Source organism: Pleurodeles waltl, chromosome 6 (genome assembly GCF_031143425.1).
Source record: "Pleurodeles waltl isolate 20211129_DDA chromosome 6, aPleWal1.hap1.20221129, whole genome shotgun sequence".
NCBI classification, from domain to species: domain Eukaryota; kingdom Metazoa; phylum Chordata; class Amphibia; order Caudata; family Salamandridae; genus Pleurodeles; species Pleurodeles waltl.
The window spans coordinates 910239136-910383314 of record NC_090445.1 but is presented as its reverse complement, the minus strand read 5'-3'; positions in this window follow the sequence as shown (position 1 = coordinate 910383314).

Genomic DNA, 144179 nt, shown 5'->3' with positions numbered 1-144179 from the left:
AGTTTTAGTATTTTTCCACAGTACAGTGTGGAGATGTTCTGCTGACTTCATGAATGCAAAAACCCAGCACTCTCAAAACAACGTAATTTATGCATTGTGCTGATATGTTGTGGTTTAACCTTTTGCATTGCAGAGTTCAATCCTGAAAACTTATTTTTAATATGCTTACAAATACTGTTCCTTTGCAATGTATTGCTGCAGGTTTTCAGAGTGTGTTAGGGTGTGGCCCCTTTCCAGGGCCTTCCAGAGACTTTCCCTGCAACATGCCTGGGCGTGGTTCTGGGCAGGGCCAAGACTCTATAAAAGAGAGCCAGCCCAACTCCCAGTGCTCACTATTCAGAGGTCCCGGTGCAGAGCAGCAGCTTCTTCCTGAGCTCCTGTCCCAGCGGCCTATTTGGATCTTCCAGTCTTCTGCCCTTCATCCTTCATTGGTGATCATTGTTCCAGGCGGTAAGACGGTGGTTGGACTGTTCCGACACCATTATTGAGAATTTTCATATTCTTGGTTTAATTCTTAAATGAGTAACAGATACTTGCGCGCTACCATTTCTTGACATTTATATGGTAGTTTACAAATAGGCAAGACACGCGATTTGTTTCATAAAGGTTTGACTTTGTTATTCATTGCGTGCTACCATTTCTTGACATTGGCATGGTGGCTTAAGAATCGGCAAGACGCGCAATTCGTTTTATGGTGTTTAAACATTGTTGTCCATTGCGCGCTACTATTTCTTGACATTTACATGATGTTTTACGAATTGGTAAGATGCGCAACTCGTTTCATGAGGATATAACTTTGTCGTTCATTGCGCGCTACCATTTCTTGACATTTACATGGTGGCTTAAGAATCGTCAAAAGAAGCGCGATTCGTTTCATTGTACTTTGATCTTGTTATTTATTGTGAGCTGTTATTTCTTGACATTTACATCGTGTTTTACGAATCTGCAAGATGCGCGATTGGATTAATGATGATTTCACTTTGATATTCATTGCGTGCTACCATTTCTTGGTATTTTACATGGTGACACTTGAATCGTCAAGACGCACGATTCTCTCCTCGAGTTTATTTCATGTTGTTTATTGTATGCCACTATTCTAAGATATTTATTATGTAATATTCGAGTTGACAAGTTATGTGATTTGTTTCCTTAATCCATATTGTGTTATTTAAACATTTTAAGAGCACACAGAAGGCCAGAGTTTCTATATGCAATATTGTATGGTCCTAGTATACATTCTCGAAACAGGATTTATATGACTGGTTTAAAATTTAGTCAGAATGTTTTTTTCTGATTCTCATGTAAAGGAAAGTACTTGAATAAGAAAGTTTTCATTTAATTCATCTTGATTCCCTTACAGGTATCCGGCCATCTTGAAACGTAGTCATTTTAAACTTAACTCTTAGATTGTTCATGTTTTCAGAGAGACTAGGCTTAGAATCATAGTCTAGTATTGATTTCAGGAGATATAATTTTCATATTGTGTGTTCTAACCTTTTTCTTACTACAGGTCTCCTTCCCAGCTGTTCCCTTCCTAATCCCCTCTTGAACTCTCTCAGTTTCTGTGATTTATCTATCAGAGTCTTAGAGCTGTTCAGTGGTGGACGTGTTGGGAACGTGCACAGACCCCAAGGATCTGGTGACTCTGACACTTCAGTGAAATTATTTTTCAAACATTGTCAATTAGCTATTTCATTGAAAATTCACAGTGGAAATCTGCTGTTTTCACTCTGCTCATTCTGTACTTCCTTGTGGTAATTATTGTAAGTTTTAACAATGGGCTTTAGTTTCTGGTAGGAAGAAATGTTAGTTAAAGTGTCATATTCTGTGCTGTTTTTACAATGGTATTCTTGCGGAAACTGCTGACCAGAGAGGACTATCAACATGGGCTTATCTCGAAGAAGCCATGAGGAAAGTTACAAATTGAAGAAGGGATGAAAGTCAATTGGGTGTTCACTGTCACACTTGTCCAATAGGAGTCTAGTTAGTGATTTTTGGGAATTCATTAGGCAAAGTTCTAGACAATGCAGTTCATAATCTTTCCAGTTAGGTTCAGTTATGTTGTGTTATGCTCAAGTCTATTTAGATAACATAATACTAACAGTTCGGGGACTTTAAGTCCAACTTTACTGAACTGTTGCCCTTTCCATGTTCCTGATGCTGATTGCTGAAGACCTGCTGTTCCTGTGCTCTGCTGATGAAGACTCTTCCCACTGCTGCACTCTTCAGAGAGGTATAATACGTGGATTTGTTTTTCTTTTGCAGGTTTTCCCATAGAAATCCAACCCCTTATTTTTGTTGGCGCCATAGTTTACATGTTTTCCAAATTAAGTGTTGTTTTATTTTTTGCTTGTGACAAATCCCAGCCTCACACACGGTTTTTGAATTACAATTTGGTAGCAAGGATGTCTCACCCAATAATTAAAATGTTTGTTTATCAATTGATTATGACTGATTCATCTGCACAACTAATGAAATCTGTTGCTATTTCACAAATCATTCTGTTGTTAATCTGTAAAATTATTTTGGAGTTTTTAATGGTAATTGCTCTTTTTAGACTCAGATTCTTCAGATGCTTTGGCCAGTCTGTGTTGTTTCTGTATTGCTACCATTTGGTTTTGCGTATTATTTACATAACTTTAGCATTGATACTATAAGGACAATAAATGTTGGAATTTTACTAAATTGGTGTGGTGATTCATGGTCACGTAGGTCATGGTGAGTGCAATTTACTGACATTGCATTTTTGTTGTTGTTTATGAATATTGGTTCTTTTGTTTGATTTGATGATCGTATTACTCCTGTCTGAGTCAAAAGATTTGAGTCGACCTTTATTACGTGTCACCTAGCATAGTTTAGGAGGTCACACAGCCACAAGATCAAAGCATCCTAAATATCTCAACTTCTGAAAATCACCATGAGCATAGGGACAGGCTAAACACATCACCACAATGTGTGATCATAAGGAAATACCCTCCCATAGAGATAGAGGTTGTAAACAACAGAAGGGCAGAGATAAATCTTGTTACCACCTACAAGACAAGGAAACATCTCTGGTCTATGAAAATCCATCCTCTGGAATGATAAATATGTGAATAAACAAGAAGTGTGACCAAGTTAATGTATACAAACTTGCGGACATTCTCATTATTAGTTCACCTGTATTCTAAACTAAACCTTGAAGATAGTAATACATGTCCTTCATCCACACCTCAATTTTGTGTCCTTCATTTATAATTCACTGCTTGCAACTGCCATTTGCTGGACTTATAGACAAGGGAAAGGGAAAAGTGACATGGCTAGATGGTGATTGGGATTAATACGGAGATAACTGATGCTGAAAGTATCACTTTAATCTAGTCTGTCAGATTAATGAAGCATTACTACCTGTTGACATACTATGATTTGGCATAATGTGTGAAGCATATTTAAAGAAGAACCATTACACAAAGTGAACATTGGGGAGTGAAACCACTGAGAGGCTTCTGTTTTGCAGAGAGGTGTTATTTCTCTGTGTTAGATAAGCTATGAGACAGTGTCTACTGTTCATTAGCATTCATTTGTGAAAAGGATCTATGGTAGAGAGCCACTTGCTTCGCAATCTATCTTATCCTTGTTTCGCATTTGTCTACAATGGAGGATTTTATCTCCTGTATTCCCAGCCCTCAGAGTTACAAAGGAAATCTGGAACCACTCATCAGCTGATCAGTGGTGTTCTGACTGTGGCAGTATCCTCTTTGAGTGAGGTCTTTCCCAAGTCTACTCTTCAATTTAATCATTACTATATTGTGACAAACAAATTTGTCTTGGTTAATATTTTGAAATTAATACTTTATTGGTAGTTAGCCATATCTTAGTAGAGATTCATGATAGTAACACATTGAGGGTCATTCTGACCCTGGCGGCCGGTGGCCGCCAGGGCCACCGACCACGGGAGCACCGCCAACAGGCTGGCGGTGCTCCAACGAGCATTCTGACCGTGGCGGTTCAGCCGCGGTCAGAAGCAGAAAGTCAGCGGCCTCCCGCCGACTTTCCGCTGCTCGTGTGAATCCTCCATGGCTGCGGAGCGCGCTCCGCAGCCATGAGGATTCCGACCCCCCCTACCGCCATCCTGTTCATGGCGGGAAAGCCGCCATGAACAGGATGGCGGTAGGGGGGGTCGCGGGGCCCCTGGGGGCCCCTGCCGTGCCCATGCCAATGGCATGGGCACGGCAGGGGCCCCCGTAAGAGGGCCCCGCAAAGTATTTCAGTGTCTGCCTTGCAGACATTGAAATACGCGACGGGTGCCACTGCACCCGTTGCACCTTCCCACTCCGCCGGCTCAATTACGAGCCGGCATCCTCGTGGGAAGGTCGTTTTCCCCTGGGCTGGCGGGCGGTTTTTCAGCAACCGCCCGCCAGCCCAGGGGAAAACTTGTAATACCCGCTGCGGTCTTTTGACCGCGGCGCGGTATTTCGGAGGGGGGAATTCTGGCGGGCGGCCTCCGCCGCCCGCCAACATTGGAATGACCCCCATTGTATGGGGCCTTATTTGGAGTTTGGTGGATGGCATACTCCATCACAAATGTGGTGAATGGCAGCTCGGCCATAATACAAGGGCATTATTGCTAGAGGTGGGTGGAATTTGTGCAGTTTGATTCGAGAATTGTATTAAAATTGTGAGAGATTCCTCAGAATTCACCAACTGGATGCAGGTGGCATGTGGCACTATTTTAATAATACAAAATGCACCCTTGATGCAAGGATGCATTTTGTGCTAAGAAAATATGGCAGCCAAATACCGCTTGGTGCCCTGCATGCCTACAGTGATTGAAACTTTTAATCAGAGCATAGCCGCTCAGTGGTATGCAGCAGTGTCCTTCTTACATATTCTGCAGTGAGTAGAGCTTTCAATCACTGCAGAAATGGGTGCCAATTGATATGCATTGATTTCTAAACTTCATAAACCACTGTTTCATTTTTTATTCCAGTGGCGGAATAGTGGGTGTGAGAAAACAGGGCTGATTGCAGAGGCCCCCTAACTTTTTGCCCCCATTTTCCACTTTTTGCTGGTGTTTTCCTGACTCTGATGTGCCTGGGTACTGCTAACCTGTCCCAGGGCCTGTGCTCTGTGTAAAATCAATATGCAAATGAGGCTAATTATAATTGGCTAAGTCACCCTACCTATAAGTCCCTAGTATATGGTAGGGCATGTAGGTTTAGGGACCACAGCATAGCTAGTGCATCCATAGGTGCACTGCTGAGGTGCCCAGTGTCATTTTAAAGGCACGCCTGCCTTGCTGGCTGCTTTTAAATTAAAGTTATATGCAAATTCGACTTTGGAATTAAAAGTAGTTCCAAAGTCTTAAACTACCTTATTTTTACATATGAGACACCCCTAAGGTGTGTCCTATGTGCCCCTAGGGCTGGGTGCCATGTAACTACAAGCAGGGACCTTATAAAAATAGTTTTATAAGCCCTGGTGAGGTAAAAACAGCCAAATTCGTTTTTCCCTCATTGTAGTGAATGGCCTCCATAGGCTAGAATGGGGAGACTTTATTTTAATTTTAAAAGTCCCTTTAAGTAATGGATACCAAGAGTTTGGTATTAAATTAATTGTTGTAATAAATCCCACAACTTCCAGTTGTGGGATTTAATATAACTTGTTTAGGTAAAGAGTTTTAAACTTTACCTGAAAAGTTGCCAATTTCAGCCCTGCATTGTTTTTTCTGCTGTGCTCTGATTGGCCAGGCTCTGGCAGCCTGGCCAGGCTGCCTTGATGAGGTGTGAAGTGGCCTGGCTTCACACAAAGAGATGTGCTTGGGGGAGGGAATTTCCCCTCAGCAGATGGTGAGGCAGGAAGGGGGAGGGCTGCCAAACTGGTCCTCAAAGGCAGAGAAGGACATTTGGAGCAACCCAGCAACACCCCCACTTCCTGCAACCCCAGACAACTAGGTGCCCCCCTTGATTAGATTAGGAGAGGGCAGGAGAGGGGGGTGTTTATGGTTTGTAGACACATCAGTGGGTGGGCTCAGCCAGATGTAACCTGCAAAAATCAGATTCAGCCATGATGGATTTTTGAAGAATGTTGCCTCCTGGGATTGATTTTTGCCACACTTCCCAGGAAGTGGTCATCACAGGGGGAAGGACCCTGCACCTGATTGGAGAATCAGGACCCCCCCCTATTTTTCACCCAGGAGCAAGGATAAAACTGGCAGACCTGCACCCACACCTCAGATCCCCATCAGATTCCAACAAGGAAGAACCAAAGGAGAAGAAGGACTGCCCTTCTGGACCCCTGGCCTGCACCTGGAACCTGCACTCAGAAGGACTGCACCAGCTGCACACTTGGGCTTCACCACGAGAAGGACTTTGCCTGGCTTCAACTGGTTCAAGGAGGGAGTCCCTGTTTGCTACAGGTGAAAAACTGCTAACCAGAGTCCCCTGCACCAAATCCTGAAGAAATCAACCAGCTGGCCACTGCCCAGTGGCCAAAAAGGAGTTTGCGCCAGGTGCACTCTGGGAGTTGTAGTCCGCACCCCAAGGATCATCTCAGAGCTTCTGGACCCTTGGGTTGATCTGTGGACCCCAAAAGAACCTTAAAAGAACATCTGGGAGAAGCCCCAGAAGTTTGGAGAAGTTTTGAGAACTTTTGAAAAAAAGCTCCATAGAAGGACCGACCCGCCGTGGCAACTCTAGCCGGCTTGCCTCAACCGCGACCCGGCCTGATTTGCAGGTTCGTCCCGGTAAAGAAAATCTCCAAAAAAGATACTAAGTCCGAAGGTAAAAAGTTGACCCGGACCTCCGAGCCAGCGTATCCGAGGAGGGCTCCAGGGACGTCGGATCAAGATCCAGGTTTACCCCGGTCGAAGGATTTTCACCTCAAAAAACGACTAAGTCCGAAGGTAAAAATCTCCACTGAGGATTCCTGCGACGCGTATCCGGAGAAGGGCTCCAGGAGGTTGGATTGGACTGGCAGGTTCGTCCCGCTGAAGAAAATCTTCAGAAATACGACTAAGTGTGAAGGTAAACTTTTGACCGAGGCCTCCCGCGGCCTGTAGCCGAGCTGGGCTCCATCGCGGTCGGCCTGAAACTTTGACTTTGCTCCGGTCGAGGTGCAACCAGATGACCCGATTGGCGCTTTTTGTTTCTAGGCGCTAAAAAAGGTGCTAAAAAAAACAATAAATCTTTAAAAATTCATATCTCCGGTTCGCCTCATCAGATTTTATTCGTTTTGTGTCATTTTAAAGATATAAATATAATCTATTTTTATAAATTGGTTTTGGATTTTTAAACTGTTTCCTGTGTTTTATTTAATTACTGTTTTGTGATATTTGAATGCTTTACACTCTGGGGGTCATTCTGACCCTGGCGGTCGATCAATGACCACAGAAGCACCGCCAACAGGCTGGCGGTGCTTCCTCTGTTATTCTGACCGCGGCTTTACAGCCACGGTCGCCCAGCCGGGTCCGGCGGTTTCCTGCCGGATTTCCCGCTGGATTTCCCGCCGGATTTCCCGCCGGATTTCGCTGGGCTGAATCTCCATGGCGGCCCTGCTTGCAGCGCCGCCATGGAGATTCTGACCCCCTTCCCGCCATCCTGTTCCTGGCGGTAAAACCCACCAGGAACAGGATGGCGGGAACAGTGTCGTGGGGCCCCTGGGGGCCCCTGCAATGCCCATGCCACTGGCATGGCCAGTGCAGGGGCCCCCTAACAGGGCCCCAGCAGGATTTTCACTGTCTGCTTTTTAGATAGTGAAAATCACGACGGGTGCAACTGCACCCGTCGCACCCCTGCAACTCCGCCGGCTCCATTCGGAGCCGGCTTCCTCGTTGCAGGGCCTTTCCCGCTGGGCTGGCGGGCGCTCCTTTGGCGGGCACCCGCCGGCCCGGCGGGAAAGCCAGAATGGCCTCCGCGGTCTTTTGACTGCGGAGCGGCCAAGTGGCGGTTCCCGCCCGGCGGGCGGCACCCGCCGGAATCGGAATGAGGCCCTCTGTCTCCTAAGTTAAGCCTTGTCGCTCGTTGCCAAGCTACCAAGGGTTGAGCTGGGTTTAATTTACTGAGACCTAACTGGACCTAAGTGGAGGTTAGGCGCCTATTGCTAAGTGTAGGTACCTACCTGCCCTTACCAATAACCCATTTTCATCAGTGGGATTTTAATTTACCAGTAATTCTACGTTTCAGGAGTATTGCAGAGTCACCAAAGTTACTCCTATTGCGCCCAGAACTAATCATAGTCTTTGACATATGTAATACACAGGAGAGGATATTCATTATCTGTTGACAGTGTATTGTTTATGCAAAACTCTAAATAAGGGCCTTTGTGAGGTCCTTGGATCTAATAATTCTCTAGTACTCTAGAACTTTGAACTGGGATAAACTACCAGATTGCATGAGTCTTATTTATCTATGACCTCATAGCTGTAAACTCTTCAATACAGCAGTAACCAATGATATCACAAATTTACATATGGGCCCAAAGTTGGTGATTGAGGTGATCTAAGTTTCTAAAATCGGCAAGGAGAAATCCCTGCTCACCTCACCAGACTGTAAAGGCATATCAGCAGAGTCTTAGCTGAGATTGGAATGTATTGGAATTTAGCAATTGAAACTATCATTGTCAGGTCAATGAAGCCAAACAAGGTTAACAGATGAGAAAGGGGACTCTAGAAGACCTGATGGCCGATCACTGCCTCTTTGTCCCATGCCATTTAGCACATTTAGAGAATACACTATTGTCTCCTGTACACACTGAAAATAAACAAAAATCCATTTCTTTCCGATCTCCAGTGCCATACTTCCTGAAACTGTGCAATTTATAGTACCTAAAGAGCACATCTTAGACCATTCCCCTGTGTGCTTTAAAAATGTAACTTTAACTCATCATTTCTGTGTTTCCACCAGGAGAATACCTTACGAAACGACTTGACATCAAAAAATGTTTTACTTCTCAAGTGAAGTAAATTCGATTCCACTTGAAATGGTGTCATAATGAGCTTGGGGAGAAGACATGCAGAATGGCTGTCCAACTGTAAAACTGTGAAGCAGCATTGATGATATCAGCAATCAGCAATGTGGGAAGAATAAGACATTGTGTGTACTCTTTAGACCATTAAACCTTTTGACTTCTGTGGACCACCACTTGATCGTTACTGGAACCCCATTGAAATATCATTGGAATCCGCGGACCCCCAATGGGTCATTACTGGAAGCCAGAGTCCACACCCTAAGCAATTTTGATGATTTGAACTGCAAAACAAAAAACACTAATATGGAAACAAGCATTCTTCAAACAAACACTAAAATGATGAACTATTTTATTGAATTCTCAGTCATAAACAAATACAAAATTTAACGAGAAGGTTGACCACTCATTGTCCATATCATATTCTGTTTGATGCACTTGCACTGCTCCACGACTTAATCCAAGGATACCAAGTAATTTTCAGACTCCAAGTTCAAATTCCTTCATATTTATGGAACATTTTAAAACTATACATTTTATATTATGCTTCTTTATGTGCACTTTATTAATCTATTCATATTAATTTTCTAACCACTTGAGGACTTTCTGAGGAGGCGATAAGAACCAGTTACTTAGAAAGTTTTGTGTTTTTAAAGAAATGTCCCAATGAAACCATCCTCAAAGGTCATAGGCTCACAGTGAATTATTGCACCAGCTCTCACTTACACATCTATTTGCTGAGGCAGATCAGCTGTGGAAGATAGCTTTACAGTTGAAAAGGTTGCATACATAGCTATGGTTGGGCCAATGGAGAAACTGCTGGGATAGGATAGATTCCCCATTGAATTTGACAAAGTAAGACATCTCCAGTTCGTACGCCATACTTCAATAAGTGAAAACTACTAGCACAGGTAGATGTGACCTTAACAGGACCACAATTTTGCTTATCTAAATCCTAAAGAACGTTCTGCAGTGTGTCTTGTCAGGAATGGGTTATTAATTTTGCAGAGGGTATCCCTACACCTCAAGAACCTTCTTTGGTTAGGTCAGAATACAGTTCTATGAGTATTTCTGCTGAACACCTGGTAGCTGTGGAACAACCAGATCCAAATCCCAAGAGAATTGTGTATTACATTCGAGTAGTACCCTCAATGTTAATGGGAATTACGCAACACAACAAATTTCCCAACCAATTTAGATAAATACATAAAATTATTTACGAGTAAAAACACACCAAGGCCCATATTTCTACTTTTTAAGCGCCGCATTTGCATCATTTTTTTATGCAAAAGTGGCGGAAACTTACAGAATATAATTGTATTTTGTAAGTTTGCACTGCGTTTGCGTAAAAACAATTGCTAATACGGCGCTTAAAAATGATAAATATGGGCCCAAGTTCCTTAAACAGAATGAAGGAGTGTGGGGCGATGGGGCTGATTGCAGCAGTCCAACATTTTGCCCCCATTTTCACTTATGATGTTGTTTTTCCAACTCTGATGGTGCCCTGGGCACTGCTAATCAGTCCCAAGGCCTGTGCTCAGATTAAAATGATTATGCAAATTAGTCTAATTATAATTGGCTGTGCCACCCTACCTATAGGTCCCTAGCATATGGTAGGGCTTGTAGGTTTAGGGACATCAGCATAAGTAGTGCATCCATAGGTGCACTGCTGTGGTACCCAGGGTATTTTTAAAGGAAGGCCTACCTTGCTGGTTGCTTTTAACTTAAAGTTAATCCCAAATTCGACTTTGGAATTAAAAGTATTTCCAAAGTCTTAAACTATCCTATGTTTGCATAGGTCACCCTTAAGGTGTGCCCTAGGTGCTCCCAAGGTTGGGTGCAATGTAACTATAAGCAATGCCTTTATAAAAGAGGTTTTAAAAGCCCTGGTGAGGGAAACATAGCTAAATACGTTTCCTTCAATTTTAGGGAATGGGCTCCATTGGCTAACATGGGAAGGCTTTATTTTTCATTAATAATGTCTCAAAAGGAGCTAAATATTGCACGTTTAGTATCAAACCTATTGTTATAATAAATGCAACAACTTGCCATTGTTGAATTTAATATAACTAACTCAGAGAAAGAGTTCTAGAACTCTTTATAAAAATTACCAGTTTCAGCTCTGTAGTGCCCTTCTCTGATTGGCCAGCCTCTGGCAGCCTCGCCAGGCTGCCTTGATGAGGTGTAAATTGGCCTGGCCTGAACACAAAGGAAGTGCCTGGGGGAGGAGAACTGCCTTAGCAGTTGGTGAGACAGGATGGGGGAACAGCAGCCAAATTGTACTTCAAAGGAGGAAAGGATATTTGGCCCAGCAAGTAGACCACCCCGTATTTCCTGCAAAACCAGACAGCCAGGTGCCCCCTGATTACATTAGGAGAGGGCGAGAAAGGGTTGTGTTAAGGGAACTTAGCAACACCAGTGGGAGGACTGAGCCAGACCTGACCTCTGAGATAGAATTTTTGCCATTGTGGATTTTTGGAGAATGTTGCTACCTGGGACTGATTTTTGCCACTCTTTCCAGGAAGTGGTCACTCAAGAGGGCAGCAGCCTGCATGTGATTGAACAGAGCCCCCCCTTGCTTTCCACACACAGAAGCAATGATACAACTGGGAGAGCTTCCCCCACCTGAGATTACCTACCAGGACAAAGGCAAAAAGAAGAAGGACTGCCCTGCTGGGCCCCTGACCTGCACCTGGACACTGTACTCCGAAGGACTGCACCAACTGCACACTTGGGAGTACCCCACAAAAAGAACTTTGTCTGTCTTCATCTACTGCAAAAAGAGACACTGTTTGCTACAGGTAGAAAATAGCTGATCAGAGTCCCCTGCATCAAGCCCTAAAGAAACTGACCAGCTGACCAGTGGCTAGTGGTCATTTTTGTCTTTGAACCAAGTGCATTCTGGGAGTTGGAGTCCTAACCCTCAAGGAGCTACTTGGAGCTTCTGAAACCTTAGGGTAAGTTGCGGACTCCTAAAGTACATTCAAAAAGCTTCTTGAAGAAGATCCAGAAGTTTGGAGAAGTTTAGAGCAACTTTTCAAAAAAGCTCCCTAAGTGGACTGACCCAATGTCGTGAGGCAAGCTGCCCTACGTCGACCACGACCTGGCCTGACTTTCAGGTTCATCCCGCTGAAAAGCTCTGGAGCCCCAGACTTCCAGGATTTCACCGGGGGCTTGTGGAAAGGTAATCTGAAGAAGGATTGGATTTTGGTAATTTTAGTGTTATTTTAAAAATAATATAATCTATTTTCAATAAATTGGTGTTGGATTTGTATTGTGTTTTGTGTTTTACTTATTTACTGTTTTGTGAATTTTAAATGCTTTACACATCTGTCTCCTAAGTTATGCCTAACTGGTCATTGCCAAACTACCAAGACTTAAGCTGAGATTAATTTATTGAGACTCTGACTGGACCTGTCACATAGGCTCTCATTATTCTAATGAGACTACTGGATTTTGAGCGGCAGAATCGCCTGCGGTGTGGGAGACTGAGTCTGACCCACTACAAGTGACACCTGTCACTGCAATCCGGGTTTTGCCCTGGCTAACTAGCAGTGCCTCATCTTCAACTGAGGGCAGGGATGATCGGGCAGCTGAGCGCATGATAGAATTGATTTCTCAGGGAACCGTGGTCACTCAGGTACCATCTGTTTCTCTGAGTTACATTAGTCTCACATACGCAGTGACAAACAGCGGCAGTATATGTTTCAATAAGGTTTTAATGAAGCGACTGCATCTTAGATAGCAAACCATGTGCTGCAATACCCAGGACCATACAGCATAACAAGATTAAAATTGTGACTAGAAGAGGAAAGCATAGAAATAACGCTACCATATTGTCACTATAGTCAAATGACTAATTCCTACCTAGGCTATAATAGAGCACAGCATGTTAAGCTCTAATTCTGCCCTTCAGGTTCCCCTGGGAAGACATCATCCCCCATACCTGAACGAAGGCCTGAATTCTGCATAAGCAGCTGTAGCAAAGCGTTCAGCAATCAGCATACAGTTGTGGTTCTCTGGCTGGAGTCTCCCTCTAACATGTAAGGGACAGGGAAGTGTTTTTATAATAAAACAGGTGATGTTCTGAGAAAATGTCCCTACGTAAGGATGTGTGTTTTTCTATGAATGTCAGAGACAAAACTTGTACCACGTTCACTGGCAACCTATCTTACTGCAGCCTTGAAAGAAGCACAAAGTGAGCAAGAATGTCTTGTTTGCGAACGTAGCGCTGGCATAGGCAAAAACAGCTAGATAGAGAGAAATAAAACAAGACCGCAAAATTGGCTATTGTAAGAATAATAAAATGAAACTGAATAAAATATATCTAGGTTAAAGTGCACAGTGGCAGCCTTGTATGCTAAAATAACGTGAGTGGTGCTATAACTAAAATGGCTACACAAAACCCTCCCTTTGTCGGTTGAAGGTGGTTCAAAGCCAAAATATACATAAAAGCTACTACAACAAGTTAAAAGAACACATGAGCACATATAAAAGGACAATTTAAAATGTTAACATGTGGCGTAAAAAGGACCGAATTTCAAGAGTCAGAGTCATTTTTAAAGTTGCCAATTGAATCCGGGACAATGGAGGACAGGAAATCTTCCACTTCGGCAGGTGTTAAAGTTGGGAAGGCTTCGCCGAGAAGGACCAAGGAGCAGTCGTGTTCCATAGCCTGAGCCTCAGCCAAGGCAGCAGTGTTCTGTGGTGTGCCAAATAATGAGTTAAGAGCTGCATCCTCCAGGAAGGGCAACTCATAAGCAGCTTCCCCTAGCAAACGCACCCTCAATGCGCATGTCCAGTAATAAACCCTCAGCGAGAACATCAACAGATCAGCGTCCACTGAAAGCAAGCGCTGCGTAGAAAGACAAACTTCCAGTGCATGTTCAAAAGAGCACCAAAGGCACAGAAACAAGGGCTGCACACAATGCAAAACAGGTCTGAATGACAGAGACCAATCATACTCCAGTTCCTGCAGGAGTGTTGCTCCAAAGTACTGCATTATGCATTCATGACACAGCTGCGCTGGTGGGAGCACTTTCATTCCTCCTTGTTACGGCAGGACATCCATTGCGCATGAAATGTAGCAACAGCAAAATGACAACTATTCTAGCCAAAGTTATTGGAAATCCCCCAAAAATATTGGGGACTATTGAGTGGATGGCAGATGGTATTAAACTGAATATGGAGGAGAAGGTGTGAACAAAACCAGAACCAACACCCTTAGTACTGGACGCATTAAACATTCGTCCCACGAGTTCACCAAAGTGTCTTGGAAAGTTGGTATTTAAAAGGGACTGTATCTTTGCAGATGGCCTTATAACCTGAAGTGCATAGGTCTCGTGTGCAGATGTGAGAGCCACGTGTTTTTGAAACAATAAAGCCTTGAGTCTGCTCAACTTGTCAAAATTCACATTAGAAGTAGCAATATGGGGCCAAATGTCAGCTACCTCTTTTATTCTAGTGGGAGGAAAAAGTACGTTCCCGCAGCATGTAACAATCTTAGAGACTGAAACAACATAAACTATTCTGGCTCGCATCCCACAACAGTCTTCACCATTGAGGAGAACATAGCTGCCTTTTGAAAGCACCTGGAATGTAGGTCTAATAAAGGGGACTGGAACTCCCTTCATATAACAAGCCACGTTTGCTGCAGACGCATTACACGCCCCATGCAAGGACAGCTGTTTACAAACCATTTCTGTTTACTGACAGAAGTCTCGCATTCACTACCGCTAAGAAATACTTTTTTCATGCCACTGAGACATTTGTACGAGAAGGGCAGCTCCCACACCTCATGGATGTAACTATCTCCCAGCCTTTCATATCTGCCTACTGGAATGTGCTTTAAACAGGATGTGAATTGTAGTGTAGAAATAGGCAGATTAATGACCCCGTGTATTAACCACTCAGCAGATGGTATTTCAACCACAATAAAAGGCAACTTTTCCAACTTTTCGATGTTTAGCGTCACATAAGTCGTTTCTTTCTTAGCCATTAGTTGTTGTTGTTGCCTTAAATTAAAAGTAGAAAATATTTTCCTGGCGCTGACATGTTGCCAGGGAACGCGACCTGCCTTCAGTGTTTGAAGTGTCCAGCACAACTGCATAATGGACCTTAGTTGACTCTGTCCATGGTGTAAGGAAGACATATCCGTTTGTATGATGTCTATAGCAGAAGAGACGATGTTATCTAAGCTGTATATCCAGTCGGACAGGGTATTAATCTCATCATCTACAACAGCGAATGCCTTCTGTACGTTTTCTTGATCTATTTGCCTTAACCGGGCAGTGGCTTCTTGTTGGGAAAGCTTCCAAATGTCATTATATACTTCATATAAGAAGTGCTTTCTGAGTTGTTTTCTGGGGCCTAGCAGGAAGTCCTGTAAATCAGTATTATTAGACAGGAGACTGAGTTGTTCTCTAACCGCATCTAGTGAGGAACTCTTTAACCATTGCTGGCATAGTTTCCCTAAACTGTATGTTGTTACTACACCTGCATGTTCGGATAATATGTAGCGAGGGTCCAGCCTACTAGTTCTAAAACCCGCTGTGTAGTTTATAATACGTTTATGACACCCATTGGTATCTATTGGCCGCAATAACCACCCACCAGGACATGACAGTGAAGCATTAAACGTGCCATTCGGGACCCATTTATTGAGCTGATCTTCAGTTGCATTTATATATTTTTGCCATTTATGAAATTTTGCAGGTGCAAAGGGCGTGTTAATTCCTTAATCTTTGCTAAGCCTAAACAACTTGTTTGTTGTACAGTTTCATTTAAAAATATCATTTGAACAGGTATCAGACATGCTCTAACTAAAGCTTCTTTCCCTGCATTTGCCAAAATCTAGTTCCCCATGCACTTTTCAGGTCAATTGACTTCAGCCAATATTCAAAGCCTTCTATAGTCAACCGGGAAACAAAGGAATCCGAATAAATACATTTTGTATTTGTAATAATATGTGTACATTTTCTTTAGGTGGCAATTTGAAATAATATGACTCAGCATTTTTAAACTCGTGCCCAGAAAAATATGTAAACTTTTCAGAATATGTTTTAGAACTCCATTGCGGTGGAGTTGGACAATGTTCCCATTGTGTGTAATTAAAGACAGTCTTTGGGGTACTTGCTCTGTGGATGAAATGGTGTCCATAATAATTATAGCAAAACATATCACCGTAATTCTCTTTAGATTGATAAACATCTTTGTTTTCAAATACAGTGTAATACTGCAATTCAATCATCATAGAATCAACTGTTTTCACATTCCAATCATCAGAAACAACTCTGGGTATTATTATATCGTTCATTGAAAGTTTAAACACATATGGTATTTGAATGACCTCTGTGGGGCTGTATATATCAAATATTACTTTATCCCAAACAATCCCATCAGGAATTGGTATGGCAGAAATGTTCACAAAAGACAAGTCTCTAGGGACCTTGTGAGAGGAAAAGTGTGGTTTCAGGACCTCATCCACCAGTTCAACAGTTGATTTTTCCGGAAGAAAATGACCATGTATTAACAAAAAGAATGTTATAACAACCCCAATCCAAAGCAGGAAAGCCAGTACAGTCAAGGAAAGCCACCAATAGTTCCATGGAAGAATAAAGTAAGTTATTTTAAGCCAGTTTATCAGCTTATGTGTTTTTGACAGTTCAGGTGTCGAAGAGGCGAATGAGTCTGAAACGTTGCCTTTGATGTCGGCAAAGTATCCATAAGCAGTTTGTGCAAAAACTGGAGTCGTGTTTGTAGGTGGACTGGGTATTTACCACGGTGGCTCAGAGTAAATGATGCCATCCGTCTGTGTAGAAGTTGTGTCAAATCGATCAGTTATTTCTGTATTGTTTGATGTAAGTGGAACCAGTGCAAAATCATTTTCCACCCTCCTCATGCTCGGAGAGGTGTCAGTGTTGCTGATAACAACTTGTAGAGGAACTTCTTGACTAGTAGTGAGAGGGATTCAGGAGCTACTAGCTGTTACTTTTGGTCGGATGTGCAGGATCTGCACATGCTGTAACTTGACATTGTCGATAGATACAAAGCGGTTTTCTTTGGCACCTGCCAGCGATGATAGAATGACAGTTCTGGTGCTGTGTATTCCAAGACTGGGACTGGTGCACGATAAGAAGGACCAAATTCCTTTTTCACAGCAACCTTTTCATGCACTAGATCCCCAACTTTAGGAATTCAGCCTGTAGGCGTTACAGGTACATCCTTAATTCCTGTGGAGGCAGCACTGGCAGAAGCATTGTTGTCACGAAACTGTTGCAATTCATGTAAGACAGTGACACATTCATTTATGTCAAAGAGTGTTTCTGCTGCCTCTACACCAGGATCATCAAGATCTGGAACATACATTTGAGTTTGGAACAGGCACTCATAGGAAGTACGACCCCCCCCCCCCGGGACCTTCTAGGCAGATTGTTAAGTGGTCTCTGGACTCCATACAGGTGATTAAGCCAACTATGACCCGTACCTAATACTCTGGCTGTTAAGGATTGCTTTAAATCACTGTTTAATCGCTCCACAACACTATTTCCCTTGGGTTCAAATGGAGGTGAGTACTGGAGTTGGACCCCCAAAGAAGCCATGGTGTCCCTGAATGCCCTTGAGACGAAAGCAGGGCCCTGGCCCGAGTGGAAAGCAGCAACTGCATATGTACCAATAAAGACTCGCAAATCTTTAATAACAGTCCGAGCGTCAGCCGAGCATTGTGGCCACACCCATAGAAATCTGGAGCAGGAGTCAACAGTGACTAAGATGTATTTGTATGCACTGTTCAGTGTTAGGAGTCCGCAATGTTCCAATTACACACATTGTAAGGGTTTGTTGGAAATTAGGAGGGGTATCTGGGTTGGGCGCTTAGCAGTGGAAACTTTAATTTATTGGCAAATGTCACAACAAAGGACATACTACTTGGCCTCTTTGTATAGGCCTGGCCACCAATAACGGGCTGGTAACAATGATATTGTAGCCGCCACACCAGCATGGGCAGATGCTACCCCCTCATGGGCTGCTTTAATCAACTCTGGTCTTATATCTTTGTTGGGAATATCTTAAACCCCTATGCCTAGTATCTTCACCTCAACATATAGGCAGCCTCCCATTCGTTAGGAATATTTAGCAGGAAATGCTTTTGGATAGGGCGTACCATCAGCAGTAGCTTTGACTGCAGCCCATATGTCTTTGTCCGGTTTCGCACCTAGGCGGATTACTGCAGCAATAGTGGCCGTAGCGACTGCTGACTTTGCGGCTTCATCAGCCAGTGTATTCTCAGCAACGTGTATTCTAACACGCTGGTGTCCAAGTGTATGTGCAACATGGACATTTGGTATCGTTTATTTCAGATCCAGCACTTTCCCCCACAGAAGCCTGTGTTTAATGGGGTTGCCTTTAGATTCTCTGAACCCATTCCGGCACCAATAATGCAGGTATTCATTGAGAAAACTGGACACAATAGTTTGAATCACAAACAATCAGTGTTAACTGTGCAGGATCCGTATGTTCCAGTGCCATCACCAGAGCCTTTAGCTCTGCTAATTGTGCTGTGCAATCCCCTAGGGTTTGCGTGTATGTATGTTGGGGACAAAATTTATTATCCTCTATGTAGCCACTTACGACTGTGCAAGCAGTGGAGTATTGATGATTTGTGCCAATTGTAGTTTGCGCTGAGCCATCGGTGTACATGACTCTTTGATACTGATCAATAGGTAATGTGTTTGCAGGAAGTGGGTATTCTAGTTCATATTGCAAAAATTCTTGAGTTTGTAATTTTGGGTAAAAAATGTAGTCTGCATCGGTGGCTGTTAAAGACGTGGCCCACTGGATCCAACGTCAATGTAATGCTTTAACGATCGAAATGCTGGCTTTGGTGACAGCCTCAAGGGCTGGGGGTCGGAGAAACGACAATGATGCGTTTGCCCTGAGCCAGAGTTCTTTCTTTAATCACAGCCATCTGAGCAGCAGTGAGAATTTTCTCAGTGGGAGCAAAGCATTGTTCTGCTGCTGAGTACAAATGTGATTTGTATGCAGTCGGGACTGTATCACCCTCATTAAACATTACATAGGTGAAACCAATGGCACCAGCAATTACTCTGATGACCAAATGTGTTTTGTTGTCCCTTGTGTGTAAATGTTGTGCTGTAAGCATGTCTGTTTGCAGGTCTCTGAGAATGCGTGTGTTCGACTGTACAAAATTGACTTGAAAAGTCAGGACGTATTAAGTCATAGAGAGGTTTTACGTGTGTTGCATAGTCTGGAATGTAATGTCTGCCAATATTTAGGAAACCCAATAGATATTGGAGTGTTTCAATGGTATTTGGAGGTCGTAATTGTGCGCATTTTTCCAAGAATTGTGGTGCTAGGCTCTTTCCTTCACTCGATAGCTCATATCCCAGAAACAGGACACTACGGAAGGCTATTTTTGTTTTTTTGTAATTTAATTTGAAGCCGAACTCGGCAAATCCTACAACAATGTGGGCTACCCGTCTTAAATATTGTAGCAATTCATCATCCGTGAGATAGATGTCATCTACATAGGATAATGCTTAAGGATCAATGTCGTGCAAGATTGAAGTCACACGAGCTGTGAACAGTCATGGATTGTTCTTGTACCCCTGGGGTAAAAGACAGAATTTTTTCTGGGAGCCTAGTGCGCTGAAACTTGTTAAGTCCCTACTCTCATGCGCTATATTTTGGCAGAAGAAACTATTGGAAATGTCCAGTGTTGTTTTGTATTTCTTACGCACTATGTTGTTTATAAGTGCTCTGCTATGTGAGTTTTGTATAGCATATGTACATGTATGACTGTTTAAGTGTCTCTAATTTAAGACTACTCTGTATGAATGGTCCGTTTTAGCTACTGGGAATAAAGGACTATTCATTGGGGAGACGCAGGGTTCAATTACACCCTGGTACTCCAGGTGTGTGAGAATTCCTCTCACTGGTGCTATAGCATCATGTTTTATTGGATACAGTGGTTGAGGTTGGGGTTGATTTTTAATAGGAATTACGTGGTAGGGGAAATCCTTGTCCCATCCTACGTGATTGTGATATAACGCGGGTGCCTGCGCCAATGCCCAATCGATGGCGTAGGATTCTGCAAGCTCTTCGGGAACAAGAGGAAGGTTTAATAACATCTTCCCCTTGTGGGCAAGTACGGACAAATTCAGGTGGTCAGTCTTGATCGGCCAACAAAATATCATATATGTTTACTATGCGATCCCAAAAGATTGCGTCTATTGTACGTTCAATGTCTCCTTCTAACTGCAGCGTTACTTTGTACGCCCTATCAGGCATGGAGACACGCATGTCTGCAATTTCTACTTATAGGAAGTCATCAGTTGCTTTCACCTCCAGATGCTCTAGAAGATTCTGGTGAACTATTTTGACCTCTGCCACGCTGTCCAATAGCGCTAGTGCCCACTTCTTGTTCTTCAAGAGAGCCCTCTTCTTGAGTGGCATGTCGGACTGCAACTGCTGCCACTTTTTTCTTTTAAAATTTGGGTTTTTGTTGGGCATTGTGGTTCCTGTCTCGGTTTCACGTACTCTGTTCTTCGCTCTGACCGCCCCCCTCTCTCACTGCGTTTTTCCGATGAGTCTTGAAAGGAACGTATACCGATAACACTATGAAATGTCCTGCAAAGCTGACCTGAATCTCATTAATTGGTCAAAATATAGTTCATACCCCATGAGTCAGTGCAATAGATGTAGAAAATATATAAAGATAACATTGATGCAATGCACTTTATCATCAACCGCTGAAAAACTACTGAGCTCTCCAGTAGTAGAAATTGGTATTTTTGTTGGTACAGCAGGGCGTTCATTCGACTGCATTTCTAGGTCCCTGCAAGGCTGTGCTTTACACAGTATGACCCAAAGCGTTTGAGTGCACTCTCTGACCAAACTTGCACATGACCAGCCGTTCATTGAGCAATGTAATCCTCAGCAAACTCTCCACAGCTTGATACACAGCATGTTTCGCTTCCCTGCTACATTACTGGACATCATCCACTAAGATCTGCTCATCCTGAAAATGAAAAGTTAAACACTTGCTCTCCAAAACTTTCTTACTCTTTCCTCGTCATTTTTAAGGGACAGTATGAAATGACCATATTAGTATACAAACATCCTCCTAAATGTCTTTTTTCCCATAGATGCTAGACAATTTACTTGAAGCAGACGTCACTTATTGTGTTTATTTATTTCTACTCTACATGGGAAGGCAATTGAAAGATAAAGAAAACGTACAACATACTGCTTGATTCTTTCGTTTAAAGTTTAGGCAATTTTGTTATAGAAAACACAAGCCAGATCATATGACAGAGGCATAAATTGACCGCCGCTCCTCTCAATAAATTCAAGGATCCCACTGTTCCCAAGAAATAATTACACAATAGTATGTGAACTTAAATGAAAGGAAACCACATAACCTCCAGATGCAAGTTACTCACTTGATTCAATCTACACTACAAATCAATTCTGTTTTTACGTAGTTCAACCAAGCATTAAGATTGTGTGTTCCTTAATAAATACCTTCTAAGGTTGTGTTGGCCTGAGACTGTTCACAAGAGCTTTTAACACTCCTCCTACAATGTGAAAGCACAGCGCTTAGCAGTATTAAGCTTTCACAACAGTGCTCTCTTTAAAGTCTCATTGAAATAAAGGGTCAACATCTTTCTTGTCTGATTATTTATTGTTTGAAATGGGAATCAGAAATAGTAGACATAAATCCATGCTCAACAACAGTAGAGGTCCTCTGTACTGTGAACCCAATATAGGCCGTGCAAGAAGTTGGGAAGACCAGACCTAAGACTCATTCAATGAAGGAATCTTCTCTTTCACCCATGCTTTTCCCCTCTACTACCAGCATTCCTCTCAGCAACGAGGTGCCAAGCCGCAATCGAATTCCAGGCACTTCAGGGAAGCAAGGCCTTACATCACTTAAGCACTCTTTCTTCTGTTGATGCAATGCATCTGTGCAAGAGCCACCTAAGAGCCATCAAAGGACACAAACACATGGATATTTTGAAATCGATGCTGCATCCATGCATGTCAAAAATTGCTTTCAGGTTTTGAGTCTTCTTAAACTAATTTGAAGAAGTAATAATGGTATTATTCAGAAAAAAGAATATGTATTGAGGCAGCACTACACCACCCCTTGCAGCATGTCAGAGGAGCAGGTATTAATGACCTGAATCCATGCACATTCTTGGTTGCAGACAACCTGCCCAGTTGCCTTCCTCGTGTATCAGTATATTGATATCTGTCAGGCATTTTTATATTATTTCTATTTCTGAGATTATATCTATTCTGAGGGGTCTCCATGCACGGAGATTCTCCCCTTTCTTTTTTAGGAATTTGTTGTTTTTTATCCCAGCGTTTCTTGTTACCTTCAGGAGCTTGCTTGGTAAAATCTTTATTAGATTTACCCTGAAGTTGTGGTTTTGTTGGTCTGGCCCCCAGACTATCTCGACCAATACTAGAGTAGGTCTCTGCGATAATCTTTGGCAGCTCACGTTCTTGATCTTGTTGAGGAACATCCCGGAGCTGCATGCACACTGCTAGTGTGACTGCTTCCCCTTTGTCGTTACTTAAAATGATTGAGGACACTGAAGCAAAATTGCCCATTAATTTCACCCCCAAATCTAGGGCCGGGGCAGCCCCGTATTCATCTTGAATCTGTTTTAACACTTCCGGTAATTAGCAAGTGTCAGTGTACCATGTGCAGTAGTATAGAGCGCGGCAAATACCATGCCCCATGTATTACAGTTATCTATTGTGGGAACTATCCCAAATGGCAAGCACATTGTTAGTATTCTATTTATATGACGTCAGGTATGGGGAAATACTGCTTCTAGTGCATTTATTTTTTGAGCTAACCAAAACAGAATGTCTTCTCGTTTGGCGGGTACCTTACCCATGATCGAATGTACAGTTGCAGGGTTAATGCCTGGTGTCACTGCATGTGGTTGCACTAGAGCAGCACGTGCTGGGTTTGTATTTAATGTTTGCATTACAAACTGGTCAAATCGTCTTTATATTGTCATCAGCTCAGTATATAAGTGACAGACTTCAGCTACCGCTAGGTTTACAACTGCAGCGTGAGGTGTATAAGTGTCCAATAAAAGCCAGGTAGGACCATCTTTACTTAGAGGACTTAACCTAACAGGTAAAATCTTGTGGGGTAGGGCGCCATCAAGCCAATTATTATGTTCTTGATAAGATAAAGGTATTTCTAAATATGCGTATGCACTGTAATGTCCAGGTACGTTTGCAAGTGTAGAGTGATGAAATGTGTTTGTATTCCCATCAACTGCTGGAAATGTGACCCAAGAATAGAAGAGTTCTGTGCTATAAGCTGCATGTACGTCCACCACAAATGTGACTGGACCTCCCTGGGCCGTTAGGCCATTTGCCAATAAGTGTGCAGTCAGGGGTTGTCTCATATTGACTGCAATTGCTATTTTTAGCGGATTCGCCATATTAGATGGTAAGTTTGTTCAGAGATAAGCACACCAAATGGGGATTTTCCTTTTAAGATTCAAGTTTGAACAACCTCCAGCATCAGATAGGGTGCCCTACTTAGCTGAGGAGGAAATCCTCAATACCACAAACGTCTCTGTATGTAGTAATGAGGTATCTTTGTATATAGTGAGACAGAGATACTCAGGACAACCCGAAAATTAGAGCCTGACTAAATGTTGGCGGTGCCATGTCACGTAGGCTCTCATTATTCTAATGAGATTACTGGATTTTGAGCGGCAGAATCGCCTGCGGCGTGGGTGACTGAGTCTGACCCACTAGAGGACGATACAGCATGACAACATTAAAATTGTGACTAGGAGAGTAATGCATAGAAATAACGCTACCATATTGTCACTAGAGTCAAGAGACTAATTCCTACCTAGGCTATAATAGAGCACAGCATGTTGAGCTCTAATTCCGCCCTTCAGGTTCCCCTCGGAAGACATCATCCCCCGTACCTGAGCGAAGGCCTGAATTCTGCATAAGCAGCTGTAGCAAAGCGTTCAGCAATCAGCATACAGTTGTGGTTCTCTGGCTGGAATCTCCCTCTAACGTGTAAGGGACACAGACGTGTTTTTGTAATAAAACAGCTGATGTTCTGAGAACATTTCCCTATGTAAGGATGTGTGTTTTTCTATGAATGTCAGAGACAAAACTTGTACCACGTTCACCGGCAACCAATCTTACTGCAGCCTTGAAAGAAGCACAGAGTGAGCAAGAATGTCTTGTTTGAGAAGGTAGTGCTGGCCTAGGCAAAAACAGCTAAATAGAGAGAAATAAAACAAGACCGCAAAAGTGGCTATTGATTGAATAATCAAATCAAATCAAATCAAATCATTAACATTTATAAAGTGTGCTACTCACCCGTGCAGGTCTCAAGGCGCTAGGGGGAGGGGGGTTTACTGCTGCTCGAAAAGCCAGGTCTTGAGGAGTCTCCGGAATGCGGAGTGGTCCTGGGTGGTCCTGAGGCTGGTGGGGAGGATGTTCCAGGTCTTGGCTGCCAGGTAGGAGAAGGACCTCCCACCCGCCGTGGAGCGGCGGATGCGAGGGACGGCAGCAAGCGCGAGGCCAGAGGAACGGAGGAGACGGGAGGGGGCGTAGAAGCTGAGGCGACGGTTGAGGTATTCCGGTCCCTTGTTGTGGAGGGCTTTGTGTGCGTGGGTGAGAAGACGGAAGGTGATCCTTTTGCTGATTGGGAGCCAATGCAGGTGTCTCAGGAGTGCGGAGATGTGGCTGTTGCGGGGTACGTCGAGGATGAGGCGGGCCGACGCGTTTTGAATACATTGCAGGCGTTTTTGGAGTTTAGCGGTGGTTCCAGCGTAGAGGGTGTTGCCGTAGTCCAGGCGGCTCGTGACGAGGGCATGGGTCATGGTTTTTCTGGTGTCGGCGGGGATCCAGCGGAAGATCTTGCGGAGCATGCGGAGGGTGAGGAAGCAGGCGGAGGACACGGCGTTGACTTGTTTGGTCATGGTGAGAAGAGGGTCCAAGATGAAGCCGAGGTTGCGGGCGTGGTCTGAGGGGGTCGGTGCGATGCCAAGGGCCGTGGGCCACCAGGAGTCGTCCCATGCGGTCGGGGTGTTGCCGAGGATGAGGACTTCCGTTTTGTCAGAGTTCAGCTTTAGGCGGCTGAGCCTCATCCAATCTGCGACGTCCTTCATGCCATCTTGTAGGTTGGTCTTAGCGCTGGCGGGGTCCTTGGTGAAGGAGAGTATAAGTTGGGTGTAGTCGGCGTAGGAGGTGATGATGATGTTGTGCTTGCGTACGATGTCGGCGAGGGGGCTCATGTAGACATTGAAGAGTGTCGGGCTGAGCGAGGAGCCTTGAGGTACGCCGCAGATGATCTCGGTGGGGTCTGAGCGAAAAGGTGGGAGGTAAACTCTTTGAGATCGGTTTGAGAGGAAGGAGGCGATCCAGTCCAGGGCCTGGCCTTGGATCCCGGTGGAGCGGAGGCGGGTTATTAGGGTGCGGTGACAGACGGTGTCGAAGGCAGCCGAGAGGTCGAGGAGGATGAGGGCAACTGTTTCACCGTTGTCCATCAGGGTTCTGATGTCGTCTGTGACTGAGATGAGGGCGGTTTCAGTGCTGTGGTTGGTTCGGAATCCAGTTTGTGATGGGTCGAGAAGGTTGTTGTCTTCCAGAAACTTGGTAAGCTGTTTGTTGACGGTCTTCTCTATTACCTTGGCAGGGAAGGGGAGGAGCGAGATGGGGCTGAAGTTTTTCAGGTCGCTTGGGTCAGCCGTAGGTTTCTTTAGTAGGGCTTTGACTTCGGCGTGTTTCCAGCTTTCGGGGAAGGTAGCAGAAGAAAATGAGGAGTTGATGATGACCTGGAGGTGCGGGCGATGATGTCGTCGGCTTTATTGAAGATGAAGTGAGGGCAGGGGTCCGATGGGGCGCCGGAGTGGATAGAGTTCATGGTGGTTTTGGTTTCTTCAGTGTTGATGTGGGTCCAGGCGTTGATGGTGATGGCCGGGGTTGTGGGTTTGGTGATGCTTGGTTGGGTCTGGTGTCCGAAGCTGTCGTGGAGGTCGGTGATCTTGCGATGGAAGAAGGTGGCAAGGTCTTGTGAGGGCGTGACGGCGTTGGTGTTGGCGTTGGGGGTGGAGAACTCTTTAACGATGCTGAAAAGTTCTCTGCTGTTGTGGCTGTTTTTGTCCAGTCTGTCGGTGAAAAAATTCATTTTGGCTGCGCGGATCAAGTGGTGGTGTTCGCAGGTTGCGTTTTTGAGGGCGGTCATGTTGTCGGCAGTGTGGTCCTTGCGCCAGGCCTTCTCGAGGGCGCGACAGGTTTTCTTCGATTCCTTAAGGGTGTCAGAGAACCAGAGAGGTTTTTTGGTGATAGCCTGTTGATGCGTGCGTCTGAGGGGAGCAAGGTTGTCTGCGCAGTTGGAGATCCAGTTCGAGAAGCTGAGGGCTGCATCGTTGGGGTCGGTGGTGAGGGTGGGTTGGTTGACGGTGAGTGCGGAGAAGAGTTGTTCCTCGGGGATTTTGTTCCACTGTCGACGAGGGATGGGTTGAGTGCGGAGGTGGAGGGTCTCGCGTCGGACTGTGAAGTGGACACAGCTGTGGTCGGTCCAGTGTAGAGCGGAGGCGTGGCTGAAGGAGACGTGTTTGCTGGCGGAGAAGATAGGGTCAAGCGTGTGTCCGGCGATGTGGGTGGCGGTGTTCACCAGTTGCTTGTGGCCGAGGTTGGCGAGGTTGTCGAGCAGAGTGGTGGTTTTGGGGTTGTTGTTTTGTTCCAGAAGGTAGTTGAGGTCGCCTAGGAGGATGTAGTCCGGCGAGGCGAGGGCGTGCGGGGAGACAAAGTCGGAGATGGAGTCGCTGAAAGGGGCGCGCGGCCCGGGAAGACGGTAGACGAGGGATCCTCTGAGGGTGGTCCTGGGGTCGGTGCGAATCTGGAAATGCAGGTGTTCGGCGGCGAGGGGGGTGTCTTCGGTGGAGGTGGTGATGCTGATGGAGTCTTTGAAGACGATGGCGATTCCTCCTCCTACTTGGTTGGTGCGGTCTTTCCTGGAAATCTTGTAGCCTTCGGGGATGGCAGTGGCGATGTCAGGGGCTGAGGAGGCGTTCATCCAGGTCTCCGAGATGAAGGCGACGTCCGGTGCTGTGGAGTCCAGGAGGTCCCAGAGTTCAACGGCGTGCTTGTGGATGGATCGAGCATTGACCAGGATGCACTTGAGGTGGTTGATGGCGCGTGGGTTGGTGGTCGTGGTAGTGGCGTGGTGGAAGATGCGTTTGCAGGAGTGGCAGATGAAGGGTCCATGGGTGCGTTTGGGGTGAGCTTGGAAGCAGGTGTTGGAGCGCCCTGGGTTGAGGGCGTGGAGGGTGGTGGGGTCGTAGCGGAGCAGCGGGGTGTATGAGAGCTGGGGACCAGGGGTCGCGGCGCTGGGCGCGGGCCAGGCGCGAATGGGCGCAGACGGGCTTGCCTCTGGCGCGCCAGCGGCGCGGTCGCGCAGCGGCCGCCATAAGAGGGAGGAGGGGTCAGCTGGGGCGAATGGGAGCTGGGGGGCGGGGGCGTGCAGGAGGTGGCGGCGGGAAAGCGGAAGGGAGGGGGGAACAGGTAGAGGGAGAAGAGCTGGGGGAGGGGGGTTCAAGGGTGGTGGGGGGTGAGTTTTAGGAAGTTTAGGGAGAGAGATAGGAGTAAGGTTGGGAAGATAGGGGAGGGGGTTGTAGAGGTGGGTGAGGGTGAGAGGTAGAGAGAAAGGATAGGAAGATAGGGGTGGTAACGGGGTAAGATAGGGGTGGCGAGTGGGGGGAGGGATAGAGAAATAGGTAGATAGGAGGAGGTGGTGAGTGAGGGAGATAGATAGTGAGATAGAGAGATAGGTAGATTGGTAGATAGGAGGAGTGAGGGAGGCAGATAGCGAACGGGGTAGATGGGGGTGATACTGAGGGGGAGGCGAGTGAGGGAGAGAGAAGAGACAGGAGCAGGAGGGCAGGCGTGGGAAGAGCAGAAGACGGAGGACGAAGAAGCAGAAGAACAGAAGACAGAAGATGAAGAGCAGAAGAAAGAAGCAGAAGAACAGAAGACAGAAGATGAAGAGCAGAAGACAGAAGACGAAGAAGAGAAGACAGAAGACAGAAGATGAAGAACAGAAGACAGAAGACACAGAAGAAGGTGCAGGAGACGAAGAGCAGAAGACAGAAGACTACAGAAGAAGAAGAAGAGGAGCGCAGAAGACAGAAGAATACAGATGAAGAAGAAGAAGAGGGGCGGCGAGCGGCAGAGGAAGGAGCCAAGAAGAGGGACAGAGAAGAAGAGGCACACGCGGGTCGCGGTGCAGAGGGGAGGCTGAGAAGCACACAGATGAAGAGAGAAGACGGGGAGAAAGAAGAGTACAGAAGAAGATTACAGAAGAGGAGCGAGGAGGAAGAACAAAGAAGGAGAAAAGAAGCAGGAGAGAGGGTGAGTAGCGCGGGGCAGGGCGAGGGGCTGGGAGGTGGGGGGTACTTACTGCGAGGTGGCTGGGCGGTCTCAGGAACCTGGAGGAGCTGGAGGAGCTGCAGCGGCAGGGGGAGCGACCTACCCTTGGGTCAAGGGTCGCTACCACTGTCGTGCAGCGGCCGCCATAAGAGGGAGGAGGGGTCAGCTGGGAGCGAATGGGAGCTGGGGGGGGGCGGGGGCGTGCAGGGGTTGGCAGCGGGAAAGCGGAAGGGAGGGGGGGACAGGTAGAGGGAGAAGAGCTGGGGGAGGGGGGTTTAAGGGTGGTGGGGGTGAGTTTTAGGAAGTTTAGGGAGAGAGATAGGAGTAAGGTTGGGAAGATAGAGGAGGGGGGGTTGTAGAGGTGGGTGAGGGTGAGAGGTAGAGAGAAAGGATAGGAAGATAGGGGTGGTAACGGGGTAAGATAGGGGTGGCGAGTGGGGGGAGAGATAGAGAAATAGGTAGATAGGAGGAGGTGGTGAGTGAGGGAGATAGATAGTGAGACAGAGAGATAGGTAGATTGGTAGATAGGAGGAGTGAGGGAGGCAGATAGCGAACGGGGTAGATAGGGGTGATACTGAGGGGGAGGCGAGTGAGGGAGAGAGAAGAGACAGGAGCAGGAGGGCAGGCGCGGTAAGAGCAGAAGACGGAGGACGAAGAAGCAGAAGAACAGAAGACAGAAGATGAAGAGCAAAAGAAAGAAGCAGAAGAACAGAAGACAGAAGATGAAGAGCAGAAGACAGAAGACAAAGAAGAGAAGACAGAAGACAGAAGATGAAGAACAGAAGACAGAAGACCACAGACGAAGGTGCAGGAGACGAAGAGCAGAAGACAGAAGACTACAGAAGAAGATGAAGAAGAAGAGGAGCGCAGAAGACAGAAGAATACAGATGAAGAAGAAGAAGAGGGGCGGCGAGCGGCAGAGGAAGGAGCCAAGAAGAGGGACAGAGAAGAAGAGGCACACGCAGGTCGCGGTGCAGAGGGGAGGCTGAGAAGCACACAGATGAAGAGAGAAGACAGGGAGAAAGAAGAGTACAGAGGAAGATTACAGAAGAGGAACGAGGAGGAAGAACAGAGAAGGAGAAAAGAAGCAGGAGAGAGGGTGAGTAGCGCGGGGCAGGGCGAGGGGCTGGGAGGTGGTGGGTACTTACTGCGAGGTGGCTGGGCGGTCTCAGGAACCTGGAGGAGATGGAGGAGCTGCAGTGGCATGGGGAGCGACCTACCCTTGGGTCAAGGGTCGCTACCACTGTCGTGCAGCGGCCGCCATAAGAGGGAGGAGGGGGGGAGGAGGGGTCAGCTGGGAGCGAATGGGAGCTGGGGGGCGGGGGCGTGCAGGAGGTGGCAGCGGGAAAGCGGAAGGGAGGGGGGGACAGGTAGAGGGAGAAGAGCTGGGGGAGGGGGGTTTAAGGGTGGTGGGGGGTGAGTTTTAGGAAGTTTAGGGAGAGAGATAGGAGTAAGGTTGGGAAGATAGAGGAGGGGGGGTTGTAGAGGTGGGTGAGGGTGAGAGGTAGAGAGAAAGGATAGGAAGATAGGGGTGGTAACGGGGTAAGATAGGGGTGGCGAGTGGGGGGAGAGATGGAGAAATAGGTAGATAGGAGGAGGTGGTGAGTGAGGGAGATAGATAGTGAGACAGAGAGATAGGTAGATTGGTAGATAGGAGGAGTGAGGGAGGCAGATAGCGAACGGGGTAGATAGGGGTGATACTGAGGGGGAGGCGAGTGAGGGAGAGAGAAGAGACAGGAGCAGGAGGGCAGGCGCGGGAAGAGCAGAAGACGGAGGACGAAGAAGCAGAAGAACAGAAGACAGAAGATGAAGAGCAGAAGAAAGAAGCAGAAGAACAGAAGACAGAAGATGAAGAGCAGAAGACAGAAGACGAAGAAGAGAAGACAGAAGACAGAAGATGAAGAACAGAAGACAGAAGACCACAGAAGAAGGTGCAGGAGACGAAGAGCAGAAGACAGAAGACTACAGAAGAAGAAGAAGAGGAGCGCAGAAGACAGAAGAATACAGATGAAGAAGAAGAAGAGGGGCGGCGAGCGGCAGAGGAAGGAGCCAAGAAGAGGGACAGAGAAGAAGAGGCACACGCGGGTCGCGGTGCAGAGGGGAGGCTGAGAAGCACACAGATGAAGAGAGAAGACGGGGAGAAAGAAGAGTACAGAAGAAGATTACAGAAGAGGAGCGAGGAGGAAGAACAGAGAAGGAGAAAAGAAGCAGGAGAGAGGGTGAGTAGCGCAGGGCGAGGGGCTGGGAGGTGGGGGGTACTTACTGCGAGGTGGCTGGGCGGTCTCAGGAACCTGGAGGGGCTGGAGGAGCTGCAGCGGCAGGGGGAGCGACCTACCCTTGGGTCAAGGGTCGCTACCACTGTCGTGCAGCGCCCGCAATAAGAGGGAGGAGGGGGGGAGGAGGGGTCAGCTGGAAGCGAATGGGAGCTGGGGGGCGGGGCGTGCAGGAGGTGGCGGCGGGAAAGCGGAAGGGAGGGGGGGACAGGTAGAGGGAGAAGAGCTGGGGGAGGGGGGTTTAAGGGTGGTGGGGGGTGAGTTTTAGGAAGTTTAGGGAGAGAGATAGGAGTAAGGTTGGGAAGATAGAGGAGGGGGTTGTAGAGGTGGGAGAGGGTGAGAGGTAGAGAGAAAGGATAGGAAGATAGGGGTGGTAACGGGGTAAGATAGGGGTGGCGAGTGGGGGGAGAGATAGAGAAATAGGTAGATAGGAGGAGGTGGTGAGTGAGGGAGATAGATAGTGAGACAGAGAGATAGGTAGATTGGTAGATAGGAAGAGTGAGGGAGGCAGATAGCGAACGGGGTAGATAGGGGTGATACTGAGGGGGAGGCGTGTGAGGGAGAGAGAAGAGACAGGAGCAGGAGGGCAGGCGCAGGAAGAGCAGAAGACGGAGGACGAAGAAGCAGAAGAACAGAAGACAGAAGATGAAGAGCAGAAGAAAGAAGCAGAAGAACAGAAGACAGAAGATGAAGAGCAGAAGACAGAAGACGAAGAAGAGAAGACAGAAGACAGAAGATGAAGAACAGAAGACAGAAGACCACAGAAGAAGGTGCAGGAGACGAAGAGCAGAAGACAGAAGACTACAGAAGAAGAAGAAGAGGAGCGCAGAAGACAGAAGAATACAGATGAAGAAGAAGAAGAGGGGCGGCGAGCGGCAGAGGAAGGAGCCAAGAAGAGGGACAGAGAAGAAGAGGCACACGCGGGTCGCGGTGCAGAGGGGAGGCTGAGAAGCACACAGATGAAGAGAGAAGACGGGGAGAAAGAAGAGTACAGAAGAAGATTACAGAAGAGGAGCGAGGAGGAAGAACAGAGAAGGAGAAAAGAAGCAGGAGAGAGGGTGAGTAGCGCAGGGCGAGGGGCTGGGAGGTGGGGGGTATTTACTGCGAGGTGGCTGGGCGGTCTCAGGAACCTGGAGGGGCTGGAGGAGCTGCAGCGGCAGGGGGAGCGACCTACCCTTGGGTCAAGGGTCTCTACCACTGTCGTGCAGCGCCCGCCATAAGAGGGAGGAGGGGTCAGCTGGAAGCGAATGGGAGCTGGGGGGCGGGGCGTGCAGGAGGTGGCGGTGGGAAAGCGGAAGGGAGGGGGGGACAGGTAGAGGGAGAAGAGCTGGAGAAGGGGGGTTTAAGGGTGGTGGGGGGTGAGTTTTAGGAAGTTTAGGGAGAGAGATAGGAGTAAGGTTGGGAAGATAGAGGAGGGGGGGTTGTAGAGGTGGGTGAGGGTGAGAGGTAGAGAGAAAGGATAGGAAGATAGGGGTGGTAACGGGGTAAGATAGGGGTGGCGAGTGGGGGAGAGATAGAGAAATAGGTAGATAGGAGGAGGTGGTGAGTGAGGGAGATAGATAGTGAGACAGAGAGATAGGTAGATTGGTAGATAGGAAGAGTGAGGGAGGCAGATAGCGAACGGGGTAGATAGGGGTGATACTGAGGGGGAGGCGAGTGAGGGAGAGAGAAGAGACAGGAGCAGGAGGGCAGGCGCGGTAAGAGCAGAAGACGGAGGACGAAGAAGCAGAAGAACAGAAGACAGAAGATGAAGAGCAAAAGAAAGAAGCAGAAGAACAGAAGACAGAAGATGAAGAGCAGAAGACAGAAGACAAAGAAGAGAAGACAGAAGACAGAAGATGAAGAACAGAAGACAGAAGACCACAGAAGAAGGTGCAGGAGACGAAGAGCAGAAGACAGAAGACTACAGAAGAAGAAGAAGAGGAGCGCAGAAGACAGAAGAATACAGATGAAGAAGAAGAAGAGGGGCGGCGAGCGGCAGAGGAAGGAGCCAAGAAGAGGGACAGAGAAGAAGAGGCACACGCGGGTCGCGGTGCAGAGGGGAGGCTGAGAAGCACACAGATGAAGAGAGAAGACGGGGAGAAAGAAGAGTACAGAAGAAGATTACAGAAGAGGAGCGAGGAGGAAGAACAGAGAAGGAGAAAAGAAGCAGGAGAGAGGGTGAGTAGCGCAGGGCGAGGGGCTGGGAGGTGGGGGGTACTTACTGCGAGGTGGCTGGGCGGTCTCAGGAACCTGGAGGGGCTGGAGGAGCTGCAGCGGCAGGGGGAGCGACCTACCCTTGGGTCAAGGGTCTCTACCACTGTCGTGCAGCGCCCGCCATAAGAGGGAGGAGGGGGGGAGGAGGGGTCAGCTGGAAGCGAATGGGAGCTGGGGGGCGGGGCGTGCAGGAGGTGGCGGTGGGAAAGCGGAAGGGAGGGGGGGACAGGTAGAGGGAGAAGAGCTGGAGAAGGGGGGTTTAAGGGTGGTGGGGGGTGAGTTTTAGGAAGTTTAGGGAGAGAGATAGGAGTAAGGTTGGGAAGATAGAGGAGGGGGGGTTGTAGAGGTGGGTGAGGGTGAGAGGTAGAGAGAAAGGATAGGAAGATAGGGGTGGTAACGGGGTAAGATAGGGGTGGCGAGTGGGGGAGAGATAGAGAAATAGGTAGATAGGAGGAGGTGGTGAGTGAGGGAGATAGATAGTGAGACAGAGAGATAGGTAGATTGGTAGATAGGAAGAGTGAGGGAGGCAGATAGCGAACGGGGTAGATAGGGGTGATACTGAGGGGGAGGCGAGTGAGGGAGAGAGAAGAGACAGGAGCAGGAGGGCAGGCGCAGGAAGAGCAGAAGACGGAGGACGAAGAAGCAGAAGAACAGAAGACAGAAGATGAAGAGCAGAAGAAAGAAGCAGAAGAACAGAAGACAGAAGATGAAGAGCAGAAGACAGAAGACGAAGAAGAGAAGACAGAAGACAGAAGATGAAGAACAGAAGACCACAGAAGAAGGTGCAGGAGACGAAGAGCAGAAGACAGAAGACTACAGAAGAAGAAGAAGAGGAGCGCAGAAGACAGAAGAATACAGATGAAGAAGAAGAAGAGGGGCGGCGAGCGGCAGAGGAAGGAGCCAAGAAGAGGGACAGAGAAGAAGAGGCACACGCGGGTCGCGGTGCAGAGGGGAGGCTGAGAAGCACACAGATGAAGAGAGAAGACGGGGAGAAAGAAGAGTACAGAAGAAGATTACAGAAGAGGAGCGAGGAGGAAGAACAGAGAAGGAGAAAAGAAGCAGGAGAGAGGGTGAGTAGGGCAGGGCGAGGGGCTGGGAGGTGGGGGGTACTTACTGCGAGGTGGCTGGGCGGTCTCAGGAACCTGGAGGGGCTGGAGGAGCTGCAGCGGCAGGGGGAGCGACCTACCCTTGGGTCAAGGGTCGCTACCACTGTCGTGCAGCGCCTGCCATAAGAGGGAGGAGGGGGGGAGGAGGGGTCAGTTGGAAGCGAATGGGAGCTGGGGGGCGGGGCATGCAGGAGGTGGCGGCGGGAAAGCGGAAGGGAGGGGGGGACAGGTAGAGGGAGAAGAGCTGGGGGAGGGGGGTTTAAGGGTGGTGGGGGGTGAGTTTTAGGAAGTTTAGGGAGAGAGATAGGAGTAAGGTTGGGAAGATAGAGGAGGGGGTTGTAGAGGTGGGAGAGGGTGAGAGGTAGAGAGAAAGGATAGGAAGATAGGGGTGGTAACGGGGTAAGATAGGGGTGGCGAGTGGGGGGAGAGATAGAGAAATAGGTAGATAGGAGGAGGTGGTGAGTGAGGGAGATAGATAGTGAGACAGAGAGATAGGTAGATTGGTAGATAGGAAGAGTGAGGGAGGCAGATAGCGAACGGGGTAGATAGGGGTGATACTGAGGGGGAGGCGAGTGAGGGAGAGGGAAGAGACAGGAGCAGGAGGGCAGGCGCAGGAAGAGCAGAAGACGGAGGACGAAGAAGCAGAAGAACAGAAGACAGAAGATGAAGAGCAGAAGAAAGAAGCAGAAGAACAGAAGACAGAAGATGAAGAGCAGAAGACAGAAGACGAAGAAGAGAAGACAGAAGACAGAAGATGAAGAACAGAAGACAGAAGACCACAGACGAAGGTGCAGGAGACGAAGAGCAGAAGACAGAAGACTACAGAAGAAGATGAAGAAGAAGAGGAGCGCAGAAGACAGAAGAATACAGATGAAGAAGAAGAAGAGGGGCGGCGAGCGGCAGAGGAAGGAGCCAAGAAGAGGGACAGAGAAGAAGAGGCACACGCGGGTCGCGGTGCAGAGGGGAGGCTGAGAAGCACACAGATGAAGAGAGAAGACGGGGAGAAAGAAGAGTACAGAAGAAGATTACAGAAGAGGAGCGAGGAGGAAGAACAGAGAAGGAGAAAAGAAGCAGGAGAGAGGGTGGGTAGCGCGGGGCAGGGCGAGGGGCTGGGAGGTGGGGGGTACTTACTGCAAGGTGGCTGGGCGGTCTCAGGAACCTGGAGGAGCTGGAGGAGCTGCAGCGGCAGGGGGAGCGACCTACCCTTGGGTCAAGGGTCGCTACCACTGTCACGCAGCGGCCGCCATAAGAGGGAGGAGGGGGGGAGGGGTCAGCTGGGGGCGAATGGGAGCTGGGGGGCGGGGGCGTGCAGGAGGTGTCGGCGGGAAAGCGGAAGGGAGGGGGGGACAGGTAGAGGGAGAAGAGCTGGGGAGGGGGGTTTAAGGGTGGTGGGGGGTGAGTTTTAGGAAGTTTAGGGCGAGAGATAGGAGGAAGGTTGGGAAGATAGGGGAGGGGGGTTGTAGAGGTGGGTGAGGGTGAGAGGTAGAGAGAAAGGATAGGAAGATAGGGGTGGTAACGGGGTAAGATAGGGGTGGCGAGTGGGGGGAGAGATGGAGAAATAGGTAGATAGGAGGAGGTGGTGAGTGAGGGAGATAGATAGTGAGACAGAGAGATAGGTAGATTGGTAGATAGGAGGAGTGAGGGAGGCAGATAGCGAACGGGGTAGATAGGGGTGATACTGAGGGGGAGGCGAGTGAGGGAGAGAGAAGAGACAGGAGCAGGAGGGCAGGCGCGGGAAGAGCAGAAGACGGAGGACGAAGAAGCAGAAGAACAGAAGACAGAAGATGAAGAGCAGAAGAAAGAAGCAGAAGAACAGAAGACAGAAGATGAAGAGCAGAAGACAGAAGACGAAGAAGAGAAGACAGAAGACAGAAGATGAAGAACAGAAGACAGAAGACCACAGAAGAAGGTGCAGGAGACGAAGAGCAGAAGACAGAAGACTACAGAAGAAGAAGAAGAGGAGCGCAGAAGACAGAAGAATACAGATGAAGAAGAAGAAGAGGGGCGGCGAGCGGCAGAGGAAGGAGCCAAGAAGAGGGACAGAGAAGAAGAGGCACACGCGGGTCGCGGTGCAGAGGGGAGGCTGAGAAGCACACAGATGAAGAGAGAAGACGGGGAGAAAGAAGAGTACAGAAGAAGATTACAGAAGAGGAGCGAGGAGGAAGAACAGAGAAGGAGAAAAGAAGCAGGAGAGAGGGTGAGTAGCGCAGGGCGAGGGGCTGGGAGGTGGGGGGTACTTACTGCGAGGTGGCTGGGCGGTCTCAGGAACCTGGAGGGGCTGGAGGAGCTGCAGCGGCAGGGGGAGCGACCTACCCTTGGGTCAAGGGTCGCTACCACTGTCGTGCAGCGCCCGCAATAAGAGGGAGGAGGGGGGGAGGAGGGGTCAGCTGGAAGCGAATGGGAGCTGGGGGGCGGGGCGTGCAGGAGGTGGCGGCGGGAAAGCGGAAGGGAGGGGGGGACAGGTAGAGGGAGAAGAGCTGGGGGAGGGGGGTTTAAGGGTGGTGGGGGGTGAGTTTTAGGAAGTTTAGGGAGAGAGATAGGAGTAAGGTTGGGAAGATAGAGGAGGGGGTTGTAGAGGTGGGAGAGGGTGAGAGGTAGAGAGAAAGGATAGGAAGATAGGGGTGGTAACGGGGTAAGATAGGGGTGGCGAGTGGGGGGAGAGATAGAGAAATAGGTAGATAGGAGGAGGTGGTGAGTGAGTGAGGGAGATAGATAGTGAGACAGAGAGATAGGTAGATTGGTAGATAGGAAGAGTGAGGGAGGCAGATAGCGAACGGGGTAGATAGGGGTGATACTGAGGGGGAGGCGTGTGAGGGAGAGAGAAGAGACAGGAGCAGGAGGGCAGGCGCAGGAAGAGCAGAAGACGGAGGACGAAGAAGCAGAAGAACAGAAGACAGAAGATGAAGAGCAGAAGAAAGAAGCAGAAGAACAGAAGACAGAAGATGAAGAGCAGAAGACAGAAGACGAAGAAGAGAAGACAGAAGACAGAAGATGAAGAACAGAAGACAGAAGACCACAGACGAAGGTGCAGGAGACGAAGAGCAGAAGACAGAAGACTACAGAAGAAGAAGAAGAGGAGCGCAGAAGACAGAAGAATACAGATGAAGAAGAAGAAGAGGGGCGGCGAGCGGCAGAGGAAGGAGCCAAGAAGAGGGACAGAGAAGAAGAGGCACACGCGGGTCGCGGTGCAGAGGGGAGGCTGAGAAGCACACAGATGAAGAGAGAAGACGGGGAGAAAGAAGAGTACAGAAGAAGATTACAGAAGAGGAGCGAGGAGGAAGAACAGAGAAGGAGAAAAGAAGCAGGAGAGAGGGTGAGTAGCGCAGGGCGAGGGGCTGGGAGGTGGGGGGTACTTACTGCGAGGTGGCTGGGCGGTCTCAGGAACCTGGAGGGGCTGGAGGAGCTGCAGCGGCAGGGGGAGAGACCTACCCTTGGGTCAAGGGTCTCTACCACTGTCGTGCAGCGCCCGCCATAAGAGGGAGGAGGGGGGGAGGAGGGGTCAGCTGGAAGCGAATGGGAGCTGGGGGGCGGGGCGTGCAGGAGGTGGCGGTGGGAAAGCGGAAGGGAGGGGGGGACAGGTAGAGGGAGAAGAGCTGGGGGAGGGGGGTTTAAGGGTGGTGGGGGGTGAGTTTTAGGAAGTTTAGGGAGAGAGATAGGAGTAAGGTTGGGAAGATAGAGGAGGGGGTTGTAGAGGTGGGAGAGGGGGAGAGGTAGAGAGAAAGGATAGGAAGATAGGGGTGGTAACGGGGTAAGATAGGGGTGGCGAGTGGGGGAGAGATAGAGAAATAGGTAGATAGGAGGAGGTGGTGAGTGAGGGAGATAGATAGTGAGACAGAGAGATAGGTAGATTGGTAGATAGGAAGAGTGAGGGAGGCAGATAGCGAACGGGGTAGATAGGGGTGATACTGAGGGGGAGGCGAGTGAGGGAGAGAGAAGAGACAGGAGCAGGAGGGCAGGCGCAGGAAGAGCAGAAGACGGAGGACGAAGAAGCAGAAGAACAGAAGACAGAAGATGAAGAGCAGAAGAAAGAAGCAGAAGAACAGAAGACAGAAGATGAAGAGCAGAAGACAGAAGACGAAGAAGAGAAGACAGAAGACAGAAGATGAAGAACAGAAGACAGAAGACCACAGAAGAAGGTGCAGGAGACGAAGAGCAGAAGACAGAAGACTACAGAAGAAGAAGAAGAGGAGCGCAGAAGACAGAAGAATACAGATGAAGAAGAAGAAGAGGGGCGGCGAGCGGCAGAGGAAGGAGCCAAGAAGAGGGACAGAGAAGAAGAGGCACACGCGGGTCGCGGTGCAGAGGGGAGGCTGAGAAGCACACAGATGAAGAGAGAAGACGGGGAGAAAGAAGAGTACAGAAGAAGATTACAGAAGAGGAGCGAGGAGGAAGAACAGAGAAGGAGAAAAGAAGCAGGAGAGAGGGTGAGTAGGGCAGGGCGAGGGGCTGGGAGGTGGGGGGTACTTACTGCGAGGTGGCTGGGCGGTCTCAGGAACCTGGAGGGGCTGGAGGAGCTGCAGCGGCAGGGGGAGCGACCTACCCTTGGGTCAAGGGTCGCTACCACTGTCGTGCAGCGCCCGCCATAAGAGGGAGGAGGGGGGGAGGAGGGGTCAGCTGGAAGCGAATGGGAGCTGGGGAGCGGGGCGTGCAGGAGGTGGCGGCGGGAAAGCGGAAGGGAGGGAAGGACAGGTAGAGGGAGAAGAGCTGGGGGAGGGGGGTTTAAGGGTGGTGGGGGGTGAGTTTTAGGAAGTTTAGGGAGAGAGATAGGAGTAAGGTTGGGAAGATAGAGGAGGGGGTTGTAGAGGTGGGAGAGGGTGAGAGGTAGAGAGAAAGGATAGGAAGATAGGGGTGGTAACGGGGTAAGATAGGGGTGGCGAGTGGGGGGAGAGATAGAGAAATAGGTAGATAGGAGGAGGTGGTGAGTGAGGGAGATAGATAGTGAGACAGAGAGATAGGTAGATTGGTAGATAGGAAGAGTGAGGGAGGCAGATAGCGAACGGGGTAGATAGGGGTGATACTGAGGGGGAGGCGAGTGAGGGAGAGAGAAGAGACAGGAGCAGGAGGGCAGGCGCAGGAAGAGCACAAGACGGAGGACGAAGAAGCAGAAGAACAGAAGACAGAAGATGAAGAGCAGAAGAAAGAAGCAGAAGAACAGAAGACAGAAGATGAAGAGCAGAAGACAGAAGACGAAGAAGAGAAGACAGAAGACAGAAGATGAAGAACAGAAGACAGAAGACCACAGACGAAGGTGCAGGGGACGAAGAGCAGAAGACAGAAGACTACAGAAGAAGATGAAGAAGAAGAGGAGCGCAGAAGACAGAAGAATACAGATGAAGAAGAAGAAGAGGGGCGGCGAGCGGCAGAGGAAGGAGCCAAGAAGAGGGACAGAGAAGAAGAGGCACACGCGGGTCGCGGTGCAGAGGGGAGGCTGAGAAGCACACAGATGAAGAGAGAAGACGGGGAGAAAGAAGAGTACAGAAGAAGATTACAGAAGAGGAGCGAGGAGGAAGAACAGAGAAGGAGAAAAGAAGCAGGAGAGAGGGTGGGTAGCGCGGGGCAGGGCGAGGGGCTGGGAGGTGGGGGTACTTACTGCAAGGTGGCTGGGCGGTCTCAGGAACCTGGAGGAGCTGGAGGAGCTGCAGCGGCAGGGGGAGCGACCTACCCTTGGGTCAAGGGTCGCTACCACTGTCACGCAGCGGCCGCCATAAGAGGGAGGAGGGGGGGAGGGGTCAGCTGGGGGCGAATGGGAGCTGGGGGGCGGGGGCGTGCAGGAGGTGTCGGCGGGAAAGCGGAAGGGAGGGGGGACAGGTAGAGGGAGAAGAGCTGGGGAGGGGGGTTTAAGGGTGGTGGGGGGTGAGTTTTAGGAAGTTTAGGGAGAGAGATAGGAGGAAGGTTGGGAAGATAGGGGAGGGGGGTTGTAGAGGTGGGTGAGGGTGAGAGGTAGAGAGAAAGGATAGGAAGATAGGGGTGGTAACGGGGTAAGATAGGGGTGGCGTGTGGGGGGAGAGATAGAGAAATAGGTAGATAGGAGGAGGTGGTGAGTGAGGAAGATAGATAGTGAGATAGAGAGATAGGTAGATTGGTAGATAGGAGGAGTGAGGGAGGCAGTTAGCGAACGGGGTAGATAGGGGTGATTCTGAGGGGGAGGCGAGTGAGGGAGAGAGAAGAGACAGGAGCAGGAGGGCAGGCGTGGGAAGAGCAGAAGACGGAGGACGAAGAAGCAGAAGAACAGAAGACAGAAGATGAAGAGCAGAAGAAAGAAGCAGAAGAACAGAAGACAGAAGATGAAGAGCAGAAGACAGAAGACGAAGAAGAGAAGACAGAAGACAGAAGATGAAGAACAGAAGACAGAAGACCACAGAAGAAGGTCCAGGAGACGAAGTGCAGAAGACAGAAGACTACAGAAGAAGATGAAGAAGAAGAGGAGCGCAGAAGACAGAAGAATACAGATGAAGAAGAAGAAGAGGGGCGGCGAGCGGAAGAGGAAGGAGCCAAGAAGAGGGACAGAGAAGAAGAGGCACACGCGGGTCGCGGTGCAGAGGGGAGGTTGAGAAGCACACAGATGAAGAGAGAAGACGGGGAGAAAGAAGAGTACAGAAGAAGATTACAGAAGAGGAGCGAGGAGGAAGAACAGAGAAGGAGAAAAGAAGCAGGAGAGAGGGTGAGTAGCGCGGGGCAGGGCGAGGGGCTGGGAGGTGGGGGGTACTTACTGCGAGGTGGCTGGGCGGTCTCAGGAACCTTGAGGAGCTGGAGGAGCTGCAGCGGCAGGGGGAGCGACCTACCCTTGGGTATAAAATTAAACTGAATAAAATATATCTAGGTGAAAGTGCATAGCGGCAGGCCTAGTATGCTAAAATAACGTGCATGGTGCTATAACTAATTATAGCACCATGCACGTTATATTCCTCCTTTTTTCGGATTTAATTGTTGAGACTTTTAGAATCTGATTCTTATCGGGGGGTCTCCTCAAGACTGGAATTTGATGTCTTATTTCTCTCTGTGTTGGTCCAGTGAATAACAGATCCATGAGAGTGTTCCAAAGAACTGGCTTTTAACTTTTGATTACTTCATATTATATTCTTCTTTTGTTGATAATGCATGATACATTCTTTCATACTCATTGTATGTCTCTTTTATCTTCTAATATAATGATTATTGAATATATAATGTGAAGATTATGTGCTGAGATTTTAATGCATTAAGATGAATTGAAAATATATCTTTAATAGCACGTATTTAATGCATTAATGGATCTTATATATTACTTCAAAATACATGCTACACAACACAATCATGTAAGTTTTTTGCTGCCCTACTTATGCCTCAGCAATATGAATAATTATGATATCTTAGTTTTTTTGAAGCAGAAGTAGAGTTGATACATATATTTGTTTGTAGCAATAAGTATTGGGATTGATACCAATGGAGGTGCGTTTTTGTGAGTACAATTATTATAGTATAACCTCTCTTGCTTTACAAGGACCACACCACGGTTTAACCTATTTTTTATGTTAGCACCCTACTCTGTGGGTTTATGAGGCTCATTTTATGATGACATACATATATCATAATAATAGGCTTTTCCTAAATGGCCAAGGCACTTTTTCACCATGAGCCACTGTGGTGCATTGTACCATGGCGTTCCTGACAGAAATGTATTTTGTCATATATATAGGTCTTGTAAATACTCACTACAGTCAATATATTACATGTCCCTTATTGTGCAAAAGTCACCATTTACAATGCACTTACCTAGAAGTTAAATAAGCCAAGCATGGAGTTCCATTGTACAACACATGATTTAAGTGGGAAGTATTTTAATATTGTTTAAAAGTCCTAGCATCTGAAAATAGGATACAGAAAAAGGCATCATTTTGGGGTGTCAATGCAGAAAAGTTTAATTTGCTTCATGTCTCTTCTCAATAAGAAACACAGATGTGCAGTTAATGGCCAGAATTCTAGCCAATGAACTGAAGAGGGACATCATAGTTCCCGTCTGAATGGAACAGGCTAGCTTTGTCTTGGCGGCTCATCCAGGAGCAAAACGTCCAATTTCTTCCATCATCTGTGGTATGTTGCAAATGTCTTGGGAACAAATGATAACTCTATCCTGTGATGTTGCAAAGACTTTGGACTGAGTTGAGTGGGGATACTCATTTAGAACACTGTACACACCTAGCATTGTCCAAACTTTAGAAATAAGGTCAGATATTTGTGCTATAACCTCTTGGCAGAAATGGACTGTGGAGGATTTCACTTCACCCCATTTTAATTGAAGAGGTGCACTCACCAGGGTTTTCTACTCTCACCTCTTCTTTTTCTCATGGCATTTGAACCGCTGGTGAGGTCCATCCAACTACATCCTAGGATGGAAGGCATCACATCCAAGATCTCAAAACACAAAATTATGTAGTATTCTGGTGTTAGACCTGGCATCCTTGGTGTTATTTCCCCTGACTTGTTGCCTCTGCCTCCTGTGTTTTTCACTGTGTGCTGGACTTCATGTTTGCTGGTTTTGGTACTTTGGGCACTTTACCACTGCTGACCAGTGCCAAAGTGCAAGTGCTCTCTGTTTAAACTGTATGCATAATTGGCTTTTCCATGACTGGTATATTTGATTTACTAGTAAGTCCCTATTAAAGAGCACTAGAGGTGCCAAGGGTCTGTAAATCAAATGCTACTAGTGGGCCTGCAGCACTGATTGTGCCACCCACATGAGTAGCTCTGTACCCATGGCTCAGACCTACCCCTGCATTGTCTGTATGTGCAATCTGGCACTGCCAATTGAACCTGACAAGTGTACCCACATGACAGGCTGACACCTTACCTTTTTGTACATATGTCACACCTAAAGCAGGCCCTAGGTAGTCCCATGGGCAGGGTGCAGTGTATGTTAAAGGTAGGACATGTACTGATGTGTTCTACATGTCCTGACAGTGAAATACTGCCAAATTTGATGTTCACTGTTGCAAGGCCTGTCTCTCTCATAGATTAACGTGGGGACTACTTTTAAATATCTTTGAAGTGGAGTTTCCCATTGGGAGCAGATAGAGATTTAAAGTTTGGGGTCTCTGAACTCACAATTTAAAAAGACATATTTTGGTAAAGTTGTTTTTTAGATTGTCAGTTTGAAAATGACACTTTTAGAAAGTGGGCATTTTCTCACTTAACTATTCTGTACCTCTTCTTGTTTGTGGAATCCACGTCTGAGTCAGACTGACAGTAGGGCTGTTTGAGAATTCCTTCTAGACAGTGACATAAATTGAGCTGGGGTGTAGCATGCAAATCCTGGTGAATCTCCTCGGCTAGAGTGGGGAGGGAGAAGCTGAAACCTACACCTGAAAGGGCTGTGCCTGTCCTGACATAATGCAGTCTCCAACCCCCTGGGGCGTGTCTGGGGTGAGGCCTGGGCAAGGCAGGATCTTGTGAACAACAGACTTTCCTCTGAAGTTTGCCTACTTCAAAGGCAGAAATGGGCATAAGTAGTGGACCCAAAACCACAGACTTTCTGCATACTTCTGGATCAAGAGGAACCTCTGCCAAGGAGAAGAGCTGAAGAGCTGGAGGAGTAGTACTGCCCCTTCAATTGTGAGTGTGCTTTGCTGGGTTGGCCTGAAGATGCTGCTTCTACCTGAGAGAGGACAAAGACTGCACCTTGCTGTGTTTTTCTGCTTGTGAAGTGTCTCCAAGGGCTTGGACTGAGCTTGTCCCATGTTCTGAAGTCTCAGGGTGATCAAAGACTTCCTCTGCCAGCACCTGGACTCTCATGCTGAGACTCCAACCCTGCCAAGTGATGCTCAATCCAGTCCCTGGGCCCTTGAAAAGAGAAGCTGGTGGAGCCAAGACTAAAATCCATGCACCGTAGCCATGAGGGAGAAAAATCGATGCAGCACTTGCTTCGGGGCTGAAAAATCGATGCACCACCTGCATCACGGCTGGAAAATTGAAGACACACCTGCCTGTGGCTGCCAGAATCAAAACATCACCCACGCAGCTAGGCTCTTCACCACCGTGTGCCGGGATTTTGCACACATAGTCGCTGGGCATCAAAACCACAGTGAACCTGCGTGGACCTGAGGCTACCCGTACATAAATCGATGCATCGCTCTTGTGCGGGAGAGAAAAAAAACACGTTGCCTACCAAACTGTAAAAGAAACAATGCATGGCCTCACTTGCGAGTCAGGAATTGACATATCGCTTACTTTTCTGATCCATGCTCTCCCCCTGCGGCTTCATTTTTGATGCAAACCAGGTACTGTATGTACAAATCAGTTGTATTATATGGATTAAGAGTCTTTTTACTTTCAAAATTCATAACTTTCCTTGTTTATATTGGATGTTTGTAATTTTGCTCTTTATTGATTTAGATACATATTGGCTATTTTTCTAAACTGATGTTGTGTCATTTTTTAGTGTTTTCACTGTATTAGTGTGTGTGTTGGTACAAATAATTTACACATTGCCTCTGAGACAAGCCTGACTGCTTGTGCCAAGAGACCAAGGGGTGTAGTGTGGTTAGTTTTACGTATTCATTGCGCTTTAGCTTCAGGCTTTAGGCCTTTGTGCACTTTGCCCTGAATATATTTTATTAATTTGCTGACAGCTTAGAGCCTCTGTGTACTTTGCTCTACATGCTTTTTATTAGGCTTCGTACTGTTATTTTTCAAATAGCCAGTTCTACAGTGTTGTTTTTTATTCATATCACACTGTTTTGCCTACTTCAGCACTGGAGTTCTCCATAACATATTTACTCTGTGCTTCAGTCAAGGATACAGTCTGGTACATTGCCGATAGACGTGGTAAGAGTTTAGACTTGGCATTCCTGCGTAGGGACATTTTGTGATCACGATGACATGTTAGTTATAAAATCACTTCCTTGTTCCAATACACGCAAGAGGGAGATTCCGACCAGGGAACCACAACTTGACGCTGACTGCCTCGTTGCAGATGCTGAACCAAGATCACAGGTCTTTGCTCAGGTATGAGGGCTGATGTCTCCACAGTGATTCTAATAGGCAAGCTAGAAGCTTAACATGCTGTGCTCTAGATAGAACAAGCAGAGGGAGAGTAGAAACTGTTTGACAATATGATAGCTTTGTTTTTATGTTTTACTCTCCTGGTAACTATTACAATCCTACTGTGTTGTATCGTTCTGGTTATTGCGGCTTACGCCTTACTATCTAAAATACAGTCGTTTTATTAAAACATTATATAAAACTTATACTGTCTTTGTCATTTGTATATGAGATCATATTGGAAATAAGAGAGTTGGTTTGGATCTGAGTAACCACGACTTCCCTGAGAAGTTCCAAAGATGTAATGCGCTCGGCTGCCAAATCATTCCTTCCACATGGGAGAAATGAGGCACTGCTAGTTAGCCGGAGCAAAAACCGGATTTAGGGTGACAGAGTTCTTTACACGTGGGTCAGACTCAGTCCCCCACACCGTTATAGATCCTGCTACCTAGAAATCCAGTAGTCTCATTTAGAATAATGAGAGCCCACACGACATGGCGCCGCCAACGTTTGGTCTGGCTCTAATGATTAGGTCCGACTGATTCTCTTGGTCTCATATATATTTTGACTCCTCGGTTCCGTATATGGAGACGTCCGTGGGGCTGAGGGTTTCCGCCGCCACGGCATAGGTGCTTCCTGTTGCTTAGTGGTTGGTTGTTCAAGCTTGAACTTTGAAAGGAAAAACCCCGATATTGGTGTGCCTTCTCTGACCTGAAGCCGTTTTTTATAAAATGGCGAATCCTAATGTAGTGAACATAGCAATTAATATGCGACATCCGCTCACGGGACATCTGTTGACACATGGACTGACAGTCCAGGGGGGTCCAGTCACTTTTGTGGTGGACGCCCATGCAGCCTATAGAACGGAACTTTTTTATTCTTGGGTCGGATTTCCAGCAGTGGATGGGGGAACAAATACTTTTCACGAATACACAGTTGCGAATGTCCCTGGACAATACAGGGCTTACACTTATTTAGAAATAACTCTATCTTATCAAGAACACCATAATTGGCTTGATGGCGCCCTCCCACACACAGTAGCACAAGTTAGGTTAGGTCCACTGAGTAATGATGGTCCTACCTGGCCTTTATTGGCTACATATACACCACATCCTGCGGTTGCTCAATTGGCAGTGGTTGAAGTTCGTCATTTATATACAGAATTAACGGCTACATATAGACGATTAGTTCAGTTTGTCATGCAGACACTAAATACGAATGCAGCGCGTGCTGCTCCAGCGCACCCACAGGCTGTGGTTCCGGGTATTAATTCGGCCACTGTGCACTCGGTAATGGGTAAAGTGCCGGCTAAACGAGAGGAGACTCCATTTTGGCTGGCGCAAAAAATTAATACGCTGGAAGCAGTATTTCCCCATACGGGACCTCAGGATAAACATAGAATTTTGACGTTGTGTTTGCCGTACGGAATGGTTCCTCCGATGGACCTTTGTAATACCTGGGGCACGGTATTTGCCGCGCTCTACACTACGGCACACGGTACACCGACATTAGCTAATTTACCGGACGTACTTAAACAGATTCAGGATGAATATGGGGCTGCCCCTGCCTTGGATTTGGGCATGCAGTTGCTGGGCAATTTTGCCACAGTTTCTTCTATTATTTTGAGTAATCTCAAAGGAGAGGCAGTAGCACTAGCGGTGCGAATGCGTCTTCGGGATGTTCCGCTGCTTAATCAGGAGCGGGAGCTTCCGAGAATAATAGTGGAAACATATTCTAGTATTGGTCGTGATAGTCTAGGGGCTAGACCACAAAAACCCCAGTTACAGGGTAAAAATAATAAAGATAATGCTAAACAGCAACAACCTGAAGGTTCGAAAAAGCGCTGGGAAAAGAAACAGCAAACACCTAAGAAAGATGGTGGACAGTCTCTGCAACCGGAGACACCACAGAATAAGTATAATCTCAGGAATAGGGATACTTTGAAGACGCCTGATAGATATCAATACACTGATACACGCCAATCTCGTTCCTTTCAGGACTCCTCGGAAAAGAGAAGTGAGAGAGGTGGGCGGTCAGAGCGGAGGACGGAGTACGTGAAACCGAGACAGGATTCACAACGCTCAGCGGAGGTTTCTATTAAACAAGAAGAGAAACCGCTGCAACAAAAACAGCAATTTAAGAAGAAGTAAGTGGCAGCTGTCTCAGTCAGACATGCCGCTCAAGAAGAGAGTTCTCTTGACGAACAAGACATGGGCATTAGCACTGTTAGACAGCGCGGCAGAGGTCACAATAGTTCGCCGGAGTCTTCTAGAGCATCTGGAGGTGAAAGCAACTGATGACTTCATACAAGTCGAGACGGCGGATATGCGAGTCTCTGATCCTGATAGAGCATATGAAGTGGCTCTGCGATTGGAAGGGGACGTTGACCGTATTATAAACGCCATTTTTTGGGACCCTGTGGTAAAATCATATGATGTTCTGTTGGCCGAACAAGATTGGCCACCTGACTTTGTTCACGACTGTCCAGTTGGGGAGGAGGTTATTAAACCTTCCTTCTCACCACTTATTCCGAGAGAACTCGCGGAGTCCTATAGTAAATCATGGGCTCTAGCACAGGCTCCCGCCATCTATAGAAATAACGTGGGGTGGGAATGACAATCACCTTATCATGTAATTCCAATAAAAGACGAACCTCAGCCACAACCGCAATATCCTATCAAATTTGAAGCTAGGGCATCGGTTAGAAAAATTCTTACACAATTGGAGTATCAGGGTGTAATTGAGCCCTGTGTCTCGCCGATGAATAATCCCTTGTTTCCGGTTGCTAAACCGGACCATTCATATAGGATAGTGGTGGATTACCGACATTTGAATAGTCATACACGCACATATGCAATACAGAATTCACACAGCGCAGCGCTTATGAATAATATAGTGCGTAAAAAATATAAGACAACATTAGATATCTCGAATGGATTTTTCTGCCAGAATATAGCGCCCGAGAGTCGGGACTATACCTGTTTCAGTGCGTTTGGCTCTCAGAATTTTTTTTGTCGTTTGCCTCAGGGGTATAAGAATAGCCCAGGACTGTTTTCGGCTCGTGTAACTGAAATGCTGCATGAGTTCGACCCTGAAGCATTATCATATGTTGATGACATATATCTGACAGATGATGAGATTCTGCAACGTATCGCGCATTGTTGTGGGGTTTGCTGATATTGGCTATAAGTTTAATTTTAAGAAATCAAAGATTGCCTTCCTCAGCGTAATTTTCCTGGGATATGAGTTGTCGAGTGAGGGCAAGAGCCTAGCGCCACATTTTTTGGAGAAATGTGCTTTATTGCAGCCTCCTAATACGGTTCGGAAGCTCCAGTCATTGTTGGGGTTTCTGAATTTTGGCAGAACTTACATTCCTGATTATGCAACGCGTATAAAACCCTTATACAAGTTGATTCGCCCGAATTTTTCGAGTAAATTTTGGACGATTGAACATACACACATACTGCGAGAATTACAGAGTGATCTCTTAGCAGTTAAACACTTAAACACACGGGACAATAAGACACATTTAGTGATCAGGGTGATACCTGGGGCTGTTGGGTTTACTTATGTCACCTTTAATGAAGGGGAGACTGTCCCGATTGCATACAAGTCTCACTTGTATTCTGCTGCAGAGCAACGTTTTGCACAAACTGAGAAAATTCTCACTGCAGTACAGATGGCTGTTATTAAAGAAAGACCGCTGGCCCAGGGTCAACGCATTGTTGTCGTTTCCCCGGTTCCGGCCTTAGAGGCTGTTACAAAAGCGAGTGTTCCTAATTCGAAAGCTTTACACCCGCAATGGATACAATGGGCTACGTCTTTGACAGCCACTGATGTAGATTATGTATTTGACCCTAAACTGCAGACTCAAGAATTTCTTCAATACGAAATAGAATACCCTGTTCCTGCTGGTACATTGCCTATTGACCAATATGAAGTGGTCATGTATACTGATGGCTCTGCGCAACCAGCGGTTGGGACTAAACAACAGTATTCTGCTGCATGTGCGGTGGTGAGCGGCACTATGGAGGGGGAAGTGTTCTGCCCCCGACATACTTATACTAAAACCTTGGGAGATTGCACGGCACAGCTGGCTGAGCTCAAAGCTCTATTGTTAGCGTTGGAGCACGCGGATCCGGCACTTTTAACCTTGCTGGTCTGTGACTCCTACTACTGTGTGCAGTCTTTCAACGAATATTTACACTATTGGAAGATGAATGGGTTCAGAGATTCTAAAGGCAACTCCATTAAACATAAAATGTTGTGGGGTAAGGTTGCGGATCTGAAGGAAACGCTTCCTAATGTCCATGTTGTACATACACTTGGACACCAGCGCGTTGGAATACACGTTGCTGGGAATACTTTGGCTGTTGAAGCCGCGAAATCGGCAGTGGCTGTCGCCACTGTGGCCGCAGTGACTCGTTCGAGTTCCAAACCAGACACATACATTTCGGCTGCCATAAAGGCTACGGCTGATGGCACGCCCTTTCCTAAAGGATTTCCTTCAAAATATAGTTACTGCTTGAATGGTGCGCTAAATGCTACTGTTACGATTCCAGGCATTGGTGTACGTGAAATTCCCAATAAGATTGAGAGACCTCGATTGATTTCTGCAGCACATGAGGGGGTGGCTTCTGCACATGCTGGGGTGGCTGCCACGATTTCACTTTTACAGGCTTGTTACTGGTGGCCTGGTCTCTATAAAGAGACGAAGCAATATGTCCTTTGTTGTGATGTTTGTCAACAAATAAAGCGTCGTCGGCTAGACGCCCGCAGCAGACGCCCCTTCTGATTTCAAATAAACCATTACAGTGTGTGTACTTGGATCATTGTGGTCCGCTGACGCCAGATAGTGCATACAAATATATATTGGTTGCTGTAGATTCGTGCTCCAGATTTGTATGGGTATGGCCACAACGCTCGGCTGACGCTCGCACTGTTATTAAAGATTTGCGCATCTTTGTCGATATATTTGCAGTTGCGGCTTTTCATTCGGACCAGGGCCCTGCTTTTGCCTCTAAGGCATTCAGGGACACCATGGCTTCGTTGGGGGTCCAACTCCAATTCTCGTCTCCATTTCATCCCGAGGGAAATTCTGTCATGGAGCGTTTAAATCGTGATTTAAAGCAGTCCTTAACGGCCAGAGTTATAGGTACGGGTCGTGGTTGGCTAGCCCACCTATATGGAGTACAGAGAGCACTTAATAACTTGCCTAGAAGGTCACTGGGGGGTCGTACTTCATATGAGTGCCTGTTTGGAACACAAATGTATGTTCCTGATCTAGATGGTCCTGGTGTGGAGGCGGCAGATACGCCCTTTGACATAAATGATCGTGTCACTGTTTTGCAGGATTTACAACAATTCCGTGAAGATAACTCTTCTGCCAGTGCTGCCTCCTCAGGAATTAAGGATGAGCCAGTAACACCTACTGGTTGGATACCCAGGATTGGGGATCTAGTGCGTGAAAAGGTCGCAGTTAAAAAATAATTTGGTCCTTCTTATCGAGAACCTGTCCCTGTGTTAGGGGTAAGCGGCACGAGAACTGTGATATTACCGCCGCTGCGAGGGGCCAAAGGAAATCGCTTTGTTTCCATTGATAATGTCAAGTTACAACATGTGGCCGATTCTGCACAGCAGACCAAGAGGGACACCCAGTAGTTCCGGAATCCCTCTCACTACTGGGGAAGAGGTCCCGCTGCAGGTGATTTTCACCGACACTGTTTCCTCTCCGAGCTTGGGGAGGGTGGATGATGATCTTGCGATTGTTCCACCGACGGCGATTAATATGGAATCTTGTGATCAAATTGCTGTACGTTCTACTGATGTTTCTGAACATGTGGTTTATAGCGTGCCACGGCGAGAGCCTCCATCTGCTTCTTCATTCACAGTTGCACCTTTTGCTAGAACCGCTTCTGGCTGCTTCAACGAAGCTGATAATGATGGGTCCGGCTCCTCGTCCTCGATGTCTTCTGTCCACGGTCCACGACGGCTGCTGGGATGGCTTAAACGAACATATTTTGTTTTTCCTTGGAACTATTTTTGGCTGTTTTTGGCCGTGATGACTATTTTATTATGGTTGGGATTTGTGGTTACTTTTTTTCTGATAATACATGGTCATTTTCTTCCTGATCGATCTGACATTGAGCACGTGGAGACTGTGTTAAAACCGCATTTTTCGTCTCATATGGTTCGAAGAGACTTGTCCACAGTGAACATTTCTGCTATACCATTTCCGGATGGAATTGTGTGGGATAAAGTAATGTTTGATATATATGGTCCCACTGAATTGATTCAAATACCGTATGTCCTCAAATTATCAATGAATGATATTGTTATACCTGGCATTGTTTCTGATGATTGGGATGTGAAGACAGTAGATTCTATGCTAACGGATTTGCAATATTATACTGTCTATGACGATGAAGATGCTTACCAGTTTAGAGATAATCATGGTGACATGTTTTGTTACAACTATTATGGACACCACTTTATTCATAAAGCTAGTAGCCCTAAGCCCATGTTTAATTATGTGCAATGGGAACATTGCTCGACTCCTCCACAAGGGAGTTAAAAAACGTATTATGAGAAATGTGCATATTTTGCTGGGCATGATCCACGTAATGCTAGGTCCTACTATTTTAAAGTTACACCGTATTCTAATAAGCAAATGTTATTGACCGATACTAAATTACTGTATTCCAATTTGTTTGTATCTAAACTGTCGGTCGAGGGATATGAATACTGGTTCAAAACTGTTGACTTGAAAAGTGTTTGGGGTACGAAAAATTGGCAAATGCAAGGCAGGGACATGTTATTTAGAGCATGTATTATCCCTGTGCAGATGATTTTCCTCAATGAAACCGTACAACAGACTAGCTGTTTGGGCTTAGCGACGATTAGGGAGTTGACTTTGCCTAGTATACCTGTCCCTTCTAAATTAAAAAATTGGCAGCACTATGTGAATGCTACTTTTAGTGACTTTACACATTGGGTCCAGAATGGTACGCTTAACACTTCATCGTTACATACAGGCGGGTGGTTATTATGGCCTGTAGACACTAATATGTGTCATCAACGTTTTGTCCCCACTTCAGGGGGGTTCAGGACTAGTAGGGCAGACCCTCGTTACGTTTCACCAGAACATGCTGATATTATAACTACATACAGTGTGGGGAAGCTTTGTCAGCAATGGTTGAAGTCATCCACGCTGGATGCAGTTAAGTCACATCTCATGTTACTGTCTAATAATACTGATTTACAAGATTTTTTGTCAGGTCCCAAAGTACCACGGAAGAAAAGGTTCTTATACGAGGTTTATAATGAGATTTGGAAGCTTTCACAACAAGAGGCTGCAGCCCGGTTGAGGCAGATTGATCAAGAAAATCTGATGCAGACTTTGTCTGTTGTTGATAATGGCATGCATACCCTTTCTGAACGTGTTTACACGATTGACAGCATTGTTTCCTCTGCCATTGACATTATTAAATCGGACATGTCTTCTTTATATCATGGGCACAGTCAGACGCAGTCCATCATGCAGCTGGGTTGGACTCTTCAGACCTTGAAGGCGGGTCGCGTTCCATGGCAGCACGTTCGTGCCAGAGAGATCTTTATCTCTTTTAATTTGACTCGTCAACAACAACTGATGGCTAAAAAGGAAGCGACATATGTTATGTTAAATATTGAGAAATTAGAGAAACTGCCTTTCACGGTAGCTGAGATTCCGTCAGCTGAATGGTTGATCCATGGGGTTATTAATTTGCCTATCTCTACTTTGCAATTTACTTCGTGTTTGAAGCACATTCCGGTGGGTAGATATGAACTATTGGGAGACAGTTACATACATGAGGTGTGGGACCTTCCCTTTCAGTACAGATGTGTTAATGGTTTGAAGGAGGTTTTTCTTAGCGGCAGCGAATGCGAAGCTTCTGTCAGCCATTCAATGGTTTGTAAACAGCTGTCCTTGCACGGGGCGTGTAACGCTTCGATTGCTAACTTAGCTTGTTATCTGAAGGGAGTTCCAGTCCCGGTTATTAAAAACACTTTCCAGGTGCTTTCTAACGGCAGTTACATTGTTCTTAACAGCGAACGCTGCTGTGGCATGCGTGCCGGAATAGTTTACATCGTCGTTGTCAACAAGGCCGTTACGTGCTGCGGGAATGTGTTGTTTCCCCCCACTCAATTTAGGGAGGTAGCGGACATCTGGCCTCATATTGCTACTTCCAAGGTTGATTTCGACAAGTTGAGTCGGCTAAAAGCTTTATTGTTTCAAAAGCATGTGGCCCTTACATCTGCTAGCGAGACCTACGCACTTCAGGTGGCAAGGTCATCGGCGGAGATACAGTCCCTTTTGAATACTAACTTTCCAAATCACTTCGGTGAACTTGTGGGACGTATATTTAATGCATCCAGCACTGCTGGTATTGCACATTTTTTCAAAGTCGTTGGTGTTGGTTTTGCTCATACCTTCTCTTCCATATTCGGTTTGATACCTTCGGCTATACATTCTATTTTCGGAAGCATTTTTGGGGGTTTCCCGATTACTTTGGCTTTATTGGCTGGAGTCTTGCTGTTGTTGCTATTTTTTCGCAATGGCTGTCCCGTCACGACGAGATCCTGTATTGCTGCTCCCATCAGCGCAGCTGTGTCGTGAACGCATGATGCAGCATTTTGGAGCGACACTCCTGGGACATTTGGAGTGCGACTGGTCTCTGTCATTCAGACCGGTTTTGGACTGTGTGCAACCCGTGTTTCGATGCCTTTGGTGCTCGTTTGAACATGCACTGGCTCTCTGTCTCTCATTGCAGCGCCCTCCAATGGTCGATACTGATCTGTTGATGTTCCCGATTAGGGCTCATTCCCAGACTTGTGCACTACGGATGCGTTTGCTTCGTGAGGCAGTTTATGAGATTTCCTTCCTGGAGGAAGATGGTATTGTCTCTTTCATAGGCCCTGCACGGGGTGCCGCCCTGAATGGTTTTGGGGCTTTGGATCACACCTGCTCCATGGTACTTTGTGGCGTGGATCTTCCGATATTGACATATATCGAAGTGGAGGAACTCCTGCGTTCTATTGCTTCTATCTGACGATTGGATTTTTTACGAAATTGACACTATATTGAATTTGGCTTTATGATCACATGTTACCTAAATTTATGACTTTGTTGTCTTCTCACCTTGTCGAAATAATTTTTTTAGGTATTGTTTATATTTAGGGCATCCTTTTATATTATTGGAACCACTTGCTACCGACAAGGGGAGGGTGTAGTGTGGTTAGTTTTACGTATTCATTGCGCTTTAGCTTCAGGCTTTAGGCCTTTGTGCACTTTGCCCTGAATATATTTTATTCATTTTCTGACAGCTTAGAGCCTCTGTGTACTTTGCTCTACATGCTTTTTATTAGGCTTCGTACTGTTATTTTTCAAATAGCCAGTTCTACGGTGTTGTTTTTTATTCATATCACACTGTTTTGCCTACTTCAGCACTGGAGTTCTCCATAACATATTTACTCTGTGCTTCAGTCAAGGATACAGTCTGGTACATTGCCGATAGACGTGGTAAGAGTTTAGACTTGGCATTCCTGCGTAGGGACATTTTGTGATCACGATGACATGTTAGTTATAAAATCACTTCCTTGTCCCAATACACTCAAGAGGGAGATTCCGACCAGGGAACCACAACTTGACGCTGACTGCCTCGTTGCAGATGCTGAACCAAGATCACAGGTCTTTGCTCAGGTGTGAGGGCTGATGTCTCCACAGTGATTCTAATAGGCAAGCTAGAAGCTTAACATGCTGTGCTCTAGATAGAACAAGCAGAGGGAGAGTAGAAACTGTTTGACAATATGATAGCTTTGTTTTTATGTTTTACTCTCCTGGTAACTATTACAATCCTACTGTGTTGTATCGTTCTGGTTATTGCGGCTCACGCCTTACTATCTAAAATACAGTCGTTTTATTAAAACATTATATAAAACTTATACTGTCTTTGTCATTTGTATATGAGATCATATTGGAAATAAGAGAGTTGGTTTGGATCTGAGTAACCACGACTTCCCTGAGAAGTTCCAAAGATGTAATGCGCTCGGCTGCCAAATCATTCCTTCCACATGGGAGAAATGAGGCACTGCTAGTTAGCCGGAGCAAAAAACGGATTTAGGGTGACAGAGTTCTTTACACGTGGGTCAGACTCAGTCCCCCACACCGTTATAGATCCTGCTACCTAGAAATCCAGTAGTCTCATTTAGAATAATGAGAGCCCACGCGACAGGGGGTGAACAGGGGTTATACTAGGTGTGTACCTTCCTTGGCCTGACTAGAGTAAGGGTCCCTGCTTGAACACAGTGCAAACTGACTGCCAACCAGAGACCCCATTCCTAACATTTGGCAAAATCCTGTTGCATCTGACAGACTCTATTTTATCCATACTAACACTAATCTTAGCAATTATCGATTTGTAACCATCTTGCACTGTAAAGTGGGATAACAGTGAGGTAACATATTCCAGGCTCGTCTTTCCCTTTATGTGGGTTCTCTTGTAGTGCTGAGCAAATTCTTGTTCCCTAAAACATGTGGTGACAGCATCCCTCAACATAAATCATTAGCCTATAACAGGCCAGGTTTCTGACTGATTGGGGACCTTTAAAAACTTCAAAGAATTCTCACAATTGCAGGGTTATGGTATGAATATGAATATTGGGTGGGCAATTTCATCAATGTAGGAGGTAGGTCAATTTACAGTGCAACTAAACTGATGTGGACACTGCTTCACCTGCAGGCATGAAGTGTACCTTCCACTTATCTAAATCCATTACTCAAAGTCTATAGAGAGACAAACAGTATCAGAGATACTAAAGGGTGTTGAACATCGATGAAGATTCCAGAGTTGAGAAACAGGGGATGATGTTTATACAAAGTTGATTTACATTTTTTTACTTGGTCAGGTTTTCATAAATGGAAAAACTGCATATAAGATATATGTTTAGATTGGAATGTGGAACATGCTGTCTTTATCCTTAGGCCCTCCTAATATAGGGTGGCTTTGACATGTTTATGGATGGTCAATACTAGGCTTACTGAGATAAATTTAGTGATTGCCTATTTCGCTGTGAAGAGTATAATAGATCTTTTACTTTTGAAGACAGATTCAAAGCAATCACAAACATTTTTAAACTGAAAATCATCCAAAAATCACTATTATTCCTGGTAGGAGTGAGGTTTCCAATTTTGGTAAGTCAGCAAGGTAATGACTCTGAGAGAGATCATCCTAGGAGCAGTGCAGAGAGTTCATTGATTGAGTAGAGCTCTTCTGTGACGGAGTTGTGAAGCCACCCAACCGAGGAAATTTCCAGATGGCACTTTAAACCCTTCTGGAGTTTACTGGCTTGATTTCTTATTTAAACTATGTTTATGACATAGCTGTGTTGAACTTAGGTGGACACACTTACTCTATGTGAAATTACACATCCCCCAACTTTCAGTGATTTCAAAAGCATCATGTTTCACTTTGGCCAACCCAATTACAGATATTCCTGTAAGACTCGCTCAACATTCTTTGAATCAAGATAATCTCAATTCGTCTGCACACTATTTGGCAAAAAGAGCTCCCTTTGTTGGTGTGCAAGAAACTCACTGCTCTAGGTTTCTCTATACTGGAGCTACCTGACTTTTGATTGGAACTTCAAAGGAATCCATGAGCGTAAGTGCAGGCAAACAATTTGGCCTACACCCGAGGGGATGTTCACGGCCCATGGCTTCCCTCAGAGTGGTGGCAGCAGTTCTGAAGGCACAGAGCACGCCACAGGGCCAGCAGAGATCTTTAAATATGGTGAGTGGTAGTCTATCTATGTGGTGGAGATAATTACTTCGACCAGTCAGATGGATGGACGGACGGCTGCCTGCCATACACTAAATGTTGCCTTTAATGCACACAGAGCATATTAGCAAGAATTACCTTCTTTTTGAACGTTGAGATTACATTTGCATAAACCAGCTGAGTACCACATCATAACCCTTATTGTATTAAAATGAGAAAGATAAACGAAGATCGAACCTTGAAATCCTCCAAAATACAGTTTTTGAATGAAACATTTACTCTACGTATGTTATATTTTTTTCTTCTTTATTTATAAGAAGGAGGAAGCAATAGCGAGCCAAACAAAAGCATGCTTTTGTTCCCAAATATTGTTTTTTGGATTCCATCCCCATTCTTGGTAACTTGGTAGAACTACAGAGGGATTTCAGCCAGAGAGCAGTGTGGCAAACATTGGAAGCGAATCTCAGCGCCTGGAACCCTGTAAAACATTCGATCCCCAACCATTTATTGTCAGGCACCATAGAATTTTCCCTGTTCCCAGTCCACCTAACTGGCAAGTGTGCCATATAAATATTGACCAAATCCTCACTTGCTACTACTCCATGGAGTAAACAGTAGCTATTTTGTCATCTGAACAGAAAACTGTTTGGATGAATTTGGGACATTTGCCCGCATCTTTAGTGTAATCGGGAGCATAGCTGCCAATAGTGCAGCGGGTGAAGTGGCACCTGGTCCATGAGTGTTAGCAGCTCCCCGTTTCCTTGAGTAGAACAACACTCTGGACCCATCCGAATCCGAATTCCGCAGCAACCACAGCACCAAAACTGCCTTGATTGCCACCACTGACGACATCAGAACCATACTGGACAATGGCAAAACCGTGGCCCTCATCCTCTTGGACCTCCTAGCCACGTTTGAAACCGTCTCCCACCACACCCTACGCACATGCCTCAGAGATGCAGGAATCCACGACAGAGCCCTGGACTGGATCACCTCCTTTCTCAACTGCAGAACTCAGAGAGTCCACCTCCCTCTATTCCACTCTGAAGCCACCAAAAACATCTGCGGCGTACCCCAGGGTTCGTCTCTTAGCCCGACACTCTTTAACACCTTCATGGCTCCGCTCACTAACATTGCCCGATCTCACAACTTCAGCATCATCTCATTCGTCAATGACACCCATCTGATCCTTTCCCTCACCAAGGGCACTGCCAAGACCAACCTCCATGAAGGAATGAAGGCCATCGCCGAATGGATGAAGAACAGCTGCCTGAAACTGAATTCCAACAAGAATGAGGTCCTCATCTTCGGCTCCACCTCCTCCGCATGGGATGACTCCTGGTGGCCTGTCACACTGGGAACTGCACTGAAACCCACCAACCACACACGCAACCTGGGATTTATCCTGGACTCTTCACTATCTATGACCCAGCAAGTCAACGCCATCTCCTAATCCTGCTTCAACACCCTCCACATGCTTTGGAATATCTACAAATGGATCCCCACTGAAACCAGAAGTACAGTCACTCAAGCGCTCGTAAGCAGCAAACTGGACTATGACAATGCCCTCTACGCAGGAACCACGGCCAAACTCCAGAAAAGTTTGCAACACATCCAGAACGCCTCTGCACGCCTCATCCTGGACATCCCCTGCCACTGCCACATCACAGCCCACCCGAGAGACCTACATTGGCTCCCCATCAACAAGAGACTCACCTTCAAACTCCTCACCCACGCTCACAAGGCCCTACACAACTCCGGACCAGAATACCTCAACAGATGGCTCTCCATCTACACCCCGACCCAACAGCTTCGCTCCGCCGACCTTGCCCTCGCCACCGTCCCACGCATCTGCAGAACAACCACCAGTGGCAGATCGTTCTTGCACCTCACCACCAAGACGTGGAACACTCTTCACACCCACCTGCGTCAGACCAAGGACCTCCTTACCTTTAGGAGACATTTCAAGACATGGCTGTTCAAGCAGTAGCAGCCTCCCCCACTCAGCGCCTTGAGACCCTCACGAGTGAGTAGTGCACTTTACAAATTACCTGATTGATTGAATGGGCCTAAATGATGGCAGTATTTTACGTTTCAGTCAGTGGAAGGGGTGGCAGATTACTTGATTGCATCAGATCATCAGCGCCGTTTCTACGCCACTGGATGTACTTACATTGCAAAAATGCTTTTCTATGTTACACGAATTGTTATGACATGGCAATGAGTCTCTATTTTACTTTCTTTTACCCGCGAATGCCGCACTGAGCGAATCCCAAGTCCTTATAACCTTGTACATTAGGTTTTTGCATCCCTCTGCATTAAAGTTCCAGAAAAAGTTCCAGAAAAATACCTTGTGCTGGGAGTTTCCTACAGTCTGCTCTATGATGCTTCGTGTCTAATGGAGATAAATGCCACGCAGCGTCGCTCACTTGTAGGCTCCGTACACATTCTGCATTCATATAAATTAAACACTCGCATGGCATTTGAAAAGCTGTCTTGAAAATACTGCACCTAAATTGACTCTCTTTATTCCGATAATCTATTTACCTGCCCTGAGGGCACGCGGAGCATGTTTCTTTGCTCCTAATGCATGTTACCACCAATATATTGTTAATCTATGCTGTTAATCATCCACTCAGCTGAAAGTGAAATAATGTCAATGCTCTCGCAGCTATTACCCTGTACAAGAAAGCGGCATTGGCAGTCTTTTGTTTTTTCCCAGCATTTGTCTTTTGCTTACATTCCAGTAGGGAGAGCTTTCATCGTGGGCTAGACTATCTGTCAGTTGTCTTGGCATTTTTCTTGTGACTGTTCAGAACTCTTGTAGCCAAATGTGTTCTCCATCGAACTTAGTTTAATTTGTTTTAATTTAATAAGGAAGGGGGTGAACTATGTGATTTCAAATCCATGAGAATGCTAGCATAATCCTCCACATTTATTTACATGAGGATCCCTGGAAGACTCCCAGGATGGAATCCTTCCAGCATGGGACACACAGAATAAAAATGCTTTCAGCTTTCTCGGCTTTTACATCCCTCTGAGTTTTTCCAGCTCTCAGCTTCTTAACCAGCAAGTGCACAAAAATTAAGAAAACTTCCTATAAAACAGATATAATTGGGCTATTGCAACTTTTGCTGCAAGTTGTTAGTGCTGCACCACCATGTTTTTTTCAGCGAACTTGGGCTGTAAGTACCTTTGTGTTCTGAAAGAAATACAATTAAATAATTAATTTGTTTGTTTTGTTATTTTTTTCCATAGCGCTAAATTTCCCCATGGGCCGCGCTAGCGCACCTCACCAACTGGAGGCCAAGGGCTTTAAGTTTGCCTTCAAAATGTGTATGCATGCAAAGCAGGCTTACGTTTGACTTCCAAGCGCACATATGTAGGGGCATATTTATTTAAAAAATCATGCAGTGCAGCAAGTCACCTTGCTGTGCTGCTCTGTGTTCTAGAGAAAGGCCGTGAATGTGCAGTACTTAACATTGTACAGCACTTTCTTGACTTTTTCCTGCACTGGTGTACAATGTGCTGCCTAGAACCAACTCAGGCACCCTTGCACCCTGGGGCAAGTGTGTCTGCGTTGTATGTGGGTTTGTTATTGTGCAGGAAGGAACACCTTTCTGCATAAAAACAATCCTGAGGGGCATTTTCTCAAGAGGGATTACTGAGGAGAAATAAAGATATTTCTCCTCATTAAATTTCCCCTAAAGAGGCGTAGGTTGTTGATGCATTCCTAGGATACCAATAATGGTAAATCTGGGAATACACCAAAATCCATGGGTGGATGTCTAGGACCACCCATGGTCCACCCACAGAACACATTTCCAGGGCAGAGTAATGCAAAACAGTGATTTAAGCTACAAATTCTAAAGTTATCAAGCCCGGTAAGGCCACCCAAGGTGACCTTGCCAGGCCTGATAAATCTAAGTAAATGGTTGTGTTACTCTTGCACCCCACTCCGTGGTGCAAAAGCAATGCAACTCTTTCATAAATATGACCCAAGGGACATTTGACGTTCGTGCTTGTTACAACAAAGGTGCAAATTCTACTTCAAGTGCAAATTCCCAAGTCGGACAGTATTTGAACATTCTCTAATTACAGTGCTGCTATTGCTCCTGATATTTCCCACACTGAGACGAGCACACCATGTGACATGCGATTTGCACATCCTGGAATGCCCATGCACATTATTACCGACGGTGTATTCAGGCCATTGTTATAATAGTTAAATACTAACAGCGGACATTATTAACATTCTACAAATTCCCACCACATTTTGTCAAACCTTGTTATCAGCATGTACATCAATCCCAATAATTGTAAACTGTTGGCAAACAGGCGCGTTTTTAGACATGTTTAAGCGTTCTTCTGGGAGGTGCGGAAAAATACCATTGTTTGCAAATAAAATGCAGATCCATGTTTTCGAATACACCTGTACATTTTCCTGTAAAGCTGGCAATTTCGTTTGAAAGCAGCAGCTCTCAACAAAAGAGAAAGTTCAGCGCTGATGGCTGGGTATTGGAACCTCCCTGTGCAAACATTAACTGGCTGAAAGGCACTCTGGAATGTAATGAGGGAAACAATACTGGGACGCGGGCCAAGCCCAGAACCACTGGCGCCGTGAACCTGGAATTTGCTTCCCAGTAATCAGAGCTGAATGAAGCCCGGCACTGCTGCTAGGATGGAAATGGCGGACTGTGATCCTTGACTTAACCAAAGGGATTTCGAATGGAGGAGAGCGATGGCAGGGCAAAAACTCGACACTTTTCACTGTGTTTTTTTAAACAAGCAAAGGAAATAAAAATGGGCGAAGGAAAGGAAGGCTATTACATTTGATCCAGTTAAGTCACGATTGAAAGCTTTTTTGAACCAGCGGTATTATATTTTGTCCTTTCTTTTCTCCTCATGTCACACCACCCAGAAAGTAGAGACGTAACACGGATACTCGATACCGCTTTCATTCGCCACGAAGGGCACCCCAACATCGCATTATTGACAGGCCGCCTGAAAGAACTGACAGCTGAAGAAATTGTGCAGTTGAAGCCCAATTCCCGGGAGCCCGAGCAATATACTGATGGTATTAATTCTGTTTGGAATTGTTAAAGTGAGAAAAGGTTATGGGCTCTGAAAGGGGCTTGCTTTTTCCCTCTATTACAATGGCGTTCTTGTGTCTTCCCCTGTGTCCTTGGACTGTCATCTCCAACCTTTTGAAACTGTATCTGATTATCCATGTTGCAATTAATCATAATTAAGCAGGCCTGAGATTTGGAGAGGTAGAACGGAGGTGTCTCTCACTCTGGCGTTTATCCTAAGCAACCTCGTTTTTTCAACATTTGGCTGTTCGCTCCCATGTTCAGAGCCATACTCACCGGCACGAGAGGAAACAAACACAGGCTTTCCCTGCTTGTTCCTTTCAATCCTTCCATTTTTTGGAAACCGGGCCTCTCGCAAGCTCCAGCCCACTTGGAGCCCCTTCCTCTTCCAAGAGGAAGGAAGCAAGTAACAAATTACCCCTCTCATGCCAAGTGATTTGGATCTATCCTTGCAAACCAGATTTTTTTTCAATTTATTATAGGAAAACATTCTATCATTACAGTAAACGCTGGCACCCCGTCTAGGGCACAATGAACAGCATTCTACCCACTCCGCCCACAGCGAGCTGTTTAAAGGCTCAGTCAGCCCAAAATGCGGTGGTATGAAAATGTTTTATATATTTTCTAATTAAAACACTGAGCTGGCATGAGACTCGCTCTAACAGATGTAACTTGAGACAGGCTTTTCTGTAGCCAGGGTCAGGCCAGAAAACAATGAGTTCTTTAATTTCTCTTTTTCTACTCGTATTTCTCTTTGCACATGGGTCCAATTTGTCCAGTTTATGATTGGGTTTAAGTAAGTTGATGTGTTATTTATTTAGGACCACTGCCATTTTCAAATATTCCCACATCCCATGAAATCCACATTCAACTGCAGTCACTGTGCCTTTTCCTACACATGCTTAGAAGTATCGTTTAACTTCTTTACAAAAGAAGAATTTCACAAGTACATACTGTGACTCTAAAGGAAATTGCAAAATTGTAAAAAAGGGAATGTTGTGAAAACGATGTCAAAATAAATGTTCTGTTCTTTGCTGTTTTGCTTGCACACATTTGTGTCCCTAACAACAAAGCCTCTAAAAAAACAAGAAAGAGCCAGAATGGAGTTAGGAAATCTGTATTTTACTGTGCACATTTTTACATGGTTGTCAGCTGGAGTTTAAGATGCCTTAATACATATTTGTCGCATAAGCATTGGCGACCAATAAACACAATAGGATGTCTCTTGTATGAATGATTATTGGGGTGCTCCACTTCCTCTTCTCATTCCATTATCTCTAATATCGTTTTCTTAAGAAACCTACTGCACATATTTGTGAAGTAAGCCATTGTTTGTGAAGAAAAGTTAGTTTGCTGAAAATACCAGTTTTAAAAAAAACTCCAATACCTGCTACAACCAGTTTATCTTCTTGTCTAGGGCTCTTACTTTTTCAACGCTTTGCCATCTTTATGGAATATATTTGATTGCTGATCATCTCTGGGTTCTCAATATGCTGTTATGGAAGTGGGTGGTCCTATCCCACGCACCAAACTATAGGGGCATCATTGGATCTGGAGAGAGGGAGGTCTGGGGGTCCATGGGTTCGGATACCCTACTGATTTCATTGTTCTAGTGTCTTGGAGTACTGAACAATTAAAGAGGGTCTCGCATCCCAACACTTTTTTTTTAGTTTCAAGTATGTTTTCAAATAGTAGTCATAAATAATAACAAAGTAACAGGATGTTGATCAAAGTATGAAAGATATAACTTCGATGTCAAAGGTTGCATCTGTATTAAAATGAAGAAATAAGTGAAAGGTAGTGTAATTGGTATAAAATAGCAATCAGAATTTGAATAAGTAAAAGAAAGAAAGGAAAGAGAGAAAAGAGAACAATCAAATATGAATATCAAACATTTAAATTAAACTTTATGAAACTAAACATTGTGAGCAGTATATATAAGCAATACAAATAGAAAAAACAATATAAGCTTAGAGGTATAAATGAAAGAAAAATCAGGGAAGTTTGGAAACCTCTTCAGCAGCAATATCAACTGGTAAAAACTTGAAGTATTAAGGAACAATGTTAAATATGACCATATAGGTTCTCATTTAAAGGCCAAGGAAATTAGATGTACATAAGCTCCATTCATTCAGTGATTACACCCAGCGTACCACCATGCATTATGTGAAATATGTATGTTATTTTTCCAGTTTGAAGGTATTTGTTGAAAAGCTATTGCTATTAAGGTATCTCACAGGCAAGGTGAATGTTGGGACCAAATTGGGGTTATACTTCCCAAAAATATATTATGTACAGTATATGGAATGCTAATTCTAGAAATCTTAGAGAGTTGACCCCAAACTTGCAACCTAAAAGCGTGAATACAAGTACAAAGGAATAACATGCATTAAATCACAAGAAGGAGCTCTGCAGGACTAACAGATGTCTTGTGTAGTGACTTTCATTTTATGTAGCAATGCAAGAGTAATATGTAATCTGTTGTATACAAAGAACATTGTTTGAGTAATATACGTTGCTCTGGAAGCTGTTTGTGATTTAGACCAGAGCGTATCTGTAGGAGGTTGGCTCTTTATATATTGTATGAAATTGACGTGCACTGTGAAGAGAGTCCAAGCAACCCCACCTTGGTATCTAGAGGAAAAAAAGAGATCACCTAATGCTCTATTTTTGTGGTAGTGTGGGGGAGTACTTAGGCTAAACCAGGAGTCAAGCTAAGCATTTGTTGCACTCACAGTATCAATCAATGAAGACATACACTAAGAAAAAAAGCTTGAGATCAATTAACAAAAATAGTGCAGATTTTTATGATTTTTTTAGGACCAAGATCTTTTTTATATAGTAAGTTTTTTTTTTATTTATTAATTTTTAAAGTTCATAAAATGTACTATTTTTGTGCATAATTATGCACCATAAGAATCAATGGGAAAAACTACAAAAATGCATATTAAATCAGGCAGTGTACATTGTGGAGCAGTCCAATGGTCCTGCCAGAGAAGTTGGGGGGGATCCCTGTTTGAGCGGAAGAAGCGGCTGAAGTTCCCGAAGCTTGTGCGCAAAAGATAAGAGGGCCACTTGGAAACACCCTAAACAGAGGGACATTAAGGTAAGTCCAAAGGGTCTCCTTGGAGTGAGGAGGTCGCAAGATCTTGGGGACCACAGGAGCACAGCTGGTTGGTCGGTGCAGGGCCCAGTGATGCTAGGTGAAGTGCAGATAGAGTGGATTAGAGGTCAGCTCGGCCACTCGGGGGTGGATCTCACGTGTCCTGAAGTCTTTCGACTGGTGCTTGCTTCTGTGCTTTTGGGAGTCTGGAATAGACTCTGCTTCTCTGTGTCCACCATTAAGGGAGGGATCCGGTACCCAGGGTACTGCTACGCCACAGCCCTGGAAGGTCCTACTGCCACCAAACGTGGCAGGGAGGCACGTCGCATCCTCTGGAGCTGTTGTCGGTTTTTGGCTGGGCTGCTATGTAAGAGTTGTTGGTCAGCAGCATTTCAGTAACCCAGACTTCACAGGTTCATTGCCTGCAAGGTGCAGGAGAGTGATACCTTCACTCTGAGGGAGGTTCTTGGAAATTCTTAGAAGGCTGGAGGTGTTCTGGGGTTTTGTGGAGTCCTTCAGGTTTCCAGGTGAAACCGCATCGACAATTGTCAAGTCCTTGGAGCAGTAGGGAGGGTTTGGCACCTTTTTCCTGTGCAATAGGGCTTCAGTTCTTGTGCCTTGGGTCCTCTTTGTCCTGGTCTTCTTGTGCCATTGAATTTAAGGTCTTGGTCAGGGAATGTTCTTATTTAGGGGGCACCAGGGGTAATACCTGGTAGCAGACAATGGGCTACTTACCTTATGGTAGGTACACCCACTTAGTGACCACTTCCTCTGGGAAGGGGACACAACACTGACCCTTATTGGCTCTTTTTCCTAGCATCCAAGATGGAGGAAAATGAAATGGAGTGGTCACCTCGCCTGCCACACCGGAGGGGAGGTGCAGACTAAAAGTGACCACTTACCCTATTCTTTCTAACTTTTCCACCAGTATTTCTACCTAAAGTGGGGGTAGAACTGGTGGGCTACCCTCTGCTGCGAGCAGCATTGGCAGGGGTCAGATTTCAAAGGCGGCAAGGCATTTGAAGCTGACCACTGGGGTAGGGTGCCTGCCTGGGGGAGGAGGTGTGACACCTCTGCCAAAGGAAGGGTTTGTCATCTGGCTCCTGAGAGCAAAGGCTATCACCCCCGGAGTCCAGAATCATATCTGTTGGTGGCAGGCTGGCTAAGATCAGTCAGCAATCATGCCATGGCTGTTGGACTTAACAGGGGGTACCTCTAAGGTGTCCTCTGGGTACATTTCATAATACATCTCACACTGACATCAGTGTAGATTTATTTTTCTGAGTTGTTTGATACAAAACAACCCAGGGTTCAGAGAAGCCATCATGTAGCTGGTGAACTCGCAGTGACAGGGTCCAGCACACACATTTCCTATGGCTTCCCTGTAAACTTACTATGTCTAAGAATTACCAAAGACACAGTTGGGGCTTACTTGCTCATGCAGATATGCCCTTACATGCATTATAGTGCACCCTGCCTTAAGGCTGTAAAGCCTGCTAGAGGGGTGACTTATCTATATTGCATGCAGCGTTAGTGACATGGCACCCAGGGTGAGGGCCATGTCAATTTTGTAATTTTAGGGGACACCTTGTTATGCAACTTGCAATGGCAGTTTGAATGAGACTGGTGTAGGGTCTCTCAGAGTGGCACAATTGGTGCTCCAGCTCTGGGGGCCCTCTTCAGTACCCATGCCCTAGGTACCAGGGGTGCTATTTACTAGGGATTTATATGGGTGGCTGAAGTCCCAATCACACTACAGTTTTGGGAAAAGAGATCTGACCCTGGGAACTTGTTTATCAGGGGCCAAGGGCACTTACAGTTTCAAATCTCATCATGTTCCATGCAAAAAGTGAGAGGCTAACCATGTCAAAAGAGGCATTTACTCACAGTATCGCAACATTGAGTATACAACTCCACTTGTAAATCATTCTCCCTTTGCAATTCTAAATTAGATTTTTCTCTATTTGATGAGAAAAAGACAATGGGCCACATGTACAAAGATCCGGTATTGCGACTCGCAAACTATGCAAAACCAGATGTACAACAGTGCACTTTACATTGTTTGCGATTTCCAATGGGGTCGCAAATGACCTACCTCATGAATATTCATGAGGTAGGTCACAATTTGCGACCCCATTGGGAATGGCCCCCCTCACAGGAATGGTGGCCTGCTGGAGACAGCAGACCTCCATGTCTGTGACTGCTTTTAAATAAAGCATTTTTTTTTTTTTTTTTTTTTTTTTAATGCAGCCCGTTTTCCTTAAAGGAAAACGAGGTGCATTTCAAAATCAAAAATGACAAGTTTTCTTTTCATTTTTTCAGAGCAGCCAGTGGGATCACAGCCTGCTCTGAAAAAATATTTTCCCTGCCATTCACAAAGGGCACGGGTCCCATTGAAACTGGTGCTCACTGCGATTGTTTTGTGTCCGCATTCATGGTCACAAAACAATCGTACATCGCATTGCAACTCACAATTAGGAAGGGAATGCCTCTTCCTAATTGTGACTCGCAAACCTATTTTGCGATTCAGTAACTAGATGACCGAATCGCAAAATAGGCTCTGTAAATACCAAAATGTATTTTTCCTGTCGTAAACGGTCCGTTTCTGCGAATTGGGCCATTTGCGACAGGAAAAATGGTACGCACATGTGCCCCAAGGTATTTATAAATAAAAGCAGGCTTAGAATTACATGACAACGAAGTAAGTAAAATATGTACATACCCAGACTTTCCCGCTGGGCCGGCGGGCGACCGCCAAAAGGCCGCCCGCCGGCCCAGCGGGAAAGGCCCAGCAACGATGAAGCCGGCTCCAAATGGAGCCGGCGGAGTTGCTGGTGTGCGACGGGTGCAGTAGCACCCGTCGCGATTTTCAGTGTCTGCTTGGCAGACACTGAAAATCATTATGGGGCCCTGTGAGGGGGCCCCTGCACTGCCCATGCCAGTGGCATGGGCAGTGCAGGGGCCCCCAGGGGCCCCACAACACCCGTTCCCGCCATCCTGTTCCTGGCGGTATTTACCGCCAGGACCAGGATGGCGGGAAGGGGGTCGGAATCCCCATGGCGGTGCTGCAAGCAGCGCCGCCATGGTGGATTCCTTGGGCCAGGGGTAAACCGGCGGGAAACCGCCGGTTCCCCTTTTCTGACCGCGGCTTTACCGCCGCGGTCAGAATGGCCCAGGAAGCACCGCCAGCCTGTTGGCGGTGCTTCCGCGGTCCCCGGGACCGCCAGGGTCGGAATGACCCCCATAGACTCTTGAATGTGTTTAGTTAATTGTGTGTATTTATAAAGAAATGATCGATGCAGGTGAAAAAGAGAATGGGCTAAAGGAAATAGAAGAAGTTTATCATTAGGAATTAGTTGATTTATTAGGTTAATGTCTTTTGAATTCTAAGTTTTCCAAAAGAAGGTTCTATTAGTTATTTTAAGATATTTATTATTCCCAAGGGAGGAATATATAAAAGTAGTGCGATAAAGAGACTTTAGAAAATGCACAGGTTTTAACAGCATGTACAAGTATGCAATCGAGGAATGAGGAAGAAAACTTGACTTAGATGAAAAAGATAAAAATATATTAAAATAGAAGGGATAAATTAATGAAGATTCATAGAAAAACCGCAGAGCCATTGGGGGATTGTTTAAGAGAAAAAACATCATGCAGCTCAGCATTTCACTCCACAGAATTCGGCAGAGATATGAAAAAATCTGCGAGATTCTTAGAGATCTTTGAACAGGTGGAAAATGCACATTGTGCTGTTTGTGCTGGGATTTAGCGCTGTTAGCACATTCCACACTGAAAAATCAGCACAAACAGCACCACACGGTGTGCAAGCACGTAGTTATTTTGTTTTGCCTGCTCCTGCCTACCATTCTTCCTGCTCCAAATTTCATCCCATTCCAATCCAACCCAATCCACCCCATCTGGTCACCCACTACCCAATCCCACCTTCTCTTTGTTAGTGTCTGACCTTGCCTGTATGTATTTATGTTTCTGTGGGTGTCATATGTGACTTGTTTTACTTTACTTTTTATTTTCCTTTCCTGGCCTGTCCTCTCTGTCTGTCCTCCTGCTTCTTTCCTTCCCGTTAGACATACATGCACATATATAGATAGCTAGATAGATAGATAGATAGATAGATAAATATCTTTGCAGCAATGATAATGGGCAGTGGCTACATGTGTCCTTTGGCGAAAAAGGACATTTCATTTATAAGCCTGGTACGATGTTACGGAAAGAAGTTTCATTGTGGGCACTCACATAAATAAATGCACTTTTTGCATCAGAGTACTTGCAATTGTGTCCACTCTCTTTGTTCCAAAATGAGTGGCATATGAATATGCCAAGATTTATCTATTCAGTTCGTTGCTGAGTGCATCAGGGCCGAGAGTGATAAAAATTCCACACAGGGCAGCAAGAGAAATTGCTGTGCTGCATTATGGGGAGAGGGCTGGAATGTGATATATTTACTTATCAAGATATGTTGCATTCCTGCTCTCTCCCTACACTGGCACACCAAGTGTTACCTAGTGTCAATTCAGGCTTCTTTGTACCATGCCACAGCATGGCACCCTGGATATTTTTCGGTAGGAAGAGATATCCCCCAGCACTAAACAATCCTTAGAGACAAGGGCAACACAATCCCTTGCTAGAGTAGTGGTTCATGGTGCCAGCCTGACAGGTAGGGTGTAGGATGTAGAAAGTAAGAGTGGAATGGACATTAAGTGAATGATACTGCCAGGATTCTGTTCCATTGTGAGCTTGCCAAGTGCTCGCTGGGCTGATGTGAGGGATGTCAACTCATGTCACTCTTACAATAGTAGTATATCAGAAGTGTTAGTATAATCTGTGCTTTTATGTAGCTCATAATCCCAATTTTCAATTGTTGCAGTACGCAGAAGGAGACCAACTTGATCCATCAAAAGGGAGCGAAGAAATAAAGATAATTTGCTGGAATGCATGAACAGTTCAAAATGTAATTTTAGGTTAGGATTAGGAATTTAGGAATAGGCTATCAAATTTAAAGTACAATGCTATGCCTGTAAGAATATTTTTTCTAGAGAGTACCACCAATCATTGTTTTTTATCTTCTTTCTTTCATAAGCATCCAAAGGCCAGAGGACACCTCAGCCTGTAATCACCATGAGCGTTAAGGCTGGTGGTACGACTGAAGATGTGGCAGATGTTTCTGTTCTGCCTAGTAATTCATATTCATTATTTCTTACTTTCTATTCCTACTAGTAAAATTATGGCCTTTTTCATATTTACTATTTACTTTTTTAACTCCCTTCTAATGTTTTTGATCTTTATATTATCCTGTGTTTTCTATATTTCCTGTTGCCACAACTGACTTTCTCGTGACTGTAGCATTCTTCTGCTCCCTTTTTAAGGGCAAGCGCAAAGCGCTCCGTCCCCTGCAGTAATCTCTCTATGGGCTTTTAACAATTCCCATGTCACGTCAGTCACTTTCATTGGTTTGTGGGCTTGCCTTTTAAAATCCACTTACTTTCATTCATGAAAGGCATGCCTACGTCATACCTTTTCCAGTGTTTAGCCCACCTACACAGCACAGGTAAGCTACTGAAAACATATGAGGCTCCATATTTTCAGCATGGTTTCCGGACTACTTTATCCTTTTATTTTCCACCTAGCGCGATCACGCTGGGGTTTCCATAGCGCAAACGTGGTCTGTTTTTTCTTTTTATTTTATTTGTGTAGAAGAAACTTCCAGTTAGGAGTTACGAACCTAATAGCTCTAACTCGAGCAAATGTGAGACCCGTTGCATTGCAATTGTTTGTTAAAGGATGCTTTCCCTCATCCCTATTTTCCATGTCTTGTTGGTATGTAGTAGTAAGAGGAGAATAGATTTTTGGTAATTTAAAGAGGATTGCAGTTAGGTCTAAGTATTCTATTGAGAAAACATGTTGGCTGAGAAGTCTTTCTTGATCAAACAGTCAACAAATACAGGGACATAGATAGAGTGGTCATGGACTTCAAATGTCGTCTTATACTAGTAGTTTCCATGACAGTGTAGCATGGCAGGAATGAGATACCACAACCTATACTAAATTTCCTTTGCATTTCCTTCAATCCCTTATCCTTTCAAAGCATTATTGTTAGGAAATGCCTCTTTTTTACATGATGCCGATTTTCCGACTCCAAGAGTGCACTGAGGTCTGCTAGCCAGGGTTCTACCTCATGCAAATTATAAGTCTAATTGGATATACCCAATTGGCAAGGCCGGACTTACTTACAAGTCCCTATTATATGGTACCCAGGGCGTGTAAAGAGAGTGTCCACTCAGGGCTGGAGCAATGTGTGTGCCACCCTTCATGTGACAATACCCCACTCAGATTGGAAAGGCAGTGTTCTCAATGTCAGTTCCACTTTCCATTTGAAATAATCACAAAGCTACCCTGCCCCCTTAGAATATATGTTAGTCTCCCCTAAGGAAAGTTTGGAGAGCCCTATGGCACGGAGCTATATATTGTCAAGTGCAGCATATGTATTTCAATATATCTTGACAGCAACAGTTCCAAATAGTTATTTTGTTGTGGGTAGAGTTGGCAGCCCCATTGGCTAACACAAGGTTACTGGGTAGCATCTCCACCCAGCTAACTTTTGACTGGGACTACCAAACTGGGTCTTGTGTGAGGTATCAAATTAATCATGACATTAAATGTGATCTGATACTCAGGTTAAAATTAATGTCACTATTAATGGTTGGCCACTATTAGAAAAGTGACCACTATGTGCTCTGCTCCTACAGCAGCCTTACAGAGGCACACACATACAGATGTCTTTCTCGCTGCCTGGAGAGATATGCGAACAACTTCCATTCTCAAGGACAAAGACAGTGCCACATCAGCGAGATGTCACCTTCTCTGCCAGGATGGACACTCAGGGGATTAGCCCGGGGGCATGCTTAAAAAAGCAAGCCACCTTTGATGTGTCACCTTGCCCAACACCCTGGGTAGGATGTCTTTTGTTCTGATAGACTGTACAGCAACAGAGCCAGAGGTGGGAAACACTGGTTTTACCATGGGCGTGTTGTCCCAAGGCAGCCATACCTCTATGATGGGCTACCTTGCTCATCATGACAGACGAAGGGTTGTGCCACCTTGAAGGTTGGCAATAATGTGGCATGATGAGTTAGCTAGATCCCACACATCACAGGAACTTCATCACTAGGTATGGGGCAACAACTAGCCCATTGGCTAGTGAGGATTTGGTCCTTTCATGGCTCTTTTCTAGGATAAATATGGCACCTCTGGCACATTGACCCTCTGTACTCACTGGATCTGGAAAGAGGAAGAGAGTAAAAGAACTCCACACCCAATGGAAGTGCACAAAGAGAGGCTGTGATGCTGGAGTGACTGCACCTGCTGCACTTTAGGCTAGTGGAGTTTGGACCCTGTTCTAAATGCCTGGCTGGGGAACGCTGATCCCTGGCCCCAGACCGAAGCAGAGATTTCAAGGATCAGTTGACTGGCTCCCCAGAATAGCACTAGGGACATTAAAGCTGCAGGAACCCAAGTCGCCTCTGTGGTAGCCATCACAGACATTTTGCCTCTACCGGACACCGAGCACTCCAATGGACAATTCTGCCATGCCACAGGTTCGTGGGGCAGCCCGTGGCATTTCAATCTTTTTAGCCACGGGCTGTGGCGGTGCCCGTGGTGTATCCCCTTATCTGTCGGGCCTTCCGCGATCTTCTACAGTGGCATGCTGTGCCTTTATTGACGTCACAGAACATATTTATTTTTTGTTTTCAGGTGCATCACTGGTATCTACGACAGGCCACTGTGGTGTGAAACATAATATGCAGCTGCGGCCCGAGTCTAGGACCAGGGTTTTCCATACACTTATCAGTGATCTTGTTACTGGTGCCTGGGGACCCTGTTACTGCCCTTCTCCTTCCCATAATTCTCTGCACTATTCCCAGTATGCCTAGGGATTGTACCAGTCCAAAATAGTGTTCTCCTCTATCTTTTTCAACATTACTTCTTTATCCAAGATTGTGTTTTTTGTCACTTCCAGTTTGTCGGTATTTAAGGAACTGACTCTTTTTCTTCTTTAAGTTACAACACGTCTTGCTTGCTGTGGTCTTCTCGCTCCTGTTGGCAGTTTGCTGTTCCAATTTGGGTTCAATTCTCTTCCTGTTTCTACCTTTGGAGTGCTTGGGTCCTGTGGTTTCTGTTGTCATTCTACTGGTGGCTTCTTGGCCTTCTTTCACCATCCACTGGAGTTCCATTTACTAAAAGAGTTTTTTTTCCCTTCTGGGTTTTGCCTCTTTGGAACTCCTTCTGGAAAGTACAGTCTAGCTTGACATTACATTGTCGACAGCACCATGGCTACCAGAAAGGGTCGCCCCAACCTCGGACAGACCAGAACTTTCTCTCAACCCACTAAGAACAGTAAGAGAGGTTCAGAACATGACATATTCAGAGGTAGCAAAAAGGTTCACCCACGTCTACTGGAGTTGTGAGTGTTGGTTTTGACTGGATTCGTCACCCCTGAGGGACACCAGCCTCCACCAAAGATTTTCACCATGACCGCTGTGTTTCAAAAGCCCAAGACCTGCATTGGCAGCCCTTTGAACCCTATAAAGAGGACTTCAAGGGATACTGAAATCCAAGGCCAGAGTCGCTACCACTCACCTGTGGACTGAAAACTCAAACTGACTCACCTCCCTGGACCTCACAGCATCAAGAGCATCCTTGAGCATCTTTGAGCTTACTTTCTTTGAGCATCAGGAACACTGCAGAACCGTCTATGGTGGTCATCCTGTAAACTTTGTATCTTGCTCTAAAAACACTCTGGTGACCAGATAACTGTCCAAAGTATCCACTCTGGCCCCCTGGATCCCTGTCCAACTTGGTCAGCCAATTGGGCCAGAGTTGCTCAACTAACTTTTTCAAACTTTTCAAAAGTTTCCAAAGTTTTTGTTGACCAACGTCTGCTTGCGGTTGATGCTAAAGATATTTATACCTTTGAAAATACATATCTCAGGAGCCCTACAGTGGATTTTGATGATCATTGTCTCTAAAGATTTCTAAAAACCTAATCTGTTTTAATAACCTGGTGTCTTGTTTTCTCTTGTGAGACTTTCTTATTTCATTGTTTGATGCTGTTAAATTCTTTACACATTGTTCCTTGCTAAGACTTACTGCTCACAGCCACAGCTACCCAGGATTGGGCTTAAGGATGAGTAAGCATACCTGTCAGAACCCAAGATGGTATTTGTGAGTGTACTGCATGGTAGGGCTATCCAGCCATACCCAATAGTGCAACCCAAATCCTCACAATTATTCCCTTCTCTTATCCCTCCATAAGGAGAAAAACGTTTTGTGTTGGCTTAATGACTGCCTGCTTTGTAAAATGTTGTCAACCAACAAACAAAGTAACAAACCTTCCAAAGTGATACTCTCAATGGAAGATACTGATAGATAGCTAAAATAAACCTCTACCTACTCCAATCTCTATAACTTACCTCCTTGTTGACTATCTTTACCCACTTCAAAGTGAAGGTACTTGTTGAAAATAATTTGTGGTGGAGGCCAGGGTGTAATGTAGGACTGATTTAGAGTTTGGCGGATGGGATACTCTGTGACGAATGCAACAAATAAAATATTGTCCATTTACTGTAATACTGTACATCATTTATATTCTACTGTAATAATGGTGATTGGGATATTGGTTATACACACCATGTGTGATGGAGCATCCCAACTGCCAGAGTGTATCAGCCCCCAAGTTTGGACTCAGGGTAGAATTGAAGATGGACTCTGAGAAAAGCAGGGTCTTTGGACGTATAAGTAAATAACATAAAATGCTATAGCTACCCCAAAAACATGCTGCTGAGTAAGTAGACCCACCAGCATGGCTCCATTAATGTTGCATAGTCAACTATTTTTAGTCGTGCAGCATATATGCACCTTACCCATTAGTAGCAGCTAATTTATTATCACACATAAATTGTCTGTTTAGTTTTACTGCGGAAAACTTCAAACTAAAATCACTTTTGATGTTCTAGATTAATTGATTCCCTGCAGTCAGTACTATTGCATTTTTGTGATGCACGGGTGCAAAAATGTTGGCACAGGCTGTGACTAACCATCACATGCAAATTAAATTCCACAGGCCCTAGGAGACCAGCAATGTTCTCTTACCATGCCACTATAGACGACTATAAACAAGTGTTTGTGCTGAGCATTACAATTAATGTTTTTGTTTTTACTTATTTGATATAACTACCATCCCAGAGGCACCAAAGATTGGAGGCTGCAACAGTGAAATATCGCAAGCTGGTGACCATGGAGGAGGAAGCAGAGGCACCAGCCTCCAGTTCCTTGGGCTGCCAGCCTGGCCCACCTGTCTAAGACAATGCTAGCACCATGCCACCTGCAACAGGAGTCCACTGCCACCTGGAATACCACCAGTCCTTCTCCTCATCATCATCTGACCTCTTCCTCCACCGCACCTTGAGTGAGCTGGTGCTGCTCAAGTACGAGATGGTGTGCCTTAGGTGCAGGCATTAAGACCTGATCCAGGAGGTGGCCATCATAAAAACTGAACTTGTTGTTCTCAAAGCCCTTTTTTATTGAACATTTTGTTTGGCTGGAGAGACAGTTGTGGGTGGCAAGGGTAGAAAGGGAGGTTGCAGAAAGGGTGAATGGGAAATGTGGAGTTTTTTGCTGGGGGTTGAGCCTGTTGTGGGTGGAGAGGTTTGGATTAGAATATAAAAAATATAAATGGGCTATAGTTTTTTTCTTTGTTATTATCTGTCTGTGCATTGCAAGCTAGCATAGCATTGCACTTTTCTGTGAAGAGCGAAAGACAAGTAGCTGTCCTCTGAAACTTTCATACATCATACTGTTTATCAACTTTTTGTTTTGCCACCTAAACTTTCCCTACTTGAAGTCCCTTACCAACTATTCATTCTTCAGTAGCATATGTCTTCCTGCAGTCCAGTAATTATACCCTGCCACAGAAGTAGTATTGTGAACAGAAAATTGGTTAATTGATTTCTGTTTCCCTTTATTGCTTGATTAGGTCTTGTAGCACCTAGCTACCCAATACTACTGTATACTGGCTACTTTTGTTACTGCCTTGTTCTATCCTCTGACCATTAATGAGGTCTACCAACAACATGCTTAATTCTTCACAGGCTGTTAATACAAGGCTCCAAAGAAACATTGTGTCCCCTGATGAGTTATGTGCCATAATACATGATCCATGGTACAATTTCTCAAAAGGGGATGTTTAACATTCAAGATTTAAATTTTTGATCAAGTGATAAACTTGGAAGAAAAACGGCTGGTAGTTAGAGGCCCAGGCAGAAGTTCTGGTGTGCAGCCTTCAACCTCCAGAGAGGGCAGTGTTGTTGTCTCACATCCATCATCATCATCAGCAGCAACTCCAGCAATATTAGCAATAGAAAAATCAGACCCAACGTCTGCAATGTCTTGGTTTTAAGTGCAGTTCTTAGGTCAAGAGCAGAGCTGAAGACAACAGAGGTTGAGCAAATGGCACCATCAGTGACCAGCAAAGATTGCCTGGATGACCCAAAAGAGATCTACATAAATCAAAACCCATTGGTCTATTGGTATGGGAATATGCGATAATGGGTAGAATTCAGCAGACTGGCAATAAAGTATCTGGCTTGTCCAGTAGCCACTGTGTCTTCTGAACATGCCTTTAGTGCACCAGGTTATCACAGTCAGAAGGATCAGTCTCTCACCTCAAAATGGGGAGAAATTGACCAAGATGAAAATTAACCAACACTTCATTCAACAAGATTACACTGTTTCTGGAACAACACAGGAGGAGGACGAGAGTGATTGGCCAGACTTCAGTGTGATAGCTGATCAACGTTTGGGAGAACCCCCTGAGTTTGAGAACAAGCTTTACTTCCCAGATGAGAAGGCCACAACAGATATTATCATCAAAGTACTTTGCAAAACGAAGGGATATAGAAGAACATTTATATGTATATATTTGCGGTCTGAATTTTGCATGCAGCCCAACCATTTATTCACATGCATGCAGTAGAGTTGGACCAGTGTGCACAGAAGAAACCTTCAAAACATTTAATGACATGAAGATAGTGTCTCCCTCACCTATCTTTATTTTTTCCATTCCCTAGCTGGGTTATCAGTGAAGATCAATAACTATACAAGATTGCCGTTGTTTGTTGTATCCATGGGAAAAGAGAAAATACTATATAAAAATGTGCACCATGCTTGGAACAGGTAACTATTGCTCCAATGGGTGCTACATTGAGTGAATTATTATTTATGTGATGACTGGTAGGATGTTGTTTTTGTAAGCTATTAGTAAACTTGATTTGTAACGTTTGGGGCCCAATTAATATAATTTTACTTACATGGGTCACAGATGCACTGTCCATTCTAGCATTTGCACCATTTTTCTTTTCTTAACAATAACAATTTGTAGAACTGTCTAGGTCCTCCATATTTTGCATTTTTCAAAGCTAGATAACAGAACAACTAGATTACTTGGGACTCTGAGACTGAAAGCTGTTTTTCAAGGTATTTAGTAACTGAACTGTGTCCATCTTTGATTTCCTACGACAACACATTTGATGATGATGCGCTACTCATCGACTTGATGAATGTTGTGTTTGTCTTTGTCTCACCTTTCCCCAACCCTTTCCATCCATTCATCAAACCCCTAACCCTCCTCCCCATGTTGTGTGATCTATTGAAGTATGACCTCAATTTACACCATAGAAAATACTGGGCCGGCTGGTGGAAACACTGTTTCCGCCCGCCGGCCCAGTAGAATGTATATTATAGGGCTGGCGGGGTCTTCTAGGGGCTCGCAGTCTATGTTTAGACTTCCAGCATTAACACGGCGGGGAATTCTGCTGTGTTCATAATGAGCCCCAAGGTCCGAAGCACAGTCAAAGACTTGTTAGAGTCTGGCTGGACACATAAAGACCACGGTGGTGCTGAATGTAGGGATTTTTGGCTGGTTAAAGACCAGCTGGCAATGAAGAAAGATTTGCTTCTTTAGGGGTACCAGATTGGTTCCTCCAACTAAGCTAAAAAGAGAATTGTTAGAACAAGCTCATAAGTCTCATTTGAGGATTTCCAAAATGAAAGAAAGATTAAGTTTGTCATATTGGTGGCCTGGCATGGATATCCAGACAGAAAGTTTAGTAAGGGAGTGCATGCAATGCTCTTTGAGCAATAAAACGTTGAGGACTAGGGTACAGCCCATGGTACTTAAAAGTCATTCTGTAGGTCCCTGGCGGGATATAGCTCTAGACATTTTGGGACCAATTTAAGGTGACAATTCTCAAAACTACGTCACTGTGGTGATAGATGCTTATTCCAGATGGCCAGAAGTGTATTTCACCAGAAGTATAGAAACCAATGTTGTCATTAGGTTTCTGAAGGAATTGTTTGCAAAAGAAGTGATTCCAGAAACCTTATTGACAGATAATGGGGTGCAACTAGTTTCAAAGGAGATGGAATGATTTCTGGATGGTTGTGGAATCATTCATAAGAAGTGTGCTTTATACCACCCGAGACTAATGGCATGGTACAAAAGTTTAATCGAGTTTTGAAGGAAACTGTTTCTTTGGCTAAGAGTAACCATCTACCAAGGAATGAAGAGGTGTTGAGTAAGGTGTGTGAGTATAGATTCACACCTCATTCAGTCACTAAAGAAACTCCATTTGCCCTGTTCAGGGGTAGGCAGCCTAATACTATTTTGGAGCCATGTTGGGTGAACAAGTATTTGAGTAACAGAGGAAAGAAGGTCATTTCGGAGGGTTGGAATGTTAAGGAGTAGTCTGTCAAGGAATCTAGGAAAAAGTACCTTGACAGAAGGAAGGCTATCAAGAAAGCCGAGATCAATGTTGGTGATTGGGTCAAAATTAGACAACCAGGTTAGGAAGGTGAGGTTAGTAAATGGTCAAAAAGCATGAGAGTGATAAAATTGTTGAACAATGCTGTGAAGACTGAAGATCATCGCATCTGGAATTTGAATAGAGGGGTGAATTGCAGAGGTGTGTGTGTCCAAAGAAAAAAGGAACTGTTGTTTGAACAAAACAGTGGTCCCACTGAGGAACAAGGGGTGGTCAAGAGAAATTCCAATAGAGGTTGTGGAAAACATATATGTGTAAAAGACTTTGTGATGATGTAAATACGTTCAAGTTTTACAATCCACTGTGCAGCAAGTAATGTATAGCCTATTTATCTAGTATTAAAGTTATATGTGTAACAAGTAATTCATAGCCTATTTATTCCAAATAAAGAATTGTATTGTATATTATGGGAGGGAGGTGTGTGATAACCTTTAGCCCAGGGCATGGTTGCCAGTGTTGGGTAATCATGAAACCAAGTTGTAGTGGTCTCGTGGGAAGGTTGCATAGTGAATGATTGAAGGTTCGAAACTGGAGCAGCTGTGAGGAAGGAACGGCAGCTTGGTGGTTATGATGTTACATCGAACATTAATAAACACTTCACACTTCAATCTGGACTTGACTTTCTTTAAAGGAGGATTTTACACATTGTTTTTTATTCTGGTAATATGGCACAGTGTCCTACACTTTGGTATCATTATGCCTGAAATTAGAGTAAATCATATTGGATTCTGTGTCAACATAACATACACCACAAATAACATATGCCATGACAGAAACAAGACAAACCGCTGGCCACATCAATGAAATGTGGCACCTTCACTTAAGTAGTTGCTATGATTCAGAAATTAACTGTACAGAAGACATGGGACTCACACTGAACAACTCAGGTTATGAGTATCATCATTGTGTGACTCTTAGTTGGTTAGGCCCTGCACCCAACCCCCCCCCCCACATACTGCCGACCTCCCATGTGCTGGCAATACCATGCAGGGTTGGTTGAGTGTGTGCAATTTTTTTTTCCATTGGGCTCTGGATTTGCATATTCACTATTGGATTCTCAGATCCACAGTTACGCCATAGATTTGCATGTGGGGGTCACATTGAGCCATGCGGTGGATCCGCAAATCATCAGGTAAAAAATATTTTGGGCATCCCTTCATCTATCGTAACTATAACTCGCAGCTCTGCCATGCACAGTTTTTTCATCAACAATTATTTAGCAGTGCATGGCAAGTGTGTGAGTTGTAGTTAACTTAGGGCTTGAGTTATCATTTCTTATGATAACTCTAACAATAACAGGTGAATGTCTATGGTTTTGTACATTTACAAAGCAACGCCCCTGTAATCTTTGTTTTTTTTAAGTGAATTTCTATGTTTATGTAATTATATTTTCTTAACTATAAAATCCCTGTAACCTTTGTTTTTTTTCAGTGAACTTATATGTTTTTTTAACATAAATTAACTTTAATTACTATATGTTAATCCAACCACCACTGCCATACAGTGCTAGCAGGTGTTGGCTGCAGGTCTGTCTCTCTGGGAGTGACAATAGGTGTGAGAGGGTGTCTCTGGTTGTGAGAGAGGATGTGACAGTGTCTTCCTGGTGTGAGAGGTTCTAAGTGGGTGTGAGATTGTCTGTCTGGGTGTGACAGTAGGTTTGAGAGGGAGTCTCTAGCTATGATAGTGGGTGTGAGAGTTTTTTGTGAGTATATGAGTCTCTGAGTGGGTCTGCCAGTGGGTTCATGAGTCTCTGGGTGAGGGTATGTGAGTGGGTGCGTGAGTCTGAGTGGGTCTGTGAGTGAGTCTGTGAGTCTGAGTTGGTCTGTGAGTTGGTCCGCAAGTGTTTGAGTAGGTCTGTGAGTGGGTACATGAATTTCTGAGTGCACCTATGAGTGAGTGCCTGAGTTTTTAAGTGGGTCCGTGAGTGACTGCATGAGTCTCTGAGTCTGACTCTGAGTGAGTGCATGAGTTTCAGAGTAGGTCTGTAAGTGAATTCATGAATCTGTGAGTGGGTCTGTGAGTGGGTGCATGAGCCTGAGTGGGTCTGTGAGTGCCTGTATGGATGTGTCAGAAGCTGCATGAGTGGCTCAGCCACAAAGGAACTACACCTGCCTGTTTATCCAACATGAATCCACAGTTTTGCACAAAATTTCTACCCAACTAAAGTACTTTCTACTGGTTAGTTAGTAAGTTCTAGTAAGTGCTACCTCATTCAGTAAAAATTCCAACATGTATTCTACACTCCAGCTGCATAATGAACCACAAGAAAATGTCTCCAGGCACCTTTGTGTGCATTTAGCCATGTGCTTGTTCCTTGTGAGTCTTTCTCCAGAATTCTGTGGCAACATGAATCCTGCTATAGAGAGGCCAAGAAGACTACAAAGATGTAAATTACACCAAACCAGGGTCCTTCCACTTAGCTAAATCATGTAATTGCTTCTATGTTTTGTGGAGAAGTCAGGAAATGCACTGAGGGATCTCTTGGTAAGCTGTACATCATCCTGGTAAAAGGCAGGATGACCTTTGCATACTACTAAGGTAGACAGTGCAGGTCTAAGTGGGCGAGATTCCAGGTGATTTGCACATCTACATATTATAATTCAAAGGGAAACTCTTGGAGTTTAGGAGAGGGGGGCCATGCAGCCCCCCTCCCCAGAGAAATTTTGACCCCAGGGACCCCATACCCTTGGGCCTGTCCTTCATTTATTAAGAGAAGGGGGGCTGCAGAGTGCCCTTCCGTAAGCCTATTATGACCCTGGGGGAACCCATCCTGTGGGGCCAAGCCATAAATAAATGGATGAGGGTGGCCACCCAGCCCTCCTCCCCGGGCCGATTTCCGGCTCCGGGGTCTCATTACTCGGGGCCCAACCATAAATAAATGAAGGAGGGGGGCCAGATGGTCCCCCACCCTAAGCCAATCCCGGGGACTCCATCTCTCTGGGCTTGGCCTTCACTAAATAGCTTAGAGGGGCTGCTCTCCCCAGGCAGATTTTTGCCCTATGGACCACATCCGTGGGGCCCGGCCATCTCTCCTGGGTGTCCTCCAGGGTACCCAATGTGCAATGGGACTGTGGTGGCAGCCTCAAGGCCGCGGGGTCCCAGGCTGCTTCCCGCTTCCTGGGGGAGCCAGCACTGCTCTTGCACACAGGGATCTGCTAAACATGTACCTCCCTGTCTGGAAAAGCAATAGTTTCATCTCTTTCCCTGCATCTCTACGGGCAGGGAAAGAGATGAAACCTCTGCTTCCAGTGCACATTGACAGCTCTTGCCCGCTGGAAGCAGAGTGTTTGCTCTCAGTTGGTGGGCACTACCAAAGCTCACTTCAAGTCAGGACAGACATCCACGTCTTGTGGGTGGGCACCACAGGACATAACAGGAGCCAGTCCTGAGGGTTGGCAGTCCCCAGGGCCATTATTGGCTCCACGAAAAGGCTGTGCGGCCCACTCCAACCTTTCAATTTAGCCCCAAGTAGGTGGTGGTCCCCAGGGCTGGGTGTATGCAACGGACCCTCTACATCAGGCTATTTCAGCCCCAGAGAGGTGGTTCCTGGGTCGGGGGGGACCTGCTCCCCCCGCACATTTCTGCATGATAGCCCTAGTAAGGTGGTAGTCTCTGGGGCTAATAGAAGCCATAAGGGGGGGTCCATGTGCCCCCTCTCCTTTTTCAATGTCCAAATGCCCTTGGGGCCTGGTCCATTTGATGACCAAATAAAAGAAAAGGGTGGGAGCCCACCCCTTTTTCTTTAAATCTCAGAAAAAATGGTGGATCCGGATCTGTGGATTTTTCTGGCATTAAAAAAATAATGCTTTTTAGCCATTGCAGGTCTGTGTGCGAAATCTAGACGAAAGCTAGGGGCACAGGCTGACCGACCCTACCCTGGCCCCTTTTACTTTTTTTTTTACTTTTTGGTGGGGCTCGGCTGAAGCCAAGTCCCAAAATGGCTGCCAACACTTCCTTGTTGAAGTGTTGACATCCAATCAGATCTCAGCATGAGATGGGGAGGGTTTGCAAATCCTTCATGTCCCTAGATATACAAATTTAATTTTCTTCAATTTCTCAAAAACGAATGAACAGATTTACACCAAATAACAAAATGAGCTCTTCCTGGACCAAGAGCTACCTTTCTGCCACATTTGGTGTAATTCCATCCAGTGGTTTTGGTGCTATCGCTGATCAAGTGTTGGCTGGCATATTGCAACTCAGCTTCAGCTGAGTCCCAGAAAAAAATAATAACAAATGCAAAAGGTGCCAGGGTATGAACACCCTGGCCCCTTAGCTCTGGTGCTGTGGGCTCAAAAGGATACCCTCAGGGCTAAAAATCATTTTCTAAAAGTTTTTTACAATGAAATCACGGGTAGTGAATCCATGCTAAAAATAAAAAAAAAAAGTGTGGGCTCCAGTGATTTTTCTTAAATAAGTCCCCGGGTGGGCCAGGTCCCAGGGGCACTGTTTTGTTTTTAATAGGGGGAGCCTCCTCCCCCCCCCCACAGCCCTGGAGACTACCATTTTCCTGGGGTGATTAATGAAATATGTGTGTGAGGCCCCCGGCCCTCCCACACCGCGGACCACCACCTCCCTGGGCGATATGTTAACATGTGCAGGGGGCACATGACCCCCTCACCCCCCGGGGGCCACCACCCACTGGTGCATTACAGAAATTGGGTGTATTGCCTCCTGGATCCCACACAGCCCCAGGTACCACCACCTCACTGGGATGATCAATGAAATAAGTGTGGGAGGCCTGCACCCCCGCAGCCCTAGGGACCACCTCCTCCCAAGGACAAATAGTAGAATATGTATAGAGGGTTCATTTCTAATCCCCTTAGCCCCGGGGACTACCACCTTCCTGGGGCTATACGTGTTGGAAGGGGGCTGCGTGGCCACCCTACTGGAGCCACTGATGGCCCTGGTGACTGCCACTCCCAGGGCTGGCTCCTGGTATGTCCCAGGGTTCCCCCCCCGGGACATAGATGTTTGGTCTGGCTTGGCTGCAGTTATGTCAGCTGCAGCATTGCTCCAGCAAACAGACAGCTGCTGTTAAAAGCAACTACCTGCTTGCTGGAGTAATGGGAATGTGGAGGAGGTCTTGAGGCTCCCCCCCCTTGGTCCTAGATAGCCCAGAAGTTCATATTACAAAAGAAAATCAACAAATATAGTCAGGTACCGCAGGGGAGGCCTTGCGGCTCCCCCACAGTCCCATAGAGCCTGTAAGGGCATATTACAAAATAAATAAATAGAGTCAGGGACCGCAGGGGAGGCTTGAGGCTCCCCCCACAGTTCCAGATAGTCCATAAAGGGCATACATTTAAAAAAAAATATATATATATATATATATATATATATATATATATATATTTTTAAACCACAACTGGTGGGACGATACCCACCAAACAGCTGCACCAATTCCTTCACCGACTCATGAGGACAAGGGAAAATCAATGTTCGAGAGTAAATCTCATCCGCTTTATTCAATTTAATTAAAACATAATCTCCTGCAAAGAATGTCTACGCGTTTCGGCAGACGCCGTCTATATATATATATAGAGGGTTCGAGAGCGGGTGTGTCCCTGGTTGTTTCCCTCCTTCATTTTTTTTGTATTCAAATGTTTATGTTTCATACTGAAAGGTGATCTTACGCTTTTTAATTGTTGTTAGAAATGGGGCCTTTGGTTGGCAGTCAGGTTACCCCCTGTCCAAGCAAGGACCCTCACTCCAGTCAAGATAAGACCCACATGATCCAAATTATCCTGTGCCCACCCTCTGGTAGCTTGGCACTGAGCAGTCTGGCTTAATTTAGAAGGCAATGTGTAAAGTATTTGTGCAATAAATCATGCAATAACACAGTATAGCACCACAAAAATACACCACACAGTGTTTAGAAAAATATATAATATTTATCTGATAAGATGCAGGTCAAAACGATTAAAATGCAACAAGTACAGTTTGAAATATCACTGTAAAAATGATGTAAAGTGTCTTAAGTCTCTTAAAAGCAACAATTCTCTTTTGCATGCACAAAGTACCTTGTTTGCATTCAAAATCCCCGCAAGGAACCGCAGAGGAGGAGATGCGTGGAAAACAGGGAGGTGTGCGTCAATTTATCGGGCCGCACATGGTTAGGCGTCATTCATTTTTCACGCAGGGAATGCTTTGCCTCGATTTCTGGCACTTGGACTTGAGTTCTCTTCAGGTTGTGGGCTTTTCGGATGCCCCGGGGACGATGCGTTGAGATCTGGCGCTGGCAGGACGAAGCCTGAGGGGCCACATCGATCCGGTGGGTGTTGCGTGTAAAATTCTACTGCACGGCCAGCGCTGCAACGATTTCTCTCAGGAAGTCAGGCTGCATCATTCCGGCTCAGCTGTGCGTCTATCCAGTCGACCGTGCGTCTAATTTCCGATCGCTATGCTGGCGGTGCGTCGATCTTCTCCTTGCAAAGTTGTTCTGGTTCGGCGTGCAGTGATTTACTCACCGCAATGCAGGCTGTGCATCATGTCTGGCAGGCTGTATGTTGATTTTCCCCACACCGGGACTTCTTCTTGGAAGAATGAGGTCTTTTTGGTCCTGAGACTGCAGGGAACAGGAGGCAAGCTCTATCCAAGCCTTTGGAGCGCACTTCTCCGCACAGCCATAGAGCAGTATCAGTCCTTCTCAGAAAGCAATCAGGTGATTCCTTTGGGCAGCCAGGCAGTTCTTCTTCGCAGGTTGCAGGTTCTGATTCAGGTTCTCTTCTTCAGGAAGTGTCTGAGTTGGTAGGGGCAGAGGCCCTGTTTAAATACCCAAATGTGCCTTTGAAGTAGTGGAGACTTCAAGGAGTGACATAGAAGTGTGCAGGGTCCCCTTTCAGTTCCATCCTGTCTGCCAGGGTCCCAGTAGGGGGTGTGGCAGTCCTTTAAGTGTTTAGGGTTTGTCTGAGTGAATGCACAAGGGAGCTGTCAACTGAACCTAGCCTGATGTGAATTGTAAGGCACAGAAGGATTTAAGTGCAGAGAAATGCTCACTTTCTAAAAGTGGCATTTCTAAAATAGTAATATTAAATCTAAGTTCACTAGTCAGCAGGATTTTGTATTACCATTCTGGCCATACTAAATATGACCTTCCTACGCCTTTCAGATCAGCAGCTACCACTCAAACAGTATATGAGGGTAGCCCTAATGTTAGCCTATGAAAGGAGCAGGCCTCACAGCAGTGCAAAACGAATTTAGAAGTTTTACACTACTGGGACATGTAAACTACACATTTATATGCCCTGCCTTCTATCTACATAGCACCCTGCCCTATGGGTTACCTAGGACCTACCTTAGGGGTGACTTATATGTAGAAAAAGAGGAGTTTTAGGCTTGGCAAGTACTTTTAAATGCCAAGTCGAATTGGCAGTGAAACTGCACACACAGGCCTTGCAATGGCAGGCCTGAGACATGATTAAGGGGCTACTTAAGTGGGTGGCACAAGCAGTGCTGCAGGCCCACTAGTAGCATTTAATCTACAGGCCCTGGGCACATATAGTACACTTTACTAGGGACTTATAAGTGAATTAAATAAGGCAATTGGGTTTGATCCAATGTCATCATGTTTTAAGGGAGAGAGCATATGCACTTTAGCACTGGTTAGCAGTGGTAAAGTGCGCAGAGTCCTAAAACCAGCAAAAACTGTGTCAAAAAAGTGGAGGGAGGCAGGCAAAAAGTTAGGGGTTCCCACTCTAAGGCTGTCAGGTCCAACAATTGCCAAATACATTTTTCTTTTCAATTTGTGCAGAAATATCTCATTCTAAATATATAATCCATCAAAGCCTAAATAACTCTCTAGCTCTCTCCTCACACTGTCTTTCTCTCTCTCTTTAAATTTCTTTCTCTCACATCCACTCAGAACTTTATGCAGCCACTCACAGACCCACTCAGACACTCACACACCTACTCACAGGCCCACTCTATCCCTCATGCACTCACTCACTGCACCACTCATACCCTTATGCACCCACTCACAGTCCTACTCACACACTCATGCACCCACTCACAGACTCACTCAGAAATTCATGCACCCACTCATGTACCCATTCAGACCCTCGTACACCCACTCCCAGCCCAACTCAGACCTTTACACACCCACTCAGAACCCTCAGTCAGACCCTCACGCACTGACTCACAGACCCACTCACTCACACACCCACTCATACTCTCACACACTCACTCACAGACCCACTGACACCCTGATGCAGCCGCTCACACACCTGTGCAGACACTGACACACCCACTAAGACAGTGATGGATGCACTCTCACAACCAGACAGAGACTCTCACAGCCGCTCTCATCCCCAGATACACCCTCTTACACCTATTCTCACGCCCAGACAGATAGGCTGTGGCCAACTCCCGCTGGGCATGGCAATAGGGCCATGTACAGAGTAGGGGTGGGTGGTTGGCCGCAGGAACTGGCTTCAGGACAGGCCTTGTGGGTAACCCCTGCTGTGCACATGCAAAGACTGTGCATAGTGCAAGGCTGGGTTATCACAGGGGGTTTGGCCTCGCCAACTGCAGCTGCGCACAGTCAAAGGCCGTGAACAGCAGTGGTTGGATTAATTAATAGTAATGAAAATTACTATACATTAAAAAAACATAGAAATTCACTTAAAACACCAAAGGTTACAAGGACTTTATAGTTAGGCTCTCATATTAAACGTGCAAAACTATGGAAATTCACCAGTTATAGTCAGAGTTATCGCAAGTAATTGTAACTCGTGCCCTAAGGTAACTATAACTCTTACCCTCACCATGCACTGCTATTTACCCCATAAATTAAGGCACTCATGACATCTTTGATAACATAATTGATAATATCACTGTAATCTTTGCTTTAAAAATGTTGACAAAAAAACTGTGCATGGTGAGGAAGCAAATTATAGTTACCTTAAGGCACTCTAACTATAACTATTGAATTTCTGTGGTTTTGTTCTTTTAAAATGTGAGCCTAACTATAACGTCCCTGTAACCTTTCGTTTTTAAGTGCATTTCTATGTATTTGTATTCTATTTCCTAACTATAACGTCCCTGTAACCTTTGTTTTATAAGTGAGTATATATATATATGGATTTTTATATATATATATATATATATATATATATATATATATATATATATATATTAACCTTCACTACAGTTCGGTATTACAAGAGACCCCCAGGGTCTTAGTTAACCGTTTTCGGTGTCAGTGTGCATGCATTCGAGTGCACTTGTAGATAGGTTTTATCTTGATGTACGTCCAAATGTAGAAATATACCTTGGTATAAGTGCCAGGGGCGAGCTGCAGTGCAGGTAATATTGCATACATATTGGGTCAGATGTCAAATTATGCATTAGGTGAATTCTTCAGAATTCCACATATTTTGAAGTGCAACATTTTTCACACATTGTCAGTGTCAGGAGTAGATCGAGCAGAGAATATCACACACTACAGACGTGTGTGAGCAGAGCATGTTTTGTGGGAAACATTTTACTTTCAAGACTTTCCCTTTCAAGACCTACGCATACTTCGAGTGGAAAATACACCAATTTGTACACGCCTAAGTTTACAGAAGCTTAACATGTAGAAAGTATTAGCATTGCCTCTGCTCAGTCCTCTACATCTTATATTACTGCTTACTTTGATTTCAGGCTATTTTAATTGATTGCATTGATCGCAAATTAACTCAAAATACGAGAACACTCAGCATTCCTTCATACAGGGCAGTAAACCCACAGCAGACTTTAGTTCCCCGTGGGCTATGCCTGCTCAGTCAATCAGTAAAAAAAACAGCAGTTTGGCTTGTCTGCCAATATCTTTATGTGCCTTTTTTTTTTAAAGCGTGACTCATAACAAGATGGCCGAAAAAAGGACATACACATATCCTTTCAGGGATAGTCCATAAAAGGATGACATCTGTTGATTCGAGTTTTTCATTTTTTTCAATAAAACGGGCAGGTATTCATTTCTCATGGTTGTTTAACTTGTTAACATTCCAAGAAAGGAAGTTGAATGAATCTTACGCTAGTGAACAAAAGAAAATGTATCGTAGGACAATTTACGTAGATAAATTAGATCACGAGAGTGTGCTGCAGCTCATCCTCCTTGTCCTGTTACTCTTCTCGCATTTCGTATCCATTCTGTTAATCATTTGAAGAGGTCTCTCACGCTATGAAGAACCTCACATTTCTAAATTTTAAATTACTAATAATAGAGGAGGCACCTGTTGCTTCGGAGTCCCTTCTGGGAATGTGTGGTGGTTTTGGAGCGTGTCATTGCACCCCAGTGAAACTCTTCAACTTTCCACACCGTCTCGTGGTTTCCAGTTGTGAAAGACCTTTGGACTCACATTTCTAGATTTTAGAGAATTTTAAATGTCTTTCTCCTTTACTTAAACATTTCGTACCCTATTTAGAATCAACAATTTCAATTTAAACGAATTTCTGTTGAATTTAGGAGCAGGGTTCTGCTTCGACAAAAATAGTCACCGGAACCATAATAAAATTGGTCTATTAGTGAACTACATAGCTAAAACTGTGGCACATGTTTGCCAGTTAAGGCAATTTTACATTTGTAAAGACATGCTGTACACATATTTTGCAAAGTATGGAAGAATGTTTGGAATTGCGCTTGCTGCAGACAATGTGTGTTTTAATATCTATAAAATCAACAGTAAAAACCAGCCCAGCAGGACGTAAAACAGGCCCACACAAAAAACTGTGGTACACACTGAGTTGTCAGACCAGCTCATTGACACTGCCTAATTGCTCTATAGGCTTGTCCAGCCCTTTAGGAGTAATGTACGATTGGGAGTGAGGTAGGTACTGCAATCAATGGCTTAAGATGTGTTACTATTCCTAAAACAGTTAAAATATGGGTCTCTGATAATGAGATTGTATTACTTTTTAAGGAAACACTGTATTGCTGAGGATGTGTATGATGTTCACAAATTCCACAATCAAGCCTCCCTGTTAGACCCAGCATCCCTGTTGGGGTTTCCCCTAAACGTTTTGCCTACTGACCTCCTGTTTACTGACTTCATTGTTTCTGGCTTTAGGACTCTGGACACTTTACCATTGCTGACCAGTGCTAAAGTGCATGTGTTCTTCCCCTACAATAGGTTACCATTGGCTTATCCACAGTTGGTTTAGTTAATTTACTCACAAGTCCCCTAGTAAAAGTGCACTACATGTGTGCAGGACCTATAAATTAAATGCTACTAGTGGGCCTTCAGCACCAATTGTGCCACCACTTACGTAGCCCTTTAAACATTACTCAGCCCGCCATTGCAGAGCCTGTGTGTGCAGTGTTAAACTGCCATGTCAACCTTGCAAGTTCACCCTTTTACCAAGCCCAAACCCTCTATTTTAATAATATAGGTCACCCATAGTGTAGGCCCTGGACAGCCCCAAGGGCAGGGTGCAGTGTATTTAAAAGGTTGGAGATGTACTTTTAAGTTACATGTCCAGGTAGTGAAACACTCCTAAATTTGTTTTTCACTACTGCAAGGCCTAGCTCTCCCACGGTTTAACATTGAGATTGCCTTGTTACAAAATTTGCAGTGCAATTTCCATTTGGGAAGAGATAGGACCCCCACATTTGGTGTCTGTGGAATCACAACTTATGGTGAAGTCAGTTTTAAAATTGTAATTCTGAAAATGCCTCTTTTAGAAAGTTGGCATTGTCCTACTTTAAATCATCTAGGGCCAGATGTAGCAAGTCAGCAATTTGCGACTTGCAAATTGCGAGTCCCTGCGACTCGCAATTTGCAAGTCGCAAATTGCTATGCAGTACGGTGTCTCAGACACCGACTGCGACTCGCAATGGGGTCGCAATGACCCACCTCATGAATATTCATGAGGTGGGTCGCAAATTGCGGCCCCATTGCGAGTATAGGCACTCGCTAACATGGAGGCCTGCTGTCGTCAGCAGACCTCCATGTTCGCGACCTGCTTTTCAATAAAGCAGTTTTTTTTTTTTTTAAGTGTAGCCCGTTTTCCTAACAGGAAAACGAGCTGCACTTCAAAAAAACCGAAACCTTTAGTTTCGGGTTTTTTTCAGGGCAGGGAGTAGTCCCTTGGACCACTCCCTGCCCTGAAAAAATAATTTGGGGTCCAGTCACAAACTGGAAGGGGTCCCATGGGGACCCCTTCCAATTTGCGAGTGGGTTACCATCCACTTGAAGTGGATGGTAACTGCGATGCCATTTGCGACCGCGTACGCGGTCGCAAATGGTATAGCATACCACTCAGACTCGCAAATAGGATGGGAACACCCCTTCCTATTTGCGAGTCGGAAATGCATTTTGCGAGTCGGAGCCGACTCGCAAAATGCATTTCTGAATGGCAAAGTGGCTTTTGCGCCTCGCAAACGGCGATTTTCGCCGTTTGCGAGGCGCAAACACTTTGCTACATCTGGCCCCTAGTGCCTTCTGCCTGTCTGGTTTGGGTGGATAGCAGCTGGACTCTTGTGCAATCACTCTAGACAGCCAAACAGAAAGGGAGCTTAGGTGTGACTAAGTGGCAGTAAACATGTTGATGGCCCATCATGGGCAGGATAGGAGGGAGGAACTGACACTTTAATCTGAATGGGCTGGATCCTGAGCCCTCACAAAAGGCTGCATAACCCCCTGTAGTGTGTCTTGAGATGTGGCAGGAAGTGCAGGGACTTTTTACACTTCAAATGCCTCACTTGGAATTCTTCTCTACTTAAAAGGTACAACTGAGCATAAGAACTGGACTTCTGACCCTCCCACATCAGTACACTTCTGGACCTAAGGGCATTCTGCCAGGAAGGAAGACTGCTTTGCTGCTCAAGGGCCTGTCACTCTGCTAGAGGTCTGCTGAGCTTTGATGGGGTTCTGCTTTGCAGTGCCTGCCCTGCATCCTGCTGCCGTCCTTGCCTGGGAGTGAGGGACTGGACCGCATCCCCAGAACCAAAGTGACTCCAAGGGCTTGCTGTCTTGCCTCATGTTCTGAAGTCTCAGGGACATCAGAGACTTCACTCCAGTCTGCTATAGCTCCTGGACTCTGCCAATTGTGCGTCCTACCCATCCAAGTGGGGGAATCCAGTCCTGGGCCCTTTGGAGTGGGTTACGCAGCCTTTTGCTGCAGAAATTCACACATCACCATCACAGCGACAAACCAAACCACCACATCTCTCCTCAGCGCTGATCTGTCTCCTCTGCCACTGAGGATAAAGACATCTCAGCACCAGCTACATGGCTCAGAACCGGTGCATTGTCTTCAGTCAGACACATCATCTTCACATCTCCAGCTCAAAGACCCCACAACACCTTCATTGTAAAGGGTTTGATGCTGCATTGCTGCTTGAGGACATCACATCAACAACTGTGCTGCTCCACAATGACACATGCCTGAAATATCGGATCCTCAGTATCGACGCACCCCTCCACACAAAGTACTTTTTCAGGGGGATAAGGTTAGTCCCTGTAGCTGGCCTATGTTCCATCACGGTCGGCCTCAACTTTTGGATTTACCCCAATCTAGTCTGACCAGATAGCCCTGGTTGCCACTGTAAGTTTCTAAGCACTATATTTGCAGATAACCTTTAAAATTCATAGCTCACCTCCTATTGATTGAATTTTTGTCATTTTGGTCATATTTTGTTTATTAACTTAAGATATATTTTTCAAACTTTGTGTGCATTATTTTTGTGGGGTGTTTTCACAGTTGTATGGTTTTAATTGTTGCACAAATACTTGTGGGGTTGGCCACAGGGCCTGGCCCCAAACTCCTGCAGAAGATCTACCACTCACAGCACATGGCCTTTGGCAATGCACATCTGGGGTTGGACGTAGGGCCTGAGTGGCAGCCAGGCCCTGTGCCCTACCCTGCACTGCCAAATATGCCTGAAAATGTGTAAAAATATAAAGGATATCATTTTAAGTAAGGCATATGAGTATGGCAGAGCTACTGGCTTTGTCAAAAGGTCAAAATAAAAGAAGTGGTGGCCTTTTGTCTTTATCAAGGAATCAAGCAATAACATTATAAGGCAGACCTAGTGGTTTTGTCAAAAAATCACCAACAACTATAATCAAATGTATTTATCACACAAATTCAACAACAGTGAGTGTCTCAAATGACTTTCAATAAAGTATATTCCAACAATGTGTTTGTGTCTTTTTTTAAACTTGTTTCAAGCCACAAAGAGGAGCCATAGATCCAATGTCAAGGGTGCCCTGCGCTCCAGCTGAAGAGCATACATCTCCAGGTGGAGTGCTTCCAAAAATGTGGCAAGCTCTCCTTGGGCCATGAATTCAATGACCCAGGAGACTTACTTTGCTTTGTTTTTTCCTAATGTTGCAGAGCATTCAGTGGCACTCTCCACAGTCCCCCACAACATTAAAAAAAAGGCTGGCGGTGCCCCTGCCCTTTCAATGGGCACCACCAGGGATATATATATTTTTTCTAAAGCAATAGGGCATTAAGGAGTGCTGCTTTCATGTCCCTGCACTGCTTTATTATTTAGTTGCATTTTTCTTAAAACTGGGTGACCAAGATCTCTGCAGGGAAAAAGCACAACGGGGCGGAATGCTCCCCTGAGTGATTACCAGTGGTTAGACAAATTGCAAACATTCCTCTCATTGGACCATTGTGTGTTTATTAAGTTTTTATCTGCATGTTTGGGACTCCACTATTGCAAAAATGTCCTTAACTGTATACTTTCTCAGTATCTACTGCAGTTTTGGAATATGCAATTTCAATCAATAAAAAATAAAAAACATTTTTGTTTGTGCATTTTATGATCATATAGCCAGCTTGCAGGGTAATGCTTCGTTATGACCTGTCATAAAAATAGAACAACATTACTTCCACCTGTGATGGTATTATAACACGTACACTTTTCATTCGATGTCTGTCCTCTATGACTATGGGGTGAAAAGCTGTGCATATGACATTTTTCTGGCTCGGATTGTCGACACTGACATTCTAGTGCTAATTCATCGGACTTTGAAAAAAGAGAATATCTTTCCAAGATTTTTGCAGTGGAAATTCAAGGTCCGATTCACAAACAGTCTACGCAGTTGTAGTGGAGGCCCTGCACTTGGGGTGGAGTCTCTGCACTTGTGATGGAATCTTTGCAATAAGAAACTGCAGTGTGGATATTTTGCCATGTCTGTGGAGACGACTCCACTACATCTGCAGAGCCTATTCCATGACTGCAGTGGCTCTTTGTGCATCGGGTCCTCATTTTCTATCATTTATCTAATGCTGCTGAATATGTACAACCAACGTGTCAGCATATTTATCAGTGGCAGCTGGAAATGTTTGGGGGGAGTGGGGCGGGTGGAACACACAGGCACACATGCACATTCACAGTCATTCATTCACACACACGTGCACACATCCATTGACAAGGCTCATTATCAAATATTCAAACATACATGCATGCACCAAAAAGTCATTTAAAACACAACACACACACACACACACTTACCTTTAGCTCTGCCTCAGAGGTCCCAGAGGGGTTGGGACTGCTACCTTCCCTCACTGGCTAACCTAAGGTCAGCCAATGAGGGAAGGCATCAGTCCCAACTCATCACAGAGTGGGATGCGATCAGTGAGGCTGCTGACCTCCACCCCACTATGTGAGAAGGTGTCACTAATTGATACATGGCCATGGGTGCTTCAGGGCTTAAAACTGAAGCTCCCAGATTCGGAGCAATCAATGATGACGTTCCCCTTTATCATGAGAGGGAGGATATTGAGCCACTTTTGCTAAGCTGAAGAGGTCATGCCCACAGGTTTCTTCAACCCAGCAGAGTTCAGTTCAGGCAGCCGGGAGCCTGCTCAAATAGAGCATGTCTAGCTCCTGGCTGCTTGACCTGAAAATGAAGAGTGTCTATCAGGCTGACCTTTGCTCAGCCTGAAAGACACTCCTCTTGAGGGGTAAAGGGTGAGGGGCGTGGCCCCTAGCCCTAAAGGACAGGCTGCTGCTGATATTTATGATAACATCTTAAATTATGGCAACATTCTGGCTTCTATGATGTGAGTACAATATCTGTAAGACACAGAAACATGATTTCTGCTACTGGGAAATGTATAAATGGATCCATAATCACTTATCATACTAGAGTATTTCTATGGTGAAAATGATGTGGTGTTTCACCTTGCTGAGTTAATCAGGCACCCGGAGGCAGAAACAACCATTTCCTAGCACAATTTCTATTCTTCATTACCTGTGTGGATACTATATCTTGGTGGACAACTGCTATGGTGCTGCTCAATAATGATAAGATAATTCAGCACATATGTTAGAAGAGCATCTTGAACTCAATATGATTGTTTTCTAGACCTGGATTGGATTTTTTAGTGTTGTTTATTTGTAGTAAATGCGTTAGGACTGTGCTAGTTCATATTCTGTGCAGAAAATCTCAAACAATCTGTAAATAATTGAGTTCAGTGTTGTAAAGTATGAAAAAATACAATGGCATAATGAATTGCAATTTCAATTAATTCTAAGTTGTGAAAAAACATATTTGAAAGGGTCTGAGAAGCTGTTTCATAAAATGCCTGTCATCAATTGGAATAATTGCATAAACATATTCCCATGCTGGGTATTCATTTGCAGCACTAAAAACATGTTCTTTAATGGCAAACAGACATAGTCATCAATGTCATTTTTTTTATTAGATCCATGAGAATGTTCTATTGTGACATTGTGCTTGACAATGTGATTGTAAAGGCCTCTGGCCATTGCTAGATCTAGACTTTTGACTTTTTTTAAAAATTTGCATTCTTCTTCTGACTTTGCATCTTATTAAATCATTAATACCAGTGCATTTGAAATGTTTGTGTCCACGTTAGGATGCCATTTCATGAAGCTCATATTTAGGGCCAGATGTAGCTAATGTTTGCGAGTCGCAAACGGGTTGCAGCGCTATTTGCAACCCTGCAAAATGCGAAATGGGATGTTCAAATCCCATTTCGGATTACCAAATAGCGATGCAACCTATTACCGACTTGCAAAAATAGCGACCTGATTTTGCGACCCGCAATTAGGAAGTTGCAAATTGCGAGTCGCGAACCGTATGCAAAAGCCAGTCGCAAATTGTGACTAGTCGCAAAAAGCCCATTTTGCACACCCAGATTACCACTGATTCAGACGGGTGGTAACCAGAACCAAAGTATAAAAGGAGACCCAGAAGGCATCTGGGATACTCAAAATGGCTGCACTACACGTGATTGCATGGAGGAGGAGAGTCCAGGCTGCCCAGCAGAGTAGTAGGAGGCAGAGACAGGAGAGGATATAACAAACCAGGCAGACACTATTTCAACAAACTGAGGAGGCGATATATGATAAATAGAGACTGAGCAGCACTGTTATCTTAGAGATAATTGAACTGCTGAAACCTCAGCTAGAACTCCAGACAATGCGCGGCTGCGCCATCCCCACACATGTGCAAGTGCTCTGCTCACTGCCCCTCTTGGCCTCGGGTAGCTATCAGGGGGTGATTGCTGTGGCAGGTGGGGGTATCCCAAAGTGCACTCTCACGATTCTTCAGACATTTCCTAGATGCCATACTCGCACACATGTCCAGATATATACACCTTCCCAGAAATGAGGCAGAAATGAACAGCACCAAGTTGGACTTCTACAGCATTGCCAACTTCCCCCATGTAATAGGGTGTGTGGACGGGACACATATACCAATTTTCCCAACAGCAAATCTGGAATATGTGTTCCGCAATAGGAAATGTACCCACTCACTAAACACCCAGGTGGTATGTGATGCCCATAATGTCATTACTGACATTGTGGCTAAATATCCAGGGAGTACACATGATGCATATATTTTCAGGCACAGTGGGATAAACCAACGCCTAGAACGTGGGGAGTTTGGAGAAGGATATTTATTAGGTACTGGCGAGTACACTCTGAAGCCTTACATACATGTCACTGCGTAACCCTGTGATGCCCTGCTAAATTTGCCTCTTTTGTCAAACAGGTGACAGTGCATATGACCTGAGACCATGGATACTCACCCCATACCTAACACCTGGCAATCAGAATGAGAGGTGATACAACATTGCACATCGGCGGACCAGAACTGTAGTTGAGAGGACGTTTGGCTTGTTGAAGTCACGATTCTGATGACTGCACAAAAGTGGAGGAGCACTTCAGTATGCCACAGAAACAGCATGCAAGATACTTGCCACCTGTGCCATCCTACACAACATTGCCACCAGACGTGGGCTATATCTCACCCCTGAAGACACAGATTCAGAGGATGAGGAGCAAGAGCTACCACACCGACAGCCTGGGGATAGAAGCATCGCAATGGAGGGCAGACAGAGATGGAACCACATTGCAACCCATTACTTTGGCAGGTACGTAGCAACCGTGACAATACTCACTAATGTAAGACACACATTGCCCAGTTGAGTAGTCAAACAAACTAACCTTTGTATTGCAGGACTATAATGTTGAAATATTTGTTAACTATTCTACAGAATGCAAAAAAACAAGTGTAATCTGACACATTATGTCCATGTGCCTCTGCAACACTACGTGTCAGTAGGTCACAGCCTCCTACGACTGCGGCCACCATGGCTCACTTCAGATTGGTCCTCTGAGCCCTGCCCTGCACTGCTACTCCTCAACACACGTGCATCAATGGCAGACACGCTACTTACACTGGAGACCTCTTCACTGTCCTGCGGGGTATCCCCAATGCCCCTTGCAGCCTGTCTGTTCTCCAGCAGATCCACCACATGGCTGATACATCCAAGTCCTCATGCCACATCTCATGCAAAATGCCCCAGTTCCACTTGCAGGCTGACATTGCGCCTTGACAGGCAGGTTGTATTGGTTGCCAGACGCCCTATGGACACACCTAGCCTGTCTAAACGGCACCAGTGTTGCGCTCCCTGCGCCGTGCCTGTGCCCTGTCAGCCACCAGTTCCCTGACCAAATTGTCTATGGAGGTAGTCAGGTTACCCAAGTGAGTGTTCATTGTTGTGAACTGGTTGTCCACATTTGCCAGCCCATGCGTGATAGTGGTCTGCAGTCTTGAGAGGTTACGGTTCATTAACCTCGTTTGTCTATTTTGAGGTGCTGATTCTGCAATAAGGATGCCTCATTTCCCACAAAATCCTCATCGGAAACATCCTCCCTACGCACCGACTGCATTGAGCGTCGTCGTCTACACACCGTGCCTGATGATCCATGTGTTTCGCTATCCATAGGCATTGGCCCTGGTGTCCCAATGGCTGCCTCCATACCCAGAGCAGGATCGTTCATTGTCTCCTGTGCCGATAGAACAGGTGGTGTTGTCCTGCACTCCCCTGCGGTGTCTGTGGCAGCCTCCTCCTGTGTGTCTGTGCCATGATCCTCTCCCTGCACAGTGGCGCTGATGGAGGGACCTTGTGGAAGACCTGTGGGACATTGGGGATACACTGTCAGTATTGCACATATGTTTGATGCCTCAAAATAAACATTTGCCTGTATTTAGACTACTGTACTACATTGTCCATAGCGCAATGTTCTATAGGTTGCAAAACTGTGAATGGAGCTACTCTGCAGGTGCTTGCTGATGTGTACTGTGATTGTGTGCATAGTGCATAGGCCGGTGTAAATGCATTTCTTTTGGTACTTACTTTTTGATGTTCCTGGTACAGAACTGTCTACGTCTCTAATGCCCAGTACAGCCTCCGGCTCCAGATTGTCTCCACCATGCTTTCGATTGATGTAGGGGGTGGAACAGTAGATGGCCCTCCTCCAGGGCCATGCATCTCGCTCATGCGCTCCGCCACCCTCTCCTTGGTCCTGGAGCGAAGGTCATATCACCTTTTGCGGATTTCATCCAGGGTGCAGTGGCTGACACCAATGGCCTTGATTTTGTTCTGGACGTCCTGACAGATCTTCTTTTTTTGGCTGTCAGGGACACTCATTGCTGCCTTGCCAAATAATTCCTCATGGTGCAGGCAGCACTCCTCGGTCAGCACCTCCAACTCCTTTTCAGAAAACGTAATTTTGCGTTTTCTGCCTCCACTGGGTGTCTCCTTGTCCTGTGTAACCATTGTTGCTGCAGCTCCTCTCACCTGGGTGTGGCTCTGCAGTTTGGGCTGGGTGGGCTCCTCCCTCCTCCCTGTTCCATGTGGTTACTTCCTGGTTCTGATATCATCACTCAGAACCAGGAAGGGGGTATTTTAAAAGATTCATTCCACCTGCATGCAATTTGCGAGTCTGTCGCAATTTGTGACATCGGACCACACCCTTCGTGCAATTTGCAACCGCGCTTTTTGCGAGGTCACAAATAGCGACCTCGCTAGAAGCGAGGTCGCAAAATGCGGTGCGACTCCGCTGCGATTCGCTATTTGGAATAGCAATTGTTACTGGAATATCGTTTTGCGAGTCGGAAATAGCGATTTGCATGGGCGCTATTCCGACTCGCAATTCTTTGCGTTCCTACATCTGGCCCTTAGTTCTGATCCTGCAGACAGGCTTAGCTGTTTGGCACACCTAATTTATCTAATGAACAGACAGTGGGCTTTGGGTCTGTCCTTTAATCAGTTTTCAGTGGTTCTCTTATCTATCTTTTCTACCTGCTTCTAAAATTAGTCTTGTTTTTGTCCCATCCAGAGGAGCAGTTCTGTCTCACCATGTTTTGGTTACTGTTTCCTAGCTGAAGATAACATTCTTAAACTTAATATGGCATCCCAGTTTTTTTTTCTATGGAACATATAGTGAAAATAGCTTTTGGTCACTAGTCATAATAAGGGCATGGCTAACATTACATTTCTATGTTCTACGTTTAAATACATGCACCCTGTCCTAGGGGCTAATTGGTCTACATGGGGTGACATTAATATTTAAAAGGAAAATTAAGACTTGCCAAAATTATTTAATTTGACTGTTTAAAAACTACTCCAGTCAGGCTACATTGGTAGGCCTGAAGCCATGTTTGGACTGCCACTGTAGCAGGTAGCACAATCAGAGCTGAGGTCCACTGGTAGTATTTAACTCACAGGCACAAGGTACACCTTTTGCTACACACTAAGGACTTAAGGTAAGTTAAACATGCTAATTAAGGTTATGCCAATTCAAACATGTTAAAAGGGGCATCAAAGGCACTTTACTACTTCCTAGCAGGGGTGCAGTGTACAGAGATCTACAGTCATCAAAGACAGATAGAGCATCAATCTAGGTGCACACCACACAAAAGATGGTAATTTCCTACATTGCACAAGAATACGTACAGTGCATCCAGTGACACAACAGTAAGACTAACACTATTCAAATATACATTGGTATTCAAAAAGTGGTAAAACAAGGCACCTCACATGCACACACTATACACTCTTCCTGATGTGCAAATGGTCATGGCACTGAAAAATGATGTAATGATTCACTAAGTAGCTACAGTTTTAGAACAAAACTTTTCTTCACTATAAATATTAGATATCATGTGAAAAGATAGATTGAAACATAGTCAATCATTTCAAAGTTGATGGGGCAGAAGCACCCCCATAAGTTAATATTGTTCCAACTCCTCCAAAATCACAATTTTCTCCACTGCACTTTAGAAGGGAAACCTCTGGATTTCCAGTTTCAGACACCCTGCTGGCTCTGCTGTTGAAACACTTTTTTTGGTGACCTGTCCATCACAGAGCAACCCAGTCACAATGGTGGTAATCTGGCTCATCTACAGCAATGATAATATCACAATTGTTTCCTTCCCAGGACGGCTATTGGAACATGCAGTGCTCCTTGACAAAAATATGTAAAAATGTGGTTGACATTCAGGATTAAACTCCCTGCAACTTTGGGCCATTTATTGTTTGTTTTTTATCAATAACTCTCCAGCACTGGAGTTTGGTTGCTGAAAAGCAATAGAGATACCTGTTAGGGAAGAAAAAGACAGTGGCCCCATTAGCATTCAACAGTGATGTTTATGTTTATACACTTTTCTAGTGCATGGCTACTCTGAGGCCTCCCAGCGCTTAGTGAGAGTGAGCAACATATCCAGCAGAGCAAAAATACAATCAAACTAGATTTATTGTGGAAAGAGGCAGGCTTTGACCAGTTTCTTAAACTTCAGTTCATCACGCAAGAGTCGCAGTTCCATAGGTATTGAGTTCCAGAGCTTGGGGCTACATACACAAAGGATCTTCCTCCCCATCTAGGTCTCAAGGTCTTTGGGATCTTCAGAAAACAGGTCGTAGAAGAGCATAGAGATCTCCACAGAGAGTATGAAGAAATAAGATATTTGATTATCAGAGGGCCTTTATTTTTCAGTGTTTTAGAGTCAAACATAGAGATTTAAATCTAATGCTTTCTTTATGGGTAGTCAGTGTAAGGTTTTCATAGCTTCTTTCACAGGTTTCCATCTGGGGATATTAACAAGTGTTCTAGCAGCCACATTTTAAACCACCTACATGTTTTTAACACACATTTGGGTGATCTAAGATAAAGAGAGTTACTGTAATCCAAACGAGATAACACCAGAGATTGGATCACAGTTATTTTAGCTTTCTCTGCAATCAGATCTAGGACCTTTTGCATGGTGCTAAGTAGTCCAAAACAAGTGGCTACCAGTGTTTTTGCTTGGTCATCCATGCCCAAGGCTTTAGCCAGTCACATTCCTAGATTTATAACAATAGGATTAGGGGTTGGTGGGGCTCCCATACAGTCTGGCCAAACAATCGTTGGGAACAGAGATGCTTGGTACCCTAAAATCATTAGTTTTGTTTTGTTGCCATTTAATTTTAGGTGACAAGTTGCCATCCAGCTGGCAACTTTTTCTTGTCATGGGGTAAGTTGGTACAGGTCTGGCTTCTGACGGTCGGTAAGGGAGACCACCAGTTGAGTGTCATCTGCGTTGGATATTATGGATAATATGAACAATATTTGCCAGGGTGCGTGGGTAGACATTAAAAAGAGTCAGGCTAATAGTTGATCGCTGTGGCACCCTGCATATAGCAGGTATAGCATCTGAGAAGCAGGAATCCTCCATAGTTTGGAAGGTTCTGTCCTCTTAAACGGACAGCAGCCAATCCAGTGCTTTACCATTCATTCTAAACTCTTTTAGTCTCTGAATTATTATTGAGGGGTCAACAGTGTCAAAGGCAACACTTAAATCTAGTAATATAAGTGCTGCTTCCCATCCCTGGTCAAGTTGATGTCTAAGTTCCTCAGACACTGCTAGCAGGGTAGATTCTGTGCTATGGTGGGCTCGGAAGCCCATTTGCGTGGGGTGAAGGGAATGGTTTTCTTCAATGAAGCTCGCCAGTACATGATTTATGTGTTTCTCAAGCAGCTTCCCCATCACAGGCAAGAGGGAAATTGGTTGAAAGTTGCCCATGATACCAGGATCTAAATGGGGTTTCTTCAAAAAGGGCCTAATCACTGTATGCTTCCATTTCTTTGGGACTATCCCTAAATCAAGGGAGAGATTTAAAAGTTCCATAATAGTTGGGAGCAGTACTTCCTGTCCCTTAATCAAAATATGCAGTGGGGCTGGATCCAGGGGTAAGGGGTGGCTTAACTTTATACTTATATGCCAGTATCTTCTCCTCGCTGACCCTTGAGAAGGCTGACAGGGTCACTGAAATCTCTGTTTTTAGGAGATTATAATTTTGCACGACAGGATGAGTTGGGTTGCCTGTGAAGGCTTCATTGATATCCATGACATTTTTTCTAAGAGAAACCTGCTATCTGCTTACTGCACCTGACGGAGGGTCAGGGGGAGCGGACGCCCCTTGCTGGTCTTAGTGAGATGTTTGACAATCTTAAATGATTCCTTAGAGGAGTTTGAGGCCTGATTTATTTTCTCTTCATAATAAGTGACCTGAGCCTTTTTAATTTCACTGTGGTAGTGTCTAATGGCAATTTTATAGTCATTTTTTAATTGAGGATCATGACTTCCTCCATTTCCTTTAAAATCGCTTACAGTTCTTTCTCACTGGGCCAAGATGCTCATTAAACCAAGGAGCACATTTAGAGTATGTTTAACAATTATTTTTGCATAACCGGATATGTGCATCTAACGTTTGAACTATCCAGAATTCATAGGCCTCATCTGAGTTCCCCCTATGGCAGGGTAAGAGATTTGAAGAGTGGAGATCCACTCAGGAAATGGGAGTGTGACCCATCTTCTCTCTACTCTTAGAGTGGGTTTAATTCCATTTCTAGCCCTCACCTTCTTTTCTTTAAGTGGAATGAAAAAATGGTCTGTCCATGGGAGAGGGGTGGCCTTGTCAGTTAAGATCTTCAGGTTGTGACTAAAAATAGGATCTAGAGGATGTCCCTTCTCATGAGTGGGACTGGATACTTTTTAAACTAATTAAATGCCCTCTATATACTGTAGTAATCTGGTCTCTTCAGTGTTGTTGGCCTCATCAAGGTGAATGATAAGATCCCTTAATAGTGAAAAGGCACTTTTTTTCAGACACCAGGCTGGCTATCGCATCTGGGAGTCCTTCTGGAAATGTAGGATATGGTCCAGGTGGCCTATAACTCAGGATCACTGAGAAGGTGTAAGTAGGTGATAATAAAATATCAAATTGAAGGTTTTCACACTCAGGTATTGGAAGTAACATAGACTTACACCTATCAATGTCCTTTGTAATGATTGTGATTCCATCTCCCCTTTACCACACCGATCACGTCTAAAAATACAATATTCTTGAGGTAGGGCCAGTTCTATATCAGGGCCTGAACTCTCCTGATGCTAGGTCTCAGTCAGGAACAGCACATCCAGTTGTTCGGATGCTAGCAGTAACCTGATCTCTATTTTGTGTTATAGTAGGTACCAACAATTAACCAAATCTATGTTCCAACAATCTAACTTTTTTGGAGTGTGTAAGAAATTCTCACGCAGTCCAATAGGGGTTATAAAAAAAAAGTTGTAGGCAGGTCAATGTGTTTCCCCCTTTTCATAGTCAATGAGTGTACAAGACTTTAGGGGTCATTACGAACTCAGCAGGAATACCTGCAGAGTTTGGCGCTGACAGTCATCAGAAGACCGCCAGCGCACAGAACCCCCTGCCGACCACATAAAAAACATCCAGCTGGGCCAGCAGGCGGAAACAGGGCCTGAACATTGACGCCGACTCCAAATGGAGAAGGCGGCAATGTAGCAGTGCAGCAGGTGCAGCAGCACCCATCGCACATTTCACTGCCAGTAAATCGGGCAGTGAACTGCACGATGGGGCTGTGCATGGGGGCCCCTAAGCTGCCCATGCCAAGTTCATGAGCAGTGCAGGGGCCCCCAGGGGGCCCGAGTTACCCATTCTGCCAGCCTTTCCCTGGTGGTGTAAACCACCAGGGAAAGGCTGGTGGGACCTGACTCATTATCCGGCGGGCAGCACTGCTTACAGCGCTGCCCAGTCTGATCAGAAACGCACCACCGCCAGGGTGCCTGGTAGCGGAAGCCTGGTGGTGGCGGTGTTTCATACATGGTGGTTCAGCCACATTCATTATTTGGCATCTGGACCACCATGCCGGTGGTGGAAATTACCGCCACCGCCGGCATGGCGGTCCAGACCGCCATGGTCATAATGAACACCATAGTGCCTCATTACGACTTTGGCAGTCCCACCACGGGACTGCCATAGCTGTGGCGAGGACACACCACCATGGCAATGACTTTCCCCCACGTGTATTACAATGTTCCTGCCGGGAGGATCAGCAGGAACATTGTAAAACATGTTTCAACCAGGCTGACCGACGGGACCAATGATATTGGTCTTAGCTCCCTTGAGGGAGCTAAGGCCAATATCATGGCACTCCAGAACCCTCAGAATGTGCACTATCTGCAAAGCAGACAGTGCACCTTCTCACGGTGTTGGTCAGGGTGACCCTGCACTGCCCATGCCATGGGCATGGATAGTGCAGGGGTCTCCCTGTGGCCCCCTGCATTGGTTTTCTGCCAGCCTTTACATGGTGAGATCCCCACCATGGAAAGTCTGGTGGAAAGTGGGGTTGTAGTCAGCCAAGCAGCGCTGAGTTCATCACTGCTGTGGCTGGTTGCAGCCACGGCTGCTGTCATCACATCAGAAACGCATGCTTCTGGCGGGGATGGTGATCCCCTGGTGGGCCTCACACCAGGGTTGTAATGTGGTGGTCAGACTGCCACAGTTGCAGTAGTCTGATCGTCAATGCAAGGCTGGCGGTCCTGTGACTGCCAGCCTTGTAATGAGACCCTTACTCCCCGGTGCATGTTTAAATGAAATAAGTTACTGTCCTTAGTATCTTACCTGCTCAGTGGACATTCGGGCAGGGTCCGAGAACCCCCACACTCGCATTGACAGTCGGACTGCTGAATTTTGGTGGTCTGATCACCCAATTACAACCCTGCTGGACTGACCCACCTGGGGAGCGCCATCACTGCTATGAATATGGTTCCCGATAGCATGACAGCAGTCGGGCTTGTAACACTTTTCCCGCCAGTCAGCACAGAGGGAAGGCTTATTACAGTGTTCCAGACGGTCATCCCGGTGGTGACATTGTAATACACTCGGGGGGAACGTCATCACTAGGGCAGGACCGCCAAACTCACATTGAGACACTAAGTCATTGGATTCCTTCTTGTTAAAATCTCATTCAACCAGACTCTTGCACAATTTACCTAATCAGAGGAGTTTATGGGATAGCCTCTATTGCATCCTTTGATGATCCTGTGTTACAGGGAAAAGTCGTTCCTTTCTTTACCTGCACCTGCAGGATTCATTTCCTGCGTGGAAACTGCAAAAGGAGAAGTTATCAGACAGCATATGATGTAATTCTGTCATTGAGCTATTTTTTATTGGGCTATTTTGTTGTGTCACCTCTTTACCTGCCTTTTGTTGTTAAGTTTCTGTGAGTATTTTGTTTGTCAGTGTCTGGAAAGACATAGGAAGTTGATACCCACATCCTGACAAATTAGGTCTAGAGTTGCTTAGTGCCTGTTTTTTACACAACCTCCAATATTTTGTTCCTGTAGCTGTTTCCTCCTCAGTGATCAATTCACAGGGGCATCTGCTTCTTTCACCTACACAGAGAAAATGGAAGGGCAAAATCTCTGGAGAAGGAAGTGGCTCATAATATGGGCAAGGTATGCAATTACTGCAGGAGCATCCTTTGCATTAGGCACTTGAGAACACTCACATTACAGCATCATAATCGGTTGTAGGAGCAATAATTTCCTGAATTTACTAAAGCGCAAGAGATCAGCAAATATTGTATTCACAAAGAAGCTACTTGTGTAATAAGTGAGATGCTTCTAGAATTACTACTTTGAAATAGTGTAGAGCTCTGCTTCTTATCTAAGTTAGTTCAGTAGATCTGGCTAATATTTTACTATTCACTCTCTTCTGATTCCTGTATTTCATCCGATGCATAAGCAACATGATGTCCTTTTGTAATTTTCTGCCAGTGAGAAGGTCTTAAATCTGGCTACTGTAAACTTCTGAAAGTCAGCACTATTTTTGAAGTGATGCCAAAAATGAATTTCCCTAATTATTTCCACTTTCTCTCTCCATTCCTAATATGCAAAACCTCACTCCCAAGTATTGTGTTTCCCTCACATATTTAAATTGACCTAGATATCGATTTGGCATTATAGACAGAAGTCAAGAATGGGCACAAATGAGAATCTTGAAACTTGAATAACTCACAAAACACCTACAGAAATATACAAAAAAGGCAGGTTCAAGTGGGTAGGAGTGTCACATATGACTGTATAATAAATCCTGCTCAGCCACAACATGTAGCTGAAGGATCATAAAATGTGAGGGATGACCTGACAATGAGGATACTTAAGAATGCAATTTGTTCAAAAGGCATGTTTAGCCTTTTTGGTTGTATGACATAATAATGAGGCGAAAATATCAAACTAATAATGCAGAAAAATATTGATAACTAAAATACAGTTTATATATTTTATATGTTGATATGTATGCTACAAAATTCTAAGCAAAACATTTAACTATATCAAGTTTAATAGCTAGCTAGCTAGCTAGATAGATAGATTGTTTTCCCAATACAAACTGAGTTATAGTTAGCGTTGTCTGGTTAGTGATCTGAAAAGAGTGTGCTTCTTAAAACAATTTGAAGATGGTAGATAAATTGCAAACTAAATTTATATCTATAACTTTAGAATTTTTAAATTGTGTACTTTAAACTTTGTTTTTCTAACTATAATTACATTTTAACCTTTGTTTGTTTCATTGACTTTTAATGTTTTTTTTACATTTTTCATAAAATGTGTTTCAAATCGTAAAGTCCAGTGTGGTAAGTGGAGAGTTGCTATGTGGAGTGCCATACACTACAGTGGAGTTGAGTGCTGTAAAGTCTATTGTCATAGACTGGAGCACTGTGGATTGGAATCAAGTAGAGTGTATTAGAGTGTAGTAGCACATTGTACAGTGTAGTAAAGTGCTATATAATGTAGTGGCATGGTGTCTCAAATAATGGTGTCAAGTACCCTACACTGGAGTAGCGAGTTGTACAATGGAATGGCATGTCGAATAGTAGAGTAGGTAGGGTGAAGTTGAGTATCATAGAGTGGAGTAGACTGTTTTAGAGTGGAGTGGGGCAAAGTAGATTGTCATTGAGAGGAGTATTTTCAAGTAGAGTGGTATAGAGTACAGTATAGGAGAGTGTCATAGAGTGGAGTGTCAGTTCGTATAGCGAATGTCGTATTGTAAAGAGAAGTTGAGTGGAATGTCGAAAAGTGTCATACAATGTAGTACAGAGATGTAAAGTGGATGGTCATAGAGTGGAGAAGAGGGTCTGAGTGGCATAGAGTGTAGTACAGTGTTGTAGAGTGGAGTTGCATACAGTGGAGCAGAGTGTTAGACAGTGGAGCTGCATAGAGCACAGTATTATTCAATGGTGTAGAGTGGGATAGTGTCATAATTGAATATAGCACAATGGAGTACACTAGAGCAGATAGTGCAGGGTGGAGTAAAGTGTCATAGAGTGGAGTGGCATGTAATAGACTATAGTGGAGTGGAGTAGAGTTTGCTGGCATAGTATACAGTCAAGTAAAGTGTCATAAATTGGACTACCGTGTTATACAGTAGAGTGTAATGGTGTGTCGTACAGTATTGGAAAGTGATGTAGACTACAGTAGACTAGAGTGGCATACAGTGAAGTTGATGTTTATAGACTGGAGTGGTGCACAGTTCAGTACAGTGTTGTAGAGTGTTGTAGACTAGATTGGCATACAATGTTATAGAATGCAATGGCACTGAGTAGTGTAGAGTGGTGGTGTACAGTGGAATAGTAAAATAGATTGGAGTACTGTGCCAGAGATGAGTGGAGTAAGCTGGGTTGCAGTGGCAAACCAACACGTATGTACAGTGTATTATAGTGGACTAGAGTATCATAGAATAGAGTACAGCAGAGTGTTGTGCAGTGGCGAACAACATATAGTACAGAATATACAGTATAGATTGGAGTACTGTGTCAGAGTGTCAGAGTACAGTGGAGTATATTGGGGTGCAGTGGCATATGAAGGGATGCACACAGTGTTGTATAGTGGACTAGAGTATCATAAAGTAGAGTGGAGTAGAGTATTCAACAGTAGAGTGAAGGGGTAGAGGCAGGGTATAGGCAGGAGTAAAGTGTCACAGAGTGGCATACAGTGTAGTAGAGTGGAGTTGCATTGACTGCAGTAGTGTGTGAAACATTTGAGCTGCACAGAGTAGATTGATCTATGGTAGCTTCGAGTGAGGTAAAGTATTGTACAGTGGAGCAGAGTGGAATGGAGTGGTGTAAAGTAGTGTGGAGCAAAGTATGATAGAGTGCATTGGTGTGTTGTATAGTAGAGTTAAATGGAGTGAAGTTTGCTGACGTAGCAGAGGTAGTAAACTGTCATAGATTGGAGGTGAGTCTCATATAGTAGAATGGAGTGTTGTGTCATATAGAAAAGTGTTGTATTGTGGAATAAAATGTTGTACATTGGAATTTATAGACATAGAGTGGAGTATAGAGTTGGACAGCAGAGTGTACAGGGATAAAGTGGAGTACATTGTCGGAGAGTGCCATGAGATGTGGTAGACCTTTATAAAATGAAGGTATATAGAGTGGAGGAGAGTGTCATACAATGGAGCAGTGTAGAGTGGGCTGGCACACACTGGAGTAGCATAGAGTGGATTTCCGCAAAGTGAAGTCGTCTACAGAGGAAAAGCATACAATGGAATACTGTACAGGGGAGTGGATTGGCATAGAGTGGAATAGAGTAGAGTGGAGTGTGAACAGTAGAGTTGTGCAGAGTGGAGTAGTGTACAGTGGATTAGCAAAGAGCGGTGTGGCATAGTGTAGAGTTGAGGAAACTGTTATAAATTGGAGTGGCGTTTCATAGAGTAAAGTGTCGGACAGTTTTGGAAACTTTCATAGAGTATATTGAACAATAGAGTGCACGGACATTAAGTTGGGTAAAATTTAGAAGTGAAGTGGAGTCCTGTAGTGTGGTATAGAGTGTAGTAACGTTTTGTAGATTGGAGTTATATAGAGTGGACGAGAGTACATTGGAGTGGTGAGACTGTAGTAGTGTACAGTGGGGTGGCATAAAGTGGAATATTGTACAGTGTAGTAGCACAGACCGGGGTGGCGTAGAGTGGCATAGAGTGTAATAGCAAAAAGTGTAGTAGCATACAGTGGAGTGACACAAAGTGTAATAGTGCATAGTGTAGTAGTATACAGTGCAGTGGCTACCAGTGAAGTAGAACAGTGTATTGTGGGGTGGGTAGAGTGTAATACCATACAGTGGAGTGGCATACAGTGGAATGGGATGGAGTGAAATATCATAAAGTAGAGTGGCAAAGACTGACATTGTGTACAGTGTTTAGCATAGAATGGAGTGGCATACAGTGGAACAGCGTAAAGTGGAGAGTAGTGGAGTGGTGTAGAGTAGAATAGCATAGAGTGAAAAAGAGTAGAGTGGAGTAGCATACAGTGGAGTGATATATACTAGAGTAGTGTACAGTGTAATGGGAAAGTTAAATAACATATAGTGGAATGGTGTAGAGTGGTGTCCAATGGACTAGCATAGAATGGCATGTGGTACAGTTGAGTGGTATAGAGTGGAGCAGCATATAGTGGAGTGGAATAGTGTAGAATGCAGTGGTGTACATCAGAGTTGCGTGGACTGGAAAAACGTATAGTGGAGTAGCCACAATGCAGTGACGTACAGCGAAACAATCTAGGTTGGAGTGGCATGCCTTTGAATGTGGTAGAGTGTAATAGCATGCAATGAAGTGGCATATATTGGAGAGGCATAGAGTGGAATGACATACAGTGGCATAGAATAGAATGGAGTGGCATGCAGTGGAATGGTGTAGAGTGTAATAGCATACACTGGAGTAGTATATAGCGGCATACAGAGAACTGACATACAGTAAAGAGGGGCAGAGTGGATTTGTATACAGTATAATAGAGTGGAGTGGCAAAGAGCTGACTGTTGTATAATGGAGTCACGTTGAATGTAATTGAGTCTAGTGGAGTAGCATATATTAGAGTGGCGTAAAATGGAGTGGTGCAGACTGGAGAGGCACACAGTGGCATGGGGTAGAGTGTTTTTCCATACAGTGGAGTGCCTTACATTAGAGTGTGGCCCTATTGAATAGCGTTCAATGTAGTGGCATACAGTGGAGTTCTAAACACTGGAGTTGAGTAGAGTGGACTAGCATAGAGTGGAGTGGCATACAGTATAATGGCGTAGAGTGAAATAGCATATACTGAAGTACCGTATAGTGATGTGGCATACAGTGGAATGGTGGACACTAAAAAGACATAGAGTGTAGCTGCATACAGTGTAATAGCATAGCCAGTACTGGTGTAGTGTGGAGTTGTGTAGAGTGCATTAGTATAGACTGGAGTGACATAGAGCAGAGTGTTGTACACTGGAAAGGCATAGAGTGTAATAGTGTATAGTGGAATAATGTATGCTGGAGAGGCATACAATGGAGTGGTGTAGATTGGAATGGCGTACAGTGATAGAATACAGTGAAGTGCAGTATATTGAAATGGGTGCAATCGAATAGCAAAGAATGAAGTGGCAGAGTGGAATGCATACACTGGAGTGGAGGGGAGAGGAGTAGCGTAGAGTAGAATAGCCATGTACTGCACTTGTTTCACAAAAGTTAGCAAAATTTCCCCAAAAGTACCATGTTGACAGATGTCACTAAGATTAAATGCCTTTTCACTAAAAAAATACTTACCCTACTTAATGCATCACCCAAAAAGCATCATCTCTGCACCATAATGTATAATCCTGCCACATTTGATGTAATCCATTCAGCTGTTTTTGGGCTAAGTCAATACAATAGTCTATGGAAAATGCATTTTTGGAAAAATGTGTTTTGGGGCCCCTTTTTATCTTCGCACCCCATTATTGATCCGCCACAGAGATGTATATTATCTAAAAATGTGGAAAATGCTATTGTTCTAGAGAATATTGTGGTGATTTGTCATAGGTAGAAAGTCATTAGGGTGGGAATATCTGAGGAATTCCTATCTTTGAGAATACTAACTATAACTATAGAGTGGCAACCGAATTTAATGTGATTTCTTTCTTTTTATCTTTTGTATTTGTTATAGAATCATGCAACCATAAGTGTGTCTTGTAGTTATTCATGTAGTAAATCTAAAACTTTACATGTGCGGTCTGATTTATTTGTTGGGCTTCCTTGCTATTTTTAGTAGAATTGTGCTACAAGATATCACTACGTTGAAAAACCTTGTAACTTAACATTTACTTACTACACTTACTTGCAGTAATGCAAATAATCATCTGCGCCCCCTAAAATGTAAAAATCCAGTTGACGTTTTTTGCGCTATATGAAATACAAAAGTCAATGGAAAATGCATTGGATTAATAGCTCGTTTTTGGACCCCCTTTTTTCTTTGCACCTCATTGACCAAACATAGCAAAACTTTCATTCCTCACAAAAGGAAATGGGGGCAGAAGGTCTGCAAAGTTTCATGCACATTAATCAAACAGGTGCAGAGGTATAAAGGGACAAAAATCTGAAACTAACTGCAACTACAGAGTGGATACCACCTGTTTTTATAATATATCTATAATCTATCTATCTCTCTGTCTCTATATATGTGTGTGTTTTTATATATATTTATACTTATATATACTAAACCGCTATTGCGGCTGGCACACATTGGTCTTTAGTAGTGGAAGCACTGTCCTATGAATACAACAATAAAAAGCTGATATAAGAACTTCCTAGAGTGCAATGGTAAACTTTGTTGAAGAATATATATCTATATATATATATACTAATCCTCTATTGTGGCTGCCACATTTTGGTCTTTAGTGCCAAATTTGTTTTGCAATATATACTTAGGCCTTCATTATGACTGTGGCGGTCCGAGGACTGCCGACGCCGCGGTGGCAGTCGGACCGCTGCACTCCTGCCAGTCCGACCACCAGATTATAACTCTGGCAGGGTCCCTGCCATGAAAGGCTGGAGGAAAGGCAGTGCTGGAGGCCACAGGGGACAGTGCAGGGACCCCCCTGCCCAGCACCATCAGCATGTGCATTGTCTGCTACAACAGACAGTGCATATGCTGAGGGTGCTGGGGGTGCCCTCTGTGTGATGGCATTGGCCTCGGCACCATGAGGAGCTGAGTCCAATGCTGCCACTCTGTTTCCACTGGACTGACCAGCGGAAACCTCTTAATATGGAGGTTTTCACTGGTCAGCCTCGTGGAAACATCATAACAGGGCCGGGGAGGGGGAGGGGGAGATGGCCAGCTCCATGGCGGTCTCCTCTCCACAGGGCTTGTGGTCAGACTGACAACCTCGTAATAAGGTCACCAGTGATGGACTAAACAAATAAAACTATAGCTGAAATAAGTTGCACTGTTCCAAACGAAAGGGCTCCATTCCACCAATTAGGGTAGGGGGTCTTTTCAGTCACCACTTGCATTAGTCTTACAGGAACAGTAGCCCTCATTCACCAGTGGGTGATATGCTTAATCAATGGGCCATGCTCCTTGTCAGGCCAGTACTGCAATGCCTGATGGGACCTACTAGGGGGCTCTTTTCAAGAGATCTTTTTCAGAAAAAATGCCAGTAGTGTGTGGATGTGAGAGGGGCTGGGAAACCTGCTAAAACTGACTAAAGGTGCCCAAGACAACTATCTTTAATACAACTTGGCACCCCTGCCAAGGTCAAAAACAAAAAAGGGAGAAGGGCAGAAAATAAGGATCTGGTTTCCTACCAACGACAAAATGTATGCCTACAACTCTAATTAGAGATTGGGATATTATGGAACTGTGTGTGGGTATTTCCTACACTGCAGAACTGCTAGTCATTGTCGGCATGTTTCTCGCTTAATACAGTCACATGGATCAGGTGGCGATTCTTCAGGACCTGTTTGTTGTGCCTAACCTTCACTAAGAGAGTAAAAAAACTATACTACTATGTAAGAAATAACTGAAATCTTATGTTGGAATCATACACTTCTGTATGAGGAGACCATTGTAGGTCAGGTCCCATCCTAGGTCAGGTACCTGGGCCCCTTGGGGATCGCATGGATGCTGGCCACTTTTCTATCAAGACAATTTAACTGAAGAGCACCATGGTCAGTCTGATCTGCCCCGTCGTCCAAGTTCCCCTCACTACAGAACATCTTATTTCAGTTAGAAGTTCATGTAGGGATATTGATGTACTTGACCACATAATTCTCTCTAGTTTTGTATCCCTAAATTATGTTTTTATATACTAAACAAATAAAAACCAACAATGGAATTCAATGCCATATTTATACCTCAAACAAATAAGGCAGCCATTACTGAATATAAAAGTATGTACTGAATATAGTTTAGCAATTAAGTAATTAGGCCGACAGTACAAAACTAATGCATTGTGTATGTATGCAGTAAACAATATTTAACTCATGTCACCATCTCTACTATAGCTCAAGTGGCAAAACACCTAAGGTCTTTTCAAGCTGCATACCTAACATAAACAAAGGACTAAACAGCACTTCCAATCAGGATATGTGGATAGCGGCCATATTAATGAGGTTATTTAACCCCTTCGCTGAGGAGCCACCCCCCCCCCCCCCTAAAGTGCTGAGCCCTTTTTTGGCTATTTGGGAGCAGTTCATGCTTAGGTCTTCATGCCGTTTTGTCTACATAAGCTATCCACGCCACATTTGCGTCCTTTTTTTCCAACATCATAGGGATTCTAAAGATACACAGAGTTTGTGAGTCCCCTGGAGGAGACCAAGAAATTAGCCAAAATACAGTAGAAATGTTGTTTTTTCTCAGAAAAATGGGAGAAAAGGGCTGCTGAAAATATCGAAATTGAGGTTAAAAAAGAGCCATTTCTGTCCACGCTTTCTTCCATAGCTTTTTACAGCTATGTCATATTTTTGAAAAAAAAATACCGTTATGTCTGCTGGATTATTCAGGTTGTGGGGATATATAGGGCTTGTAGGTTCATCAAGAACTGTAGGTATCCAGAGCCAATAAATGAGCTGCACCTTACAATGGGTTTTCATTGAATACCGGGTATACAGAAATTAATTTGGTTAAATATAGAGTGAAAAATAGGTATCAAGGAAACCTTTGTATTTCCAAAATAGGCACAAGATAGGGTGCTGAGAAGCAGTGGTTATTTGCACATCTCTGAATTCCGGGGTCCCCATATTATCATGTGAATTGCAGGGCATTTCTCAAATAGACTTCTTTTTTACACACCGTTCTTACATTTGGAAGGAAAAATGTAGAGAAAGACAAGGGGCAATAACATTTGTTAATCTATTCTGTGTTGCCTCAAGTCTCCCAATACAAATGGTACCTCACTTGTGTGGGTTGGCCTAGTGCCTGTGACAGGAAACTCAATATGGAGACATCACATTTTTACATTGAAATCTGACGTATTTATTGGAAAGTGCCCAGCTATGGATTTTGGCCTCTAGCTCAGCCAACACCTAGGGAAACCTACCAAACCTGTGCATTTTTGAAAGCTATACACCTAGGGAAATCCAGGATGGGGTGACTTGTGGGAATCTCACTAGGTTGTGTTACCCAGAATCCTTTGCAAACCTCAAAATCTATTTAAAAAAAAAAAAAGCTTTTTTCCCTCAGAGTTCGGTGACGGAAAGTTCTGGAATCTGAGAGGAGCCACAAATTTCCTTCCACCCAGCATTCCCACAAGTCTCCCGATTAAAATGGTATGTCACTTGTGTGGGTAGGCCTAGTGCCCACGACAGGAAATGCCCCAAAACACAACATGGACACATCACATTTTCACAAAAAAACTGACCTGTTCTTTTGAAAAGTACCTAGCTGTGGATTTTGTCCTCTAGCTCATCCGGCACCTAGGAAAAACTAGCAATCCTGGACACTTCTAAAAACTAGACGTCTAGGGGAACCGAGGACGGGGTAACTTGTGGCACTCTCACCAGGTTCTGTTACCCAAAATCCTTTGCAAACCTCAAAATTTGGCAAAAAAACACCTTTTCCTCATATTTCGGTGATAGAAGGTTCTGGAATCTGAGAGGAGCCACACATTTCCTACTACCCAGCATTCCCCCAAGTCTCCCGATAAAAATTGTACCTCACTTGTGTGAGTAGGCCTAGTGTCCGTGTCAGGAATGGATCTCACAACGGTCAATGTTAGTCCTTACATGAGGGCAACTGGGGTGATCCATTCCTGACACAGGCACTAGGTATAGGCACTCAAGTGGGGTAGCATTTTTATCAGGACAGGTGGGGAAACACTGGATAGTAGGAATTTTGTGTATCCCAACATATTCCTGTAGTTTGTGTGACAGAAATGCAAGAAAAAATAGAGTGTTTATTCAACATTTCACTTTTGCAGGGTATTCTGCGTAGGTAAAATTTGGGGAATCCACACAAGCCACACCTCTGTGGACTGCCCTGGGTGTCTAGTTTCCAGAAATGTCTGTGTTTGGTGGGTTTCCCTATATGGCCACCGATCCCAGGTGTTGGAAGATGGCTTAATGGTAATGGCAGGTAAGTACCTACACTTAGCAATAGGCCACTAACCTCCACCTAGGTCCAGTTAGGTCTCAACAAATTAAACCCAGCTCAACCCTTGGTAGCTTGGCAACGAGTTGCAAGGCTTAACTTAGGAGACTGGTGTGTAAAGCATTTAAGAATCACAAAACAGTAAATAAGTAATATACAAACATAAGTAAAACACAAAACACAATAAAAATCCCACACCAATTTATAAACATAGATTATATTTTTTATCTTTAAAATGACACCAAACCAAATAAAATTGGAAAAGGGGAACCGGAGACATGAATTTTCAAAGAATTAATGCCTTTTAGCACTTAGAAACTAATAGCGCCAATCTAGTCATCTAGTTGCACCTCAACCGGGGCAAAGTCAAAGTTTAAGGCTGACCCCGATGGAGCTCGGTCAAAAGTTTACCTTCAGACTTTTTCTTGAAGATTTTCTTCAGCGGGACCAAGTCGTCAGTCCAAACCAACCTCCTGGAACTGTTATCGGATACGCATCGCGGGAGCCGTCGTTGGAGATTCTTACCCTTGGACTTAGTTGTTTTTTCAAAATGAAAATCCTTCGACCTGGGCAAACCTGAATCTTGATCCGATGTCCTTGGAGCCCTCTTCGGATACATAGCGCGGGAGGTCCCGGTCAACTTCCTATGTTCGGACGTAGTCACTTTTTCAGAGATTTTCTTCACCGGGATAAACCTGCAAGTCAGGCTGGGTTGCGCTTGAGGCAAGCCGGCTAGAGTTGCAGCAGTGGGTCGGTCCCTTTATGGAGCTTTTTTCAAAAAGTTCTTCAAACTTCTCCAAACTTCTGGATTTTCTCCCAGATGTTCTTTTAAGGTTCTTTTGAGATTCACAGTCACCCCGAGGTTCCAGAAGCTCTGAGATGCTCCTTGAGTGTGTGTACTACAACTCCCAGAATGCACCTGGCACAAACTCCAATTTGGCCACTGGACAGTGGTCAGCTGGTCACTTTCTTCAGGAGTTGGTGCAGGGGACTCTGGTTAGCAATTTTTCACCTGTAGCAAACAGGGAGTCCCTCCATGAACCAGTTGAAGCCAGGCAAAGTCCTTCTTGTGGTGAAGCCCAAGTGTGCTTCTTGTGCAGTCCTCCAGAGTGCAGTGTCCAGGTGCAGGTCAGGGGGTCAAGCAGGGCAGTTCTTCTTCTCCTGTAGTTCTTCCTTGTTGGAATCTGGTAGGGATCTGAGGTGTGGGTGCAGCTCTGCCATATTTATCCTTGCCCCTGGGTGAAAAATAGGGGGGTCCTGGTTCTCTAATCAGGTGCAGGGTCCTTCCCCCTATGATAGCCACTTCCTTTTTGGAGGTTAAATCTGGCCGAGCCACCAACTAGTGTGGCTAAAAATCTTAAACACACCCTTCTCCTGCCCTCTCCTAATGTAATCAGGGGGGCACCTAATTGTCTGGGTTTGCAGGATGTGAGGGATTTGCTGAGTTGCTCCAAATGTCCTTTCCTGGCTTTGAAGACCATTTTGGCAGCCCTCTCCCCTTCCTGTTTCTCCATCTGCTGAGGGAAGATCTCCTCCCACAGGCACAATCCTTTGTGTTGTTCAGCCCGGGCTACTTCATGCCTCATCAAGGCAGCCTAGCCATGCTGCAAGAGCCTGGCTAATCAGAGCAGAGCACTGCAGGGCTGAAGTTGGCAACTTTTTGGGTAGAGTTTAAAACTCTTAACCTGAACAAGTTATATGAAATCCAACAATTGTAAATTGTGGGTTTTATTATAACGATTAATTTGATACCAAACTTGAGGTATCTGGCACTGAAGGGGGCCCCATTCACTATAATGAGGGAAAAACAAATTTGGCAGTTTTAGCTCATCGGGGAGTATAAAACTGTTTTATAAAGTCCCTGCTTATAGTTACATAGCGCCCAGCCCTAGGGGCACATAGGGCACACCTTAGGGGTGACATATGTAAAAATAAGGTAGTTTAAGACTCTGGAAGTACTTTGAATTCCAAAGTCGAATTTCCATGTAACTTTAATTTAAAAGCAGCCAGCAAGGCAGACCTGACTTTAAAATGATACTGAGCACCTCAGCAATGAACCTATGGGTGCACCACCTGTGCTGGGGTCCCTAAACCTACATGCCCTACCATATACTATAGGTAGGTTAATATTGCCAATTATAATTAGCCTAATTTGTATACTGATTTAATACAGAGCACATGCCCTGGGAATGGTTAGCAGTACACAGGGCACCATCAGAGTCAGGAAAACACCAGAAACAAGTGAAAAACTGCAGGCAAGAAGTCAGGAGGCCTCTGCAATCAGCCCTGTTTTCTCACACCAGGACAAAAAGCAAAGGTGCCTGCCTCACAAAACCAGGTTGTTTTGTGATAGAGAAATGTGATGTCTCCAGAATACGATTTGAGCAGTGGAATTTGAGGCTGAAGTCAATTGGGGTGCTCCCAAGAGGGCACTCTCTCTATGCTTGCCGTCGCATGCACCTGTTCTCTGGGTTGGGCTAACCCGTTATTGTCCTGCTGCACAGTCTGTGCTTGTGAAGGGACAGCAGGACTGTCCTCATCACCTCCATCAGAATCACTGGAGGAGTTGTTGGATGGGACTCCGACGACTGAAAAATCACTCCCACGGTCTGCGCCATTGTCCTATCCCTCAGATGTTGTCTCAGTATCTGCTATCTCAGTCTCTGATCCTATGTCAGAACTGTCCTCCATAACTCGAGTTAGGGCTTGAGCAGTAGTCATTCAATGAGACGCCATCTCTGCTACAGGCTAAACTGTCACTCTAAAACAATAGCCTATGTAGACAGTCACAGAATTGCAGGTGGGTGTGTGTGTGTGATGCATGCAACAGTAAAGGCCACCTTACCTTCGCTTCTTCCCTCCATCAGCACGTTCTCTCAAGACACTCAAAAAACAAAAAAGACACACTATTACTTCACCTTGTCACATACCAATCGTCACAGTCTTTAGCGCCTCTGGCGCCTAGTCCAACAATCATTGTTGGATGTGCCCACTCCAATGACCTCCTTCTTGGATTCCCTCATTCCCACCCACCAACAGTGCCCTTCATCTCTCTATAGCCCCCCTCGCACATGCATTTTATATGTATTACAGCACGGGTAATGGCTGGTTTTACTAATCCACTCAGCTATTCACATAAAATACAGATTTGATCAAATCCTTTTCTAGCAGCAACATAATCACAAGGGTTAGTTTGACTTTTGTATTGCTGCCTAAAAGCTACAGTTGAAACGAGTATGTGAATTTCTTTGAAGATGCAAGCTGCAGGAGAACTGGAGATGTATATATATATATATATATATATATATATATATATATATATATAAAGAGATCACCCCAGGGAAACCACACACTCATTGACAAAAGTGATCTCTCTCTCCCTCTCTCTCTCTCTCTCTATATATATATATATATATATATATATATATATATATATATATATTAATAGTTGTATGGTTGCCCTTGTTTCCCTTCAGGGGAAGATTGTGGCCCCCAGGGAAACCATACAGGTATTTAAAAAATTGCCCTCACCGGGGATCACCCCTGATGACGGGCAACCCATTGTCAGGGCCAGGAAACAATTTCAGAAAGGCCTCGTTTGAAAGGAGAGCAACTCCCCTTTCAAACGAGGCCTTCCTGAACGACAAGGAGGCCCGTTCGGGCCCGTTTTCTCCACCGGAGCAGAAAGCGGCCTTGCCTGCTGCTTCGTGCTCTGGAAAATGAAGTGTGATAGCATGACAGGAGGCGCGCTGGCATCACAGATGGTTGGGAGGGCGGTCAGAGGAACAGAAGCTCTTCCGTGTCTCCCAAGAGGGTATTAAATAAAAATAAATCCCCCTCTCTTGCACCGGCCACTGGTCATAACCCGCACAAGGGAGGGTGTCCACACCTATAGGGTAAGCAAGATTTAGCAAAAGATATATTACATCACTGTGCCTATAAGTACATACTAAACCAGACCCTGACCAGAGATAGGGATTTTCAGATTTTTGTCCCCTTATAAAGGATTGGAGATAAAATTATAAAGGAGTGCTGTACCTTTCTACAAAACGGAAGGCTTATATATATATATATAAATATATATATATATATTTTTTTTACTATATATTACCTAGTTGCGGTCGCTACTGGGTGGTTATAGTTTGGACCTAGTTTCTATATAAAATATAAAAAGAATGCTTTTACTTCCCCATGTCTTTTGCTCCGCTTGACAAATCTTTCCAAAATAATTTGCCAGTCACATCAGCTGCTTTCTTGAAAGTGTCAGGGTAATCTGTCCTTGGTGAGAAGAAGGGGGGGCCCAAAACACTTTTTTCCCATTCTTGTTTCCATTTGGCAGTGAGGTAGGTCCTGGTCCAGAAAGTGACCTTTTTTGTGTTTTGCTGTGTATCTGTTCCTTGCTTTTTTGCTAATTAACGGGGGAAAAAATTGTATATATAGGGGAGTGCATCCGTCATGCATCCAACGCAGACCACTGCAAACCCACGGGCCACGCAGAGGAGTGTGATTGGCTGGGTGCAAGTTGTTCAGAAAGTTGCATCTGCCATTTTATTGACCGACAATGGTCGTGGGGGATGGATTTTCTTTGGGAAATGGGTAGAAGGGTAGAGGTACTCTGAGTCCATGAGCATATGGTATGAGTTTTGTGAAGAATGAATTAAGAGTTTAAAAAGGTTAAAACCTCCTTTTCGTGGATTGTTGTGGATCTACGACTCCGTTGCAGTACTCAGCATGGCTCCCCGTGTAACATCATGACGGAGTCTTGAACCCTGGTGATGAAAGAAGAAAAAATATGTATTTAAACACATAAGGCCTAATCTTGAGTTTGGCGGATGGTGACCACCACCTCTGCAATTCTTTAGAGTTTCCTGCTAGGTCGGTAGGCGGAAACCTCAGTTTCCACCGGCCGGCCTAGTGGTTAGCTGGCAACAGTATTGTCTCTGGCACGTAATCGAGATGGCGACAATGCTGTAGCCTGGACATTGCACCTGCAACCTCGCAGTGTTCACTGTCTGCAAAGCAGACATTAAACTGCAGCAGTGCTGGGCAGAGAGGTCCCTTCACTGCCCATGCCAAGTGCAAGGGCAGTGCAGGGGCCTCCTGGTGGCCCCCTGCACCTGTTCTCCACCAGCCTTTTCATGCCAGTATCACTGAATGCAGTGCTGCCTTGGCAGATTATGATCTCTTCCACCACCAGGCCACAGGGATAATGGATCTTGGTGGTGCAGGCAGTTCCCTGGGTGTCTGACCACCAGGGTTTTAATGTGGCGGTCAGACTGCAGCAACCGTGGCAGTCCTAACCACCACCGTGAGTGTGGAAGTTTGAAGACCACTATACTCGTATTGAGGCCCATACTGTCACACACACTGTCACATCCACTCACAGACTCATTCACACACCCACTTACAGCCCCAGTTAGACACTCACATCCCCACTCTCTGACCCACTCATAGATTCTCCCAACCACTCACAGACCCACTCACACACTCAAGCACCCACTCACACACTCATGAACCCACTAAGATACCCACTCAGACACTCATGAATCCACTCACAGACCCACTCAGACATTCATACACTCACTCTCAGACCTACTCAGACACTGATGCACCCACTCACAAACCCACTCAGAGACTGATGAACCCACTCACAGAACCACTCAGAGACTCACCCACCCACTCACAGATCAACTCACACACTCACCGACAGACCTTCTCAGAACCTCATGCACACACATATCCACTCAGACCCTCATACACCCACTCACAGACCCACTCAGGCCCTCATGCACCCACTCATAGACCTTCTTAGTCATGCACCTAATCACAGACCTACTTGGAAGCTCATACACCCACTGACAGACCCACTCAGACACGGATGCACCCACTCACAGACCCACTCAGACACTGATACAATCACTTACCCACTCATAGACTCACACACCCACTCACATATCCACTGAGACCCTCATGCATCCACTCACAGATGCACTCAGACACTCACCCACCCAGTCACAGACTCACTCAGACTCATGCACCCACTCACAGATCACCTTAGACAGTCACACACCCAGTCATAGACAAGCTCTGACTCTCATACATCCACACGCATGCCCACTCAGACACTCACATACCCACTCACAGACCCACTTGGTGACTCATGTACCCACTCACAGAGCCACTCAGACACTCAAGTCCCCATTCACAGTCTCACTTGGAGACTCACGTGCCCACTAACAGATCCACTCAGACACTCACGCACCAACTCCCAAACCCACTCAGACACTCATGCACCCAATCAAAGATCCAATCAAAAACTCTCACACCCACTCACAGATCCACTCAGACTCACTGAAAAAACAAAGGTTACAGGGATCTTATAGATAGGAAACAGAATTTATACAACCATAGAAATTTACTGAAAAAAACAAATGTTACAGGTACGTTATAGTAATATATTAAGTAAAAATGATTATACATTAAATATAATAATTTGCATAAAAAAATATATTCGACCCTAATCCCTTAAAAACCAACAACCTGCTACTAAATTAAAAAATTTGAGTTAAGTTAAAAAATAACATATCATATAAAATGTGAAACAAATACCATAACAAATTATATTACAATACTAATAATGTATAATACTTAAATAGGTAACATTTCTTTAAAGAATAAGTACTATTTATCAGACTGAACAAATAATGGCCTTATCTATGACTATTTAAAAAATACAATATTACATACAACTTTAGTCAAGTAAAGAAATACATCTAAAAACACAATACTCATACATTCAACATTCTGTCCCATGTTGTTCTTGACATCACAATATTTTTGACATGATATTTTTATCTTATAATACTTTTGCATGTTATTTGTCAGAAACCCATCTTTTTGATGATTTCAGAAATATTTAAATATGGGAGAATTTAGTCTGGTTGTACTTTAAATGACTGGTAGGCAGTAATGGGCTGGCAGAGGTGTACAAAAGTGTGTATCCTTTCCGTGAAACAAATGTAGAGTTCACTTTGTTTTAATGTTTGAAATGTAGCGAGCAGACACTCTATTTTATGGTTCTATAGAAATGCAGGGCAGGCAGTCTTTTTTTTTTTGTCCTCATAATCAGTTCCAATCGGCAAATAATAGGACAAGGCCATTTCTCCAACCATCCCCCTTTTGAACAAACGGGGTTAGGAAAGAGATCCTTCCTCTACTCCCAAGCTGCACCACAAGAGATCATAACCAACACCTCCAGTCAGAGAGTTATACCACTCTTAATCATCAGACAAACCTCATACAAGCATCTCCTATCTCTTTACCAAATGCACTCAAAATCAATCTATCTTCTTAGATGAAAAATCCTGTTCTAGGCGACACAAGTTCGTGACTGAGTTCTACCATTCTTGTACTGTGGGGGCCAAGGAGGAAAACCATTTTAAACAAATCTCACGACATGCTAAGAGAATTAGCAGGAATAATAATGCCTTTTTTTTAGATGTTTGCTTTTGAATCAATTAATCTTCATGTATTACTCCAAATATTATCAGTAGCAGGCAAACCTCAACACCCAAACTTATTAGCAGCTTAATTTCTTTACCCACATCCTGTAAAAACTGGCATATCATTGGGCACTGCCAGAACATATGAAAGTCATCTGCTCTTTCCTCACCACAACGATGACAAATCTTCTTGCCCCCCCCAAAAGCGGTCAACTTGTTTGGGGTCCAGTACACCCTGTACAAGCTTAACAGATGATGGTTCTTTAGGTATGCAGATTTCACCACATCCCACAACATCTTCATAGCTGCTTGCCAGAGGGAAGTAACATCCAGTTCACAAAAATCCTTTCCCCACTTCTTCTCGGGTAAAGGGGGCGATTCCTCTCTTGCTTCAATCATCAGCCAGTACCACAAAGTAATCTCCTTGAGAATAAGGCCTCTTTATGTTAATCCCTCCTCCCACACATCCCCTCCTTAGCCACACCTTTCCTTTTGTAGCTTACTTGCCCAACTTGCGAGTTGATAATACTTGAATCTCGAGAGGGAATGTTCTACCCTATTATTAGTACTGGCCACGGTACCAAAACATTGTCCACCAAATACTGACCCCATTTCTCCAACCCACTCTTCTTTAAGGAAATAGATAACTTATCCTGAAAAAATTCCGGGGTGCCTGGTGAGCCCCAGACTGGGGCCAAACTGCTTTAGTACATTATTCCAATTAATTTCCTAACTTGAAACAATACTTTACATGGGGCAGGCAGTCTTGATGACATTTCCTGATCCAATGTTTGATTTCAAAGTGATAAAGGAGATGAAGCCACCTGATTCACAAAGGTAAATTTACTAATGTATATCTACTCACATGTAGTGCTGTTCCAATACCTATCTGTAGACATCAATGTCCCTACCTACTCGAATAAGGGGAGGCTCGTCCAGTGAATAAATGGATGAGAGTAAAATTTATACAATATTGGGATCAAACTTTCTCTATAGTAATGTAAAGGGAAATTGAACAAAGGTTATTTAAAAATATTTGAAAAGATTTTAATGTAAAAGATACATTTAGAAATAATTGAAATAATGAGTATTAACCTAGCATTAATAAAATAAAACAGTTACAGCACATTAACTGCTCACATTAAATGTGTATTAAATAATTAAACAATTACATATATTGATTTTTATATAAAGATCAATTTTAAAAAATACTTAAAAAATACAAACTCACATTGACATTTTTATTTTTCTCTAAGTTTCATTAAACCTTTGTTATGTATACATTTAATTTTTTGTTAAATCTACTTAGTAAATAAATAAATTAAAAAAAACTATTATTCTTTATGCTTCTCTCAGATACATGTACATATATGTGTGTGTGCATATATGAATGTACATTTGAAACAATGGTGGTTTGAAAAGTTGCAAGCTCTTGCTGCTGGTGCTATCGTTGGGGGGTTTACCATTCTCCCCTATTAGTTGTCCATACAGGAAAATTACGCTGCACTCCTGGGACCTTTAGTGTTCAAATCTTTAATGACAAACATCATCTCCAGTCATACTGTCCTCATCGACACGTTTTAACTCCATTAGTCCTAATCATGGTGGATTGGTTCTCTCAATTCATTGGTCAGTTTATACTCTCAAACCAAAATTTTGGTTGGCAACACAATGTAATATAGCCATTTATAAAAGATTACAAATCCTAATGTATATCGAATCGTCTGGCTTTCACTAATTATTTTCATCCAATTTAGTAAAACTGCAAAGGATCCCAGGCCCTTAGTGCCAGGGCCACATCAATGCAAATGTATGTTTACAAGGGCTAATGCTCACCACGTCTCTTTGGTAGCAGTGTATTCATAGAGCCCTGTGATCCCATGCACCTGTTCTCCGCCAGACTTTTCATTGTGGTGTAACCGCCATGAAAGGCTGTCAGTGAACAAGGTCGTAATCTGCAGGGTAGCGCTGTGGATTACGATCTCAGCCACCGTCAGGCCACCAGGATCATGGATCCTGGTAGAGCTGGCGATTCCCTGATGGCTGACAGCCAGGGTTCTAATGTGGTGATCGGACTGCTGCATCAGCCGCGGTCCTGACCTCATCCACAAGAGTGGCAGTCTGTAGACCACCAAACATGGAATGAGGCCCTATGGGTCTATTGGCTCTATAAATCTATTGGGCTATGCTGATATATCTGAAGAATTTATAAGGATAAATAGTGATGTGATCTTACAATGGTGTGCATTTTCATATTGAAATAAGCTTACTATTTTGTATACAGGTGGGAAAGGCCAGAGGAGTTGTGGGAAAATGGAGCATAATTACTACGAAATAAGTGGGGGTAAAGGAAAAATAAGAATGAGTTTCAGAGGGACATGGTAATGGCAAACTCTCACCCACAAAAGAGTACGACCCTTGCGGTTCACAAAACACAATTCTAAAGGTATGGCAGCTCTAACGGTGTCAAAAGAGGATTAAGTATACTCCAGCTCAGCACTGGAGTAGGTCAAATACCACACAAATGGCCAACACCTGGTATTGCAAAATGTTTCCATACTTATTTGAAAGAAGGGAGAGAATTGAACTAGGAGGGTGTTCCTTTCCATTCTGCAGCACACACAGAAGTAACAAATCACCAATGTAGATTGTTTATGTGTAGGAAGGGACCCCTTCCTGCACATAAACAGTCATTCCCTTCAATGCAGACACAGTTGCACTATGGTGCAAGGATAGCTGTATTGGTGTTGGCAGCTAAATTTAGCACCAGCAATAGGGGAACACAGGGTTGCACTGTATTTGTGTAAATACGGTGCATCCCTGCATTTCAGAGGTGACACAACATGGCGCTGCCAATGTTGGTGTAGTGGCACGCTGCACCACTTCTGTGTAAATATGCCCCTTCATGCTTCCTTTAGCTGGGCAAATCTAAACTATATACTTTAAAGCATTTTATGATCTACTGGACACTTTTGTATGCTTGCTGGTCTTTGACTGGTTCGTCTGGATAGGTTTGATTTGCCCAATTAATTAGACAATGGTCAAACGTACCTTTTCAAATAATATAAACCTTACTATATGAATGAAATTCACAGATTTATGTGCATACACCTTCTCCCAGGCATTTCCATGTACTTGGGCATTTATCATATTGCCCATCCTCATGTTTACAAAAGCTCTTCTGTTCCTGATAATTTCCTTGAAGAAATAAATGGTGACCAACCCATTTTTATGAAAAGTGTTTTACAATGTGTATTCCTGATTGAAGACCAGTGGATGGTGTTCTCCCTTTTGTATCCAGGAAACCATATTATTATATATATGCATACTGCCAAGAAGCGGGTGTTGGAACATAGATGGGCAATTAAAAATAATGACAAGAGTTATCCAGTGGCGAGAAACTTCTCCAGCCACCATGAAGGAAATGAAAATCTCCTAAAGTTTGTGGTTATTGACCAGGTCAAACAGAGTAAACGGGGTGGCAACAGAGAACGCATGTTGAGAATTACGGAGTCACGCTACATCATAGATTTTGAGTCATTGGACCCTATGGGACTAAATTCTAATGAGGAACTAAGCACACATTTGGGATAAGCAATGCATGTTGTAGCTGCATTTATTTTTTGAATGATTGATTAGATATGGGTTGAGTTAAATTTTTTCCTTTTATATTTTTCTTTCAGTTTTTGATTTATACAAGATGTGGACTACATTAGATCCAATAATGAGAGGAAGGCTAATACTATGTATGAAAAAATTAGGTACAGAACAGCAGCATGGTAAAGTAATTTTGCCCACTTGGGCAGTATTAATAATGTACAATATTGGATGTATGTTTGTAATTGATTTTTCTTCGTAAAGAAATTAGAAGTTTGATGCAACAGGAGATGTATTATGTAGTAGATTGCTAGTAAAAGAAGTTTTTGATAATAATTTCAAAGAAAAGGGTCAAATTGTACGGAGACATTGTAATAGTGAAGCTGCTATGTATGTAAACATAGGTACATAAAGATGGCCGCCATTGGTGTGGATCAAATTAGTCCTGTCTTTATGGCTTTGTACTAGGATATTAAATGAGATGGTGAAATGATGCTCTCTCCGTGATCAAGGCTGATTGCTGAAACGCGTTGGATTTGTTTTGTTTGCTGTGAATAAATGCTGGAATCACAAACGGAGGTGTCCTGGTTCTCTTTGGAATAAGGGGAGGGCGTTGGATATTATATTTTTGGGTGTCACTGAGCCCGACCAGGACCGCTGTGGTGCTGCACCACTTCTGTGTAAATATGCCCCTTCATGCTTCCTTTAGCTGGGCAAATCTAAACTATATACTTTAAAGCATTTTATGATCTACTGGACACTTTTGTATGCTTGCTGGTCTTTGACTGGTTCGTCTGGATAGGTTTGATTTGCCCAATTAATTAGGCAATGGTCAAACGTACCTTTTCAAATAATATAAACCTTACTATATGAATGAAATTCCCAGATTTATGTGCATACACCTTCTCCCAGGCATTTCCATGTACTTGGGCATTTATCATATTGCCCATCCTCATGTTTACAAAAGCTCTTCTGTTCCTGATAATTTCCTTGAAGAAATAAATGGTGACCAACCCATTTTTATGAAAAGTGTTTTACAATGTGTATTCCTGATTGAAGACCAGTGGATGGTGTTCTCCCTTTTGTATCCAGGAAACCATATTATTATATATATGCATACTGCCAAGAAGCGGGTGTTGGAACATAGATGGGCAATTAAAAATAATGACAAGAGTTATCGAGTGGCGAGAAACTTCTCCAGCCACCATGAAGGAAATGAAAATCTCCTAAAGTTTGTGGTTATTGACCAGGTCAAACAGAGTAAACGGGGTGGCAACAGAGAACGCATGTTGAGAATTACGGAGTCACGCTACATCATAGATTTTGAGACATTGGACCCTATGGGACTAAATTCTAATGAGGAACTAAGCACACATTTGGGATAAGCAATGCATGTTGTAGCTGCATTTATTTTTTGAATGATTGATTAGATATGGGTTGAGTTAAATTTTTTCCTTTTATATTTTTCTTTCAGTTTTTGATTTATACAAGATGTGGACTACATTAGATCCAATAATGAGAGGAAGGCTAATACTATGTATGAAAAAATTAGGTACAGAACAGCAGCATGGTAAAGTAATTTTGCCCACTTGGGCAGTATTAATAATGTACAATATTGGATGTATGTTTGTAATTGATTTTTCTTCGTAAAGAAATTAGAAGTTTGATGCAACAGGAGATGTATTATGTAGTAGATTGCTAGTAAAAGAAGTTTTTGATAATAATTTCAAAGAAAAGGGTCAAATTGTACGGAGACATTGTAATAGTGAAGCTGCTATGTATGTAAACATAGGTACATAAAGATGGCCGCCATTGGTGTAGATCAAATTAGTCCTGTCTTTATGGCTTTGTACTAGGATATTAAATGAGATGGTGAAATGATGCTCTCTCCGTGATCAAGGCTGATTGCTGAAACGCGTTGGATTTGTTTTGTTTGCTGTGAATAAATGCTGGAATCACAAACGGAGGTGTCCTGGTTCTCTTTGGAATAAGGGGAGGGCGTTGGATATTATATTTTTGGGTGTCACTGAGCCCGACCAGGACCGCTGTGGTGCAGCGGCCACATTACGGGGATAAACTATGCAGAGTGTTATATATATATATATATATATATATATATGTATATATATATATATATATCAGCCAAAGGTAATCCTGTGTTCCTTCCAGTGCTCGCCTATCGAGGTTGGTGCTCAGTTAATGGGCACAGGAACCCATTTTAAACCACTCCAAAAGCCTTATATATATATAGCAAAGTCTGGCACTCCTTACAAAAATGTCTTGGCGTTCATTCATTCCAAAATTCCATAAAGCAGAAACATAGGGCAACGCGTTTCAACCTTCACGGTCTTCTTCCTTGGCCCTTCTTGCAATACAAGTCTAACAAAAGGAATGTGGCCCCGCCCATTTGCTATCTATATATATCCTTATCCATAGACATAGAAGATATACATTCCCTTTTTTTTATTTATTTTTTATATATATACGTCTATATATATATACATAGAAATTTAATCTTTTACATTTTCTTTTTAAATGTCTGGTTAATCTATTCTTCCCATTTTCAATAACGGGTGTCATCAAAAATAATTCCGCTGATTGGGTGAGCCACTGTTCATAACACAATAAATCATCAAATTAATATTTCAATAAACCTCTCAACAAAGAATAATAAATAACCTAAACTGATATGGTCAGACCCTGCCCTGGTATCTTCATATTAACCGATATGTACAAATAGTTCTTCATCCTTGTTCAGTCCCCAGGGATGACGACTGTTTAACTGAATGATGTATTCAGACTCCAATCTCCTTAGTTGTTTTTCTCTGTCCCCTTCTCTCGGAGTGGCAAGGACCCTATCTATACCAAAAAAGCTCATTTTCTCAACTTTTCCCTCATGCTCCAGATTACATTGTCGCGCTACTGGATACGTGGCATCCTTATTCGATATTGCTCGCCAGTGCTCAAGAATACATTTTTTCAGAGGAAAAATTGTGCTGCCAACATATTGTAAGCCACATGGACACTCTATTACATAAACAGTAAAATCTGAATTGCAATTGATGTACTTTTTGATATTCACTCGACTGCCCGTGGGTAACTCATATTGCTTCCGATTTGAGCTATACTTACATGCTTTGCACTTGGCACACTTATAAAAACCTTGATATTTGTCTAAGAAAGTTTCTTTATTTTTCCTTGTGTAACTGTGTACCAAAATATCACTTAGTGAACTACTTCTTTTATAGGTTATCAAAGGAGTACGGCTAATTAGCTGCCCAATTGTTCTGTCAGCCTTAATCAGATGCCAATATTTCATGAGAATCTTTTTAACTTCTGAGGAATATGCATTAAAAACTGTCACAAATCTTGGGGTGTTAGTTCCTTCCCTTCTCTTTTTGGGAATCAATAGTTCCGCCCTTTGAACTACTGCTGTCTTTTGGCATGCCTTCTTTACTACGCTGTATGGATAGCCTCTAGATCTAAATCTCTGTGTCATTCTTAATAGTTCTTCCTCAAAGCTCTTTGGGGTACTACAGTTTCTCTTCGCTCTTAATAATTCTCCGTAAGGTATACTCCATTTTACATTAGGAGGGTGGTGGCTTGTTGCATGTAAAATGCTGTTCCCTGATGTACTCTTCCTGAACAGTTTTGTGTGTAACGTACCTTCTTTTACACAGACCTCTATGTCTAAAAATTCCATCACCTGTTTGTGTACTTTGAATGAGAATTGTAAATTCAGGTCACTATTTGGTAATGAGTTTAGAAAATCATATAATACTGTTTCTGGACCCTCCCATATCATAAATATATCATCGATATATCGTGTCCAAAATATAATATGTTGGAACCATTTCATCTTTTCATCTGCCATTACCCATTGTGTTTCCCACCATCCCATAAACAAACAGGCATAACTGGGAGCAAAGCAACTTCCCATCGCCGTCCCGGTTGTTTGTCTGTACCATTGATCCTCATAAATAAAAAAATTGTTTTCTAAACAAAATTTTAACATGTTCAGAAGTAGTTCAGAATGTTCCAACAATCTGATTGGTTTATCCCTAAAGAAATATCGACACGCCTGAATACCCTTCTCATGTGGTATACAGGTGTACAATTATACTACATCTATGGTTACCATAATGTAGTTCGTTTGCCAAGGGATATCTTGAATCTTTGTGAGAAAATCTGTAGTATCTCTACAATATGAGCTTAAATTCAATACATATGGACTTAAGAAATGATCTAAGTATATGGAAACATTCTCCAAAAGACTGCCTCTAGCTGATACTATGGGACGGCCCGGGGGTTTTCAATATTCTTATGTATCTTGGGTAATAAGTAGAAACAAGGTGCCACTGGTTTTTGTACCAGTAAGAACTTGTACTCATCATCTGAAAGTAAACCTCTGCTAACCCCATCAAACAGTAAATCCTGACATCTCCTTATTGAATGTCGGTAAGCTGATATTGTAGAAATCTCATAACATGCTGGATTAAGCAATTGCCTCTTAGCTTCTTGTTGGTATTTTGTAGCATCCCATAACACTACATTGCCACCCTTGTCTGCCGGCTTAATCACAAATGAGGTTGCTTTCTTGAGAGATATCAATGCTGTTCTTTGACCTGGTGTCAAATTCCGTGCATAAGCATCTTTCGACCTCTTCCACAGATTTAGCAGCTCAAAAGTCACTGCTTCATGAAAAGCATCGATATTATCATGTGGTAAGACTGGATTACATCTCGATTTTGCTTTGAAGCTGCTACCGCTGGCACAGTCTGTTCGTAAGTTTAGATCCTCTAGTAGCTCCATGTCTGTTTCCCATGTTCTCTCCCCTATCTCCAGTTCTCGTAGAGACGCTAAACCGTCTATATCCCTGATCATTAGTTCTGAAGCCAAATCTGAACTGTTTATTTGTGTTGAATGTGATAAAGGTGCATCCTTTTTTTGTTGTGCAAAGATTTTCATTAGCTTCAATTTTCTGATCAGGTGGAAGATGTCAATACGTGTTTTCATGTCATTGAAATTCGCTGTTGGACAAAAAGATAGCCCCAACTCCAATATTGATCGTTCATCCTGTGACAAAGTGTGAGAAGAGATGTTCACCACTGTCAGTTCTCTATCCTTCGTTATTTCTTTCTCCTGGTTTGTCGTGCGGTCCTGCCAAACAAATTCCCGTTGTCCTGTTGACCTACCCCCTCTCCTGATCTTCTTGTTTCTGCGCCTTCGCTTTTGTCTCTTGGGGGTTTTCTCTGTGGTCTTGAGCTCATCTGTAAAAACGATATTCCTCCAATGTGGTGAGAGGTTGGCTCGCCAATGTGCTTGGGCCAGGGGTTTCTTCCAGGTCTGATATGTTCTCCACACTCGATTCCGATGTCGATGTCTCCTGTTGCCGTAGGGCTTCACCTTGTCTATAATCTTTTCGAGCTTGGTCATATCGTCTGCTGAATGTTAAGACACGCCCAATAGCATAATCATTTTTGTCCCGCAGAAATTTTTTCTTTTTCTTCAATTTTATTTCATCTTCATATTTTTTGAGACGTGCCTCCATCTCTTCACAGAATTTTTTGATTTCATCTTGTGTCTCATGTTGTTCGAGATTTGCCTTTAGTTTTGTGATTTCTTCACTAGTTTGTGTGAGTTCCATCTCTGCATATTTCGATAAGAGTTCTAACATACTCTTGCTGGTAGCTGCCATCAGAAGTGACCATTCTTCCAACAGCTTAGGATGTGGGTTGAAATGTGACGGAGTGATTAGAATTCGTAGGCCCCGTGGGACCCGACCAACCTCGATGTCATTATTTAGCAAAATCACTTCCCAAGCTCTATTAATCTCCTTTCTCCTTAATCTCTCCATTTGCCATAATTGTTGTTTAAGGGTCATCATGCTTTGTGTCTTTCCGTTTTTTTCCCAAGCCTGTACTCATCGCTGTTTCATCAAACAGGTTATGTGCCTCATCCATTCTTTGACGTAATACTTCACTCATTTTTACTTCTTGTCTGTTCCCTCTTTTTTTCTTTTTTTTTTCTCCCTCTTTGTTGTGTTTTGGTGTTTTGTATATTATTTACGCAAGTGACATTTGCTTAGTAGTACGGTCAGAATTGTTGAAGAAAGTAATAGTGTCTGCTGGAAATGTCTTTATAGATGTGCACAGGGCACTATTTCTCTGTAATCCTCAATATCTGGTGTTAATTTTCTCTTTTATATCAGTTTCCACATGTGTGCAATGTCATTTCGACTCTTTTGAAATTCAGCCTCTTTTGTAAAACACTGTGCTGAGCAATCGCTCTTATTCTAATGTGCTCCCTCGGGAGCCCTTCTTCACATATATATATATTAAGTGACACAAATGTGATTTACGTATATGATGCCAAAACTGTTTTGGGAGTGTGTCACCTTTTTCTCCTGCCTGTGCTTTTGTATACTGTTAAAAAAGAATATTTATTTGTGCATATATCTCCATCACAAGGGCAGAAACCTCTGGACAGATAGGATAGGAGGAGCTCTCCAACTATAGGTTTGTGGATTGATTTTTGTCGTAATTAAATAGTACTAATGTAGCACTACTTTACATACTACATAAATCAATTTGTGAATCAGGCCGATGAGTTTGGATGGATATAGAAGAAATGTTCTATAATACAGAGAGTGTGTCTGAACCCAATATTATCTAAAAAAGGCAAACTATGAGACATTTAGATAGGTGGCATGGGTATAATGAGCAAAGACATGGAATTGACCAGGACCTGCAAAACCGTCAAGGAGTTTTTACTGAACTCCTATATCAACATCAGTCAGTTTAGGTATTTAGACAGGGCTTATAGTGGTCTTTGGGTATTTAATAAAAATAATTTTTGGTGCCAAAGTGGTCTTCCTTGGATGTGACAAATAATCCATCTTTTTCATATGTTCTGGTAATGTCCATAATTATTTTCAAGTATGAATTGGTGTGTTATTTGAAGAACAAAATGGTAATGAGCAATATTTGAGTTGAATCCATGTCCTCCTTACAAGAGAAGTCAAACACCGCTGTAAATAGAATTGCTATTTGATATTGACTCAGTCAAAATATCCTATGGCACCTTACTGCATTATAAGGCAAAAGCCTTAGAGACCTGACATGCCAAGTGACGAGTATGATGTAGAATACTTTCAACAGAGAGTATGGGATAGATATGACTTTTAAAGGCTCGTTTCTGATTTAGAATTGCTGCTGTAATTTGAAAGCCTGAGATAATGGTAAATTTAGAGGATAGAAGAGCTTCTGAATTTCTTCTTTCATGCAATGCCTTTGGTTGAGGAAATTTCACTCATATTCTACCCATCATGTATTAAAGTCCCTTCATAAGTCAGAGGATTTTACATTTCCAATCAAATCAAGTACTTAGGGCCTCATTATGGACCACCAGACTGCCATGTTGGCGGTCCTGAAAAGACCACCATACTGGCATTCTTACAGACCATCCTATTACGAGTTACACAGGCAGGACCACTGACTGCCAAGCAAAAAAGGCAGACCGCCAACAGTGCAGCGGGCTGGAAATAAGCAGTCTGACCACCAGCTCATTCAGCCCCGCAATCTACCACCGAGCATATTACAAGCACACAGATGACGTGACGATCCCTTCAAGGTGGTCAGTCAATGGCTGTTCACGGTCAGCAAGTAACAGGCAACTGCACATTGGATGATTTAAAAAACAACACAGCTGACACACATTGGCCAAGTGGACACACCTGGAAGGGGCACTATAAAACACACCCCTTCACAGACCACAATCCTTTTCATTTCCACTACACGACGAAGAACACTGACTGCAATTTCCCCAGTTTTTCCATATTAGAGGCACCCCTATTTTTTCACCATCTCATTGAACACCCTGCACATACATATGTCCATTCACACCTTTTCCACTTCCCCTGTTTAGTAAGTCTCTCTTTTTCTTTCTTCCACCATGGTACATTCTAAAAATCATAGTTTTTCAGAAGATGAGTTAAGAGTTATTATGGATGAAATCATAAGAGTAGAGCCACAATTTTCTGGAGCACAAGTCCAGCACGCTCGTCTCAGTAGTCTAATGGGAATGTGAGACAGGATTGTTGACAGAGTGAATGCTGTAATCATGACCCTGTGCATAAAGGATGAGATCAGGAAGAGGTGGAACCACCTCAGGGACAAGGTCTGTTCACTGTTCTCCAGGTACCAGATGCAGGCCAAGAAGACTGACAGTGGCCCTCCCAGTGACCCATTACATCTCTTTCCATGGAAGAAGAAGGTCTTGGCCATCCTGCTTCCTGAAGGTTTGACGGGAATACCTGGGGGAGTGGAGTCTGGTAAGTCACAACACAAACAATGTCACCAAAGTGTTATGTCATGCATACTCATAGTTCACCTTTACCCATTGTCTTGTTCATGTACCCCACCAACATTCATTAACAAGAGTATCTGAGTTTTAACAGTGTCAGTCTGTATTGTTGGATCCAACATCACAGCCACTAAAGCCCATGGTATAAATGGTGCCTGTAAGTCAATCAATATACAACAATAATTCCAGGAATCATGGTATGTCTCAACAGGTAAAAAATAGACCCAAACCTAAATGTAGTCTGTATGCAGATAAAAGACCCAACATTTGTGTTGTATATGTAGCAGAGAGCAATCAATTGAAGTGTACTCACCTGGGGGGATACAATTTGAATAGTGTGTGTAGTAGAGAAAGTGACTTGAATGCAACTCCCAGGAGGCACTGTTTCTGTAACTCCAAACACCAGCACAGTATTTACTTGTCCAAATACTCCTGTTCCTCAACTCTCAATTGTTGTGTACTCCCCTAGGCGGATACCATTTGTATAGTGTGTGTAGTAGGGAGTGTGACCTAACTGCAACTCACAGGAGGCACTGTTTCTCTCACTCAAACCACCTGTCCATTGTTTAATTATCCAAATACCCCTATTCCTCAAGTCCCAAGTGAATTGGGGGGATATTATTTGTATAGTGTGTGTAGCATAGACAGAGTGACCTGACTGCAACTCCCAGAAAGTAATGTTTTTCTCACTCCAACCACCAGCCCAGTGTTTAATTGTCCAAATACCCTTGTTCCTCAAGTCTCAATTGAAGTGTACTCCCCTGGACGGATACCATTTGTTTGGAGTGTGTAGCAGGGAGAGTGACATGACTCCAACTCCCAGGAGGCACCATTTGTGTAACTCCAAACACAAGCCCAGTGGTCACTTGGCCAAATACCCCTGTTTGTGAACTTATAAATGAGGTGTACTCACCTGGAATAATACCACTTGTATATTTTGTTTAGTAGAGGGGGTGATTTAAATGCAAAGCACAATAGGCCCTGTTCCATTAACACCAAACACCAGCCCAGTGGTCTCTTGTCCAAGTACCCCTGTTTGTGAACTCTCACTTGAAGTGAACTTGCCTGGAGGATAGAATGCATGTAGTGTGTGTAGTAGAGAGAGTGATCTGAATGCAAAGCACAATAGGCCATTTTCCAGTAACTCCAAATACCATCCCAGTGGTCACTTGTCCAAATACTCCTGATTGTGAACTCCCACTTGAAATGTACTTACCCGGTGGGATACCATTTGTATAGTGTGTGTAGTAGAGAGAGTGACGTGACTACAACTCCCTGGAGGCACAGTGTCTGTAACTCCAAACACCAGAGCAGTGGTCCCTTTTCTAAAGACATTTTTTCATCTCTCAATTGAAATGTTCTCACCTTAGAGAAGAACATTTGTATGTGTGTAGTACAGGGAGTGTCATGACTACTAGAGTCCAGTAAGCTCTGTTTCTGTAATTCCAAACACCAGACCAGTGTTTAATTATCCAAACACCCCTGTTCCTCAACACTCAATTGAAGTGTAAAACTGAAGATAATTAGTGGCTGTGTATTATAATGGTGCGCACTTCCCAAAAAAATCTTTCTTTGCTAGTATACAAATCCGAAACAGTAAATGTTATTAACAATTCAGCATATACAATGTAAAGAGTGCCAGGGTGGCTCCACACCCAGCCACAGGGTGTGTAGGTTGTGATCCAAGAGGTGCACAGTAAATGAATGAAGTAGAAAGAACCACGGCACATCCAAGCATTCCAAATATTAGTCCTTTATTCTTCTTGGGTATTCATTGAACACAGCAAACGCTATACCGTTCCATGTACATACAGCCGACACTCAATTGAAGTGTACTCTCCTAGGCGGATACTATTTGTCAAGAGTGTGAAGTAGAGGGACTGACCTGACTGCAACACCTAGCAGGCCCTGTGTCTGTTACTGAAAACACCAGGACATTGTTCACTTGCCCAAATAAGCTTGTTTCTTAACTTTCAATTGAAGTGTACTCGCCTGGGTGGATGCCATTTGCTTAACGTTGGGACGCAGAGGTACTGACCTGATTGCAACTCCCAAGAGGCCCTGTTACAGCATAGTGGTCACTTGTCCAAATACCCTTGTTTGTCAACTCTCAAATGAAGCATCAAGCACAGATCATGTCCGAATCAGAGAATTATCTGTCAACATTGCTCCATCTTGACTTGGTAACCCAGGATGGAATATTTGAGGACAGGAATGACACCTTACACAGTGTGAATAACAATTATTCATAAGGCCTCAGGATGCCTCACCTGATTGGTATTGGCAGCAGACACATTCAGACTGCACTGTGCACATGACAACCTCAGTCACACAAACAAGAAAGTCCTGGGTTTGCCGGTATTACACTCAACTAGGCCTCAAAATGGGTGACCATATACATATCTTGTCTAGCCACTGTTTTGCCTGCACTGGTGGCAAGATGTCATTTTCAGGCCAGCCTCCAAAGTGCAAATGATTTGCACATTTGAGCAGCTGCTGTGGTCTTAATTAATTGGCAAGCTTTGCACATCATGTCTGTATATCCACTACCATGGCTACTTGGCACAATAGGATGAAATACATGTCTTTGTACAAGGTCTCTGCTTACTGTAACTCTAAACCATTGGAGGTATATGTCGCAATACAACCAGAAACAATGTACTTTTAACATCAACAGGTGGAATTGCTGCTGGGCACACAGAGGCCATAGAACAGGCTGCCAACAACCCCCTGTATTAAGCCCTCAGTGAAGACACTCATGAGGTCTGGATGTGAAGGACAGTTCTGGCCCATCTGGGCATCCTTGCCAGATGGCAATAGTTAGTCTCACTGTGCCCACAACTTCACCTCCCAGCTTGTTGCCTCAAGATCATAGGCAACCATTTGCCCCCCAACCTTTGTACTTAGCACAGTGTCTATCATCTTGTGCCCCTGAGTCCCGGATCCTGAATTGCACTGAACAGTTCCAACAATGAGGGTCCAGGAACAAGTTGGAGAGGGTATCCTTTGGCAAGGGCATAGGCCCATGGGAGAACATGCATGGGATGGATGCTGTGGGCTAGCGAGGTGAGGACACTGGAGCTGCTTTTGGCCAGGACACCATCAGCCACATCTTGTGGGTCTATCAGGAGTCCTAAGGCTTGATGAGACAGGTGTTGACTGAACTCAGGGAAATCAAGCAGCTACAGAGAGACATGCATAGAGACATGCAGCAATAGATGGAGAGCCACCATATGGCCTCCCTAGCATGGGTGAGCTATGTACATAGCACATAGCACTGTGAGCAGGGCTTCTCTACCACAGTCTACCCCTTCCTTTGGCTCATCAACATCAGGCACATCCACATCAATGCCAGCCACTGGAAGGGAGGCCCTGCCAGAGGAAGAATCAGCCCCAGACACCCTGCCTCTGTAGTAGCAGATTCCCCCCAACGCAAGCAGGGATGTCCAGCAAGGATTCCAGGAGGGGCAAATAGCAAGACAACCACCACTGTCAGCAAGTGACCTCTTCCTAAAAGACCTCCTTTATATGCATTACATTCACTTTGTGGACTGATCCTGAACCACCTATGAGTTCCAATGGGAGGAGTACTCTGGAGTTTGGACTCCCAATGGTGTTGCATCTGCTCCAATAATTTTATTCACCATGACTGACCCCTTCGCTTTACTGTTTTGTTTCTTTCCATCCAATGTATTTTTTGTATTAGCATTGTAATATATCTACCCATCACAAACTCATTGTCTGCTGTCTTAAATTTCTCATTTACCTATGTAGAGATGTGAGATTATGTGAACCACACGATGAAGATACAGGCTACTTGTGGAAGCAGAGATATGTTACTGGTACACAGTGTCCAGTTCAGGATTACAAACATTGTACACCAACACATTAGCACAAGCATCTGGTAAAAATCAAATATTTTATTACAGTGTTCACAACATAGGCTATCAATACGTCAGGACTATTGGAAATCAAGAATCAGTGACTCGTACTGAGTAAATGAACATATTTATAGGAGGAGACCACAAGACCACAGTAGTAAGGGATTTTCTAGACATTGTCCTGTTGAATAGGCAAGCAATAAAGTAGTTGATGTCAGCAGCTTGAGCCTTATCAGATACTACACCAAAGAAATCTAACATCACATTATCCACGATACGGACAGATGTCAATACAAAGAGTCCCTGATCACAGGGCTATCACAATCCAGCTACCATGCATCTGGTGGTACGACACTATCATATGTCAGTGTTTTGTGCACAGGCACTATGGCCTGCAGTGGTGAAACGTGTCTACAGCTATACACTGGTCATACAAAAAGAGTGTTTAGTCAATGTGAAGGAAAAATGATTTGATCAAAAAGCTAGGACTACATATTTTATGACTACATGATGATTCACATGATGCATCAGGCCCACCACAACAAACCAAACAAGTGCAATGGCCACTTCTGTACCTCCACCCAAGCACTGCGCAAACTGTCTTGGTACAGGTCTGATATATCCAAACTGTGCGACCTTCATAACCTGGAACAACCAAAGTCCACTTTGTATGTCAGAACAGCTTCAGATACCTGCCAATGTCACATCTATGAAATGCCCACATGAAGATGTCAGGGTGAAGGTACCTGTACAAAGAACAAAACAAGGAGTATAGGCATGAAACCATACATGTTACACAAGTCACATAGCAAGACAATGGAAAACAAAGCACATTGCAAGGAAACTGACACAAACTAGGCAATATCATCAAGGTGGGGATGTGTCAAAAGCTGTCTCATCAAGTAGCCTTTGGCTGAATATTGCAGAATATCAGCTCCCTAGCTGTTTCTAAAATGCTCAACTCCACACATTCTCACAGCTACAGTTCATTGTACAATCATGTTGCATAACATAACATACTTACACTCATAAAAAGCAACTCTGGATGAGATCTTCCCTCAAGTCAGCTCCTCCGTCTTCACCACTGTCATCCTCACTTGGCATTTCAGGAGACACACCTGGTGGCACTGCAGGATCCCCTTCCTCTGGGATGTACAGAATATGCCTCTCCACTGGCCTCCATGTTCTTCCATGGGCCTCACTGAAGCAGACTTCTCCTGGGGTAGTTGAATTCCTCATTGGCAACAACTACCAAGGACGGTTTGGATATGCAGAGTCTTCTGTTAAGGAATGGAACATAAGTGCAACAATGAGTCACTCACTTCATGACATTGCACACACACAATCAGGACAGACATTATTCACCAATGAGCCAGGCCCTCTTTGGGTGCAGTTATGGCATCAGCTAGGGTATGGTGCTGTTCCGCATTTTGAAGGAATCATGGGCTGATCTATGGTAACAGACACAGACATGTGATATGTAGAGATCCACCAAACAAACAACCTGCACATTGATGGAAGGAAAGTTCTTTCTGTTGTGAAAGACTTGTTTAGTGGCCTGCGGTGGCACCAAGTCAACATGTGTGCCATCAATGACCACATGCGGGAGGTGGCCAAAGCCATAAAATTCAGCCATTCATTGACTAAATCCTCACCTCGGAGGAACCTGATATAGCTGTCAATGTTTTTCAACATTGCTGAGAGGAAATCCTTCAAAACCAGACCAAACATAGGTTGGGACATATAAGCAGATAGGGCCACTGCATGTTGAAGGGACCTTGTGGCCAAAAAGTGCAATACTGGCATCATTTGTACAATGGGTGGTATGCTGGTTGGATAACTAATAGCTAGCATCAGATCTGGCTCCAACTGACTGCATAAGTTCACTATTTTTTCCCTAACCAGGTGATACAGCATAAATATATACCATTGCTCCATGGTCTGAAGATCTGTCAATGGCCTCTCCTAGGGTTCCTATGTGTGACAAGACATGATTTGTAACATTAGTCAGTGTGTCCATAGCAACATACATGACGCATATGAACAATATCATGTGACAAAGAAATCTGAACGGATCACCATGATACCCAGTACACAGCACAGCTGGCAACTGCACAAGAGTCACATGTGACCCTCTTAGTTTTTAAAACATGTGTCCACAACATGGATTTGGATGAAACTTAAAGATGTGCTACACAATTGTCCCTCAAAATGTGACTGCACATTCTAACCGCCAAAAAGACCGTCAGCGGTGGAGTCCCATGCACCGCTGTCAAATGCTATCTGTGCCCTGCAACACACTACATTGGTGGTTGTGTAAAAGGGCCTACATGACAAGACCGAATATGGATGTTTGTGATGCAACAAAACACGTGTTGTAGATGTGACACAGTTTATGAAGGCAAATACATAATTTCACAGCACCAAAATGGCGGATGCCTGACCTACTCCACTGGACATTAGCAACTGCCTACAAGCACTGGCAGAAGTCGTCATGGCGTTAGGTGATGATCATGTACATGGCAGACGTGACCTCCATGTTGTGCACATTCACTCACTTGACTCCTGACACTACTGCCAGCAACACCTCCACTACCGGAGCTGCCTCTGGCAGCAATCATGCCATGTCCAGCAGGGGATAGGGACCCTGCCTTCTCTCCAGAAGAGCTGGAGAGGCTTCTTGATTGGGTCTGGCTCCTGAATGGACAGTTCTATGGCTCACCAGAGGAGCAGGTAAGAAAACAATAGGCACAATTAGTAGTGTTTGAAACCGTCCTCTCCCTCCTCACTGGCTACAATGTGCCCCTGTGTGCTAGTTAGACGTCTTGTGTGCCTGTTGCCGCAGTCTGTGTAGCATCAATGGAATGTACATTGTGCAGATATTGGTGGCCAGTACTTTATGTTAAGTTCAATCACATTGTGTTGTGTGAGTTTTTGGGGTACTAGATCCTTGTGTTGTATGCACATAATTAGGTAAGGAGACCTCATTGCCATCCAATGACATCTCCTTCTTTATAATGGTTGTAAATGTTAGACAATATGTATGTGCATGACAGCATGATCTGTGTATGCATCTTGTCTGAGTCATTTGAAGATCTTGTAAGCAATAAATGTAGTACCACAGATCTTTCAACCCACATATGACCTTGTGAAACTGTAGTCTAGAAGGCATATCCTAACTCATTCTGCCCTTCAGGTTGCCACACAAACCACATGCCAAATTGTGGATGGTGACATGATATACTGTCATGCATGGAAATGAATGAAATGGGTTGACAGGCAGGTTCTGTATGCTCAGCCTGCAGAGACCAGGGCCTGTCAAATGTATCTCCCAGTATGAGACAAAGTCCAAGCTGGTGTAGAGTCACTGTGGTTATGCAACCTTGGTACTGTGCTCACTCTCTGTATACCAGTCGATCCTAGCATGAGGACAATATGATGCTCTAGTGCCACCACTTGCCTTGAATGCCTCAGTCCATTAACTAAATTAGGAATGGGTTCTGCGGTACATCCCAGAAGTAGTCTAAATGTGCTTTGTACTTTGTTGTCAATGTGTATTTTTTACTTATGCCAGGTTCTTTACATCCACAGCTCTGTTGCCACCTTCACATAAGTCATATGTGTCCTGTACAGGCTTACTGCACTGATGACAGACCCACAGAGCAGACATTGTGTTGATTCCTGTGAGGCCATGATATGTAAGGCAGTAGCTTAGTCGCATAGCAGACAGTGTGAACACATTTGTGGGTAGTATTTCATTGTGGCTCACATCACTGTACATGTTGATTAAGCATGGGCTACCTGATGTCAGCAGGTCTGCTAGTCATTGTAGGCCCTGAGCAGGGTTGTGGGTTAGTCTGCAGATGGATATATATGTCTGTAGTCATGTCCCTGTACTTATGGGCTTGTGTGCTTTACACTTGTGGTGTGTTAACCAATTGAACATTTCTAGCTTGGTGTTTCTGACATGTGTGTGACTCAAACATTTGTGCCAAAATCTGTGATTGTAATCTCTTTGTTTGTCTCTTGCATCTATGCAGGTTAAAGCACATCAGAAGGAGATATGGAGAGCTATCACCCAGAAGGTGTTGATCCTAGCGGAATGCCCACTGTTGCAAGAGATGGGAGGACCTGAGATGCTTGGCCCTGTAGATCACTTAGGTCCAGCTCGGTCTGTCCTCCCAACATGGGCGGGGCACACATCGGACCATAACCCCCTCCCCATGTCATGGATCCTGGTGGTGGCACACCCAGACTTTGATGGGCGTTTGAGGAAAGTACAGCTGCTACAAGGTGGTAAGTACAGAGCAAATTCCTGCCTGCCACATTGCCAAGTTAATGTGTCAAGTTCTGACATCTCCCCTGATGATTAGGTATGAGACATGTGTGACACAGGAGATGAGTGAATGTGTAGATATGTCATGTGTGCATACTGATGTGCCTTGCCTGTTGGCCATGGGACCTAAGACACATTTTTGTACAACCCACACGCATTTTGCTCTCTAGGGACAACATTTGGCTGTGTACATTGATCATTCAAGTACTGTTTGTTGTTGTAGTGGGTGTAAATTCTATGCAACATCCCACTACTCCTCAGTGTTACAGGCCAAAAGATAAGAAGTGATGGATCACTGTCCTCAGCCATGTGTCTGGTCAAATTAATATATAGGCATCTGCCACCCAGAGCCTACTTGTCTTCAGTTTGTGATGAGTGCTTGTGCCTCACTACTGTCTGTGATCTGAAGATGGCCATTAAAAAATGGTACAGAGCATACATTGTGCTATGGGTGCAGCTACAAATCAATACTTCCCTCCCTTGGTAGAAAGGGCATGTCCATGGACATGCTTTGTGTGCAATGACTGTTGCCAACAGTCATTGTCGCTACATCTTGGCATGTGTACCTTTCCCTCTTGACAAAATATGTATGCTGCTGTTTCCTACATGGTCTACCTGTGTTCATGGGATGAT